This window comes from Scomber japonicus, chromosome 20, assembly GCF_027409825.1.
Source record: "Scomber japonicus isolate fScoJap1 chromosome 20, fScoJap1.pri, whole genome shotgun sequence".
Lineage (NCBI taxonomy): Eukaryota > Metazoa > Chordata > Actinopteri > Scombriformes > Scombridae > Scomber > Scomber japonicus.
The window spans coordinates 27,782,034-27,903,929 of NC_070597.1; the positions used below are offsets into that span (position 1 = coordinate 27,782,034).

Here is a 121,896-nt window from a genome sequence, read left to right on the forward strand (position 1 = left end):
TAAAGCCCGATTAAATTGGATATTACTGAATGACGATATATGCTGTCTTTACTCTTCCTTCGTGAGTGTCAAGCAATTAGTGGGGGAAATTACTGACAATTACTGTTGACTTCTCCTGACATCATACGATTTCCTGTCGCTCCAGCTAGCAAGGTGTGTGTACCGTCAGTCCACAGTCTGGCGGCTCTTTCCCCGACAGACAATCAAGGCAGGCGTGGAGGATCTGTATGGCTATGGACACACTAAGATCGGCATGGTGGGCACCACCACCTTCTCTGTATGCTACGGCTCCAGAGCTCTCCCAGCATTCACCTTCCAGGTGTCTCGCCATGGTTCCAACCTCCTTGGGTTCGACCTGTTCTGCGCCCTGGGCTTTTCCATCACAGACAACACAGGTGCTAACATACTGACAGTGAACATACCCTGGCCGCACCGCTGGCTATAGCTATTTGCTGGACTGGGCTGCCTTACCACCTTCAACCACCAGCCGCTCATCGACCCAGCCGTGTCCCCTGTCATCCAACCTCTGCGTCAGCTGCCCCTGGTCCTATGCAACGATGTCATGGCCGAGCTGCAGAAACTCCTGAACACTGGCATCATTGAGCGAGTTGACGCCTCACCCTTGAACTCCAACCTGGTGGTGGCGAAGAAAAAGTCAGGTGGCTTGCACCCCTGGTCAACCTCAGGCAGGTAAACAAAGCGGTGATCCCTGACAAATACCCACTGCCCATGGTGGTGCCAAATTCCACGGCTCAACGGTCTTCTCCAAGCTCGACCTTCGCCAGGGCTACATGCAGGTTCCCCTACACCCAGAGAGCTGCAACCTCACTGCCTTCGTGACCCACATGGGGGTCTTCTGGCTGCGCATCCACCTGAATCTGATGCACCGGCTGAATCCCTGTCGCCTGGGCCCCATCCTGCCCGAGTCCGCCAGAGGTCTCCTTACCTCAGGGACTATGTTATAAACTTTTGGGAAAAAAAAACTCTAGTGCATAGTATGTCAAGTGGCAGAATAACCCACAAGGCTATGCAGGTAAACAGGCAGTCTACCCTGTTTATCCAGTCAGGTTGGCTATGTTCAGGTCTTAATAATATTCTGTTGCACTACCTTGTTTTATGTCTACTTGCACTTTAGAAGGAGGGGGTATGTTATGGGACAGCTTCGGTGATGATATGCTGGCTGTATATATATTGGCCTAATCCTCCAGTCAGAGAAGAAGACGCAGCAATATTAATAGCTCTCATCACATATGAAATACAAACAACATCCACTCATCATGTAACTTACATCATGTCAGACTCTGTATTTTATGTTGTGTTGTACATTTCCTGTTTTATTTTGAAAGTCTAGTCTTCCCCTGTGCTGTCAGTTTAACTTCCCCTCTTTGTTCTTTTTCCCGCCTTAGTTGATTACCTATTTGTTTCACCTGTGTCTTGCCTCCCTGTGTGTATATAACCCCGCCCCACCATGTCTTCCTTGCCAAATTGTCTTTGTTACCCTGTGTACTTGCTTTCTCGCGTTGTTCATGTTTGTTTCCTTGTTTAAGACCGGTTTGTTTTTTGACCTCAGATTTTCTGCCTGCTCCTTGCTGGTTTTGTTTGCCTGATTCCTGCTAGCCTTTTCGTGTATGACCACCTGCCTCCTCTTTGGATTAAAGAACTTGCCTTACTGGACTTTGTACCTCTGCCTCGCTTCCCCTTCCTGCAACTGGGTCCACACTCACCAGCCGTTACACATCATCACCGACGCACACTGTTGTACAAAGGAATAAAGAAGAGCGCTGACGATCGGTGGAAGATTAACTCAACTAGTTAACTGCACAGAAAGTTATCGAACACACAGCGCATGCACAAACAGTCCATCAGTCTCTGCATGAAGAAGCTTGCTGTGACGTGTACTCCTCACAGCAGGGAATTCACAACAGCCACCCCCACATTCATTCATGAATGTGTAGAAGAAGTACAAGTCCCTGCTGTTGTTAAGGGTCCCTGGTGTCCAAGTTATCTTTGGGCATCTTGGGGAGCGGTACCAGCTTGGTAACCTTGATGTTGACATCCGCTGAACGAATTGTCCCATCATCGCTGGGATGAACTTTGGTGACCTTTCCTATGGGCCAGAGCGCCCTAGGAAGCTGGGGATCCACTACCATAACTGCTTGATCTGCAGCAAGGCCAACGGTAGAGGTCCTCCACTTCTGGCGGCGCTGAAGGTCGGGAAGGTACTGACGGGTGAATTGGCTCCAGAACCTGGCTATGCCTCCAACGGTGGCGGCCTAGAAGGTCACTGGAACCATATGCGGCTTGGGGAAGCGATGCGTTGCTGCTGATGGGGCGGCACAAGTTAGGTGTTACAGGATCGGGGTCCGTCAGAAGAGGAGTATCCCAGGGCCTTTGAGTTAAGTATACCCTCTACTTCCACGAGGACAGGCGACAGCCCCTCCTCTGATATGACTTGATCCCGCAGCACGACTTGGAGGGAGGCTTTAACTGACCTTACCTCCCTCTCTCACGCGCCAACGAAGTGCGATGAAAGAGGAGGGTTGAATGTGAATGTGATGCTTTGGTCGGCCAACTGTTGCTTCAATGATGGATCGAGATCTTCCAGCGATTCTTTGAGCTATCGCTCTCCCTCCTGGAAGTTGGTGCCTCGGTTGCATATTATCTCGTATGACTTGCCTCGTCTTGAGATAAATCGACGCAAGGCCAGTAAGAACGAGTCTGTGTCCATGTGTGGCAACAGATCAAGGTTCCAGCGAGTGATATCATCAACCAGGTTCAAGTCAGTGTTAATGTATCTCCATGATCCAGGTTTGGTAAGGTCCAGTATTTCAGTAACTGTTGTACCGACGAATACTTTGTACTGGTTGGACTCCGACTGTATCCAGCTCAGTGCGGTTGTTGAGTCAGACCACAGCACCACAGATTAGATGGACAAAGCCAGTTCGGTTTGCACCTTGGCCAGCTGGGCTCCTGTGAGTGCAGCTCATAATTCCAGTCGGGGCATCGTCTGTTGCCGCTTGGGTGCAACCCGTGACCTGGCCATAATGAATGACACAGTGATGCGTCCCTCTGGATCCTCCACTCACAGGTAAGCGACTGATCCGTGAGCCTTCTCCGAGGCATCACAAAAAATGTGAATCTGCCTCACTGATGAATCATTGTCAGTGGCTTCTGGAACTGTGTTCTGCAACTGAGGGAGCTCACCTTCCCATGCCTGCCACACTGGAAGTAGCTCATCTGCGATAGGCTTGTCCCACTGTCTCTTTGTAGCCCACAAAGCCTGGACCAGGACTTTGGCCCGGGTAGTGAAGGGAATTATGTATCCGAGCGGGTCATACTGCAAGGCAAGCACCCTATACAGGTTCCTCATGGTGGGCTGTTTGGGTAATACAGGCTGACATTTATAACCCAGTATGTCTGTCATGCAATGCCAAACCAGGCCGAGTGTGGACTCCCTTGGGTCAGCTCCTTCAGCGGTTAGCCACAGCTCAGATGTCGTTGATCGCATCTCCGTTGGGAGGTGAGAGATTACCTCTGTCCTGTTGGATGCCCACTGCCTGATCTCAAATCCACCTTTAGATAGGAGGGCTCTCAGGCGGTCGAGAAGATCATTTGCCTGCTGTGGTGATCGGAGCGATTTCAGACAGTTATCCACATAGAACGAGGTGATTACCGTCTCCAGCAGGTCCTCATTGCCGCTCTGGTTATTACGAACGTGACGCTGCAACACTGACTGCAAACTGTACCAAATGGCAGGACACGCCATTCATAGATGTCAGGTGATCTGTCTCTGTCCGTGTCGCGCCAGAGGAAGAGGACAAGTGGGAGGTCCTCAGGAAGGAGTCTGATCTGATGAAACATAGCTGGGAGCTGGAAAACATCCCCCTCACTAAAGTGGAAAAAACATGCAGTGCACACTGGTTGTGTAAACTTTGACAAAAGCAGAGGGGAGTGGGTAGAGGGTTGTTTATTCTTTCTCTCTCTCTTTGCTCTCTCTCCTTCTCTTTCTTCTCCTCTTCTGCCCCCCTCTCCTTCCTCTCACTCGCTCTCTCCCTCTTTCTCTCTCAACCCTAACAGGTCATGGCAGATGGCCACCCACTTGGAGCCTGGTTCTGCTCAAGGTTTCTTCCTGATCTTCCTTGCTACTGTCGCCAAGTGCTGCTCATGTGGGAATGTTGGGGACTCTTTAAATTAAATTAAACAGTATGGTCAAGACCTGCTCTCTGTGACAAAACGCCTTTAGATAACTTTTGTTGTGATTTGGCGCTACATAAATAAAGATTGATTGAATTGCAAATTTGGTTATGAAACAAGTGTATGATTGGTCTCACTCCTTCTTTAAACAGAATTAATCTAGCTGATGTGACTTTGCTCACCTTTGTGAAGCCTGATTCCTGCTCATTGCTGCTCATGGCTTCAATTGTGGAAGACTGAGCTTCTTTGTTATTTTGAGTGCAAAAGGTTGGAACCCTCAAATTGCTTATTGCAGCTATTTTGGACATTTTTTGTCTGCTTTTTCACATCATTGCTAATATGCAGTGGGCTAGAATGAGTTGGTGACCTACAACTTGGCACCATAACTAGAAATTATTTGCTCAAAACTCAAGATACCTTTGAGCAATACTAATTCAACTGACTGGTACATCCCGCATCATGCCCTGATCATACACATGCTGAGTTTCATTCAAATCATTCATCATTCAAAAATGAAGGCGGATGATTAACTTTTGTGAAGCCTGAAACCACTTGTTGCTGCTTGCAGCTTTAAAGGTTGAATATGTAGAATATTTATTAAAAGCTATATATTTTTTTAAATAATACACCCACGGGGCGTTTTAAGAGGTACAGAAAGAAAGTATTGCTTTTGTATATAAAAAAAAAATTTAGTCTGAAATAATATTTTTAAAATTTTTGACGGGTTCGACAATGACTTTCTGACACGTTCTGTGTACAGTAGTAGCCACTTCAAAGTTCCCCTCCAAGCTGAAAGCCAGCTGAATGGCAGCCGACTCCCAGCTGAGTTCCAGCCGAGTTCCAGCAGCTGGAGCGACCCCTTCCTTCTCCTGGGCGTGTCTATCTTTTCCTGTACACCCACCTATTCATTGTAATACAGGGTTTGACCAGGAGATAGCACTTCTGTCACAAACTAGTCCGCATTCCGATGTTTTATGAACTTTTTGTTTGGGCTTAATGGGCCATTTGGTTCCATTGTCACACAAATCACGCACAGAGATTCAGAATCAGAATAATGTTCATGAACTATTTTCTGAGAGGGGTCACTGTGAGCTTTCATAATAGTCAAATCTCTCCTGCGTCATGGTGCTGCAGACAGGTTTTCAGCCTGCGCAAGGCAGAGAAAGAGCGCTCAGATGCCGCGACAGATATGGGCCAGACAGAGTTTAATGAGCATTAATTATATGAAAAAGATCAATATAAGTCAGACAAATTGAGTTTAAATTCAGATTCGTTATTATTATTACAGTAACTAAGTAGTTAATTAACTGTTGGTGTAAAACTGGAAACTCAACCACACATATATGCTGGACATAGTGGGGGCACTACACACATCTACAACTACACACCTCACTCACTTGGAAAAAGATGTAAAACTGAAAACTCAACCACACATACAGTAGCATATGTGCTGGATATAGTGGGGGCACAAACAGTGTCTTGATCTTGATTTTCGGTGGGGGAGGTGTCCAGCTCGAAGATGATGGGTTGAGGGGGATGGTTGCAGGGCTGTCCCATTTTCTTTCAAAGCGAATGCCCCCCGTCCCCCACTGGCCCGCACTCACATTACCTCAAAACCCAAGTGTACTCAAGTACAGCATAACAGCGGTGCAGCAGATGTAATGAAGTCCACGCAGCACGCTGGATGCAAACTAATGTTAAGCCTATAGCCTATTCATTATAGTGTCGATGGACATAAATTGAGTTATTTTGCCTTAATAATGATAAAATAATACACAAAATAATGGTCGGATTGGGAACCCATATGCATAATGTCTTCTCGTTGCATTTAGTGTTACTTGAAATGACCAGGGCTCAGTAATGTTGCCTTTTAAAAATCGTTGATTTCCCAGGAAAAATATTAAATATTTTAAAAAATATTAATTAATATTAATTAATAAAGTGTACAGTGCTCAAGCACACCTCTTCCAACCGTAATGGACCAGGGAAGTGTACCGTACTCAAGCACAGTACACTTGCACTCACACCAGCCAAATAATCCGGACTTTAGGGGGCAAATGTGCTTGGGTACGATATGATTTCCTAGTGTGAGTGCGCCCTGATTTAATGTAGACACCATAGACTGTATAAAAGAAACCGACCAGTACGAATGAAGCGAGCTCACGGGACGAGCACGCAGGGAATAAAAAGACGACAATTTATGAAAAAAGGTCATTCATTTCATTGGATCACTTGCTGGTGACGATCAGCCTGTGGGCAGGCTTAAGAGACCACACGTGGGGTACAAGCCACTGATTGGCTGAGAAGCTTTCACTCAAAGCTTTCCTCAGGCTGCTTATTGGATGAACAGCTAGAATGAAAACTAACTAATGCTGTGTCCGAAATCACTCACTACTTACTGTTGGCCAGGACCTAAAATTCATTCTCCATTCATCCATCCATCCTTCCATTCTAACCTGTAATTTTGTTGTACATTCATTGTATAATGATAATAAAGCTCATTTACCCTTTATAATGCCGACCAGTCAACCAAAACCCCAGCTCGTCATTTAAAAATACATTTTATTTTAATACAATTTAAATTGTGCTTACTGCTTGGAGGGAATATTTTCACCGGACATTTTTACTGGAAGTGTAAAAAAATAGGTACCGGACTTCGGCAGATTTTACCAGAGTCCTGTAATTACCGGATAACGGAAACCCAGTATGTGGTTGTCACCGTCCGTTGACATAGCCTACTACATATTAAATAGCGCGTCCTGCTTTAAATCAGTAGACTGGGTTTGTCTCATGGGCTAATTCTTGGTTTGACAGTGACAGTGATCAGAGAGGAATTATTAAGTGTCCGCGAGTGTTTCCTGTGACGGGCGGTGTCCTGTCAGATGTACGGCAGCTTCAATTGCATCCTTACTTTCTAATGGATTAACTATATTGTACCCTTCATTCGGCTACTTTATACAGAAGAATAGAAGTAAAACAAGTAATATTAGTGTATATGATATTTAGCCAGTATTTTAATCAGGTTTAATCACAGGGTTGTAATGTGATGAATCCAGTTAACTTTTTTAATCGTTGGACAGCCTAGTCTTTTCTATGAGCAGTGGGTCTAAACACACTGCTCCTCCCCGTGGACAAATGAGGCATTGCAGCTGGTTTTCACTCAAGCAGCTTAGGGGCGTTTTCCAGTCGGGACCTCATTGACCGCGTCATCGCTGGGGATCACAGTTCCCCCCTGCGCCCATTAATCGGCCAGCCAAGGACCAGCCAAGGAGCCATCAAGGAAACACGGGAACTTTGAAATGGCTTCATCTGTACATTGTACCAGCCAATTAGCGGCCGGAACTGTGAGTTGCCAGAGTTGTCTGTTGTTCTTGCGCAGCTACTGTGGGCTGGCACTGGGTGAAATAGAGTTGTAAACAAACACAGCCATGTTGGACTCACTAAAACCAGCGTTTTTTGCTCTCAAGTACAACTTTTCATCACAAAACTTCGAAGGTAAGACAGAATATCTGTTAGTCACTGTAAATATGTGGTTGTTTACCTTTGTATTCTTTGGCTGCTGGTTCACTGAGTTTTTAGCGCAATAATAGTGGTACTGTTGAACTCGCCAGGGTCTTAGCTTTCATATGAGATGCTATTTGTTTGTGTACCATGAAGTATCAAAATGGTAGCAATGGAAATGTGGAGAGTGGGTTGACTTTCTGACGCTATTCGGATTTTGATATTTGATCATTAATATGCTTGGTGTTTGAGTTGTGTTTGGTGTGTGTAAAAATTACGTGCTTGTAGCGGAGTTTCTCCTATTTAATTTGATGTGAAGTATGACTGTATTGCTACATAATTAGGGCAGCGTTTTATGCCTTTTGCTGCGGAGAGTCACAGGGTCTCCCAATTGGGGGACCTTGGAGTTTAACAGGTTTAACTGCTACTCCAACTGCCGTTACAATGTAATGGGGTTTCTAGTTAGTTACAGCGAGGGTATGTTCGCTTCCTGTTTTCAAAATAAAAGCACCTATCGTTATGGTTTTCTTAATAATAAAAGGCAACCGGTGTTTTATTTTGTGAAAATGACCAGAAGTGCGTTACTCGCTACGGCTAACTTGAGTGGCTCCGAATTCGCAGGAACAAAACTTTAAGCAGGTGTTATTTGGACAAATTAGCGTCACATTGTGGATCTAAAGGGCTACTTTCTCACCTAAAAAGGTTAGAAATGTGGATAAAGTGGTATATTTACAGAGTTAGAGCTAAAATAAAATCCGCTTCAGCCTGCTGATTTCAGCTTGGGTAGGAACGAAATGCATTATGGGTTATCGTGTAGTTTACTGACTGGTCTGCTCACGCCGATCAGGCTACAGAAACAAGCAATCATTTTGAGTTGGGAGCTAGCTAGCTAATCGATTACACACCACTCAAAGAAAGACTTCCAGTTGAAGACTGTCTAACGTTAAATATTGTTGTAAAATTAATTGGTCGAAATTAGTCGTTACTCTGTTTGATTCATCACTTGACATGGCGCAGGCTGATCGATTGACAGACTCGGGAACGAACCTGGCAACCCGACTGCTGGAATTATTTTTGGTTGTTACGACTACGATCTCAAGACACTAGATGGCGGTGTTCTGCTCATTCTCCATATTCAACCCTAAATTTTGATTGAGCTGCTTCCTTCTGTTGAGCACAAAAATGTCTAAACCCCCTTTTTTCCCCTAAAACCATGGCTGCTCAAGGTGTCTCCCCATCAAAGAGGAGGGTTTTCTTGCTGCTGTCTTCAAGTGCTTGCCCGTGGGGGAATGTTGTGTCACTATAAATTGAAGAGTACCATTTTAATGGTCCTGCCCCATGTGAAAAGTGCCCTGAGATAATTTCTGTTTTGATTTAGCAGGTTGAGGTAATTGCCTATGTGTATCTGGGGGGTATTCTATGTGGGAGGGTTCAGAGCTGTGTTCAGGAGCTCAGAGCTGTATTCACCAGTGGTTTGGTTGCTTTTGTAAGAAGTTAATCATTATGGTGTGCTGGGATAGCTTTTGACATGTGTTTGACAAGAGCTCAAGATGTTAATCCCTTAATTACTTCCATCCACACTAGTACTGCCACTGGTGCAGCTGGGGTTGCAAGAAACAGCACTGGAAGTATTAAAGACAAGGTTTACAGTGCGGTGTAGCGGTGTAGAAATGGAGCAGGTTGGGCTGAGAAATGGGTGGTGTAGAAATGGAGAGGATAACAACTGGTTAGATGGTGGTCTCTAAGCATCCCAGATGAAAGTCTTTCAATGCTATTGTAAAGCTGCTCACTACTACTACGCTGCACTACTACTAAACACTAGCTAACTGGTCAGCCAATGGCAGCTTGTTAATGTGGGGCGGTGGGGCGCAGACCCCCCAAATATCCAGAGAAAGTCTACTTAAACATGATGAATATAACTTAATTAGATAATGCTAAATAATTATGAAATAAATAGTATTTGCTTGTAAAATATGCCTAGTTTGTCAACACCTGTCAGCATTCATTATTAATCGATTCCAGTTGGTATATTATTAATTTCTGTATATACATCCTGTGTGCGGGGCACCGACCAAATGAAACCCTTCAACTTTTGACAAGCACATGACCTGAAGCTGCTCTCTGATTGGCTTCCTTCAGTTTTCCAACTTTTGTTGTCAGCGAATTAGTGTTATTTTATATTTTTGAATCTAATGTGATTGGACAATTCTGGCTGTTATTCACACCCACCCTGTCACTCAAACTCCAGCTGATGGTAGTTTCAGGAGATGACAATAAAGTGGAGCTGTGGAAATCAAAGACGATTATTTGGTTGTTTCTCCATAAAAACATCCTTTCACAAGACTTTGACTTGAAGAGTAAAAGAGCTTGGACCGGAGCAGCAGGTGATGGAGGACGAGCTGAGACCCGGAGCTTCTCCCGCTGCTGTTATGACAAACAGAGTTGGCTAGCTGGATGTGGTGCGAGTTATTCCTTTATTGCTTTATCTGTTTGCTGTTTCAAATAGTTGGCACTGAAATGTTGTGGACAACGATGGGGGAATGAGATCTGAAACAACTCTCTGAAAAAATGCAAACACTAAAGTAGCCGCCGCCATAAAAACAATAGCATGAAGCTAGGTATTTTAGCAGGTTTAGCTTTGCTGAGCTTTGTAAAGGATTAAAAATACTGGGACCCCAGTTTGAGTCCCAGCCGGAGGACCTTTGCTGCACGTCATGCCCCCTCTCTCTCCTATGATTTCCTATCTATCCACTATCAATAAAGATGTCTGTGCCTGAAAAAAATCTTAAAAAAAAACAAAACAAAAAAAAAAACTTTGTGAAATACATCAACATGAATAAAGTGTAAAAGATTCAAATTAAGGATAAGAAGTATGTTTAAAAGTAATTTTGACTATTACCGTCTATTTGGGATACAGTTCATTATTAAAATAAGAAGTTGAATAAGTTATGCTTAATCAGAGCCGTGTATAGTGCTTGATGCGCCATCTATTGTCCTGTTCAGGTTTTGCAACAACAAACAGATTACAGTGAAATCAGGACTTAAGACACAGTAACTAAAACATCTATGTTGATGTATCTTTTTAAGAATATTAACTTATTGGTGACTTTACATGTTGGGAGCTTTCGGTGATGTGAGTAAAATGGGAATTTTGTCATGTCTAATATTTATTCCTCTCTCTGTGGGTCTGAGATACCATACTGGGACACACCAGGGAACACTCAAAACTACCTTGCCAGATGTGTACATTTCCTGAGAATGCACTGAGCAACACCTTGAAGGCCTACCCAATGTTCAATGGAAGCAAGCTGAAGACAGAGCCTGGTCTCATCTACAGCAAGGACGAGTTCAAAGACTGTTGTGGTGCTGTGGACCTATTCTATTTGTTTATGGAGCTAATAATCTTAAAGAAGTCTTTTCAGAGACTGTCACTTTCCTAAAGATCCTCATCACTACACTCATGACCACAGTGGGAACTGAGAGGTGGTCCTCAACCTTGAAAAGAATAAAAACTGACTGTCATTGAGAAGTTTGCTGGCCAAAATGTATGTTCCAGTAGTACTACTGGCTGTGTTTAGGCAATATTACAGTGTGTTGTGTTGTTTTTAGATTGGTTTTCCTTTCTTTCTTTTTAAAAAATGCTGCTGCGGTATGAAGTGGTGCTACAGTTTGTTTGACCCTAGGAGCCCCACCACCAAACTGCGCCCTCCTCCAAAAAGCATTTTCACCAGCCGCCACTGGAGCCATTAGCCTTGGGTTAGCCTTTGAGCAAGATGCCAAAGTCAAAACTAAACAGAGTGGTATTATAATTTAGATAATACTGATAATACTTTTTAACTTTTGTGTGAGGTTGGATTATAAAGTTCTACCACATTACAATCAGGAGACAACAGAGAATGAAGCAAAAATAGTTGTTTATTATACAGATGATTATGTATTGTCAAAAGTCTTTGGTGCTTGGGCTCTGCAGGGAGTTGAATTGAAGGACCTGGCCTGAGCAGCAGCAAGATAGACTGATGGGAATTCCGGTTCTTTTGAGTCAGTAAGATCATGCGGTCTTACTCACCGCATGATGAGGTGGAGAGGGAAAAAACTCCTCTGCACCACATTAATGAGGACCTCACCTGTTCTCACAACACTCGGCAGCTTCTGAAGAAGTCACAGCAGACACTGTATTTCTTGAGGAGCCTGAGGAAGTTTGACATGCCAACAAAATCCTCAGCAACTTCTACAGAAGCACAGTTGAGAGTGTCATCACCAACTCCATCAGTGTGGTATGAAAATGGCTCTGCTCAGGACAGGAAGGCTCTCCAGCAGGTGATAAAGACTGCCCAGTCCATTTCTGGAACAAACTTGCCATCACTACAGGACATACACACCACCAGGGTCATCAGGAGGGCCCATAACATCATTAAGGACAACACACACCCACAACACAATCTCTTTACACTCCTGCCATCAGGGAGACGCTACAGGAGCATCAAATCAAGGACTGCAAGACTCACAAACAGTTTCTATCCAGAGGCTATCAGGCTCCTGAACAATACAACACACACTAAACACTGCACTCCCCACTCTCCAGCTTCACCCACCAACTCTGTGCTGTTTGCACAAGCACAGAGCCACTTTACATTAGCTGGCACTTCTCTTGATCTTACTCAACTTATTTTGGAGTCTTCCACTTGGTGTGCGTACACATGGTTCTGAAGGACAGCTGAAGCCCTCCAACCAGATAAAGTAGGATCCAAATATTGTTTTAATTTGGTTGATGTCAGATCCAGTAATCCAAATTTTCTCTAAAAGGTAAAACTCAGTAAAACTTACTTAAGTTTTCTTAATTTCCACATAATTACATATCCTTCATTTAAATTCATCATTCACCATCATCTTTCATTCATATCGCTAGATTGAGTAACAATCTGTTGAATTCATATTGTATTGAAAACTCATCATTACATTTATTTATACATCATTTATTAGTAGTGTGTAGTTAATAAAATCCATAAAACTGAATCAATTGTGTATGTCTATTCTTTGAAGTGATACAGCGGATCTATTGAACTGTAGAGCCATGAACTTTAGAAATTTGACAGATTCAGAAATATATTGATTTATTAATTGGTTAATCAAACAACCAATTAAATATTTCCTTCCAAAAAAAATTCCCTCGTTCTGCTGGGGGACTTCAACACTCACGTTGGCAGCAACAGTGAGACCTGGAGGGGTATGATTGGGAGGAACGGCACCCCCGATCTGAACCATGTTCAAGCATAAGGGTGTCCATATGTGCACTTGGCACCAGGACACCCTAGGCCGCAGTTCATTGATCATTGACTTTGATCATTGACTTTGTAATCGTGTCGCCAGACTTGCGGCCGCATGTCTTGGACACTCGCGTGAAGAGAGGGGCGGAGCTGTCAACTGATCACCACCTGGTGGTGAGTTGGCTACGATGGTGGGGGAGGATGCCGGTCAGACCTGGCAGACCCAAACCTATTGTGAGGGTCTGCTGGGAACGTCTGGCAGAGTCTCCTGTCAGAGAGAGTTTCAACTCCCACCTCCGGAAGAGCTTCGACCATGTACCGGGGGCAGAGGCGGTCCTGGCTAGTTTTGCGCCCTGGGCGGACCGACCATCAGTCCGAGCGGGCCATGTTCCGTGCCTCCATTGTTAAGGCATCCGACCGGAGCTGTGGCCACAAGGTGGTTGGTGCCTGCCGTGGCGGCAATCCCCGAACCCGCTGGTGGACACCTCACTCGCATCCGCAAAGTGGTGTAGCTGAGCAGAAGAGACTTTTCCAAAGCTGAGAGGTTTCAAGCACCGGTCAACTTTAAAATTCTCAAGCTGATGGAGCTCCTCAAGCCAAACCATCCATTTTTGGGCAACCATGACCGCAAGGGGTCGTCCCAACCCAGCTGGTTTCTGCACAAGCCCTGAAGAATTCCTTTGTCATATAATACAACAGGTGCCAGAAAACCCAGGGGATCATAAATAGAACTAACAATAGACAAGATCCCTCTCCTTGTCAGGGGTCTGTCCCTGAGAGTAATCTTAAACTTAAAGGTGTCGGCCTGGACACACCATTGCACACCCAAGGCTCTTTCTATGGGCAAAGAATGCTTGTCCAAGTCCAGATCCGTAACTTCCATAGACCTGTCCTCTCGAAGGATCCATTTGGTAAGCTGAAAGCCTCCTTTAGCACAAAGAGCACAGATTTCTTGATAAAGTGATACTGCCTCCTCTTCAGAATCAACTGATACAAGGCAAGTCATCCACATAGAAATTATGCAGAATGGTGTCAACCACCTTAAGACTGAACTGCCCACGATTATCTTCTGCACATTTTCTCAAGGCAAAACTTGCACAACTTGGAGATGATGTGGCTCCAAACAGATGCACAACCATTCGGTGGTGTACCCGATCCTGACGTTGATCTCCATCCGGCCACCAAACAACCTTAACAGGTCAGAGTCTGAGCTTGGCACCTTGACCTGATGGAACATGGCTGCAACGTCAGCCATAAGTACAACAGACTCTTTTCGAACCCTGCCTATGACACCAAACAGGGAGCTGGTAAGATCTGGGCCTTGGAGAAGCTGGGCATTTAAAGATGTTCCTTGGAATGCAGCAGCACAGTCAACAACAACCCTCATCTTTTTCTTCTGTGGGTGATACACCCCATGATGTGGTATATACCATACCCTAACATCGCAACAACCCAGATCTTCAGTTGGCACCCTCTCAGCATAGCCCTTAGAGATGATGTCACACATGACGCTGGTATAATCAGCATGAAAAGTGCTGTCTTTATTGAACCTCCTTCTGAGACTCAGTGCTCGCTGTTCAGCGACCTTCCTGTTATTGGGCATTTTCACATCACCTTGCCTCAGAGGCAAGCCGATGCTATAATGACCATCAACCAGCTTAGCTGACATGTTGACAGACTCCATGAAGTGACAATCCTCTCTGGACCTCCCAAGCTGCTCATCCTGAGCACATTCATGGAAGTCTGCCTTTGTCTGCCACTCCCACAGCTCATCAAGCTTTGCAACGGAAATCCTATTGGCGGTAACATCACGCTCTCCACAAGTGGCATTGATGCAGTCTCCTCTAACAGGCCCATTAACAGTCCAACCTAACATGGTCTTTACAGCATAAGGACCACCACCCACACTTCCCATGGCTCAATGGCCCTGGGAACGTTGGTTCCAATAAGCAGGTCCACTCGGTTATCTTCACACGCTGAAGATGTGGCCATCTTAGAAGATCTTCCTGTCTAGGAATGTTGCCTTGATGGACAGGCATACATTTCTGCGTGAACATCTCAGGCAGCTCACAGAAACAGTCTGTGTCCAATCCAGCTACCTCCAGGTCCGTCACAATGTGACTGTCAACAACCTTCTCCTGACCCATTGTCCTTAGGAGAATGTCTATTTTCCTCCCTGTGAGATTCAGCCTGTTCATGAGCCCTTCAGTACAAAATGACGCAGAGCTCCCAGGATCCAGAAACGCGTAAGTAACAAGAGTTTCTTGCCCTCTCTTAGATTTTACTCGAACCGGCAGTATAGAAAGTGTACAATCATGCTCACCGGCCCCAGTAGGTCCACTGGATTGCACAGAAATCAAAGCACTTCGACCTGTAGTTTCTACTTCCCTCTTCACTTGTACTGCACCAACTTCACCTTCCTTATGTTACGCCCCTGAATAAGGGGAGAAATAATCACGACAGTGATAAGTGTGTGTTTCCTCAGTAACGTTTACTGTAAATCTATAGAAAATATATACATTCAATTTTCCAAATAACATTTACACTACAAGTTATATGCAGTAGCATACAGTACATATTCATTTTCAATAACAACAAAAATATATTTCTTAGAGACATAACTCATCCATTTTACTGTCACTAGTACATAACATGCAATTTTAGCACAGCAAACTCTCACAAAACTCACAATAGTCATCAAATAACCCATATATAAACAACTGTGCAAAATACATTTCTGCCGTGCACATGCAAGTTCACAAAATAACATTCACACGCGGCCTAGCACGGGTTGAACTCTCCTAACAAGCGGGAGTTTTACTCTCACACACTCGTTATCCTATTTGACAAAACTTTACCTTAACTTACTCAAAATTCCTATATAAACACTCAAAAACATTCTCAACATGTATAGAAAATTATCACGACACAGTTAGCAGTGAAACACCAAAAACATACCTGAATAAGGGGAGAAATAATCACGACAGTGATAAGTGTGTGTTTCCTCAGTAACGTTTACTGTAATGAGGAAAAATACCGCGATTCCCCTTGTATGTGGGTGGAGACCAGAGTAATCAATCTCAGACTAACGGATCAAGACCACATTGTCGATCACTGATAATACTGTTACATCCTAACTTTTAACAATGAACAATGAAATAAACTATGAATTAATTAAAGAGACTTTTTAGCGTTTTTAAACCCTTTGTAAACATATCTTGTGAATTGTTTCTCATGACCATATGATCTTTTTAAAACTCATCACAGAATTTTAATCTTATTACAGACCATGAAATTGCAATCTTTTTAAACTTATCAGATTATTAGTGTATCATCATTTTAACTTGTCACACTTACAGCGGACATGCAACATGGTGGGATGCTTCAGATTGCATACTTTACAAGAAAGACGTTTCTTACAATCTCTGCTTTTGTGCCCAATGCACAAACAGCCGAAACATACCCCATTTTCTTTCAAGAAGGACATCTTCTCACTGTGTCTTCTTTTCCAATAGAAAGCACAGATCCAAAGTGTGTCCAGCTCCACAAAACAAACAAACCTTTACCACAGGAGAATCCCTTTTGTTCCTTTTTTGGGGGGGGCTTTTTGCCTTTATGTACAGGTTAGTAGAGAGAGACAGGAAACTGGAGGCAGAGAGGGGGGAATGACATGCAGGATAGGACCGCTCAGTGTGGGATTCGAACCGGGGTCGCCTGCAGCGAGGACTGTAGCCTCAACAGATGGGGCGGGTGCTCTACCCACTGAGCAATGCTCTACCCCCCCTTTTGTTCCTTATTCCAGCTTCAACCTTCTTGTCCACTGCAGCGATGGTAGTGGCAAAGCTACTTCCCTTAGCTTTAGAAGAAGGTTGACATTTAACATGTTTCACATCATTCCTTACTGCTGCTGGAGAATCATTATTTCACCTGCCTTTCAATGAACCCAACAATATCATGAAAGTTAGCTCTTTATCACCAGCAGCTTCTTTATCACCGTTTGCATATTAATAGGAGCATCCAACCCATTTGCGGACTCTGCCCCTTCCATAGCATTACAGCATGCACGCAACAAGAAGCTATATGCCTGCAAGGCTTCCACGTCCTCAGACCTTACCACCGGCCACATGAAAACTTTCTCCGTATAGGCAGAAGCGATTTTCAATGGATCTCCAAAGTGGTCTCGCAACAAAGATTTTGCCTTGACATATCCACTTTCATGAGGCACATGCTGACAGCTTCTAACCATCTCCCTAGATTGCCCTCTGTATTGCTCAAGGAAGTATAAGCATTCTCTAGCACTGTGAGTCTTTTGCTCAATGCTACGTTCAAAGGCCCGGAATGAAAGTTTGAAACTGTAAAGGATCCCCATGTAGGGGATTATGTATCTTAAAGATATTGAAAATAGCTCTCGTAATAAGGGGCACCACCTTTGTATGAAGGAAAAGATTTTTCTTAATTGGTTGTTTGATTAGCCAATTAATAAATCAATAAATCATAATAATTAATAAATCAATACATTTCTGAATCAGTCAACTATCTAAAGTTCGTGGCTCCACGGTTCAATAGATCCCCTGTATCACTTCAAAGAATAGACATACACCATTGATTGAGTTTTATGGGTTTTATTAACTACACACTACTAATAAATGATGTATAAATAAATGTAATGATACAATGCAATATGAATTCAAGAGATTACTCGATATAGCAACATGAATGAAAGATGATGGTGAATGATGAATTTAAATGAAAGATATGTAATTATGTGGAAACTAAGAAACTTAGCCTATAAGTTTTACTGAGCCTTACTTTTAAAGGAAATTTGAATTACTCGATCTGACATCAACCCTTGATTAATGCAATATTTGGATCCTACTTTCATCCGTGGAGGGTTTCAGCTGTCCGACTTTCGGAACCACGCGTACGCACACCAAGTGGAAGATCTCAGAGAGCGTCGCAGATTCTTCGATGTCCGGGTCGGCTGGCCTTCGTCAGACTGCCTGGTTCCGGTCGTTGTCCGCTGGCAGACTTTGTTCCTCTCGGTTATGATGAGTCGTAGGGTTGACAGACGTTTGTCTGCCCAAAAAGTTCTCTCAGGTTGATGAAAGATGGAGGAAGGGTCTAATTTAACTAGCTCTCTTTCTGGAGAGATCTCAGTGTCAAAATCATCAAAAATGTCAAAAACGGGCTGAATGCAAAACTTAATGACGTGTTTACTTAAAGGGCCTTTTCTCTAGATGTTGCTGGTGAAAGTTACAAGATTACAAAACTTAAGAAAACTTAGATAAAGAATAACTAAAGATTAAGCTAAGAATGTGTGAGGTGAAGAAAAGAAAAGATGGACAGAGCAGAGCCCTGTTCAGGTCGCAGAGCCCTGTTCAGGTCATGCTAAGACCAAGACCAAGAAGAGTGAGAAGAAGAGAAGAGAGATGTTCATGGGTGCAGCTCGTTTTTGTCCCTGGGGTGGGTTTGTGTGTCAGCCAATCAGATTCATCACAGCTACTCTGAGGATCTAATTTCCAGCTTTTTATCATGAAACTTTTCATCATCATCATTCATTCAGTATTTAATCCTGATTATAACATGCATACTATAATCTATTGACACAGAACACAGGATGTATTATTCTGTTATTAATATGACATCAGCTTGATTCATCAAGCTGCCATTCATTGAAACCTGAAGAGGATTAATATGATCAAACATAACACATTGTTATTCTACTTATTCCATGATAGATAATTGATTATCACCAAAATGTAAGCATAACATCAGTGTAACACTTTCTCACATCAAACAACATTTTCATACCAAAATTTAGTAAGTAAGTAAATTAAAGTAAGTAAGAAAGTCTAATCACAATTCTTCAAATACACATTTATCTATGATCGCTGTAATAGCTGTTACAGTGGAGGTTTCTTTAGGTAATTGATAATCATATAAGTAATTGGTATTGTTTAAACCATACTTTTCACCAAGATGTTCTTACTTGAGTATTTAACACAAATTTTCTCATTTTCATGCTCTGTGTGGTTTCAGGAGACACAGAGAGGGGGGAGTCAGGAATGTGTCTTTTAGTTTACGACCGTTGTCTGTGTGGCTCTTCTCTGATGAGAAGGAGTCTCTCTGATAAATGATGACGTCCGAAGGAGACACCACGTCTGTTTTTCGTTACTTTATGTAGTTCTGCTCACCCTTGGTTGCCCCATGGAAGACTGGATGGCTTACAAGCTTCTCATGAGACCCCTCATAAGACCAGAGTCTCCGGGTTTGGGGTGAAAAAGGCCATTTTCCATGCCTCGGGTTAAACCTTATGACCGGAAGAATGGGAAGAGGGGACAAACCGGCTCATTCTTACAAAGTGAATTATCACTTAATGGTCCCCTTGCCATTAGCTCAAAGCCTTCTATCCGACTCATTCTGCTCCATGGAATGTTAATGGATCTTTGTTTGTCCAAGAGAAGGACCCTGTTTGTCTCTATATCAGACCTGGTTCAATTTCCTCATCTGAGGGTCAAAGGTGACTCTGACCAGAGGATGTTCTGAGCAGTACTGATGTCGTGTTCACTACACCCATCAAAAATCTGAATGTCGCGTCTTGGAAGAAAAAAGAGAGACTGCTGCTCCTCCAATAAGGATGTAATCTCATTTTGCCTCTCCAGAACTGTTATTAAGTGACCATGATCAGGACTGCCTTGAGTCAGGGGTGCAGAGTGGTCTGGTTCTAACTGAGAATCAATATTAATGCTCTGTGTACCACTTGGTTTAATCTTTGACTCCAGCTTCGGCAGCTGGTATGATGTCGTGGCTTGAGGCTGCAGTTCCAAATTTCTTACCCTGGATCTTGCACCCATCCAACATGGAAGGGGCTGGTCACCTCCAGAAGTATACAGAGGTGGCTGGTTTGCAGCCACAGGCACAAATGACCCAGCCTCAGCATTCAATGACTGAACCTTACCCCTTTCTCTCTCCAAGTACGAATTCATTCCATCTGATCCATGTACAGCACTGGAAACTTGTGAGGTCGATGAGGCCCTAAAATCAAGCAAGGCAAGCAATAAGTGCGGCCATATCTGCCTCAGTTTTAATACATGCAGACAAAGTGGATGAAACTGTGGACTTATTTCCTGCTGAGCTCCTTTAATTTGATGCTTTGCTGGCAACATTAGAGACACTGTCGCTTGGTTTGACATCATCTACATCCGCAGCCTGCATTATTGTCAGTATGGTCGGAAACACAAAACTCATCAATAAGTTGTGCATCAATTGTTCAACACCAGGTAGGGGTGACTGAGGGAAAACAGAAATATCATCTGTGTTTCCCTGGGCAAAGTATAGCATCCTTCCTCTTAGCATCAGAAAGCCATTTCTTCATCTCATCAACAAATCCAATATTGTGTTTGCATATGCTTGAATACCACACATTTAGTTTTTTCTGTTCTTCCTGAGGAAGCAATGGAATCACAGAATAATGGAGCATACCTGCATCATCACACAGCACATGCAAGTCTTCAAGATGAGACTGGATACTTGGAGCATATTCTTCATTTTGCCTTCACAGTACATTTAATTTTGCTCACTTTGAACTGTCGCTCCTTTTGAAGATTTTCAATTTTATTCACCAAAGCTTTGGCAGTGGGTATTCTTTGTCTTTTGTCTTCACTTATTTCACATATATCAGAACAGGAATTTGACCTACCTGGCTCCATTTTCCACTCATATATGATCAAAAATCATGCAAAGTCCATTCACACATATAGTCAATTAAGACAGCCATTAAAGTGACTGAAAGGAGATGAGGACATCCACCACAACAGGCTTCACATAAAATACTCACCTAACAGGTAAACATACCCCCTAAATTGCCTATAGAAAACTAAACTATCCAACTCACCCTAGTCTTCTGTGCATACTAGCGATGGGTATTTATGTACCTATATACCGATGGCCCCAAGTCTCAAAACGAGAACCACGTCGGTACTCCCGACGCTCCACCCGCTTGATGACACAAAAATAACAAACGGCTGAAAAAACAATAAAACAGCACAACCACCTAACGTGGATGCACTGCTAATGCCTACCAGGGGAATAGTTTAATTCATACAGGGAACCTGTTGTGAGTGTGTGTAGCGACACCTTAACTCCAGCGGCGGTGGTGAATGGACATCGTAGTAGCCTGGGCATGAATGAATCAAAGCAGACCAGCGATGAATGAACTGCTGCTCACCCAGCGTGACAGCAGGTGCTCCAGTTTCCTTATTTGAAGCGGTCCCAAATGATCTCAGGACTCCAGCATCAAAGAAACTTTCCGTGGGTCAACGCTTCGGATAATTTTCTGTTGACTAATGTTGCGGCTGACTGACAATCACTATAAAACGGACACGCCACGGGAGATAACTATTGACCCCCCCCCCCCCCATGGCCTAATGTGAGCTAAACACTTGGTTTACATTTTAAAGCTGACAGAAGCTACCCAGATAGCAAAATTCTTTTGGCCCATATCTGGCCCACACCTGACATGTTCATCCGGCCCACATACAGCATGGAATGATGGCACTTGGGCGGTCCGCTCATGTTTGCCAAAAGCGGGCCATAACCAAGCCATCACAATGCCAGATGTCAACCAAAAACACACCAAATAAACCAGTTCGGCCAAGACTGGCCCAAATATGTTTCAACAAAGGTGGGCCAAGTATGTTTCCTTATATGTGGGCCTCTTTAGGCTCACATCCGGATTAGTCATTGCCATACTTGCCATATTTCGGCCAAAGATGGGCCATATTCGTTTTGTGATATTTGGCCCAAATGTAGCATTTACTACATGGGCCAGTTTAGGTTCACGTCTGTTTTGTCCGGGCCAGAAGAATGCCTACAGTGCCGGATCATTACCTCAAGTGGCCCACATTCGCATGCTATCTGGGTATTCTGACACAGCTGATAACAATGGCATTAATTAGCCCAAAGCCCAGATTCAGCCTCACTTAAATTGATCTGAAGCTTATGTTTTCATCTCAGGCCCAGCAGACAGAATAGACCACACAACAATTCCTTCCTCCATGAGTTCACAGCATTTATTGCTCAGCATAGCACTGTTGAATAATACAAAACACATTTTGTGACAGTACGTACAGCTCCTTGCCCACTGCTGTGGTCATCAACGGCAGTAAGGGCAAATGACGCAGCTGCCGTTAGTAAATAATAAATATTAGTTTTTTTAATTCTATAAAAACTGTCCGACCATCTTGAGCTTTTATTTTGGTACTTCCTGTTACCGGCAGTGTGAATTTGCATTTTAGCTAAATCACACCAAACATTTACATTTAACATTTAACATTTAGATTTAGCATTTAGATTCAATATTTAGATTTATATTTAGCATTTATATTTTTATATTTAGATTTAGATTTAACATTTATATTTATATTTATATTTAGCATTTAGATTTAATATTTAGTTTTAACATTTAAAGGTGTAACATTTAATATTTAGATTTATCTTTATTTTTCTTTATTTAATATATTTCTAAGGTCACAAATATTGCTGTAAATGTGGTGAAAAGTGATTTTTTAAAAATCACACCATTTTTTAAAACACTGTTTGAAACTAAATGTGGCAAAATGTTGATGTTATTTTTAGTGTGAGCAACTTTACAAACAGCGCCCCATATTCAACAGGTATGTTTGTATTTTCTGTCTGTATTTCTTGTTTATTATTTCTAATGATAATTATAGGTAGTAGGCATTTAAAAGGGCATTTCCACAAGATTGTTGTATTATTGTTGTCATTTAATGTTGTATTTTTTATAGGCCTACAAAACTAGAAAACAGGTTCGTATCAATTTGTAAATAATATGTGTGAAGTGTCTTGTTTTACTGTAATATTTTCAGGAAAACTATACAATCACGTTGTGAAATGTTTACTAACTACAACAGTGTTGGTTTGTCCCTGCTGCCATTGACGACCGCAGCTGTGGGCAAGGAGCTGTGCAACAGACTGTCACCACTGGCCACGTTGATTTGTGTGATGGCCGCACTCGCAGCCACACAACTGAACTCAGTTTGTATGACTCCCACTACTCTCACACGGGTTTCTTTTACATTTAGTTCATTCTTTTTCATCATTTAATTCATTTTTTACATTACAAATAAATAACACACATTTGGTTTATAAAGTATTCATTTTATTTCACATTTGGCAGTACATTAGTTTCTATTTGTAAGCACGCACATTTAGTTAACTTTTATAAGGTCATTAGTTCTAATTTGTTCTTTTCTAAGTTACTAGTTTGGGGTGCTGCTCCTGGAGACATCTGGCCAAGCCCAGGCAAAGGATAGACACCAGAGGCCTGTACTACGAAGCTGGATTTTCTCTTATCGAGGTAACTTCAGGGTTAACCCTGGGTTTTCCGTACTACGAAGCTGGTTCACTTCTTACCGGGGTAAATCACCATGGTAACTTATGCTGAACGGCTAACCTGCTCCGGAGCAGGTTAATGTTCTGGATAAGAGATCAGCGAGTATAAAAGCACCGCCCCCTGACCAATCAGCTCTCTTAGAAAATGGCCTGCCCATTCCTGGAAGATCCTGTGGACGTTGGTGCGCGGATCGTGAGAGGAGCGCTCAGGAGAGAAAGAGTTTTTAGGGATAGATGTGATCCTTTTGATGTCCCCGATGACATACTGTACGAAAGGTACAGATTCACGTCAGCTGGCCTGCGCTACATCTGCGAAGTGTTGGAGCCATATGTGACGAATGTCACTCATCGCAGTCGGGCGCTGACAGTACCTCAGACTGTCTGCATTGCACTGAGGTTTTTTGCCACAGGTAGGATAATTAATCAATCAAATGTATTTTTCATAGGCCAACATCACAATTAACAGCATGTCTCAGTTGGCCTAACAAACTGCACGTGACATCCTCTGTCCTCAAACCTAGGTGACGAAAAGAGGTTGTACTGATTTAGCCTTTTCTTTTAATTATGCTTATGGTTTTTATAATCCCACCTGGGATAGGTCGTAAAACGAGACACGAAATTCATTCATTCATTCATTCATTCTTTCTTTCTGTCGTAGGTACTTATATGCACGCCGTTGGCGATGCCGAAAACCTCGGCAAAAACACCTGTTGCGCTGCCATTCACAAAGTGGCAGGTGGCCTGACAAAACTGTTGGATTCATTTGTTGTGTTCCCCGGCCACCTGCCCTTACAATCCATCAAAGAGGGGTTTTACGAGATAGCAGGTAAGATAATATAGGCTATGTAAAATACACATAATGTACACTTACTCAGCTGTATACTGAATGCAGCATGTCCTTTTCACAGGGTTCCCTAGGGTAATAGGTGCCATAGATTGCACCCACATCCCCATTTGTGCACCTCTGGGGAGAAATGAGGCTGACTTTGTGAACCGAAAAAACTTTCACAGCCTCAACATTCAGGTAGATCACACAATAAAGAACTATTTGTAATGCACCAACATTTCACATTCAGTTACTTCATTATCAATAATATGTCTTATATCATTTTGAACCATAATTAAACAGTCCACATATACAAAGAGGCCCACATAATACTGTTGTCACTGTTGAACTGTATTCAAGTCTTTTCAAGTGTACATTGACTAACCCTAAATGCTTCTGCAGATGACATGTGACCATCTGATGATGGTCACCAGCCTCGTGGCCAAGTGGCCAGGGTCTGTACATGACTCCCGGATCTTCAGGGAGTCTGCACTGTGCCACAAACTTGAGCAGGGTAAGACAACTGTACATTTAATATTTTAATCATGTTCATAATTTGTGGTACTTATCAAGGCTGTTCCTTTTTATCTGTAGGGCTGTGCAGTGGAGTGCTTTTGGGCGACAGGGGCTATGCCTGCCAGCCCTTCTTAATGACCCCCTATCCTGACCCTGGTGCAGGGCCACAAACACGGTTCAATGTGGCCCTTGCAAAAACCAGGGTCAGAATAGAGATGACATTTGGGATCATTAAAGCCAGATTTAACTGCCTCAGAGGGCTCAGGGTGGCCCCTGACAGGGCATGCAAGATAATTTCTGCATGCGTTGTGCTGCACAATATTGCTGCCTTGAAGAAGGAGAGGAGCCCTCCCGTTGACCCCCCTCCTCCCCCTGATGTGGTGGACCCCATCACCCTTGACTATCCCGCAGGTGTGGCCGTGAGAGAGGCCATTACAAGGCAGTTTTTTATTTGAAAAAGGACATGGTCTTTTGTATTTCAGTTATGTACATTTATTTCAGGGAAATATCAGTTATTTAGTCATTTCCTTTTCTCCCGTTCCTGAAAAAGAGGATACATTTTAGTTTCATTCAGGTGAAAATCCTTGAATTTAAATCATGTGTTCTCAAGGTCTGAAAAGTGCTTGAATGTGACATTGTCAATGTGTACGAACACAATTGTTTCATCATGCCTGAAAATAAATGAGCTTACATCACTGAATTACCTTCTTTTCATGTTCCAGTTTCTCAAGCTCTAGCTTTGCGATTTTAATTTTTAGCTTTTTATATTCGATGTCAAGCTCAAGTTTCCTCTTGTAAAGCGCTCTCACAGAGTCTGCTCCGACCTGAAACAAATTAAATACATACAGTTGCTTCAGCATATATGCATAGCCACTTTTCATGACTCGCGTTACATTAATGCCAATGTCACACAAACTACCCTCATTAAATTAGAGTTCATTACATCTCTTGATGGTCTTGAGGTTGTTTGTCTGGAGGTAGAGGCCACAGGCTCAGGAGGGTTTCCCTCTTCCTGTAAAATATGCATAGCAATTGCTTATTTATTAGGACAGGGAGCACACTTCTTAAAACAAGCCCACCACCATTAGTGAGACAGTACAGATACACCAGCATCCACCACACTGTCCTCCATCTGTGTCAAGAAAGGCAAATTGTTAAGTGCATAACATTAGGACCACGTTGTACCAGTGATGGTCTTTCTGAGCACAAAGACAGTGTCTCCTCGTCGATGGCCTCCACCTGAGAGGGCTACATAAGATGTGGAAGACAAGTTTAAATGTATTGTCACTAACCACAGCTGAAATATGACAGATTGATCTTACTGTTTACCTCTGTACCGGACAGAGTTTGTGTGGGTGGGGGCAGCAGTGTGAGGGTTAGAGTCTCACTATCAACTGTAGAGAAAATGCATGTTAGCCTAGGCTACTTACTCCCACAGCACATGGTATATTGGATAATTGTGTTTCATGAGCAACCCAGTGTTTAAACATGGAGTCACTGAAACATACCCTGAACAAATGAGGTGCTGCTGCTACCTCCACCGGGGTCTGATGTTACTCCCCCCTCCACACCCTCCATCAAGGGGCGACCCTCATTATTGGCGAGGGCAAGCTCCTCCGCAGCTGTGTACCCCTCAGTAGGAGCCCCCCCTCCTGTCTTTTTGAGGCTGCTTTTTTCCTGTGGGCTGCAAATAATATCAAATAAATTCCGTTGATTTCATCCATACAACAGAGAGAGTGTGGAGAAATAAAGCCTTGTCACTGACCGCTTTGAAGTATATTTTTATATTTGTTCTTAACTTGTTCCCATGTGCGCTTGGCTCCACCTGGGTTGCATCTGAAATAATGGGGTTAATAATGATGGTCAACACATGGCATACCTGCAGAAACATTAATTTATGGAACGCTCGTGCCGTCACGGTGAGGAATTAATTTTCCAACACATAACGCGCTCACACGGAGGTGATGAGCCTCAATGGACTTCCTTGGAAACTATAAAGGAAAGGAAGGGCACTGAGGAAGCGCTCTGCCCGAAACATCTGTGCAGTAATAAAGTGAAATTAAGTGATCAGAGTGTCCATTTATATTATCCGATAAATTAATGATGTAGTTATGATCTCACGGACTTACGCATTAACAGAGTCGGCGATTTTTTGCCAGCATTCCTTTCTGGCCTTTGCTGCGACAACGGTGTTGCTTTTGGCCTGGATGATATGCCTTAATTCCGCATGTTTATTGAGAATTACAGTCTGCTCCTCCATAGTGAAAAACGGTGCTCTGCTGCAAGGTTTCTCCATGTTTGCGATTGGTCAGACGCTGCAAACACCTCCCCTTTTATGTGAGCGCGCACTGATCCAGATTGGAAAACCCTGGGTTCAATTAGCGAGTTGATAACCAGCTTCGTAGTACCGCTTATCCTGGACTGCGATGATCTGGTTAAGTCAACCCAGGTAACGGAGAGAGATCCTGGATAGATTAATCCAGCTTCGTAGTACAGGCCTCAGGAGACGGAACTGTTAAATACCAGGAGTGGCTGATTGGGTTATACCATGTCCTGCTACTTCATTGGGGGAACTGTGTATTTAGGAGTTAGTTTATATTGATTTATTTTCTCTTTATTTGAATATTTAGTCAGGTATTTTTGGGTTTGTTAATGTAATTGAGTTAACATTCTGGTGGGTGGGGCGGGGGGGGGTTATTGTATTTATTTGTTTCATTGGTAGTGTTTGTTTGTTAGTCATCCCTCTTGTGTCATGTATGGTCTGATCAGCCTGTATATATGTTCCCCATGTCTTCATTTGTGAGGTCGGAGGCCTGTACTACGAAGCTGGATTTTCTCTTATCGAGATAACTTCAGGGTTAACCCTGGGTTTTCCGTACTACGAAGCTGGTTCACTTCTTACCGGGGTAAATCACCATGGTAACTTATGCTGAACGGCTAACCTGCTCCGGAGCAGGTTATGTTCTGGATAAGAGATCAATGAGTACAAAAGCACCACCTCCTGACCAATCAGTTCTCTTAGAAAATGACCTGCCCATTCTTAAAAGATCCTGTCAACATTGATGTGGATCGTGAGAGGAGCGCTTAGGAGAGAAAGAGTTTTTAGTGATAGATGCAATTTTTTAATTGGCCAAAATATATATTTAAAAAATAATCATTGAGGCACGTGGGGGATATTATTCTGTAGGTTTGACATCCTGAGATCAAAGGGTCAGGGAGCATAATAACTGTATTTATTTATTGTAATTGTAAAAAATTGACGAAAATATATATTTGTAAAATAAGCCTTGAGGCACATGAGGGATATTATTCTGTATGTTATACAGTTGGTTTGAAATCATTCACTCAAATGGTTGAAGCATAATAGGTTTGTATTTTGAATGTTGAATATTAAACTAACTTAATGTCTCTATGAAAGGAAGGGCACTGAGGAAGCGCTCTGCCCCAAACGTCTGTGCCGTAATAAAGTGACATTGAATGATCAGAGTGCTGTCCGTTTATATTGTCTGATAAATTAATATTGTATGATCTCATGAATTTACACATTAACAGAGTCGGCAATTTTCTGCCAGCATTCCTTCCTGGCTTTTGCTACAGCAACAGTGTTGCTTTTGGCCTGGATGATGTTTGAATTCTTCATATTTATGAAGAATAATTGTCTGCTCCTCCATGGTAAAGTAGGCTGCTGTGCAGGGTTTCTCCATGTTTGTGATTGGTCAGACACTGCAAACACCTCCCCTTTATGTGAGCGCGCAGAGATCCAGATTGGAAAACCCTGGGTTGATTTACCGAGTTGATATCCAGCTTCGTAGTACCGCTTATCCTAGACTGCGAATATCTGGATAAGTCAACCCAGGTAACAGAGAGATATCCTGGATAGGTTAATCCAGCTTCGTAGTACAGGCCTCAGGTCTGTTGGTGTTAAGTTGACTTTATTTGAGTTCTGTTTATTTTGACCTCTTTTATGGGCCCAAAACTTTAGTTATTTTGTTTTTGTATCATTTTGTAATTTTTGGGTAAAATAAAAAACCCTCTTTCTTTAAAAAACACCTTAGTCTCCTTTGTCAGCCAGCTCGGTCCCTTACAATTTGTTTTTCTGTATTATTCAACAGTGCTACCCTGATCAATAAACGCCTTGAACCCAGAGAGAAGGATTGTCAAGTGGTAGCTTCAGTCTGCTAAAGTTGAGCCTAAAAGAAGCTGACAGAAGCTGTAGCTGACACAAACAGTATCAGTGGTTTCGTGGCAAATATATGCAACAGTTTTTCTTCTTTTTCACTTGCGATATTTCAGTTTTTTGTTTTTTTTTTAATTTGCAAAAACTTCTTTGTCATTATTTGTGAGTATTATGTGTATACGATTGAACTGCTTCAATGATGTGTACTTTCAGGTGATGCAAAGGGTAAAGTTACAGTGGCGCATGGCCTGCTTTCCAACATAGAGCTGAGACAGACTGATACATTTGTTGATGGCTAACAGACAGTGGTGTGACACTAGGTGGTGCTATAGCACCTGCCCTTTGCCCTCTGGACCAATCATCTATAAATGCTCGACGATTAAAAGCGTGTGATAATAATGCCCCAATATGCTCCTCCTCTGCCCCACCAGCCAGCTAGGTAACACATAAATGAATGGAGTCGAGTGTATTGTTTGCCCCCTAAACCTCAGTTGCCAAGCTATAGCGACGCTAGCCCAAATCAATAATAGATATGACTTGATGACCAACACACAACTAATGTCGGTAGAGTTTGCCATTGGTACAGCATGTGAATCTATCAGTATACTTAAGGTGAATATTTAGTACTGTGTAGGTTTACATTAGGCTGCATAATTAACACTTGCAGTAATTTATTTGCTAAATGACAAACAGGCAATTCCCAATTGCCTGCAGAAAAAGTAGCCTTCAGACTGCTTCACCAAGCAGCCTTCTTCATACTTTTGGTCTCTTTTTATTTACTAATTGCAGTATACTGCCTAGAAAGGAGAAGGTAAGAAAGGAAAAAGAAAGGGATCTACAGTAGGCAGCCCAGGGAAGCAGCTATCTGCTCTCCTGGATAAAAGCATCCACCAGCAGCAAGGAGGAAGAGGAAGATTAAGATGAAAGGACAGAGTCAAGACCAGAGTCCTGTTTAGGGCATTTTAAAGCTCAGACTTTAAAATTGAACTGTTCCTCTAATTCTATTGAAATGTCTTAAAAGCTGTCCACGTTATTATTTGTTGTATTGTAGAACTCCCAGGCCACTAGGGGGCATAGTTCTTTCATTTAGCGTTGGTATTGCAGCCTCAGTCAATAGCAAGCAACAGGAAGTGATGTAACAGGAAGTTGCTTTGTTTATATGCGCCACAGTAAGTGTATGGTAGTGTCATGGCAACGGAAAAATGCTCTGTGGCAACGGAAAAATGTCTTTACATTAAGTTATTAAGTTAGTTATATTTGTTTCTAGCCCTTTGAGTGGAAATATAAGTAAGTGAACATGTTATAGATAATTATTAGAATGTATACTGTTAATTATTGTGACATTCGCAACGTTTAGCAACGTTGTTTTCACGTAATACCGTTGATACAGTATAACGGTAGATTTCAGGCTTCAAGAGACCGTTGACTTGACCGTTGATGTAATATACTGTGTTGTTTAGTTTAAGTTCAATTACTAATGTGTTACTTACCTCATCACTTACCTGATTAGTTCTGTCATATTCAGTGTCATAATTTGAATCATACTTACCCGTGAATACTTACATGTAGATTTACAAATAGAGATTAGATTGGTCCTCCTAGCCATGATAAACTAACTTGTACATATGACAACCTATTCTGTATTGTTTATTAATGAATGTTTTTTTTTATGTCCATTTCAGTTTCATACTTTCTTGTAATAAATCCCAACCTACTACACCACCTGCCTGTTCCTTGGAGGATATGATGCAAGGGAGAGTTTAGCTGGCTGTGAATCTCAATACACGACAAGAGTCACATTGGGTGCAACAGTACAGCGGTACTAAATCAGGCATGAGTTATGTCTATGTTACAAGACTTGCAGTAATCTTGTATTTACTTTAATACGCTGTTATTAAAACTTAAAAAATAGGCTATTATTAAAACTAGTATTATTCTATTTTAGGCAGCTACAACAGGGAAGCAGCTCTGTGCTGTCCTACAATAGGCCATCTACTAGCATGGAAGATGAGGGAAATAGATCTCACACTGCTATAATAAGACAGTCGACAGTTCCAAATGCCCTTATTTTTCATTGAGCACCTGCCCCCCAAAATGTCTGTGCATGCCACTGCCTAACAGATGCTGAATAAACTTAGGCACCCAACAACTTAAGAACAACTTCAGAATTTTACCTAAGCCTGTTAACTTGTCATACATTTTTTGTTAAACTCTTTTGTCCTTCTGACAAGTGAGACAGCTGAGGGACAGAGAGTGTATGCTGTGGGTTATGAATGTTATAAGGCTGAATGTTTGCTTATGTCTGGTACTGTTTATACATGTGTTACAATATTGTGAATAACATTGTATAACTTTTAAACACTACTTATGATAAATACAAATACAGTAATATAGTTATTAATATGTCTGCAGACTTTGTCCCTTAACATCATGATCAGGATAGTTCTGATAAGTCTAGTGTTGTCTTATTTTTTAGGACAAAAGTTATGATGTCAATTGTTATGCACTGAACATGCATGTTTGTATTTTTTATCAAGTTATGGAGATTTGGTAACTTATTGCTGCTAATGCCAAAAGCATCAGTGTGTATCATAATAGTAAATTCACCAAGTCCTGATTTAATGCAGCCAATCTCCCATAAACAAGTAATTCATTTAATTGTGAACAGCATAGGCTCATTTTTAGAAGACAAGCCTTTGTTTGACGTAGGCTATACTGTTATACGGATTTTTAAAAATCCATATTTGCCTGTTGTTGCTAGGGGAAGTGACGTCAGCTGCAACTTTCACGGAACCAGCTTTCACGGCCGCAGAAAACAAATTCAATGGTGGCGTGAAGCTGTGTACGATTAGGAGAGAAGTGTAAAATCTGTCTCAATCCTTATATTTTTGGACAGCCATGACACCTGAAAAGCGAGGAACATAAACTACGCATTTGACATTATTTGATGATATTTAAATTATAGGTATTCGTTACCCAGAAAGACACAAAAGGGATGGTGAAATTTGGATCTATACAGAAGGAACTGAAATCTAAGATTCTGGGGGAAGGGGGACCGTGAATTGAGGGCATCGTTAACCAGTAAAGGAACGTGGAATATCTGCTGAGGTAACGTTAAGAAAAGGCAAAACGCTCAACAATCGGGATAAGCAACGTTATTAAGTTACAAACGAAGAATTGAACTGACCGAAATGGAACTGAGAGTGGGGAACCGATACAGACTGGGCAGAAAAATCGGAAGTGGTTCTTTCGGAGACATTTATTTGGGTGAGTAAAACATGTTATGCTCAACTTGCCTGTGTGATCACTTCGCAAATAGCGAGTAGTTGTTAGCAATCCTTTATTGGCAACCTTTCAAAATACTTCAGACTCGAAATGACATTTGTAACCCCATGTCATGTTTGTGTTAACCGCAGAAGACGTTAGCTAATACTTTCTAGCTACTGTTCGCTTTTCCTTACCTGGGTCTTGCTAAATTGTTATTAAACAATTGGCTGCTTAAACCATGTTGCCAGTCCATGTGAGGAGTGAGCTGAAATACACTGAACAATGTGTGATATTGTAAGCATTGCAGGAAATGTAGGCAGAACACTTGTTTGTTTGTTTAAATCATGTCATTTTGTTTACCTTAATTTATAAACTGTTTACAGTTTGTAACGTTACTAAGTGCGTTTTTGGGTTGTCCAGAATAAACTTGAGTCGAGGCAGACTCAGCTTAAAATTGCAGTTGTTTGCTAACAACGTTAGCCAAGTCAAATGAATCGGTCGAGAAACTGAACGGTCACCAATCTCCATTTATTGGCTAAAAGGCCTCAAGTCTCGTAGAAGGAGCCTTTCTCACATAAGTTGATAATACGTTTTTAGAAACGGAATCAATCCGACCAATTTTTTCGTATTTAGTGAGGCTTCCTTAGTAGCATACACTTGATATGATAGTATTGCATCACCTTAAAACAGCTGCACAATTGTGCGCTTACTGGTTTGTCTGACACGCCAGGTATAAAAACAATACGTGTTACTATATTTGAATATAATTGGTTCACTTCCATTTACACTTATGAATAATATATTTGAAGTGTACTATTTTGACGTACTGTCAGTGTATGTAATATAATAAGGACAATGTAATATTTCATTCAAAACTATAATTAGCGTAATTAAAATTACACTTAAGTGCACTCAGCTGTGCTATTTTGATACACTATTGAGTTGTTAAGTGTGCTTAAGGAGGACCTATTATGCTCATTTCCAGACATAAATTTTCATTTTTGAGAAGTTTCATATGATTTACAGTTCAAACTTTACTGGCCATTTATGCAACCACTCAGTATAGCAGTATGGTGAATCAGATCGATAAACATTATTTTCTGATTGTTACATTCAGTTACATTCAGCAGCACAAGTAGTGTGATAATCCTACATAACCTACGTAAACATCCTTGTATGGTCTAAAGTACCAGGAAGTACCAGGAAGTACCAAGAACCATTGGTCATTGGTACTGAATTCCAGTTACAGGTTCAACTATAAACGGTACCCAACCCTATTTGGCACTGTCATTCAGATGGCTTATTGTTTGTGAGATTGCCCCACACACACATGAAACGCACTACATGAGTTTCATATTTTACCTGTAAGCCATTTTCACACATCAACTCCAGACAGGCTTAGCTGACCAATGTTTTGCTTATTCAACAGTTGCATGATAAACTGCTCGTACCGTCTCCCTTACCAGCGGATTTTCTTACACTTAAACAGGGAGCATTTGAAGCTCACCTGACAGACAATAACTGTATTCAGGCATGGGTTCAATTGCACATGACAGACGTGGTACTAGGAAGATGGCAGGGTAAAGTAGGTGGGATGTTGGGTCTGACTGATTCAGACATTTGTGTTTACACATAATTTATGTAATTAGAAACATTAAGAGACAACCATCTGTAAATGTTTACAGTTTCCTGATGTCACTGTTACTTTGTGTATATTGAAGTGGCTAAAAAGAAAAGAAAGGCCATTCGAACGACTCAATGTGATCAACTGATTGCATCAAGTCTGCGACTTTTAGAGGCAGCAGTTGTTTTTGAGGAGCTGGCTGCACTCAGTAGACTTGGTGGTGTTAAAAGCTGCACAACATCTATCCATAAAGTATGCTTTTCAAATTCTGAATATACACTGTAGGCCTACCTTACAACATGCTTGTGATGTGAAACTGTTAGGGGAGAAAAGACAAAATAAAATGTTATATAAAAATGGCTGTATAGACAGATAATCAGTATATCAAAACAAGAGGATATGATGTTCTTACACTCAGCATTTATAAAAGCAAGAAAGCATGGATAACATCAACTAAATTCAGAATGTGTGTTTACGTTTGTCCAATTCCAGGTACAGATATTTCAGTGGGAGAAGAGGTTGCCATTAAGTTGGAATGCGTGAAGACCAAACACCCCCAGCTCCACATAGAGAGCAAGATCTACAAGATGATGCAAGGAGGAGGTGACTGATCGGTTCACACACTGGATTCTCCATCTCTCACTGGACTCCAATTTTCCATCTGAGCTGTAGTGTGCCTCTTCTACACTAAGCTCCCCACTCTGTTACCATTTCCACAGTATTTCCACTCTAATGACGCGTTTCCACTACACATTTCCAGCACGATTCGACTCGGCTCTGTTTTTTTTTTTTTTTGCGTTTGCACTAGTGATAGTACCTGGTACCTGCTACTTTTTTAGTAACTGCGCCGGTGAGGTTTCAAGCGAGCCACATACAGCAGCAAGATTATTAATTGATTTTAATGACAAAAAATATATTTATTGTCATAAATGTAAATGCTGTCACATCCATAATGCTCCCTATGCTCCTTAATGTGCAAATCTTTACACCAAAATAAATTTGTCCTCCTATTCACAAAAATATAGTCCATCTCTTTTAAGAAAAATATAAATATTTAAAGTGTAATATATTTTGTAATAATAATAATATAATGATATTTATAATAATTTATTTATACATAGAAATAATTGTGCGAGGGGATAACATATATATTGTCCAGTGTTTTTACTGTTTTCCTGAAGCCTTCAGTATGCTCAGTGTAAAATATTGGACTCGTGAGGATGGAGTGTTGGTTTTAAAGGATAGTAGATCAACTAAATGGGTTGTTTGTTAGAACAACAATCACACAACAAGGAGGATCCAGTTCCAGTCCATTTTATTATCCAAGGTGGTTTGTGTCTGGCGATAAGAACAAGGCAGAAAATCATAAGTCAGATGTATGCATAATAATAACTAACAATCAACCAAAGATCTCTAAGAGAAGAAACATTACTCAAACTAAAGAGGTAGAAATAATCTTCCATTACATTTATCATAATCACTAAACTGATTAATCATATGGAAACAAAGGGACTTTGACACAGCTTATACTATTGTGGAGGTAGGGAGGTAGGTCAGCTAGCTCCTTTGTTCTCCAGAGAGGGAAAAAGGCTGATACAGGTGAGCTGACTGCCTAAATAGTCTCAGTGTTTATTGGACGTCTGAGTTGATGTTGGACGAATCACATTAGCAACATCATACATTCATCACATCGCAGTGTGTGATGTGTCCACAGGAGGTTGAATAAGTTAGTTGTGTTGCTTTGTGACGCTGACACAACTCTACAGCACTCTTTGCACATGATCTGTTCTTGCTTAACATCACTCACCTTAAAACCAAAATATTTCCAAACAATGCATGATGATTTGCTTAGGGACAAGCTCATCACCCTCTGCTGATGTATTTCTCACACGTCACTCTTTCAGACTGGACTAAGAAGTGCTTGATTTGCTTTGCAATGGAAAAAATGCTTTGATGCAGAGCGCTCTGTGGACAGAGGACACATTTTCAATATTGCTCAATCATATTAATTTGATCGTGGGAAGCCAAAGTCGAGGCCGTGATTAAAATTTGATTAATTGTACAGCCCTACCTTCTACCTGCTGCTGTCTTCTTCCATGTACTGTAAATATGCTTAATACATGGCATGTTTTGCCCACCAAGACACATCTAAAAGGTTGAGAACCCCAGAGTAAATTTGTGCCCTAAACTATAAATCTGGCATTGACCTTTTTTATTCATGTGTTTATAGTGGGCATTCCAACAATAAAGTGGTGTGGAGCAGAAGGTGACTACAATGTGATGGTGATGGAACTGCTTGGGCCCAGCCTGGAAGATCTCTTCAACTTCTGCTCCCGCAAGTTCAGCCTCAAGACAGTCCTGCTACTGGCTGATCAGATGGTGAGACTGCCACTAATTTCCCACATCTTCTTACCTTTGGGGTCATGGAGAGGGACACATGTAACAGAGGTTATCCTGCTGTAATCAAAACACAGAGGTTGTAGTTTTGTGTGTCTTAACCAATAGGCTACTGAGGTCTGCTATCATCAATGTTTATGGAGCATTTATCCAAATAATCAAGCCTTTAATACAGTGTTCAAGGTAAAACAACTGCAATGGTAGATATATTACAGAATCACAATATGAACATGAAAGTTCACTGACCAATGGCAGTCGAGAAATTGAGAATTGAAGAAGTATATATTTTGGGCAGGCTCAGGCAGTTCACACTGCCACAATGTAATGTAACTTTGGTCTATGAAAGCTGACTGTCCTTCATCTGCATCAACATTTTTGTAGATACTTTTTTTTTTCATTTCATAACTAAGTGATGAAGTGTCAGAATGATGTAACTTGTTCACTCTTATCCACCAGTGCAACTATGGTTATCATGACATGCTATGAATGAACAGAAGGGCACTCTTTGACCTAATATGACCTTCAGAAGAGTCATATTAGTCACATGGAGATTGGAACCCTGGATCTTTTTATCTCCAGTGAAGGTGGCTTACTGACTGCACATTGCACTGGGAGACATGGGGTAGACCCCAAGTCTTTTAAATTGCATTCATGTTTCCCTTACTTGCGTCTTTACCACTCAAAACAAGGAAAAATGTTTTTAGAGACAAGAGACCTTGTTTACTCGGAAGCGTCAGTGAAGTGACGTCTGTGTCTAATGTCCGTAGCAGCTGATTACAGCTGGATTAGCTGTCACTAGCCTTCAACAGCTACAGTGACTTTTGATGGCGTTTTTCTTCTGCACATATAAAGACTTAACTAATATTAATAAAGGTGCACATTTACCACTCACAGATCAGCAGCGTTTTCTCTCTGCAGCCTGTTACATTATGATGGGAATCGAGAACCAGTTCCAGTTTAAAACGGGTTCCAAATTGTCCAGTCCATTGGAATCCTGTGTCTTTGAGCTTATCAATTCCTCTTATTGATGCCCAGCTGTGTGGCATTGACGGAACTGAAAAAGCACAACTCATCTGTGAGGGCTTTAGTTCTTCAAAAACAGCAGGGGTTGCAAGCATTGATTTAATGACTAAATTAACTTTGTGAAACAAACATGAAGTTTACTGTGAACTCGATGCCAACTAAGCTACTCTGACATTAGCAGATCTAACTCCAGCAGTAACAAACGAGACTGGCTGACCAACGCACACTGCAACATTAAACTACTTAAACCGTATCTAACGTTAATGTTAATAACAGCGGAGCACAAACAGGTTTTTTTTATTAGAAAGGTTTTTACATGATCTGTCATTTCCCCCATTAACTGATATTATGGAAGGATATTAAATGTTATAGCCTAACAGATAAAATTCAATTTTAATTTCCATGTGAGGCTAATAACTCTGAGCATTGGGTTCGCTGCAGCTGTTGAAGCCAACTGACAATTGATCCAGCTGTGATCAGCTGATACAAGGGAAATACGCAAATGTTGGAAATGCAGTTTAAGGGACTTTGGATGCACCAATAGCTTCCATACACCGTCTTACAACTTGGGGCAATACAGCAGCGGAGTGAGGCCTTGAAATCCACCGGGAATTTTTTCACTGGCCCTGGCCCCGGTGTTATGTCCCAACTGGTTTCTAATTTAACTGGTTTCCTTACCTAACAGCTCCAGCTGTGTTGCGCTTCCGTCAGCAGATTTGTCACAGATTCACAAATATACAGCATATTACTCGAGATTTTGAAGTAAAAAAGTGCTCGCTTTCAGAAAAATATTCACTGCAGTGGATGTGAACTGCGACTTGAAAATCGTCTACATTTGTGAATTGGACTTGACTTGATTTTGCCAGCTGTTCATTCATTGGATGAGCCCTTTTCTCTCTTTCCCAGCAGGCCCTGCTCCATTCCACATTTTAAGAACAAAAAAGAAAATAATATATTGCAGTTATAATTTTTAAATATACAACCATGGAAGTTGTAGAATACTGAAATAGGAGTTTATTTAAGTTGCAAAATTAGAAGTGATAAGAAAGAACTGGATCACAAGAGTGACCATGACTGAGAAATGCACAGCAAGAAAGTTGTATAAATACATCATGGATATTGTTCAATTGGTATGTAATCTGCGCACATTGTATGATTGCATATTGACCTGCTCATGACAGCAGAGTGAGGGCTGCACACTCGCTTGTAATGGCTGGTCTCCATTTTATTGATGATGTCACCGCCTACCGGGAATTGTCCCGTCCCTCCTGATGGCCACCCTGCCTTTGGGGCAATGACATCATATGTGCCAGTCTGTGGTATTTTTGTCTCTCTGTCATTTATAATAGTCTAAATGTTACTGAGAACATTCTGGAAAAAAATCACATAATTTTGCTGGTTTCCAGAGCAATGTCAAATGTTGGTGAAATTTCTGTTATGATTGGCTGAGACATGCACAGGTCTGCCACAGGTTAGCTCCATGGTTGTGTAGGATGTGCCCCACTGGTGGGAAATAGAGACATGACAGGTGGGGCGCGATGAACAGGAGGAAATTTGCCTTTTTTATGCCTTTATTTATTAATGCCGTTCTTTGTTGACTACAAAGATCAAACAGTCAAAACAAAACCCACACACAAACAAAGAAATCATTACTCGAGTACATGTAGCCTAAATTAAAAGAACATTAGACTGTATCTAGACCGGGAGAAAAATGTAACCTGGAACCAAAGTGTGAAAATAATGATTAACGTTGGCAAGTTAATTGCAACACAAACTTCCACACAGAGAGGTAGGAGGCTAGTCTGGGCAATAATGTTACAAAATGTATACATTTGACCACCAAAGTCGACAATCCAGCGCCAGCAGAGAAACACAAAACAGTTCATCACTCAAGTTGCTTTCAGCCTCATGCACTCGCTCATCCGAAACTCCACTCTGAGCTCAAAGACACTTAACAACACTTTGCCCCTAGAGAGAGCCACCTTGCTTCACTGTGGAAACAACACAGATGTATGACCAGCTCCCATCTCTTCACATAGGGCCTGATTTACTAAAGGTTTGCATGTGTAAAATGTGTGTAAACTTGATATCAAGCAAGCTGATCTACTAACACAGCGCACTGAGGCTTGCAACTTTCAAATGTGTAAGATAATACGCGCTATCCATTTAGTACGTTTCAGGCGTTTGTACCCCAGTGTGTAAAATACAGGGAGGAGAAAATGTAAATATGTTATTAAGCACACACATTGTGATTTACCAAACCTGAAAGTAATTTTACTGATGTTAACTGTGTCTATAAATAATATGTTTGAAGGACAGGTATTAACCTGCTGCACACTGCACACAGATGTCTTTTTTTATGTAAAGAGTCCTCAGAAATTCTGCCATCCCCATCAGCGGGCAACCACACAGAGCCTCAAAAGCAGCCATTTATGAGGATATTGATAGAGAGCTGCTGTGGGAATAATGGCGACATTCTGAAGCTCTTGTGTATGAAGCTGTCTCTTTTGGCACAAGCGATCGGGGGGAGACTCAGAAAAAATATATTTTAAATTTCCGCCTCTTCATTCAAAAACAAAACATTATTTCAAATTGACAATGCAACAAAGTGCTCAAGCAATATGTTGCTGCTTGGAGTAACTTTTAACAAAATAACATACACATGTATGCTACACAAAAATAGGTATGTTCTGTTGTTCAATCGACCTGAGCTGTTGGAACAACAAATAAAAGATAAATAATAAAGAAAAATGAAAATTATAAAACTGTTTGTTTAAACATTCAGTGGCGGTTCAGTTATATTATTTATCGCAAACTATAAAACACTGGTAATAGAAAACCTATGTCACACAAATATTGATTTATATCAGTATTACTCTCCAGCAGTGTCAACCAAGAATAAAGACTAAACCAGTTCATCTTGGTGGTGTACAGACTGGTTTTATATTATTCTTAATGATTTCATACACAACCCAGAAAAAATACAGCAATTTGTCTGTGAAACTATATATTTACAGTAATAAATTGTGGTTTATTTTTACCAGTTACCAGTTACTTTTTCCATCATTAGGCTACCATACAAACTATGTGTGCTAGAATCCCCTGCTGCTCTCCTCATCTCCTACTGCTGACTGTGAGATCTGAGCAAGTACAAGCTGATAGTTCACTAACTATAACCAGGGAGCACACTGCAACAAGGTTAATGATCCACACAGTGACATTATATCATTGATATGACGCGCAAAGGCGATAGAAAACCGACCTTGGCAGGATGCAGCACACACTTTCTAGTTTTATGTAGCGTGAACTGCTCCTACACAAGAAGATTTTTGGCGGACCGTGTTCTCCGGTTCTGCCGATACTGGCTCTGCTCAGCTGCGTCTGAACTGCTCTACGACTTGGCAAATAATGCAGTAATCGCACAATCATCATTGGCAACACTTTTAATAATCAATTTGTATCGATCGTATTCATTCTAACTCCAAATAGTAATGTATGAAAATAAAACAATTATTAATATCACAGTTCGCTTCTCTGTGTTATGCTAGCGGGAGGTGCAGAGAACTACAGGTGTGTTCAGGGTCGAAGTCAGACCGTTGGATACAGCGGTTCCGTCCAGTCGTCCTGCAGTAAGCAACGCTGCAGAAGTTGGTTGAACATTAATATACATCGTTGTAAATGTGTGCGGGAATTTCCCGCATTATAAGTGTTGGATTTGCGGGAATCAATTAAATAGTGCACAATACCCGCAATCCCGCGTTGAAATTCAGGCCCTGAGAATACATCTGAATCCTAAAAGATTCACTAACTCTGTTGTTTTTCCACTGGATGGAACAGAGGATGATGCTTGCTTTAAGAGTTTTTTGGACTCGAGTAAGCATACAGCTACACACTGTATCAAATATGATATAATATAATAACTTACTTTGTTCTTTTAATAGGTTTCATTGAAACTCATCCTAACCTGAACCTGGTCTGACTAAATATACTGGTCCAGTTCAGTTGATCAAATCATTACCATTAACCCAACACACTGTTTCAGGTGTTATGAGTGTTTTAAACTAAAGTAGATTGAAAAAGTTTTTGAATAGCTACATATGAAAGATCGAGTTTATAAATGAATAGTTACTGGTGCATTCAAATAAACCTATAATAGAATTTTCCCCTCATGAGACCCCCCAAAATACACTGCGTTTTATACACTGCTGCAATTCATTTACCATTTTTTTATGGTTGATATGATTCCAAATTTGACCACCTCAATGGAGAGCACATACAGCAAAGGTAGAGAAATTTTAGATATATAGGCTGTTGTTGAGTTAACAGAAAAGGTTGCTGACATTGCAGAGACAGACAATAGCAAGTGTGTTTACAATGTTTTTATGCCCAAACTTTTCACCATATTAATAGAATATCTAAACCTACCTAAAAGTATGCAGTCATGCAGCAAAATATTAAAACTAACTTTCTGAATATTGGCAACAGCTGCCATCAAGTCATGAAGTTTAGTCAGTAAACTCATTTGTCTGCCCTCAAGCTCCCCCAAAATGTGACTTCACTGGGGTGTACAGAAGGAGCTGTGAGACGAGTGACTCAACTGTTCATTCAGTGCTTGAATGCTGTGGTGACCTACTTATCTGTTTTGTTTTCTCCACTGCAGATCAGTCGCATTGAGTACATTCACTCCAAGAACTTCATACACAGAGATGTGAAGCCTGATAACTTCCTGATGGGGCTGGGCAAAAAGGGCAACCTGGTCTACATTATTGACTTTGGCCTGGCTAAAAAATATCGTGATGCCCGCACACACCAGCACATCCCCTACCGCGAGAACAAGAACTTGACTGGCACTGCACGCTACGCCTCAATCAACACACATCTGGGGATTGGTACAAAAATACACACACTGAATAGACCTTTGACAGGAACACATAACTGCATTTTTTAAAACGGGAATTGCAAGTTGTAATTTTTCTGAGTGCAATAATGACCCCTTGTCTTTTGTCTCTTACTGTAGAACAGTCAAGACGTGATGACCTGGAGTCTTTGGGCTATGTTCTCATGTATTTCAATCTGGGCTCGCTACCTTGGCAGGGCCTCAAGGCTGCCACCAAGAGGCAAAAGTATGAACGGATCAGTGAGAAGAAAATGTCCACACCCATTGAGGTGCTTTGCAAGGGGTACCCATGTGAGTCTTCTTTTAGGATTTGATCATTTAAAGTACTATTGACATATTCATATTGACCAATATCAGACCTGCCAACCTGTACACATTTTACACCAGTACGGTGTAAAATGTATGTGTCCCCACTATGGAAACAATACCTATAATAAATAGTCTTTCATGGTGGTTCAACAACGTCATGCAGTGGGAGGTGATTCATATTGTTTTCAAATCTATACATCTTTTATTTTATCATTATTTTTTCTCATGATATCACTGAATTTATTATAGTGCGTTAAACACCATTTTTTGTTGTGAAGAAAACATTAAGTAATGAGGTAATTATTATAGTCATACCAATACCTATAGTCATTTCATTGTACGTTATTAAGGCAACTATTGTCCTCCTTTATAGTTTTTCTACGTTAATAATGAAAATAACAGTTTGATATGCTGTTAAACTGCATGAATGATGATGAGTGTCAATATCATCTGCCTGTGCATCGTTGCAGAGCTGTATACATTTTCTCAAAGGTAGCTTCTTTCGTAATGGGCTAATTATAATAATATTAATAATAGGCTACTGAATGAGAAGAAGAATCAGTCGTTTCTACGGTAACGGACCGGGAGCACAACTGAGCAAAAAGCCATATTGTTTGTGTGTGTGTTTTTTTGTGTTTAATCTGAAGATTTTATTCTCCTTGTTGAGTATTTATCTGTCATTTATCTCATAGTCAGACCTGATAACCCGCTACTTGAAGTAGGCTATTTTACTAACTGTTCATTTCATTTATATCCCCAACATTTCCCAACATAACAACACCAACGTGTCCTTGATAAAGTAACAAAATAATGGGTAAACATTATGACCATTGGCGTTAATTATTTCACCTTCAATTGTGAGAAATCTGGACAGTTTATTTAAAAAGTACTTAAAAATTCTGAATGTCAACATTCAACATGCATGGTAAACATAAATGTTTTCACATTAAAATAAGTAGACCAAAATAAGTCAACAGTATATACCTAGTAGGGTGATGCTCACCTGCCTGTCTGAGGTTGGGGTGCAGCTGTTTGTTAGCATGTCTCCAGCAGTGCAGAGCAGCCTCTCTGCTGAAGCCTACTATTAGCTCCAGGACAGACATCACTGTCCAACACGCTGAGCAGCTGCAGGGTTGTTGAGGTGAGACAAACTGAGCACCGCCCTCTGTTAGCCGATCTGCTAACGTTAGTGTTGCATCGTATAATCGAGAAATTCCCCCACCCCTAATGGAGAGGGTCATTCTTTGTCACTATTTTTTCAAAAATCTGTGTTACTGATTTTGCTACTTTTGTTTTGCCTATTTGTTTAATGTTTTTATTTATTTATTCATGACACCTTTTACCTTAGTTCACATTTTACTTTATACAGAGCAGGGATAATTGCTCTGAGACAACAAGGGAAAAATTAATCACATAAATTGTCACAACTGTCATGTTGTTGTTCACATCAACTATGTCATCCTGTAACCAGCTGTTTATTGCCAACGCTGTTATTTTCCGACGTGATTTTCCTATCACAGCCAGGATAAGATCCTCCATTGGATAATGCGACAAACTCGTCCTGCCCCTGGACGCTGAGCGTCTCTGGCGCAGTGGCTGGGTCAGACACTCTGCTGCTGTATGATGATTGGAGGAAATGTTTGGAGGGCTAAAAGCCCTTGATAGACAGCTCAACAGCCCACTAAACAGTCAGTGTAATGGCAGAGCTGTTGAGAGTAGTCGTATGCCAAAGTGCGTTTCTTTTCCAGGCGATTTTCACATACACTTCACGTTTGTACATAATACACTGTAAATAAAAAACACAATCATAGATTTTTCAAGTTTGTAACCTGTTCAAGTTTCGTTAGTTTGTTCATTCATTCATTGGGCAGGCTAGTGGCTAGTTTTGAAAATATTTTTCAGGTATGTGTTGCTGTGGTTCTAGATGAAGCATACAACAGCCTCAATTAAACACAAGTTTTATGATGATGTAAAGTGAGCTTCCCCTGTTTAAAACACCAGCAGCCACCACTGATACAGAGTCACTTTTACTTTATAATGAGTCACTTTACACTGAGGCACTGTTCTGACTTTTAAGTTACCTCCAGTAACCTCCAGTTAGTCTGATCTGACAATAAATCAGTTGGATATTTTCATTTGCTCATGATCTGAATTTAGTTTCAGCATAAAGTGGTACTCAGAGACTCTCCAAGGTTGGCAGGTCTGCAATATTAATCAAACACAGTCTGAGGTGAAAAATGTTTTCTTTCTTTGTCACAGCTGAATTTGCAACTTACCTAAATTTTTGTCGCTCCCTGCGCTTTGATGACAAACCTGACTACTCGTACCTACGGCAGCTTTTCAGGAACCTGTTCCACAGACAAGGCTTCTCCTATGACTATGTATTTGACTGGAACATGCTCAAGTTTGTAAGTACTTATATCTGAACTGTATGAGGTTAAAACTTTTGGCTACAGTATATGCTAACGTGTTTGTACAGTAAATACCTGTGTTGATCCATGTAGAGTAACTTGTACTTTATTTCCAATTTGCAAAAGTCATATTTTTGGATCAAACTTATTTTGCCCTTTTTTTTACCTAATTTCTAATTTAGTTCCTCTCAGGCTTTTATCTTTATGGTGGTATGTTAATTACACCATAATATATTGTAATGATTGTCATGTCAGAATGATGTAAAAAAACAAGTGTAAATGTAAACGCCTTGTATGTGTTTTCTTCTAGTCTTGCTTTTGTTGATAGTTTATTATGGTTTGAAGGGAGCTAACCGTGCAGCAGAGGAAGCAGAGAGAGAGCGCCGTGACCGGGAGGACAGGCTGAGACATGGCAGGAACCCAGGAGCTAGAGGAGTACCAGCTGCATCAGGCCGACCACGGGGAGCCCAAGATGGCGCCCCGCCCACCCCACTGACACCCACCTCACACACTGGTCTGTACACTCCACCATACCTCAGCTGCTCTGGGCTCTACAGTAGTTGTGGAGTGATACAAATGCTGAAAAAACAATCTGTAGTCATTACATTAACAATAACTTGACAATAACATTGTAGCTGCTAATGCAGCTGTTGTTTGACAGTACAGTTAATTATGTAGCAGACTGAAAGGTTAGCATCAGACCAGCTTTCCGTAGCTCAGTAGATGGTGCGGTGATGGACTGAGTCTGTTCTGTGTAGATTTCATGCTACATTGTGACCTAGCTGTTGAGACGCAATTCTGGAGACTAAATAAACAACATCCCCATCTCTCACTGACAACTGTTAATCAGCTGTTAGCCACATTGACTAGCCAGCTAACCATGTAGCTACTTTCATACCTTGTCAGCTAAGTGGAAGCTAATGTGTGAACATGTATTCGCACCAAACAAGTTTGTTCAGGACTCACAACTCCAACTAAATAATTAAAGTCGTTACATTTACAGAAGTTAAAATTTCAAAATCTGTTTTTTCACCATTAAAGCTTTCCACTGAACATGTGTAACAGAATATACTGTAACACAGCTGCTGCTCTTCATCTCTTCACTCAGCAGCAGCCAACCAGGAGTTACTGTTTGTTACCGCTAGTTATGCATGAATGGTGAAATGAAACAAGAACAAGAAAGCATTTCTGATTGGAGTTCAATCAATTGAAAAATAACCTTTTTTGCTTTTTTGTTTTTATGTATTCCTTACTTTGCTCATGTTCATTTCTAGAAATGCTTACCACTGTATAATGTTAGATATACTTAGTTACTTGTTTAATAAAGTAGACTTCTGAGTCCCTTTGCTTGGTCATCAGTCCAAAGTCAGTGAACAATCCACATAGAGAAGGTCTATTTTCATTCCAGTTAAAAAAATGTACTATATCAACCCCCATTTTGGGGGTGTGTAATTCAGTGTAATTTAAAAAAAATTGGTATCAGTTTCAAAAAGCCCTTATCAGTCAGGCTCTGCTCCAAAATTATAGAAATGTAATGCAATTAGGGAAGGGTGATGGTTTTCTTAGTCTGTGGTTTTTGATCCCCAGCTTCCCCTCGGCAAGCGTCTGGTATGGAGCGTGAGCGAAAGGTCAGCATGCGACTGCACCGTGGTGCTCCTGTCAATGTTTCATCCTCAGATCTAACAGGACGCCAAGACACCTCCCGCATGTCCACCTCACAGGTACAAGACATCCCTGAGACACATCTGCTTCCTTCTTATAGTGACTTCCAACCCCAAAAACATCTAAACTCTGTCCACCCGACCCCATGCTATGCTTGAAGTCAAGCCTTTTTCTGAATACACAGGAGTAGGCTGTGCTTTAAGCTTATTGGTTATCAGCATTGGGTAGAATTACATTTTAAAGTACTCTCCATGGAATTGTGTATCTTGCTACTTAAAAGTAGTGTCGCACTGAAGGAGTGCTTGTTTACAATATTTACAACAGAGCTGTGTAAGCATTTCACACAGGACCAATATCCAAAACAGCAAAAGAAAGTGTCAATTGTCACCAGTGTCATGCCTACTGTTAGGGAGAAGTTCAGTGCTGCTATTCAGCCAGTTTTCTCCAGTTGTGTGGTTAGCGCATGATGTTGGTTCTGACTTGACATATTGGGCCTTCTCTCTCCCTTCCCCCAACTTCAGAATAGCATTCCCTACGAGCATCATGCCAAGTAGACGCTCGCCACGTCCTTGTGTGACGGCGGCAACACTGGGTGAGTCCCATCCCCAAAACAGCAGGGATGCATTGGTCCAAGTTCTAGTTCTACACTGGCCTGCTTCAGAATCCCGTGTTCAGTCTTGGTTCCAACTTGTTTCACTTTCAGCCTGGTCTCTTCCATTTTATTTGAGACACATTTTCTAACTAGACTAGGCACAGGATGAAAACACATGGTGGACATTCAGGTCAGCAGCATTAACAGGTTTTTGTCAATACAAAAGTTGTTGTACCTGGGATCAAGGGTGAACACTACAGCAGGTACCATTTCAACTACATTTACTTGGCTGTTGATGACATCGTAGCTGCATGGTACCAACAAAGTTTCACTGTACAGTTGGATACTGACTATTGTCTGAGCCGGAGGGTGCAGTCCTCTGAGAACTGGAGCGGATAATGCATCACAGTGCATCATAGCCTAAGAATGTAACTCTGTCATAGCCTACCCAGGATTGACAGAATTCCCCTTTAATCTGCTCTGTGTTTGTGGCTTGTTGCTTGCACTGGTCGTTTGATCCCTGTGGCTTCAATTATAGCAGGCCTACAGCTAAAGTGTCCAAAGGACCCTCCACCCACCCCTCAAATCTTGCTTGGTACAGTCCTGTTTTGTTTGTTTTGTTTTGTTTTGTTACGTTAAACACTTAATATAAAGTTACCTGTTAAGTTACCTGTTTGCAAGTCAGCTTTCAACTTAGTCATGGCTGTATCTGAGATCATGTCATCCAGTTGTTCTGAAAGACAGAACTTGCTCAAATGTATCTTAATAGAGCATTCACATGCCTTATTTATTGACAGTGCAAGATAAGTGATTAACATAAAAGAACATGATACAGGACAAGATCTGATGGAGACCAGCCCCAAAAAGAAAAAGGTTTCCCTTCCTCCTAGGTTGGATAGTACGTCCTTGCTGAGCTGCAGAGGGATATGTCCTGTTAGAACAATAAACCTAGAGACACTAGGCCAAAGACAGTAGATTAGTCTAACTGAAACCTCATATTGACCTCAGTTAAACTTAAGAATGTATTTTTACACTGACCACAGAACATTTACAACATAGTCAGTTTACAAAAGGGATGACCTAACAGCCAATAGTGGAGAGCAGGAAAGATTACAGTGACACCTAATTATTTCAGTATACATGTGACTTGTTGTATTAAGATGAATAAATCTAAATCTATACCTTAAAGTTACTGTTCAAGTGAAGTTAGTTTGATGTACACCCCCCCCCCCCCCACCACCACCACCCCAGCACTTTATTAGGACCACTTGTACACCTGGTTAGTCATGCCATTATGCAGTCAGCCAATCGAGTATATTACAGATACAGGTCAGGAGCTTTAGTTATACATAATTGAACAATGAATACAGGGATGCAAGATAAGAACTAGGTGTTTAAAGACCACATATTCTGCACATTTCCAGGTATCATCTGCCTGCAGCTACTTAACAGCTCTGCCTCTCTGTCATTACACTCTTAACCTTTCCTCAGTTGTGACATTTTAGACATTTTTGCAATTTCCTGCCCTTATATGAGAACTTGTTCACATTGAAAATACTTGATTATTATTGAGTTTTTTGATTGTGTATATTATGGGGTGGACATGAATATTATATGTTTTAGCTGACTCTGTGGCTTGCAAATACATTAGGCCAACATACATGTATATTCTTAAGCAGTGACAGTATAGAGAAGATTCATGCAGCCAGTGAGTCATGACACTTGTATATTTTGTTTGTTTGAACAGCCCTATCTCCTGTCCTATGTTTCCTCTAGATGGTGTCGGGTATACCGCCTACTGGTCTCCATCCTTTAGCTCCTCGATGAGCCCCCACAATGCAACCTGGCGGACCAAGCCCTGTTCACTCAGATGCGATCAGACATACTAACCACCACCATTATTAATTACTACTTCAACAGTTGCCATTGAAATCCAGCTTCAGATTCAAATAGCTTTCTAACTGACTACTCTCAGTACTGTCACCTCCATCAGAATCTTGCGTACATACACACACACTCTCTCTCACCCTCTCTCCCACACACATACACACACACACTATTTTTCACTCTCTCTTACTCTTTTCCCCTTTCTGTGTCCTGGTCTTCCCATAACATGTTAAAGTGTTGGACATCAGGATTGTTCTCTGTCCACTTTTTAAGGAGACATTTGTACATCCCACCTCACTGTTCCCAGTGTGAGAGATACTGAATGGAGAGTGTTTTTTCCAGGGCAAACATGGCAACCCAGCAGTCTTTTCTTGGAACACTGCCTGACTGACACACCAGTTAATGACACTGGTTTGTCCCTTCTCTGGAGAAAACCTCATCATTGATGACACTATCACTGTCTGCTAATTCATGCCTTATCAGTAAAACTGCTTTTCTCCCTTTTTTGCAGCAAGATGTATGAAGCTGCCACTGATGGCCCTCTCCAGTAATTCTATAGTCATTTGTATTCAATAAAAAGAAACGACTTCTTTGCATGTTTTTAGAGGTGAGTCCCCAGAGTCAGGTGTGGAGGCTTGACTGCTAGCTGAACCCATGAAAATACCAAAAATATGCTTTGGTATCTCAGATGCAGGAGGTTGTGATTTCATTGATCAGTCAAACTGTTCTGTTGTTCACCTGTAGGCTCTGGTATACTGTCCAATGAGCCCTTTTCCCTTTTCTAGTGTTGTACAAAAGAAGTGCACTTTATATAGGGGCAAGGGTGTCATCTGACATATTTCACTAGATGACTATTTACTGTGTACAGATTAACAGTTTTCTTAATTGTTTTATTTTGAAGCTGTGAAAAATCTAGATGTGTAAATGTTTTTTTGTTGTTGTTTTTTCCCAATGACATAGGGACGGGTCTGAACATAACTTCTAAGCTTGGTACAGGAGCCTAGCTTGCAGGTTTAATAATCTTAGTTTAGTAATCTCCCATCAGACTGCCCCACTAAGAGCCATGGAGTTATTACATGAAGGCAGTTTTGTGGTCATAGATTTATTGAATAAGGATGACATTATGTATAACACCTCGCAGTCATAGCTACTGTGGTGGGTATGAGAGGTTCAGTGAATCATCTATCCGTGGTGTAAACTGCACAGCCATGGGCACTGAGTATGTGTTCTTTATGAAGCTTCTTTAATATTTGAAATTATATTTTGTTAAGAGGAAAGGTTTACAACCTCCAACAGCACTGTTTTGGGGTTGGATTCAACTTGTACATGTCTGAAACATCTGGCTGCGATGCTCTGCCATGTCTATCAGAATGAAATGGTCTGTTGTAATTCATTCTTTCTGCTGCTCATTCTCCTACGTAGATTGATTTGAGTGATTCTGACCTTAGGTCTCTTAAGTCAGCCATCCTAAACCTATTGAATCATGTAAGCAACCTAGTCAGCAAGATTTACTTTTACTCACATTTATATTTGCCACTGTATTTGTGTACTTAAACTGTAAATAAATGAACTCCTTGTACTTTTTGTGCCATGACTTCTCAGTGTCTGTGAATTGATTTGTTTATCTCATTGGTGAAGAGGGTGCGCTACAAGAGAATGGTGCAAATGGTTGAAACCCTTTATATACAACTGAGCTTTTATCCATTTACATAAAGCTGGTAAATCAAATGCCTTTATTTGGTAACTGACCCTGCTATCTCCAGATAGGACTGATCATATGAGGACCTAAATCAGTATTGCAAAGGCAAATAATACAAAGATGCTAATTGAATTAGTTGAACTGTAGATGTAGTTCAAGCAGATGTTTTGCTTAATGGAAATGTGGAAGTCCTCTCTAAAAACAAAACAAAAAACATGTTTTTCTTCCTTCATATGGATTTTTTAGCTTCACTGTGCAGAATGATGGATGTTTTCACATTCATCTTATGACGGGAAAGTTTCTCTGTTCACCTTAAATTTAAGTTTAATGGACAAGTGTGCAGATTTCCTATGAACTCATCATAGTTTGGAGCCAACTGTCAAAACTGGGTGCAAAAACTGTGATGTAGAAATGCAATCACTTGAAACAATTGACTTAACAGTGAAGAAGAAGTCTCATTTCCAACTTTTGACATGAGCAATATTTGCATGTTCAGAGATTCTGGATTTTTCATTGATGGGGAAGGAGGAGATGAGGGATTTTTGAGAAAGTATTGTTTTTTTGTTTTTCGAAGAGCTGTATCAGGGTTTTTTTTTGGGGGGGGGGGGGGGCGGGGGGGGGGGTAGTATTTTCTCCATGAACACCATCTTTGCAAGAAACATGCAGCACAAGCCTTTATTGTGTTTGACACCATAGTAGTGGTAGTAGTAGTGTAAGTGCTACATTTCTTCACTCAAGGCATGAACATAACACAGTAGGTACCAGTGTTGCAGAAGACAGGACAGTTGAAGACAATGTCGGACATAATCAGCTGAGTATACAACACTGCACTGAGGCAACAATCCAAGTTCAAGTATCCCACAGACATCAGGTAGCAACCACATGAAGTCTCAGTGCATACACCACTCCAGGAGCAAACTACAAAACAGGACTTTCTGCAATATGCAGTTCAGCTGTCTGGGTACATGCATTTGTATGTGAGTTGTCCTCTTGTTGCATAAAATGTCAATAAATAAATCAGCAATAAGGAAAGTAAAGAGTGCAGCAAAGCGCAACCACTCATTTTAAAGTGGAAAAGTTCACCCTTGAGCTTTGGAGCTATCATTTGACTGTATTGTTAATACAAAGTCCATTTATTAGCTTTTTCTGGGGCTTTCAAGAGCATCTTATTGCCCTTAGAGAATGGAGTTTGCAAAGTCATGATAACAGGTGGCTATCCACCCAGAGCATCACAGGGATACTCCCTTACATGGCTGTACTGTCCATAATACTTGCGCACACACAAACTAGAAATCTTTATTTCACAAACACATTTCAACACAGGGTCATCATTAGTATGATTTACAGCATATGTTAAAACATACATACTCTAGGAAGGCTGAATCCTCATCCCTTATTCAATGAGATCACAGACACGTGTCTATGAGATATAGACACATTGGTGGCCAGCCTCCAAAGGATGAGAGCAGAAGCTTCTGAATAAAAGTACACAACAAAATGAAACAAATAGCAAAAAACATCCCCTGTGTTCAGTCATCCTGTCTTTGAGAGAGCAGTCCATTTCGCCAACATGTGTATTATTGAATGGACAGCGGAATGGGCCTCAATAGGTGATGCCTTCTGGTTTCTGTTCAAATTGACATGATTTTCACAATTAAAAGTTTCAGTATGTGGAACTGTTTCGACAATCCTGTCCGTGCCTTCCTCTCCTAGGTTGTCATTGTTTTTTGTTGTTGTCTGACTGGTTAATTTTGTAAAATGTGCTTTCTTTAATAATTTATGGGTATAAGCAGTGCAATATGTGAGGGGACTTCTGCTTCATGTCTTAAATTGCACCTTTTTGGTGATTAACTAATTAGTATAGGATAGTCTCACATACTATGAGTGAGTAGATAGAGAGGTTATCTTGAAGTTATTTGTTATGAGTGGGACATTTTCATGTCCAAAAATAATATTTTGCAGCTTTTAGTTAAGTGACTCTTTGTTTTAATATAGAATGACAATAATGGGCATAATCTAGTTTAAACCAGTTATTGTATCCATTATATCAAACTATGATTTTTTAATAAATTAAAAGGGCAATATCAGCCATCTTTTCTTACACTACTTCTCTTACTTTCTGCATGGCTCCTCACTCCATGTCTTTGCCACAGATCATCATCAGTACTTTTTATTCATGGCTTCTTGATACAGTTTGTCTTTTCTCATGTCTTGTCTTCATAATGATGTCTCAGTGTTATCCTCTCTATCCTCCTCCTCCACTATTATCACCTCCCCAGTTTTCAATGCACTGGCTTTTCCGTTCTCTTTTCCCCTTGGCTCCTCTTCACCTCCACCATCTTCCTCACCCTCCACCCCATGGTTCAGCCCCTCCCTCTCTGTAGCAGTCACAGCCATCTCCATCTTAGCCTTTGGGTCATCCTGTTTCTTTCTGATACAAAAGAAGTTACCCAGGGCGATGACAAAGGCTGACAGTGTGACCTCACAGCCTGCCAACAGGAAGACGTACATGTACTGATGGGTGGCATCCAAGAGGCGACCTGGTGGAGAGTACAATAATATTAGTATGATTGTTACAAGTTCAGTCCATGGCTTCTTGTGTCATTGGCTACATATTAAAAGTGGTTTGTGTGGCTATATAACAAGAAGTTAGAACAAGAATGGGCACAAAATGGCATGCCTACTGGTTTATGATTATAGGGGAATAAATGACACCAACCAAAATTTGTCATTTTGATCAACTGCTTTGTCCTTCTAAAGGACAACCACTTCAGGTTGTCACTATTTTGCAAAATAATCAGTTGGTTGCTAATTGAACTGTCCTCCATCTGCTTGACTAAATTATCAGAGGATGTTTTCTGGACTAATCTTGGGATTTGGGCAGGTTTTGTTTGGCCAGTTCAAAGCTGCCAACACACAAAACTATGTTTGTTGAAAGAGTTACCATAAAGTTTTAACATTCCAGGTACAGTTATGGGTCAACACACGATAGCATCCTTAGTTCAAATCCAATGCTCTCACCTGCTCCAGGAGGGCCCACTAGAACAGCAATAGCTTCCATCAGCAGCACCAGGCCAATGGCACTGGAGAACTTCTCCGTTCCTACGATAGCCATGAGGACCTCGAACTGTAGCGCTCCCACCATGCCATATGACATACCGAAAAAGGCACAAAAGACCACCAGACCTGCATAGTTGTTTGCCTGGAAAGAGAAAGAGAAGGTGTTTCTGAACATTAAATACATTTATATAAGAAATATAGGTGATCAAATAGGCCTTATTGATCAGGAGACACTAGAGCTACTGACATGCAGTAATCTAATCGAATATACAATGAGTCACATCTATAGTATTCATGGTCAGTGTTAAAAAACTGACCCATATGAATGTAACAACAATAATTTCCTTTTTTACCAGTTATATATATTAGAGGATACAATCTATTCATTTATTAAACTTTTTTTTTCTCTGAGAAGGAGCCACTTCTTGGAACAAGTTCTTGGAGCCGTATGATGGCAATAATGTCCTTGTGGTACAGAATCCATGACTGCATTATTACCTGTGATCCTATGAGGTCAGTGCATCCATTGAAGATCATAGCAAAGCTAAACAGGTAGACACTTTTTGGGCGTACACACTTCATGCCTGCTATGAGTCCTGACAGAGGTCGAGCAAACATATCAACAAATCCCAAGATGGTGAGCAGCAATGCCGAGGTTGTGTCCTCATAGCCGAGCGCTTTAGCATAGCTGACCACAAACACAGGGGGCACAAACAAGCCCAGCACCATAATCGATGCTGCAACGGTATAGATGAGAAAACCTCTGTCCTTGAATACACTGAAGTCTAAAAGTTTCTTCTTTGGGTGGGGCTTCTCTTCCACTGTGAGAGCACCCTCCTCCTGCTCCTGAGACTGCTTAGGGGGAGAGAGAGGCCTCATGAGGGCACCACATGCACAACAGTTGAGCAGTATGCCTCCCAGTATGAGGAACCCCCCTCTCCAACCATAATGGTACTGAAGAATCTGTCCCAGTGGGGAGAGGCAGCACAGTGCCACAGGGCTGCCAGCTGCCGCCAAGCCATTGGCTAGTGGACGTTTCTCACTGAAGTAGCGATTGAGCATTACCAGGGATGGCTGGAAGTTCAATGCCAAACCCAGACCTGAGGAGAGACAGGCAATGTTACAGAAACAATTCACTGATGTGTAAATTGTATATTTCCTAATCACTGTAAAATGCTTCCATTTAGTTTGTTTTGTGAATTTTAGAGATTTCATCTTTAGCAGCAGGATGTACACGTGTCCTCTACTTACATGTTAAAAACCAACATTTCATAGTAGATTTTACTACTGCTGGTCTACAGTAAGACTGTAGACCAGCTGTTAATGGGTTTAACAACATGAATGGGTGAAACATAATTCTGTGCCATTATTTTTACCACTGCTGTCACTTAACTATGGTGAATGGAATAGTAGCTGTATTATCTGTAAGTAAACCTATGTGAAAAAGACACGTTTTGATACTTGCCCATACAGTACCTGTAATAATACCACTACTTTTTTTGATAAATACGAACTATATATGGCAAAAATATATGGAAAGAAATTTAATGGCAACTTGGGAGAGTACTTGATAATATATTTTGCTTTGGACCAAAGTCTTTTAGTGCTTGTTTTGGTGATTGAGTGATTTTTTTATTTGGTTTACAATATTGTGTTACCTTAACAACAACTATTCTTTCTCGGGTCCATACCATTTGTAACATTTGTATAATAAATAAGAAACTAAAGGTAAATAAATCTGTAGATGCGTAAATAAAATGCACTTATTTATCATACATCATCACAATCATCACCATCACAATTATAAAAATAAAATGTTTTCATGGTATTTTATGGTGACTCATGTCTTTCACTGTAATTAGGTTTTTTTATTGATCCCTTTTGTTTTGTCTTTCTTGTGTATAAAAAAAGGGGGGCAAATTGTTACATGACTCAGCTAAAAGGATGTACATTTCAACATCCTTGTTACATGTTTGTGTATTTGTATACATATATGTTGTGACTCTACCTGTAATAACAGTACAGAGGTAGATGTATATTATGCTGGTGGCAGTGGAGGCCAGAATCATTCCCAGTGAGGCAAAGAGCCCTCCTACCATCATCACCGGTCGACAGCCATACCTGTTCACCAGCACACTGCACACAGGGCCTAGAAAAACACATGATTATATACAGAGCTTGAGTACTGCCATATTAGCATTTTGATGCTTATAGTTAATCACTGTCAGAGGTGTTATTCTTGTCTACCTGTGCCATATAGCATGGCAAGGAGTATTGATGATATCCAGGCAGTGTCACTGTAGCCAACATTAAACTCCCTGATCAGCTCCTTGAAGAAGACGCTGACAGCCTTGGGAAAAGCGTAGGAGAAGCCTGTGATGACGAAGCAGCCAGCCAACACCGCCCAACCCCATCCCCCATCGGGTGCCTTCACTCCAGTAGGCCCATCATCCACCACTGCTCCTCCCATGATGTTCTCTAACTGCTGTGTTGAAGTCAGTGGCTATGAATACAGTAGCAAAAAACACAAACTTAACCTGTGTCACTCCTAATTGTGTTCATGTGGATTTTGCACTGATGCTTATTACAGTTTAAACAAAGTTGATTAAGCAATATTTTAATGATATAGTCTAAATAATAGTCTAAATAGTCTAAATAAATCAACTGTCTAATACTGAGACCAGGGGTTGTTACAGTTATTCACAGTCACATGTTAATTGCTTCAGTCTCATTCTCTGTAATCTGCAGCATATTTGCTCAGAGTGAGAGCTATGGGTTTTGTCCCTCATCTCTTGCTTCTCAAGAGAATAGTTTCAGGTCCAGTGTGTCGCATAATTGTTACAGTGACCAATTTTTATTTTATTTTTTTAACATATTGGCACGTCAGTATTGTAGTAATACTAACGTAGGGGAGACAGTTGCAACAGGGGACGGTTGCAACAAGTCTTATTTCTCCAGTCAGAAACATGCTAGAGTGATGACACTCACACTGCACATGCTCAGTTAGACCCTCTGCCCACCAAAAAGAGAGAGGCCATATTGAGCATCTGGTCCTGCTTTTATCAAGAAATGTTGTTTTGGAGGTATGAAAGTAGCTTTTCATGAGCTGTATTTTTGTCATACTGTCCTGACCTTTTGTATGAGTGAATCCAAACCTAGTTTGAATCATTGTTTTGTTGACTATTCAGTGACATGGTTAGCATGTGTCAATGTCAGTGTGGCTAGCTAGCACATGATGTTTTGTCATGACTGAAGTTAAGCTAAGTTCATGATGAACAGAACTGGCAATTATATTATAAGACAATGAGAGACTAATGCTATTGATTAAACAAAATAATTCCCCAAATATCTAGTTGAGCAAAAATTAGAAATGATTGTTCTATCTGTTATGCTATGGGACAAACTAGCCACATACATTTTCCTGTGAAAACAGGAGAAAAGTCCATTTATTTGTTGTCCTATAGTACATAAATCATCTAAAAGTAGAAATTGTATTCTGTTTGTTTTCAGTATGCCAAGAGTGAGGAAGAGAGTCACTAAACGAGGGGTTCCCCTCAATATTTTAGAACGGCCTCAGATATTGTAGCCTCGGCCACGGTCCGGGCAGTAGCCAAGGCCTTCGACATATGCCACACCACATTATTCAGGTTCCACAAAAAAAGAGAGATTTGCAAGAGGGACATCAAATAAGATACCGCTTGCAGGGTACTGGACCAGCAAAAAAAGTATTCTCAGAGGACCAAGCTAATTATTCCATTCTTCTTGTCTCACACTGAAATATTGAGTTTTAATAGCTTTAGTAACATCTGCACGTTGACACAAGGTAGGCCTATGATAAATATTACTAAATAAATAATAATTAATTAGTTAAATTTAATGTGTTTTTAATATGTTGTAACCGTACCTGATTCGTGTTGCAACTGTCCCCATGTTTGGGGTCAGTTGCAACATCTGAATGTTTCTATTTAAATCAATGTTGTGATTGATATGTTATATGTAATCATCTTTAAATGGTGTGGGTAACAGACATGTGTAAGTTTAATATGTAAAGGTTCGGTGGCCCTAGTCCAAATAGTCTCTGAGTAACTGAGAGTAATGTAAAAAAGTGTTGCAACTGTCCCCAGTCTCCCCTACTAATAGCCACTTTTCAAAATCCCGCTTGTGCCCCACGCCCCAAACACACACCCTTAAGAATTAGTTTATTATTATTTTTAACCGCACTGTGTCATCGCCAAGGAGGAGCACACACGCGCGCGCCCGAGTCCAGGAACGTCGCGTGCGCACTCTAATAATAGTCCATTGCATCATTAAAAAGGTTGTGCAGCAGATAAGAGGAAAGGGGGGATTCAAGGGAACCTAAATTTACATTGTTGAGCGACCAATGCTCCGTTTTTTCCACTCCTTACTGTTATAATCACGTTAGTCATTAAGTAGAGTCGTATGTTTTCTGTGAGACACACATTCACATTTGTAAACCTTTAATTTCTGGAAGATTTCAGGATTTTTTCCCTTATAGATCACTTTAGATCAGGTCCAGATAGAAAACCACTATACCTAAATCTGAACTAGATTATTTCAGAGAGGCCAAAGACTCTTTAAAACACAGTTTCAGATTTGTGGAATCTTTATTCTGTTTGTGAAAATGCAATAAAGACAAAGGTGAAATCTGCGTTTATTGCATTTTCTCAAACGCCATAACGCTTTCACAAATCTAAAACTGTGTTTTACCACAATATTAAAGTAATGGAACTTACTTTAGGATTACTGCAATGCCAAATACAATAAGGGCCACTTTCTTTTAAAATAAAAACATCTAATTGACAAATACCCACACACAGTTAGACGTTAATGTGTTCAGAGACTTGGTGTAGGGCGAAATCTTAAGTCCGACTCTGGGTGTACTTAATTTCAGCTACTTAAAAATAAAAATGTCCTGACAGCTCTGATGGAGCTCAGGTTCATCCATAAATTCTGCTTTATTATAAACAATCCCACATATAAATTTGAGTCTGTGTGTAACAGCTGATCGGTGTAAATTTGCAAATGAACATTAATTGCCATTAGATCCGGATTGATCCGGTGTTAAGTTACCACTGCTGTATCGCGTGCGTAAATGAGCACAGCCCTTTCCTCAGTTTGGAGACACACTTATTGTTTCAGCTGCTGAATGATGCTGCAGCCAGCTGTGACATACAGCCAGCTCTGACATACTGCCACCTGCGTGTTGCTCTCAGTTGTAGATTAGCACAGATTAGGTGGAAATATAACGCAGCAGATAGCGGTGCAAATACTGCGCAATTCACGGTGTTGTAACATTCTCAGGTAAAAGCTGATACAGCGCCTGGTCCGCTGGCTGTGTGGCGTCTGAGCCTGAGTTTTCTTTGACTCATTCAGTGTTCGGTGACCAGTGACTCAGTGTCAGGTCAACACGTTACGCACACACAGTCATATCAGTGGAGAGCAGTAATGTGCGCTACAAGCTATCATCAAACTGGTTTCAACTCAAACTCTTATAACTGCGTCTTTGGAAGTGACAGAGCGTAACAAACATCCCTGCCAACTTTTAAGTTCAATGTGTGTGTGAAGTGTGTGTCAGTGCGCCAGCTGCACTAGTCATGCGGTATCATCTTCTACTCAGACCATCGTGGATCAGAGAGATCATTTCCCCTCTGTTCACGTTTGGGACTTTTACAGTGCCTGGTAGTATAAAGTTCTTTATTGTAAAATGTGTGGAATACAGTTATCTTTTTTATTGTATCCTAATTACATAATGCCGTTACATGTATTCCGTTACTCCCGAAGCCTCATTACGACCAACTTAATTGTTTCCTGGATTTTGTATCACCATAAATATACGTAGAAATACAGGAGATGGGATTCAAATCGAAAACATTTTTCTGGCGGAGGACCCCCCAGAACCCTTGTTTTGTTCCCCCCTTCTCAAACCAAACTACCCTTGATCAAGATAGACTTCAGAAAACCAGTAGCCATTTTTTCAGTGCAGCCTCTGGCCCTGAGCCAACACTAACTCACCCTAACCCATGAGCAGTTGTCATCTTCAGATACTGAGGACCCGATCTACAAAGATCCCAAATAAAGAGTACTGAATTGCTTGTGCAGTCTAACAGATTGCACATTTGGTTAGCGTACGTTTTGTGTGTGATCTACTAAGAATAACTATGTAAATTAAATCAGGTGCAACAGGGTGGAGACAGCAGTAGCCTATGTAATAAAATAATAATGAATTTTACCATGTATTTGATCAATACATCAGTCTATCCACTCAGCCCTGTTTCCAGAGCGCTGTCATGTTTTCACTGATACCGGCAGCTTCTAGCATATCGCGCGCGTGCGCGCGCATGCGCGCATGCACACACACACACACACACACACACACACACACACACACACACACACACACACAAGCTTAAGGTGGGTCCAACACTGTCACAATAACATATTCAGGACATTTTTAACTAAATGTTGGCATTTTGTCGCCTTTCTTTTTCTGTGACAATGCCACAGACTGTTCAGTTAGGTAACTGTTAAGAAGCGCTAATGCTACCTTATTAAAATAGTGAAAAGATGAGGAGAGTGGTTAGTTTTTATTTGGTTGTTACTGTAGAGAGGACTGTATTTGGCTGACAGGCTCTTGGTTTGAATAGAAAGTAAGTAATCACTGGTAGTAATCAGTTAACTTCAGCTAACTACACCTGAGTCTTTTATGGACAGGAGCTGACTAATAAAAGCCTGGCTGCCTCATTTATAAACTGGTTCATAAAACTGACAAATATTCTACTTTTTGAGGAGCAATCTTTGGCCTGCTGCTGAGGGCTTTGGGTAAATTTCCAGTTCCACAGACTGATACTTTACAGTCAGTTGTATTTACATTCAATATTTATATTCAGTATAATTTGTTCTGATTATAAATGTGAAAGAATAGATACTGCCCACTAAATAATGATCACTCCACCACCTCTAAAGAGGAAGGAGCCCAGGGAGCCCTCTCATGCACCTCTCATCTAGGTGCATGAGAGTGAGTCAGAGACAGATGCAGGATGCAGGGACAGAGCAGAGATCCTTTGCTGTGGTGAGTGATGAAAGGGATTCAACAGTTTAGAATAATTTGGCAATAAGAAACATTTCAGTCAATGTAAAGTCAGGAGAGTATCACGTATATGAAAATTTGATAACTTAATATCATACTTTTCCCAGGTGAACCATCTTATGTTATGCTCACTTTCAAACTATAATTGAACTCTTCAATTCATTGTCATTTATTTGTAAAAAAAAAAATCTGAATTTGCGAATGACTGTATATTACTCCAGTGATTAAATGAATTCATACATTTCTATACTTTTAGCTTTTTAATATCTTCTAATATTTGATCGGGGCCAAACTCTTCCTCTGGATGCAATTATAAAATGTACCCACCATTTTTCTCACAGTATAGTCAGATCAAAGTGTCAAAACACCTGTTAAAATGCACCAGAATACAGGAAATCTACTCATGTAAAAATTCCCCCCCTTAAAGTGTCCCACCCACATTTGAAATGCTTCCTACGCCCATGATACATAGACCATCACCGAAATTACCTTCAGGTTTGGTAAATCACAATATGTGTGCTAAATAACATATTTGCATTTTCTCCTCACTGTATTTTACACACTGGGATTAAAACACCCCATATTACATATTCATTATGGCAAACATTATAAATGGACAGTGTGTATTGTCTTACTCCTTTGAAAGATGCAAGCCTGAGCGCACTCGTTAGTAGATCAGCTTGCACGTTTTTTTTTGCAGGTGATATGAAGTTTACACATGTTTTTACAAACGCAGACCTTTAGTGAATCAGGCCCTTAGGTCGATTTATCCTGGGCCAGATTCTGACCCTGCTGACCCTTTATATTCTCTCTCCTTCCTCCATTCTATAAACATAAACACATGTCATCCAATATTAGCTTGTTAAATGAGCCACCAAACAAACATTCACTGGGCAACAGTGCACTGCTAATGTCACTGGTTTGCAAACATACCAGAGCACTGTACACAGACACCCAGTTTCATCAACATAGCCCCTCCCTCAAGTCCCCCAACAAGACACCCATCCACATCATCAACACCTTCTATGACCCCAGTATGACCCATGCACCATTTTGTCAGGAGCCATCCAAGTACCCAAGTATCACCACCCATACTAAATTAAGACCCTTACATTCCACAAGCACACACACACACACACACACACACACACACACACACACACACACACACACACACACACACACATAAAAAACAAATACACACACACTAGTCATATGTGGTCATATATGGGTCATTTCCCATCCCAAATGAAAGACTTTTGGATATTACCTCGCATTGTGTATATGTGAGATAGACAGACAAAATAAAGCATTAGAAACCATCCTATAACAGAATATTTTACACTGTAAGTATAACAAAAAAACCCAGAAACATTAAGTAATGCTTGGTCAAATCTGTTACTCTAATTACTGTACACCGTTACATATGAATTGCACTGTTACATACTCTAAAGATACACTAATTAATTGTGAATTCCTCAGTAAGCGCTCAGTAGCTACTGTTTTATAGGTTGATTTAGTAGGTAATGGTAAGAGAAGCAGTTAGTAATGTCTTAGTATGATATATCACTATAATTGATCAGAAGGTCGGGGGTCTGATCCTTGGCTCATCCAGTCCACAAGTCTAAGTGTCCTAGTATAAGATATTGAACCCTAAAATGGTTCTAATGGCAAAGCCATGGCAAAGCCATTAGAACCATTTTGTGAGTGTGTGTGAGTTTGTGTGAAGATTTAAGTAATTAGTCATTCATGACACATTACTAGTTTTGTGCCCCTCAGCAAAGACAATGATAACCTGTCAATTCACATGTATTGAATTGACTACTCGTTAAATAGCTTATGATTTTTGAATAACATAAAGTTTGTTCTCTAGATACTATTTGTCCTTAATTAAGAGTCAGGAAGTTGGTGTACTCATTACCAGTGATGGTTATTACGTATCTAAGTACACTTACTCAAGTACTGTACTTAAGTACAATTTTGAGGTCCTTTACTCAGTATTTTCATTCTCTACTACATTTCAGATGGAAATATTGTACTTTGTATTCCACTACATTTATTTGACAGCTTTAGTTTCTTTTCAAAAGAACATTTGACACAATGGATAATATAACAAGCTTTTAGTCTGCAAGATGTTACTCCAAATTGTTCCACCAAATAGTGATTTTTCCCTCTTAATTTTTCACATGGTTTAATTTCAATAAATGTTCAAATGATAATATTGACCAAAAATCAAAGATTAGAGAAAAAGTCCCAAAACTGAAAATATTTGGGATCTTTGTCTGACTTAGTTTTTCTTCTTTCCTCTCCCATAGATAATCTGACAACGCCTCAGATTTAGCTAGTGACCCCTCAGAGGGTCCCGACCCCTTGGTTGTGAACCACCGGACTAAACTAGCTAACTGTATATAAAGTACCTTTCCTGCAATACTTTTACCATATCAAACTGATAATACTTATGCACTTTTGCTAATAACGATTCGTCATGCAGGTAGTATTGGTTGGCCCACTTTTACTTCTTCCACTAACGCTTATTAAGGATTCATTCACTGCCAGGTGGTTCTTTGCTCCTTCGCAGACTAACTACTCACAGTTGTGTCTCCTGCCGTATTATGCGGTGTTAGCAATCAGATAGTTGGCTAGTTATTCTTCTCAATTATAGCTCCACTGTTCTACTGGATACAATGAGTTTAGTTGATTTGATGCAGACTAATCTCAGGCTTTATTAATGCGGATAAATGGTTATTGTGAGAATCTCGTCATCTTAAATCCTCGGGGCTGCAGCCCAGCGCACGTAGGATGTCCGACTCCCTCTGCGTCTGCTCCAAACTCGAAGTTCATTACATTGTATATTGACTTCATCATCTCCTCAGGAAACAACGCAGAATGAAACGCGTCGCTAATCTTGTTATCTGTGTTTGTTAGTTTATTGTCTGATTGATCCTGTTAATTGGTTAGATAGATAGAGGGTATTTTTAACATTTGGAAAAATAGTATTGTCCAATCTCATTAGGCTAAGTAACTCGGCAACATTTTGGCTGCTCTTTAGGTAGCCTTAGTCCCATGTTGTTGTCTGATGTAGTCTAAGCAAGAGACAGATGTTTCACGCGGTGTGTGCGGACAAACCCCGGTGGCGTACGTGAGGACAGAGGCGTTAGTCTTGAGTCTATGTGTCCCCACAGGACACACTGACCTGAAAAGATCTAACTGGACCATTTGGCGATGTCAACATCACAACGATAATAGAATATCAATTTAAACTCTCTAACACAAATATAATTAACGCATTCAATTATATGTCATATTCATTTACTTTACTCTTGCCTTGTCGCCTGCCATTCAGCCTCTATGAACCTGTTACTTCATGGTTATTGCAAAAGACGGGGTAGTTAATATAAAAACGCAGAAACATACATAAACAATTAGTTTAAAAGGGAAACTAATCCACCTACCTGTTGAGATGCAGTCGCGTGTCGCCTTGTGGAAGCGCTTCTACATAAATCGCTTGTGCGCGCTTCCGTCACTGTCTTTTTATAAGGCGGCGCGCACACAGGAAACTCGGTGTTTCCACAAAACTTACACTCAAGGCGTTTTGACCCTTGTTCACCTTTTGTACAAATGAAATTGCTGATACTGACTAATTTGTCTACATTTCGGCGGTTGCAGCTAGTTTAATTTAGCAACAAAATTTGAGTCTCGGAAAAAATAGGCCGTCACGGAAGAAATAGGCCGTCATGCGACTAATAATTCAGTCAGTTTGATAAAGTAAAGGTATGCTAGAGATGGAGGTCTGTGACATTGATCTGCTATTTGACAAACTGCAAATTGTCATTTGAGTGGTAGGACAAGGAACCATTTTCTATTATTGTAGCTGGGGAACAGTTTGACAGACGTGCGGTTGCTCTGGAAACCGTTTGCATCAGGAAAGGCAACCGATTTTTTGTTAACTAGCTCGTTACATGCTATTATTTGCTAAGCGTTAAACAGTTAACGTTAGTTGTTTTATCGCTAGATGTCGCGTTGAGTGAGAACCACGAAGACTTAATTCTGCAGTTACCCGTCAACTGATAAAGCTACTGTATCACGGTAGGCTAACAAAGTGTCTGTCAAATTTGTGTGCGTGCTTGCGTGTGTTTTTAAGGTTGCACCTAATTTAATTCCCATAAAGTCCCCGAAGTGCTTGTGTGAACAATATATTAGGCTACGTATGCAGCCAACTATATTGTGCTCGATTGCACATGCTTTCTTATCTCGGGGAAACACTACTTTACCATAGATTTACATAGGCTACTGCTTTTACCAGGCAGATTGGCCACATCAGACGAATGATGCCACAACTTTATTTACTGAGACCTCAGTTAATAAAGTTTTATTTTCGCCTCAAAATGACGTTTAGTCTCACAAGTTACAAGTTGAATAACATTTAGTAGGCTATACCCCTAATTATGAGATTACGCCCTACATGTGTGTTGCATGTGATCTGTTTCATTTGCTGTCTGACTACACATTTAATGGGTTATCCCGTGTTGCTGCTGTCCTCACTCCTTAGATATTACTTTCAAATGATCAGATGATGGGTCACTCTCCCATTTGTTTTGGTTTGTCCTAGTCTATTTGTGATTATTGTCTTCAAATATTTGGGTCAATGACGTGACGCCTACATTTGCAGTCCGACTGCATTTTATTCAGTTAAAAAAGGTTTAAATGGATTAAAACATATGTAGTGGCTTTCCTTTATATGTATTCACTTTAAGTTTTCAAAAACCACAAGTTATTAGTAATTTTTCTGTTATTTAAAGTAATAAAATATCATGTGGTGCGACCGTCTGGCCATGACTGCTGTTATGAAAACGTACTTGAAATTACTCCAAATCTATTCAAATTTATTTTCTGCCCTTTTTGGTATGTTTTCCAGAGTGTTTTATAGTACTGTACAAAATTGCAAACCATTTGTATTCATTTTTCCGTCATAACATATAAACAAACTTTGTCTGACAATGATGAGTTTATGAAATATCATGTGGTGCGACCGTCAAGAAACAACCACTCTGGGACTTTTATGATGAAAATCATTCAAGGGCAGGATGCTGCATCATACACTAGTTTGCCAAGGACCCATGGACATAACAAGCAGGTTTGTAACCCTTTCTAAAATATGGAAAAAATGAAGCTTTTTAATGGCTGGTATGTAGTTGCCATATTTTGATATCATGTGGTATGACCTCAAGAAAACAATAAATATGACGTTATTTCTACAAATATATATTTTGATTATACATTTTATAGTGACCTTTTTGTGGCAAGCTAGCTTGTTTTGTTTAGGTGGTCAATTCTGTGCCTGTAATTTTTGACTGAACTTGAAAATATCATTTGGTGCGACCAAATATCATGTAGTGTGACCACTGAGTGTTTTCAATGACAGATATGTCCAAGATTAGAAACTTTTATATTCAGTGAATGATTTATTTACATGAATTCCTTTATTTTAGTATTATTTGGAATATATTTGTATGCAATTTGAGTCATTTTTTCTAAGATTTCAGAAGCAACAGTGTACGTTTAATTTTTGTATAATATTATTAGAAAAATGCATGTCATTTTGGCAATTATGCATTTATTTGTAATGCATTATTTATTTCTAACTGTTATAATCTGTTTTACCAGATCGCACTCCCATGCAAGGTAAAAACTACTTGCCATTGGCTGTGTGTTAATTCTGACCCTGCAGTAAGAGCGGTGTATCCTGCAAGGAGGAGACAAAGGTAAAAATTGTAAAAATGAAAGCCAAAAATAAAGCACCATGAAGTACACATCACTCTTGTATGTTTTTCATTACCTGGACGGAATGCAATTTTCGTATGCATGTTCATCTACACTATGTAGAGTATAGAGTAAGTATTGGGCCATGTGTCCATTACACCTACATGAGCATTCATGATATCCCTTTTTAAATCCACAGGAATTAATATGGAGTTTTGTAACTATTACAGCTTCCACTCTTCTGGAAGGCTTTCCACAAGATTATGGAGAGTGGCTGTGGGCATTTTTGTCCATTCATTCAGAAGAGCATTGCTGAGAACAGACATCAATGTTGGATGAGAAGGCCTGGCTCATAATCTCAACCCCATCTTTGTGATGAACTAGACATGGTCTTCCACTTCGTGGCTGAGTGTCTGTTGTTCTTAAACATTTCCACTTTTCAATAATACCATTTACAGTTGACAGTGAAATGTATAGCAGGGAACACATACCAAGCTTGAATTCATTGAACTCTCCAGAGCAACTCATTCTTTCACAAATGTATGAAAATGCAGACTACATGGCTAATGCTTGATTTCATACACCTGAGGCAATAGGTCTGAATAAAACATGTGAATTCAATGATTAAGAGGTGTATCTTAATACTTTTGTCGATAAAATATGTCAATAGTCCAAAGTGATCCATAGATTTATGGCATGACTTTGCATTTCTGTCTCAGCTACCAATGAAGAAAACGGTAGGGAAAGATTCAATATATAAAATCAAATCAGCTTGATGACGACTAGATAATATTTCTGATCTAAATTATTCAATAATCCAAATTGACTTATTCCATTGTCAAGTTAAATGAAAAGTTTGTTCATGACAAAGCAATGAAGGCGTGCTGCACTTTATGTTTTAAAAAATGTTTATGAAATGTTTGAGTTTATAAAAATTCTGTGAAATTGTAATACAGTTCTAATTCATTGAGAGGAAAAAAACACCTAATTTACTATTTTCATATGAATTTATGTGTGCTTTACATTCATAATGTTTGAACTACTGTGATATATATTCCCATTTTTATTATTTTAAAATTGACCTGTTTGACTGACCCATTTAGATGATTTTCTAAGGCACTCAATCCAATCAATTCTGCTCTCTGTCTCATTAGCTGTTTTTCATTCAAATTCAAAATTACTTTATTTATCCCAGAGGGGAAATTCAATTAGTCTGTTAGCTCTTCTGTAAATTATTGAAGAATTAGGCAGCCTGATGGCTGTAGGAGCGAAGGATCTTTTAAATCTCTCCGTCCTGCAACGGAGAGAGAGGAGCCGTCCACTGCTGTTTTTTTGGTCCATAAAGCTGGCCTCGTTTTTGAGTATGTTGGGTTGGATGGTGTTGAATGAGCCTGAAAAATCAAAGAACATGATTCTCACATAAGCACCAGTTTCTTCCAGATGAGCAAGGGCATGGTGAATCATGTAGAGGACAGCATCATTCACTCCAATGTGTTGTTTGTATGCAAACTGCAGGGGGTCGAGTTTTTCTTTGACCTCAACTGTCAGTAGGCGTAGAATCAGCCGCTCCAAGGTCTTCATGATGTGAGAAGTGAGGGAAATGTTTCACAGTGCCTGCACTCGCCCCAACTGTGGTTGAATATCTTGTGGAGAGGTTGACACAGTTGGGTAGCACAGTCTTTGAGCAGTCTTGGACACGCAACATCTGGGCCAGCAGCCTTCCCAGTACCCTAACCCCATCTCTGTGACAGAGATGGGGTGATGGGGGTGGATGCTGCATTGGAGATGTACACATGTTGAAGAGGAGGAGAAGGAGAAGGAGGAGGAGAAGAAGCAGCATTGGAATTGGGTGAGGCCACTGTATTGAATCTGTTGAAGAACTGGTTGAGTTCATCAGCTCTTTCCACATCACCCACCACTGGCTGTCTTTTCTTGTTGTAACCAGAGATGGTGTTGATTCCTCTCCACATTTCACGGATGTTGCTGTGCTGTAGATTCCTCTCCAATTTATTTTTGTATTCCACCTTTGTCACCTTTAAGGCTGATTTATACTCCTGCGTCGGAACGATGGCGTACCTAAGGTTTACCTACTCAGAGCTCTCTGCGTCGACGCGGACCCCTACGCCGTAGCTTGATGTGCACCTCCAAAAAAGGGCTGTGATTGGTCCGGTCAAAGCGTCAGTTCCTCCGGCAGTTGCTTTATTTATTAATAATGAACAAAAGGTATGTGTTTTCTGTTATTAGAGCACATAGCGCAATGGTACATGCTACTGTGACCGGAAGATAAACAAGGATACAGATAGAGACTCCTCTGAAACCACACACACACACACACACATACAATCACACCTCCAAGCAACACGTTCCCTCGACGCAGAACTTCGAAAGGACAACGACGGCGTCGCTCCGACGCACAAGTACAGTATAAATCAGTCTTTAGTCTCTTCTTCAACTTATATTGTACTTGTTTGAGCCATGCTTGTCACCATCTCTAAAAGCTGCCTTTATATCACTAGTAACTACCACCAAGCATTAATGCTGGACATGGTAGCTGCCAAAATTAAATTTTTTTGGGGCGTCATCAGATTCTCTTTTTATCATTCAAATTCTGAAATACAGAAAAAATATTCAGATGTGGCAACTCTCACTCTTCTAAATCTTCCTCTAAGTGTCTAAGTAACATATGGACAGAGGATGATACAATTATCTGGTAAAGGCGTGAACCTAGATGACATAAGCATCTTGGAGAACTTACCACAGTTCCTCTGTGGATCTAGGATTCTCAGTTACTTCTGTCCCTTCATATACTGAATATTATTCCCATCACTATTCAACTAAAAAAAAATTTGAGTCACAGAACCTTATACAATATTTCAATACACTTGATTTGCCCAGCTTGTTATTAAGAAGAGAAAATGAGCCCCAATTCATCTGGCTGAACTAAGGCAAGCTGCTGAGTCTATGAACAAACAAAAATCATGAGGTGTTGATGGTTCCAGAACTTTTGGTGGCTGTTTGGCCCCATTCTTCTACAATCTATTACTCCCTTTATACTGGTACTTTTCATAGGAATACAGTAACAGCCCCTGCAGCTTGTGCATTGTGGATGGAGAAATACTGTCTATGCTTGTACATTTAAACCAGACTGAGTGTATGGTATGTTGCCTTCAAAACCCCCACCAAACAGACTTCCTCAAAATAAGAATGAAAAAGAAAAGTCACAAAGCCATACAAACTAGCTTTAGTTGTCATCTTGTTCTTGTTCATTATGTAATTATTGAATGTTAAATTAAATAATCACAACTACTGAATTGTCTTCCTTAAGTGACCCTGAAATGTCAGTTGTGATGGGAGTCTGACCGATTGACTGATCAGACAATTTTGGTGGTCAATTTTGGGCTTATTGCCGATACTTTTAAATCCAAATTACAAGAAAAATCATTGTAGAAATTCCAAATATGGCTCTGGTGTCATTTGGAGGTAGTGTTGCTGTTACAACAGGTCCGTTTTGGCTTTGGGACATCCTGCCCAGTGCACATTTCCATTGCAGTTCCATGAAGAATACATTTATACAATCATCATCAACAACTAGAACATGTTGTCAGCATAATTAGAAGCCAGAATCCATGTTGTAAGCAGTTATAGTTCAGGCTATTGACCATTCCCCTGTCCTTTGATCAACTAATCATCTTCAATCCAGACTTCACAATGTATGTACAGTATGTGTACAAACATATTCTGAATATCTACACCATTGGTCTATAGATTCATATGAACCAAAATTACCTCACTAGGTGTCTATTTGACTTAATTGCTAAAAATATTAAACATTGAAAAACCATGACAAAATACTTACATTTATTTATGCATTTATGTTTGCTTATTAGGGTTATAATCTGGAAGGGTTCATTATATCACAGTGAAATAAATCATAACTTATTCAGTCTATTGTGAGAATAGGTATAGGTATAGAATTGGTACAGTAGTGAATCAATATACAGTAAGTCAAAATGGAAACAATGTAATGGGATGAATGTTGTGGCAGTCTAAAAAGTGTTGGTAATGTCAAAATCAGATATTTTAAAATTGCTATGTTGTCATTCCCTTTCATATTTACAAGTGCTGATTGGTTGATTTTGTCACAATGAACAATATGGAGACCAGGTTTGTCTGGTAATTTGTGACTAATAATTTTACTTATTCCAGTTTTCTATTTCAGTAATGAGCAAAAAAGTGCAAATTACTGCTTGTGGCTATATTTATTTCTTATTTTTTACTTTTTTTTACGTAAAATCAGTGACCTGAAAGCTATTGGTGCTTATTTTATGGAATCATTAGATGTGCTGTGTAGCTGCCCACAACATGTGTACACAACTAGAGCCCAATCGATGTATTGGTCAGCCAATATTACCTGCCGATATTAACCAATCACAGATATATCACTATCAGTGAATATGTTGTCTGATATGTGCCGATTTCTTTTTTTATTCATAGCATAGAATGATATTTAAATTCCCAATTAAGTGTGCTGTTTCAGTGCACTGATGTTATTTTATACAATACATTTTAATGTGTAATTGTTAGATCATGGCCTCCATTACATATCTTCGTCACAAGTGTTTGATGACTACATTTGAGGGATCATTGCAAAAAATGTGTGTTTATGTATAGCCCACCAACATATCGATATCAGAATTGTTTTACTCCCTACTATTAGTGTACTGGCATTAGCCCCAAAAATCCAGTATCAGTTGGGCCCTGTATATATAACATGTTACACAAGGTAATCATTTTTAGGAGTTCAGACACTCTTCAATGTGGAGCACAGAAACTATTTTAGCGCTTCTAATATACTGTGTGTTTCGTAATACATGACCTATATTGTGGCTCATAGGTGTATCCCACTTGAGGCATGCAGTCAAAACGGGGCTGTGGACTGAGAGACCAGGGGGACCAGGTGGCCAGTAAAGAGAGGGAGTCGAAGGAGCTTCAGGCTTTAAGGATTCATGAACTAGAGAATTCCCTCAAAAAGGCCAAAGAGGAGTGCCTCACCCTCAGGTACCATGTCTACGTTCACCTCACATCAGAATATGAACAGTAAATGTGAACTGAAAAGTTCACATTTACTGTTCACCAATTGTTTGCCAATACAAGGGTTAGTCTCTGACTTCATACAAAATTGATGTTACCAACAAATAAATGACATGTGCTTAACTGGAGTGCATCTAAATTATACATTTATATTCAAATTACTTTCTAAATTCAGTTGCAGAAATCTTAATTGTCTGTCACATGATAATGTTTGGTTTGTTGTAAGGGTTTGAGGTAACATTGATATTTCACTATCACTTACTCATTTGTTTATATTTTTCAGTTAAACAATTCACTCCTTAGTATATAAAACATCAAAAATGAATAATAGTGAATCACAATTTGCAAGAGCACAAGGCAATATAAACAAATTCTGTTTTTTGACATTCCAAAACCCAAAGATTATCTGTTGTATTTAAAACAGAGCAAAGTGACAAATTATCAAATTTAGAAAAAATATTTTTGCCAAATAAAAACTAGATTGATTATGAAAATAGTGATTCATGTTCTGCCGGTGAACCAATCTATACATTGTTTCAGAACTAGTTTGCTTTAAACATGTCCTCAGTCATGCATTCTCTATTTGCTAAGGCCTCTGATTAATTATATACTTGTGTCCATGGTTTATGTCTGTGAGATTGCTGTCTTTGGTTGGGTACTGTTTTTTTCTGGCCTTCTATGTTTTTCTTTTATCTACATTTTTTCTTTGACTTACAACATGGCATCTAAGATGGTACCATGGGGTACTGCCTCTGTGTTGTGCTCTCTGGTCCTTTTTCTACTTTTGTTATTTGTGTTTTCTCACTGATCTTCGCACACCCAGTAAATCTTTCAGATAGTCTTGACAAAGGAGCAGTGACTCATTTGGCTTGAGAGAAGTGTTCTGGAGTGAGAAGCGCACCCATATACCATATGAAAGGATGTCTATTGCTCTGTTCCCTCTGCAGTTTTGGGAATCTCTCTGACCACTGTCTGGTTCTTCTTCTCCCAAGTTACAGCATAAACTAAAATGTGCAAAACCTGTGGTGAAGACTGTGAGGGGATGGTCCAACGAGTTGAAAGCCTACTTTGACAGTACAAATTGGAGTGTTTTTTAGGCTGCATCTATAGACCTGGATGAACTCATTGTTTATGAGCTTTTGTGAGGATATGTCTGTATGGAGTTAGATTTGTTTCATAATGTTGTGTGTGTGCAGATCGACAATTTGTGTGCAAATGTGTAATCTGTAAATATAAACACCTTCCACAAATACAAAAAAAAGATTTGTATACTCACAAAAATATTTTGCAAATATAAAACGGATCTGCAAATACACAAACAAATTCCACAAATATAAAAAATGCATTAAATTAATTTTGTGAACTCAGTTTTTATTTGTGAATCGAAAAAACATTTGTGGATCTCAGTTCTACGCTTGTGGATTTGCTTTTTACACACACAGAGTTTTGAAACAAACTTTCCGCCGGTCCGAATGAAAATCCACTCGTATCACTCGGCTATTTTCGGATAGCAAGTGATCGTCTACTGGTGACGTCATTTCCGCATATCAAAGTAAGAGCACGCAGTCTTTCTATGAGCTTTTTAAAATGTTTATCAGCGATAAGTGACGTGCATTCATGGTTTCATGTTAATGTCATACAGTGATTATTAGTGTATGTTTATTTGTTCTATGTATATTATCTAGCACACACTTTCATATACATTTCTGTTTGAGTATGAAAGGCACCAGGATGCTTGTGGGCAATGTTCAGACAATTTTTATCGTTAAACAATAATAATAAATAAATAAATAAACACAGCTATTCATAAAACAGAATGAATACAAATGCAAAATATATTATCATTATTATTATTATTTTCATTATTGTTTAACGATAAAAATTGTCTTTTAAATGCTGTGCTGAAAATGTCTAAATCTTAAACCCCATAATTTTCTACTGATTACACTAGTATTGAAAGGTTGTGAAGAGATGTCTGGATGTCAGTCACCAGCATCTTCTACAGGGGCCCTCTTTACAGGTTGGATTGTTATGACTTCTGGTCTATTTACAATGCATCTTAATCATATTTGCAATGTATAAAATCCTGCACCCTGTTCGTTCTCCCAGCCCGCAACATGAATGCTTACACATAGACATTAGAACTACATTAGTAAGAGTACACTACTAATAAGATGAAGTGCGTTGTGACTTTTACCCATCTGAAAGAATACATGAAAAATATAAAGGATGAGGTGGCTGATAACTGCTTACTGAAGAAGCAGCCAAGCCACTGCTTTAGAGAGCTGAACGTTGCCCACAAGCATCCTGGTGCCTTTCATACTCAAACAGAAATGTATATGAAAGTGTGTGCTAGATAATATACATAGAACAAATAAACATACACTAATAATCACTGTATGACTTTAACATGAAACCATGAATGCACGTCACTTATCGCTGATAAACATTTTAAAAAGCTCATAGAAAGACTGCGTGCTCTTACTTTGATATGCGGAAATGACGTCACCAGTAGACGATCACTTGCTATCCGAAAATAGCCGAGTGATACGAGTGGATTTTCGTTCGGACCGGCGGAAAGTTTGTTTCAAAACTCTGTGTGTGTAAAAAGCAAATCCACAAGCGTAGAACTGAGATCCACAAATGTTTTTTCGATTCACAAATAAAAACTGAGTTCACAAAATTAATTTAATGCATTTTTTATATTTGTGGAATTTGTTTGTGTATTTGCAGATCCGTTTTATATTTGCAAAATATTTTTGTGAGTATACAAATCTTTTTTTTGTATTTGTGGAAGGTGTTTATATTTACAGATTACACATTTACATATGTCTGCCACCTAAAACTTTCGGTACCTTCAACAATATCAAGCCCTGTTTTACAGCAAAACCTAGGCAGTATTGTTGAGACTAGTGTTGACTCATATGAAATACAACACAGACCCCGTGCTGGACCTCTTGGAATTGCCTATTGGGCAGGTTACTAAATAATGCAGTCAACGTGGGACTGTACTGCATTCAGTAACACGTCAACTCCCCACACAAGGGCCCCCTTTTTGGACTTCAGCTCGGCATTCAACAACATAATCCCAGAAGTCTAAACTCACCCAGCTCACTTTACCTGCTTCCACCTATGTGGATCACCAACTTCCTGACAGACAGGAAACAGTAGATGAGGCTGGGAAAATCACATCCAGCACCCGGACAGTCTGCATTTTACACCCCTCAGGGATTTGTCCTCTCCCCACTGCTTTTCTTCCTCTACACCAATGACTACACTGTACTGAACAGTAGCTATGGAGATCTTCAGGAAAAAAGCTTTCTCAGGAAGTACAATCTGCCTCAGGAGTTGCTCATACAGTTCTACACTGCTGTCAAGGAGTCTGTTCTCTGCACATACAGTATGTCACTGTCTGGTTTGGGTCTGCCACCAATCAGGACTGGAACAACGGAGAGTCGGGTTTTCACATAAAATCATTGGTGCTGACGTGCCTATTATCCAGGGTCTATACACATCCAAAGTCAGGAAACAAGCAGGAAAATCAGTGCAACTGCTTCCACTCTGAACATAACCTGTTGAGGCGGCTGTGGTTCAGGAGGTTGAGTGGAACTAATGTGACTTGTAGTGTAAAAGCGCTTTGAACGGTTGGAAGACTGTCCATTTACCATTCTGTTAAACAATTAAATCAGTCATCCATCACTGTCATATATAGGCCTTCTGCATATTTAAGCAGGCTGTATGTGCTGTGCACAAATGTGAGCACATGCATACTGTACATAACCACTTATATAATACAGGGTGTCCACAAAGTCTCTTTACAATTAAAAAAAATAATTACAAAAGCAATTGATGTTAATCAGATTTGTTCTATGTACTCAGTGGTTATCAAAGTTTTTAATCACATTGCATGTGTGGTGCACCACCACTTTGGGGACTGCATGTTTGTGGGTTCCTAAACATTTCCAGACCGGTCTATTGGAAGGGATGGCCCAATTCCCTGGCCACCTCGTTCACCAGATGTCACTCCCCTGGACTTCTTTCTATGGGGTTATGTTCAAGATATTGTGTATCGAACAAAGATATGGGACATCAACGACCTGAAGCAAAAGATAGCTGATGCCATTGCCACCATTGATGAGGCTATGCTACAGCGAACATGGCAAGAAATCGAGTACCGTCTTGATGTGCTTCGTGCAACTAATGGTGCCCATATGGAAGTGTATTAAATGAGGCAAAAAACTTCAATATCTACTCCTCATTTTGTGATAATTTCCACAGATTGGTCTATTCATTTTCTTTTGTAATAAATGTGTTAAATTGTAAAGAGACTTTATGGACACCCTGTATTATATAAACTAACTTAATTTAGAGAAGACACAAGTTCACAGTCTTTGGTAATGACCCTGTTGGTACAGACATGGCTGAAATGATTGATACCCTTCCACCTCCTTTTAAAACACTGCATGTTCTATGTATTGTGTTGAAACTGACAGAAGCTTATTTGAATACATACATTACATTGACTATAACTGAAACTTTGCTTTTGATTTACAACTTATTATAATATATTGTTTAATACAAAAAGCAAATGTAATGACATGGCCAAAAAAAGTTAAAAACTAGATATTTTGTTGCATAGCCTTTGGAGGCAATAACTGAAGTCAAGCACTTTCTATAACGTCTCTCCACTTCTCCACTGGTAGTTTGGCCCACTCTTCTAGGGTAAACTGCTCTTATGTATGATGTTTGCCATCCCCTAACTGTAAGTTTCAGCTCTTTCCTTGAGGGCTTTATGTTTTCTTCTGTAAATATAGGGTTGGTGTGATTCACCAAAAAACTAGGGCTGCTCAATTAATCGAAATTTGATCGTGATTACGATTTAGGAGCCAAACGATCTCAAAACTATTAAAATCGAGGGGAAACGATTTTTAATAATGATGAGATAGCACTTAATAACAAAGGTTTTATTTTGAAAAGTTCAGACCGGAAGCTGCTGCAGCACCGTTTGTTTGACAGAAGCTGAAACACATAGCGAAATGCTGCACATTTTCTGCTGTGTGTTGCGTTAAGCGACAGATAAAAGGCTGCTGCTGGGAGAGAAAATAAATTAAGCCGAATGGACAAGAAATGTTCAAGAAATGCAGCATGTTTCTAAAATCGTTTAATAATCGTGATTTCAATTTTGACCCAAATAATCGTCATTATGATTTTTTCCATAATCGAGCAGCCCTACCAAAGACCTCAGTTTGTTTCATCTGTTCAAAGCATATCCTCCCAGAAGGACTGTGGCTTGTCAACATGCATTTTGGCAAAGTTCAGTCTGGCTTTTTTGTGTCACCCTCTTAGGTATCTTTGGTTCAAGCTTTTTGGAGATGGTCTTGTAACCTTTATGTTGACCATGCTTGGCTATTACCTTTTTTCTTATGTTGTCAGACCACTCTCTAGTTTTCCTTCTGTTTTCCGGGTTCAATGTGATACACAAATCAGCAGAGTGAGCGATTTTCTCCTTTTAAACTGGCTGCATGAGTGAGATTAAAAACACACAGTCTGTTTAAGGTATCACATTAAAATCAAGTATTTCATAAAACCTCTAAGGAAACCAGTAGTTTTGTCCAGGCTATTTTAGAAAAAGTAATGACAACTAATTATGTTTTGTTCAGATACACTGTAAAAATTAGATGTTTATGGAAACTCTAAATTTCAAGTAAACTTGCTGCGCTAGATTTTTTTAAAATTTTGAGGCCAATTCAATCTCCTAAATTATGAAGACAATCACCTATAGTTATGCCAACTATATATGCTCTGCTCAGATAATTTATCCAAACTTAAAAAAGTGTCATGGCAACTAATTATCTTTTGTAAATGCACTGTACTAGTTCTAGTCTTTTTGACCACTCAAAGCACAAAATGTTCAGTTTTTATCTAATCTGAGAGGGGTGTTGATTTATTTTAATGGTAATTGTGTGGCTGTTGAGCATTAGTTTTATCTAGGTCGACCTTAAAAATTAGCAGATGAGTATATGTTATCAATATACACAACTTTACATGTTAATCGAACTACTTGTGGCCAATTAGAGAGGGCTGTAATTGGTGTAAGTACAATTTTGAGTATATTAAAAAATCATAGTATCACACTAACGGTTAAAAGTTTTAGAACACCCCAATTTTCCCAGTCCAATAAATAGCTTGAACTGGTACAGAGGTAAATGGTGAACTGGTTAAAAAAAAAGGCAAGGTTACCCAAAACTGAAAATTATACAAAAATGTAGATCTTTCCTACAGAGAAATTGCAAAGAAAGTCAAGGTGTCAGTGAGTACAGTTTCACTCAGAAACTGGGGGAAACTCTGAAAGTAAGACGTCTGGCAGACCCAGAGCCACAACAGTGTCAGAAGTTTCTGAGAGTCAACAGCTTGTGTGATAGGCAGCTCACAGGACAACAGCTTCAATCACAGCTTCATAGTGGTCGTAGTAAGCAAGTCTCAGTTTCAACTGTGAAGAGAAGACTTCAAGTTGCAGGTTTGACAGGTCGAGTTGCAGCAAGAAAGCCATTGCTAAGAATTTTTAAGCGTTTTTGTATAATTTTCAGTTTTGGCCAACCTTACCTTTTTTTAAAACCTCTGGCAGTTCACCACTTTCCTTTGCACCAGTTCAAGCTATTCATTGGCCTTGAACTGCTGAGTTTCAATATAAAACTGGAAAAATTGGGGTGTTCTAAAACTTTTGACTGGTAGTGTACATATATATAAATAGTATATGATATAAATGTATATAAAAAGTGTGGAAGAGTTGAGCATTGAAGTCTCAAAGAAATATTAATGATATTTATGACATGGCACTAGTTTGAACTTTTGAACTCTTAAAAGATTGAGCCAAGTTCCAGAAGAACATATTTCCTCACCTGTGGTCTTATTTACGCAGGTTTTGAAATATCTGTCGAGGATATCTGCCTCCAGCCCAATACAATGGAGGCCTGTGGATTATCAAGATATTGTATCTGGAAAGACAAATTGCTGTTGAAATGTTTAAATGTCATTGTTCAGTGATGCGAGCACCACAAACTAAAATCCAGTCACCTCCATTGTTTTGAAGCAGAGGCAAAAATGTTAAGACAGATAACTCACAGTTTGGTGAAATAAAAACAAAAATATCTGACTTGAAAGATACTAGTACAAAATATGTTATTATCACATATAAAACATAAAAAAAAAAAAAACATGTGAAAAAACTTTTTTTTTTGTTATTTGGTTGAACAGAACCTTTAAGTAATTTTAATTGATCCATTAGTGGTGTGTGATACACAATGTTAATCACTGTTAGAGCACAACAAGTGCATGAGGTGGTTTTATTTTTAAATAGACATTTCATTATCAGTATATGCTGTAAGGTCACCTATAAATAACATGAAATGCTGAAGATACTGTATGCTTGAGATTATTTAGAAATAGTGTCTCCATTATATGCTGTAGTTTGTCAACCACAGGGCACTGACAGTTCATTTCCTGCCCACTGGTCTCAATTCATTACCAAATTTATGAGATATTTATGAAAGTGTTTTTGATGCATTTTAAAAGTTGGTCCTTTAAGACACACGGCTTACGTAATGCCATCATAATCAATTAATTATTTTGTAATGCCTTTTTCAGGAAAAACTACCAGCAGCTGAAGGAAGCTTTCCAGTTCAACTTGGCTATCCTGGATGAACGAGACAGAGAGCTGGAGAGATATGATGTCATTATTGACAAAGCTCTGAGTGTGGATTACCACAGGTACAACAATTTTAATTCATGGAGTGTATAATTAATTCTGAATAAGAAATATACAGAAAAATGATCACAAATTACTAACACTGAAATACTGCTGTGATTTGAAGGCAGGAGGAGCTGAGTTGGCTGCGTATACAGGTTGCCATGCTGGAGGAGAAAAGAGCTAGAGGGGCTGAGGAGAGGCTGGAGGAGCTCAGTATCAGTCAGCACAATGCTGCTCAACACAAGCTGCAGCTGGACAAGCTCAGATGGTGAGTCTGGATGGGACACTGAGGATAAGGGAACAGACAAGGAAATTGATGTTAATGCACATTCTGAATAGTGGTGTTTTACTTGCAGAGATTGCTAATAAAGTCAGCGACTCCTGTCAACCTACAGACCCCGGATGTTGATAACATGCCACCATGGACTCGGAGGGCACTAACGTATCATAACAAAATATTGGTGAAATTAACTAGTTTCGCGGCAGATAATGCGTTATATAGAGGCTGCGCTTCGGTGCCCCGTTTACTCGCATTATACGTATATATGAATGACTCCAAATGACACCAAATTTGTCTGGGTGAGTAAATGATCATATTTTATGCTAGAAATAAGGTCCAGGTTGTAAAAAACGGTAGTTATCCTTTAACTGTGTGAAGAGCTGCTGAGAGCTCTATTTGTCTCAAAGCTCTCTGCATGTATTGTGACAACTGAGCTGCTGCAAACCAGGCGCAAGGCTCCCCAACCAGATGACATCCCAGCAAAGGTGCTTAGTCCCTGTGCCATGGAACTCTCTCTTCCTCTCTCTTAATGTTCTCTTCTATGAGTCTTCGAGGACCCTCAACAGTTCCCACCCTATGGAAAGCATTCACCATCATCCTTGGCAAAAGAAATCCCGACCTTCAGTACTCAATCACTACTGGCTGACGATGCTGCATTTGGAAGTTTGTGAGTTTTCATGAAGCATTGTTGTTAAAAACAACTTGACTCCACATCATCAGATCTTTCCCAAATTTCACCTGGTTGACTGTCCTGGTCTAAGAGACATGCACAGGCCAACCACGTTTTAAGGCCTATACTTTGGTCAGCTAAGTTGTATGACCTTGATAATGCTTAATAGTGAAGCGTTTGATTTTTCATCAAAAGCTGTAGCTACGGTGACACATTATTCACCAAGTAACACAAAGCTGTTTTAAAGGACTTACGATGCTTGAAAATCAACTAACTGAAATGAAAGAAACTACTGCAATTCCTTACTGGTAGGTCTCTCCGTCAACCTCTGCAGATGATCCAGGACACGGTGGTGGCATGTGTTCAACCAGCCCTCTGTCACACCACTGTTCATATCCCTTCACTGCCTTCCAGTTGCTGCTCACATGAAATACAAAAATGAGACACAAAACAACATCTAAAACAACAAAACAACACTGTGCTCTGACAATGAAAAGTGCATGGTACAACCACCACACCATGGCCTCAAGTCACTAGCCAGACTTTTCTCTTCTTTAGGTCCCTGATAGTGGAAGGAGTTACCAAACTCCATTTGGTCTGCAGAGTCCCTCTCATTTTTTAAAAAAAAGATTAAGACCCAGCTCTTCTAAATACATTGCAGTTCTACCTGCAGCACAAGTCTCCAAGAAACATGCAGCTTTCAAGGATGTCAAGGAAGCTCTTTACTAAAGAGGAATACAGTTCAGGCTCCTTTACCCTGCGCATCTACAAGTGACCTATGAAGGGGAAACGTTGACGTTTGTGACACCAGTGGATGGCGAGGATTTTTACTCCCAACGGGTAAAGAGGAGCATCAACACCAGCATCCACCTGCCTCCGGACGAGAAGACCTGGAGGAGTGATGCAGCATTGGATAAAGTGGCCAAAGCCTGCCTAACATTTATGGACAGTTGAAGCCTTAGTGTCCCCTTTCATTTCAGTGGACTATTTAAGTCTCATTTATGCACATAGCGACTTGAACATATCGCAGTTTAGAAATATATAATAGTATAAGAGTTTTCCCTTTTATTGTGTTATGCTCAGAGGCTCTTGAAAGCAAAGAGCTTAGTTGGGAGTATTCAGATAGGGGATGTGTTCTGCATGCTGCCAGTGTGGCAGAAGGGGGTTTTGTTGGGGTGAAATGGGAAGACTGGACCATTTTTCTTTTGAATTGTGATCTTTTGAGATTTCATCATGTTGTTTCAAGGACGTTTTATTTTATTGAAAGGGGCATGAAACCTATTTTGGGTGCTCAAGGAAACATAAAGATTACCTGTCCCTATACATTGTGGGGCTAATAGTTCTATGGCTTGTATTAGGTTAGTATCATGGAATGTTAAAGGGCTTAATGGTCCAGTTAAAAGGGGTAAAATATTCTCTCATCTCAAAAATCTAAAAACTGACATTGCATTCCTTCAAGCAATGCATTTGCGTAATTCAGACCATTTACAGTTGAAGAAACAATGGGTGGGACAAATATTTCATTCTAGCTTTAATACCAAAGCAAGACGTACAGCAATAATTTTACATAAAATAATCTAGTTTACTTATGATAAATGTATATCTGATCCACAAGGTCGACACCTGTTCTATTTGTGAATATATATGCCCCTAACTGGGATGATGCAGGATTTGTGTAAAGGGTTGTCTGTCAGCTACCTGACTCTAAAACTAACCTGTTGATCTTACATGGATAGATCCAACCCTAAAGTGTGCACTTTCTCTAAAATGGCCAGTAAATTCTCTCAATTTTTCGACCATGTGGCATGTATGGACCCATGGCAATATTTGAATCCCCACAATAAAATGTTTTCCTTGTTTTCCAATGTACATCATACATATTCAAGAATTGATGATATCAATATTTATGTTGATAAAAAACTCTTAAATGCCCTTGAAAATGTTGAATATTCTGCTATTGTGGAATCAGACCATGGCCCCGTAGTTATGGATCTATCTTTTAATCACAATTACACTGGTCGCCCTCAATGGCGTTTTAACACCACACTGCTGTCAGACAACAGTTTCTGCCACTTAATTGCTAAATCCATTGATACTTTTTTAGAGGCTAATACAACTCTTAAAGCTTTTCTTAGGGGAGAAATTATATCTTACTCTTCTTATCGCAACAAAGAAGAAAAAAGAAGAAACAAAAAGTAAGTACTCCATTTCTCCAAATCCATCTCTTTATAAAGAGAGAATAACACTACAAACACAACAAAACTTTATCTCACTCTCTGAAACGACTTATTAAGAGATCCCGATGAGTACTTTACGAGGAAGGTGAGAAAGCGGGACAGCTCTTAGCGCATAAACTAAAATCTAGGACAGCATCACAAATATCACAAATTGAGGACTCAACAGGTAATATTACCACAGCCCCCCAAAAAATAAATTACATCTTTAATAAATATATTATTTTGATTTATATAGTTCAGAATCATTGAAAGACACATCATTATTTCATAAATTATTTAAAAATTTAGAAGTGTCTACTTTAACTAGAGGCCAAAAGGACCATTTAGACCGACCATTAACACTTGGGGAAATAATCTCTGCTATTTCTGCCATGCAAAATGGAAAATCCCCAGGGCCGGTTGGCTTCCCCATCGATTTCTACAAAAAATGTTCTCATCAGTTGGACCCCCTACTATTGAATATGTTTCATTACTCACTGTCAGAAGGTAAACTGCCTGACTCCCTTTCTGAAGCATCTATAACACTCTTACTGATGCCAGGAAGGGATGTTTCTACATGCGGTTCATATCGACCAGTGTCACTTTTAAATAATTATTATTGTATCCTAATTACGTAACGCTGTTACATGTATTCCGTTACTCCCCAAACCTGGTTATTAATATAACTCAATGATTATATCAATAGATTCTGCCAACATGGAGAGGATTAAAACCAGTTGGGAAAAGGAACTTTGGACTGAAATTTCAGAGGACTTGTGGACTGAGGCTCTGAACAGAGTGAACAGCAGCACCTCATGTGCAAGTCTTGGATTAATTCAATTTAAGTTGGTGAATCGCCTACATTGGAGTGGAGCAAAGATATCTTCCTTTTATCCAAATGTAGATAACAGGTGTCTTAGATGTCATGTTGATGTCACAGACTTAACACATATGTTCTGGTTGTGCCATAAGCTGACAGGATTTTGGTCTACTGTATTTGATGTACTGTCTGAAATCTTTTGAGTCGTTCTAGAACCTTGTGCATCCATAGCTATATTTGGTGTACCAAATGAGGGAGTGAAGATGACCAAAAGCCAACTCAATATCACAGCATTTGTTTCCTTAGCATTTGAAGACTCCATTGGAAATCAAGCATACCACCTAGCGCAGGACAGTGGCTTAAGGATGTAATGTTATTTTTACCTAGAGAAGATTAAATTGTAAATGTAAGTCTGTTGAACCCCTAGGTCAAGGCCTTTTATAATACCACTTATAATGTATTGATATTGACGTGCATCTCCACATATCATCCTTATGCTCTGAGGTCATTCCTCTCTCACGTAATTGTCTTTTTGTGTCCCTGATCGTTATTAGTATTACTTTATTGACTTACAGTCATGTACAATTGTTGATTTGGGTCCAGTTGGGGTGGGGTTCTTTCTGTGTTAAATGAAAAAAGTCTCATATAACTTGGCTCACTGACCTTGGTGTGTATTTCCCTTTTCTCAATAAAAAGAGATTTGACCAAAAAAAAAGAAAAAAAAAACCCAGCCCTTTTGCAAACTCTTCACCACCTGATGGACGAAAAGAAAAAAAAATAAAAATATTCATCATCCTCTTCTTTGCATTTTATGTTCTGCCTCAGTCCACTTCCCATTAGCGCCTATGTCTTATTAGACCTTTTAATTCTATGGCTATTATTAATGTTCTCTCCTAGCAATTAGATCATTGCTTGTGTTGGGTTAACTCTTGTGTACGTAGCTGTGCATGAAAAGCATCTGTCAAATGAAATTGAAATGCGACAACATTGTAATTTGGTTGTACTTGTAGAGATTGATTACAGGTGGATGTCTGGGTTTGAATAATTGGGCAAAGCTTACTATGAGTGTTAGGCCTCTGAAAAAAGATGTAGCATTCAGATGTGATTTTAAATTTACAATACAAAAGCACATGGAGGAGTATGAGAGGATCAAATGGGATTTGCAATGTATACTACAGAGCTGATACTACAGAGACAGGTGAACATACACATGTGTTGCCTGATAGAGCGCAGTTCTAAAACATGTTCTCTCACTGAAGGTCTGAAACTCTTTTTGTCTGATGTCTGTATATAATGCATGAGTCATATTGTTGATATTTATTGTTCACTGTTATGACCTTTTCTCACTCTCACATGTGTGTGTGTGTGTGTGTGTGTGTGCGTGTGTGTGTATATATGTGTATATATATATACACATACATATACATATACACACATATGACACACTGTACAACAAATTGGGTTACTGCCGCACATGCAACAGCTATGTCTCAAAGAAACTCTACACAGTAATGTGCTCTACCACTTGTGTTACAGCCCTTCTCAGTTGACTCTCTACAGCGCAAGACTGAAATAACTGCTAGAGCAGCCAGACGTTCATAGAGGATCAGACCTTTAAGATGAACTCAGACAAAAGAGCACTCTATCTCTAACTCTGACTGATATCTATTACACTGAACTGACTGGCTTTGTATGTCCAAGTACTGTATGTCCGAGTGTGTGTCCCAAATATCTGTTTGTCAAGTGAGATGAGCAGGTGCTATTACTGAATGATAAGAGGAACCTTGTAAGTTAGTGTTGGCTTTGAGAAGGGAATCCGCTATTTATCGGACACTCATCAAACAACAAGTCACGGGTTCTTCAACCAAAAAATGAAAAAAAAACAAAAAAAACAAAGAGGGAATATGTATTAATGTATATATATTAATGTTCAATTTTAGTGTCTTTTTAGAGGAATATTATAGTTACACAGTGTCAACTGAGAGTCAAACAATGGATTTAAATCTTTATTTCCAAAAACCATATTGTCGTAATGGTACAGTCCTGACCTGCCAAGGGACAACGGGTGAAAACTAGCTATTCTAGTTAAATCCGGTGCATTTACATTTTAATTGAAATGTTCATGAATGTACACTGTCCCTTTTTAAATAAACAAACAGACAAATAAATAAATTAGTACTAGTTTTGGTTTCAAAATTAGTTTCTATTCGTTTTGGAATATGGATTTTGGCAGCTGGGAAATGTATTCAGAAATAAAATTGTTGGCAAATTGAAGATGGTATCTATAGTCAACTTCTAGTTAGAAAACAAGTGAAAGTGCTGTAGGTTTAGTGTCACGCCTGTGGCAGTGCAGGCGTAACTCTGTTGGGTTTACCTTCACTCCATTCACCTATGGGACTGAAATGTTCTGTACTACTATGTAAAGAACATTTTGTTTGTGTATTGCTAGCTATATCTCGTGGTAAATGTAATATTATTAAATTCTACACACAAGATTTGCAATCACTAGGGGTGTAACAGATTTGATCGGAAAATCGGTTTTGATTTAAACCATGCGAGTGAATCGGCACACGGACCCCTGAATCGGTCTAAACGAAGCATGAACCGACCGATGGTCTGATCACAAAGTTATGAATCGTTTTGTTGCTGATGTGCTGCTGAAAGCTTGGTTTGCTCCCTGTCTGCATCTCTCACTTTCTCCCATAAAAGTCTTGCGATACTCTTCACAGTCACGTCAGGTAGAGCTGTTTTTGCGAGGGGAAAAATGTCAGACACCGACATTATTCACAACCGCACCGTTGAGCTAAGTATATACATGTATATTCAAGAGTGTAAAGTTGCACTAAAGTACACCGGTAGTACAACAAATCTCAACACTCACTTGGTGAGATGCCATGTGCTAGCTCTGCTAGCATAAGACAGACATACTAGACTTCTTCCAGCCAAAATTCAGCCACAACTCGGCTAGAGCTAAGATAATAACGGCTTCAATAGCCCGGTTCATTGTTGACTATAGTGTGTCGTGGAGAATGAGGGCTTTCAGGACATGATAGAAACTTGTTTAGTTGTTTCTTTGGCTCTAATTTGTGCCAATAGTGAACTTCATTATTGTTTGTTTTTCATTGTCATAGAGGCTTTGTAGAGTTCATACAGTGCAATATGTTTCACTAATAAACATGACATGTTTCTGAATTCACATGTCAAAAGTAACAAATATACTTGTTCTTTAGTCTTTCATAAATCTATTTGAAGGCAAGCAATGCCACATTTATAGTATTAACGTATTAACTTATGTTCATTTATAATGTAAAATTATTGTCAACTTTAAACAAGGAACTATCAGATTGTATTATACCCCCATCAAACTGAATCGTACTGTATCGAATCGTATTGTATCAAAATCCTACTGAATCAAATTGAACTGAATCGTTCCATTTTAAAGTGTTCGTTCATGTATTGTATTGCACCCCATGTATCGAGATACTAGTGAATCGTCATATATTGGAGAGATGCACACCCCTAGTAATCACCCTCCTCTGGCAAACAGGAGATGACACCAGCTGTTGACAGCGAGCTCAGACAGCAGGAAGATTAATTCAACTTGAAAATGGATGAGATGTGTACTGTGGTGCTGTCCTTTGATCTCAAGGTGAAGGAATGATTGCAATAAGCAGTGTCTTCCCACTTTTATAACCAAATGTTTATTATCATTTGTTGCTGCATTGGTGTGCGTCTGTCCTTGTCCAGAGGAAGCTGCTGTCAAAAGAAACTGGCTCATTGCCAGGCTCAGTTCCAAGCAACAGAGGCTCTAAGGCTGCGCTCACACTGCAGGCAAATCTGATTCAAATCTGATTCCTTCTCAAATCCGATTTTTAGGCCTGACTGTCCACACTGTTTTTAGCAGGTGTCCAAATCGGATTTGGCTATGTTCAAGCTGGGCCACATTAATGACCAATCTGACAGGTTGCTGTGGCAACGTCGTCGGAGTAGAGGCGTCATCTATAGTGTTTTGTGTGATGTCATATAATTGCGACAGCAACAACAAACCCTTGAGCTTGGCTTGAACCGAGCCATCTCCCCAAAGATTAAAAATTTGGTTTCGTCCTCTGTCCAAGGACTGATGTTTTCAATGTCCTCCATTGCCTCCATTGCCTCCATTGATATCAGCTAGCAACAACAACTTGATAAGCGTGAGTGAGTCTTGTGTCGCAGAGAGTGATGTAGCGTAGAGACGTAGAGAGACATCACGGACAGTCAAATCCAATTGGAGTGTTTGGAGCTGTTCAGACTCAGACACATCTGTCCAAATGCGATTTGAAACTACTTCCCAAAGGTGGTTTCGATCTGGTTTGCAAAAATCGGATTTCATGGGATTGTTGGGAGTGTTTAGACTTCATAAGCGCCATCTGGTTCCAATCTATCTGCCTAAAAATTGGATTTTGGCTTGCAGTGTGAATGCAGCCTAAAACATCTAAGAAATTCTGTCAGCAGATACAAACCCAGCTACAGCACAAGGAATGGGTGGTCAAAGACCTAACTGCTGTCAAGAACTATAGGTACGCTGCTTTATGTGTGTGTGTGTGTGTGTGTGTGTGTGTGTGTGTGTGTGTGTGTGTGTAGAGGAGGGTGTCTTTGTGTGGTTACATTTTTTATTCCTGTGTCTCAGGATTAAGGAGCTTGAAGAGAAGGTGGAATGGATGGAGAGCAAGTTGAAGAAGGAGCAGGATGACCACATTAAGAGGTGAGTCATTTATAATATAAACTCTATCAGGCAGAATACTATAGAATCAGAGTCCATTATTAGCCAACTATGCAAGCATATAAAGAATGTCTCTTGACGTTTACTCCAATAAATTCAACATACATTAATAAAAGTAGAACAACACATATCTTGGATCTACAGAGAACTTGATTTTCAGTGGACTACTAGTACAGACAGCTGTCCTACATGCTCAGGAATTCCGCGGCTCACACACTGCTGCAGCGCTGGTGACGAAATACGACAACATGCTCCAGATGTGGCAGATTCCGAGAGAGAGAGTTCATGTCGTACTCTAGGATAACGCTGCAAACATGGCAAAAGCCATATGAGCCACTTCAAATGCTCTCCTCAAGCGTACTGTGCATTTCATGATGTGCAGCAACAGGTGGGCCAGGACGTCAAAAAGTTCCAGCAAGATGTGACCACCCGCTGGAACCCGCTACTATATGCTCCAAAGCCTGCTGGAGCAAAAATGCTCATTGGCTGCTTTTGGAGCTGAACATGAAGTTCCTGCTTCCTTCATTTCCAACCAGTGGGGTCTGATATAAAACATCATAAAAATCCTGGAACCATTTGAGGAGCACTGGACTTTATTCCAGCCAACAAAACTCACATCCCAACAGATGAAACCGCAAAGGCTTGGTCTCATCTAGAGCACCTTCAAGGAGAAATCGCGCCATTGCAGGATTAGGGTATTAGAGTAGGTTTACTCATTGGATACAACTGCTCACAAGCTTTACTTCCAAGAGAAGTTGTGTCTGGCAAAGAAAATCAGCCTTATGCACAGTGCACCATCCAGTGGATGGAGTATTGTTAGCCATGGCAATCCCTGTCTAGACTATGGTGACACAATCGGGATCAGCCATCGCATAGTAGTGGTGGGTTGAGCTGCGTGTTCAGCTGTCGGTCAATCTCAAAACTGAAGTACACTATGTGAGCGAACCAAAGTAAAAGAAATGATTCCATCAGACATCAAAACGTCCTGGAATCAGACTTCTCTGAAGAGCTATAGAAAATGATCTTGTGTCTAAAAAGTATTTGAAGTTTCATTCCAACATTACACAAAATGACAATGGTCACTACGAAATGCCATTACCCTTTTAAAGAGGAAAGACCGAAATTAGTGAACAACAAGACGTGCACAATACACCATCTAAACTCTCTTGAAAGGAGACTAAAGAAGGATCAAAGATAGAAAGACTATGTCAAGTTCTATGTCAATTTACAATAGTCCAGCTTGGTAAATTCCACATCATGGAATTTATCATCCACAGGTACCAGGCAAAATATGTGTAGTATCTGACTGTTCTGCCAAGTACCACGAGACATCCCTCAACAACCATCTGCACTGGTCCTGACTGAAACTAATACATTGGTGGGTGTTCTATGCCGTTTCCAAAAAGGTTCCATTGCAGTCATGTGCGAAAGAATGTTTCATTTTCATGTGAAAAGGGAAGATCAAGATTATTTGAGGTTTCTATGATGGGAGAATGGCAACTTGGAAACCACACCATCCATCTACAGAATGAAGGTCCACTTGTTTGGAGCGGCTTCATCTCCTGACTGTGCCAACTTCGGCCTAAAATATCTGGCAGTACAAGGGCAAGGTCATTTCAGTGATGATGCCATATGCTTCATTCAAAGGAATTTTAATGTAGACAACGGTCTAACAAGCATTCAAACTGAGAAGGAAGCCATCAAACTTATCAAAGACTTAAGAGAACTTTGCTATACTGGCAAGTTAAGACTCCACAAGATTGTATCTAGCAGTGACAACGCAATGGCAACCATCCCAGAGGAAGAACGTGCAGCAGTCAAAGATCTGGACATGGCCTTGAATTCACCACATATGGGGAGACCTCTCGGAGTAGAGTGGTGCATCACATCAGACTCATTCAAATTTAGAGTTCAAGTGAAACCCAATCCATTGACAAGAAGAGGCGTACCGTCTACAGTTGCTTCTGTGTATGATCCCCTAGGGTTCATGGCACCCTTCGTCCTTTTGGTGAAACAAATACTCCAGGAAATGTGTAGAGAGAAGCATGGATGGGATGAGGATCTTCCAGAACACTTCAGACCACAGTGGGAGTCCTGGGTTAGAGATCAACCCAACCTGGCTGAAATGGAAATCAAAAGATGCTTCTTACCTTCAAGTTTCAGCAGTGTTGAAAGGTATGAACTTCACCATTTTGCTGATCCAAGTGTCTCTGCCTATGGTATGTACTTACCTCCGAGCAATTAATCAATCCAATGAAGTTCACTGCTGTCTGGTAATGGGTAAGTCAAGAGTTTCACCAACCAAGGTTATAACTATAGATTGGAACTGTCAGCTGCAGTTTGAACCAGTGACATGCTTCAGAAGGAACTAGTCATTCAAGATCTGCAGGAGTTCTTCTGGACAGATTCCACAGTTGTTTTCGGCTACATAAACAATGATGCCAGAAGGTTTCAGGTGTTTGTAGCCAACCGCATACAAAGAATTGCTCAAGAACTCCAACTGGTTCACAGGACCATAGTTTCTGTGGCAAAAGGAAATACCTAACTACAGAGAACGCAAGGAGGGCGAAATCAAAGATGATGATCCTGAAGGTCAATATTGGACCTCCCTAAGGACATTCATGTATGAGGTTATGGCTATCATTAACAGCAGACCACTAACCACTGAACATTTGACTGACCCATTTGGACATGAACTTTTAACTCTGAACCATATCCTCACAATGAAGTCTGCGGTCATTCTACCCCCACCTGTATAATTTGTGAATTATCTACAGAAGAGGTGGCACCGGGTACAGTATTAGGCCAACGAGTTTTGGACTCGATGGAGGAAAGAATATCTTCTGAACCTACTATCGAGGCAGAAGTGGCATAAGAACAGAAGGAACATGAAGGTAAATTACATCGTCCTTCTACAAGATGATCTAGCACCACGCAATGAATGGAAGCTAGCCAGAATAACAGTTTTACCTAGGGTGAGAAAACTAAGGTTGCTGGTTAGTGATACTACATTTGAAAAAAAAAGGGAAAGCAACAACTAAAAGTGTTATTTGAAAGACCTATACAAAAGGTTGTTACTCTGCTTGAAGCAAACTGAAGTGTTACTGTTTGACTGAAATTTAATGTCAAACGGTCAGTAAGAAATGTTTCAGTCATTTAGAATATATTTCTTTGTTGTTTTTGTTATTTTAAGAGATGGCTTTTATTGTGAAACAGCCACTTTTATTTTGAAATCCAGTTGCAGTGCTGGTGTACGCAAGTAGGGAGAAAAGAGCAGGAAAAGATGTGCATGTGCTCCTGCTAAGAAACATCTATTTAAATTGTCAAATGTTTAAAGACACTCCAAGGACCTAGGATAATTTTGTTTGCAGCACGCAGCCAATGAGTTTTCACGGTGGATTTGGAGAGAAGGAGACAAAAAAACGTGTTGAAAGACAGCCACTTGTGTTTGCCTGTGCTTCAAGAGAATTACACTGCATGTATTTAAATTCGTATGATATTATACGAAAATTAGTGCACAACTTTTCGTACAATATCATACGAACAGAGGATGAGAATATGCTGGGTAGAGCCAGTGTTCTCTTTTTCCCTTTTAGTTATATTCAATATGAAATAAAGAATGATGGACACCATGTACTTTTGCCTTTTTGTTTCATCTTGAGGATTTTCTTCTTTTTGTTTTTTCCTTTTTTGTTAAAGGTGGAAGGGTACTAGTATTTTCAGCCACATCTGTAAGTCTTGTCAAATGTCTAACTGTATTGCTTTTTCTTTAAGATATGAAGATGTGGTCCAGGCTCTGAAGAAGTGTGATGGGCAACTGGAGGATCAGCATCATGCCCACACAGAGCAGCTGCAGAGGGCTGAGAAACACATTGTCAAACTGCAGGAGAATATAGAGGTTCTTTCTGCACAGGCACATTCTGTACAGAAAGACCAGAAGGAGGCTGTGGAGCAGAAAGATAGGATAATACAGAGGTGAGACGCTTATGAAAGGAAGACAAAAAAACAAGAACTATATTCACACGTAGTCCACATATCAAATAGCAAGATACGCATTATTATAATCATGAAAGCAAGGTCCAAACATGATAATTAAAAATAAAAATAAAAGCAAAAACAAAGCAGCTGGTCATAATACAACACAACTAAATCAATAGCATAGTATTATCAGTAATTAGAAGTAGAGCTGAAACAGATTCAGGTATACCTGAAGCTATATTGATAGCGGCTCCTTGACTCCTGCAAATGAGACACAATCTTCCGGAATCTGGAGCGAGCAAATAAGATTGCACACTAGAGAGTGACTGCGCGCATGCACAAAAACGATCGTTTTTTTATCGCTTTTTCGCATCATATCAATGCTATAATGTAACTGTCTGGATAATCAATCTTGTTGCAGTGTGCTCCCTGGTTATAGTTAGTGAACGATCAGCTTGTACTTGCTCAGATCTCACAGTCAGCAGCAGGAGATGAAGAGAGCAGAAGGGGAATCTAGCGCACATAGTTTGTATGGAAGCCTAATGATGGAAAAAGTAAAACTGGTAAACCATTATTTTATTTACAGAAGATACCTATTTTGTATAGCATACATGTGTATGTTATTTTGTTAAAGCTATCAGACATTAACTTAATTAGTTGTTTTGTTTAAATTATTATTTATAATCTAATATTACTTAAACAGCTCAGGGACGTCCAAGCAGCAACGTGTTGTTTGAGCACTTTTTTGCATTGTCAGTTTGAAGGGGTGGAAATTAAAAAAATATTTTTTAATCCGATTCATCGATTAATCGAAAAAATAATCGACTCATTATTCGATTATCAAGGTAATTGTAAGTTGCAGCCCTACTATTTTTCAATTGTTTCTTCCGGGGGAGCATACCTCCGGACCCCCCTAGTGTTGCTAGGTTACCGATACACATCACCGCTGCTACAAACATTTCTAGGGGAAACACTGATTAAGGCAAGAGCGCAATAAAGATTAATAAAAAATCCTTAGTAGTTTAACACTAACCAAAAGTCATGTATCAATGAAATTAGTACCTCAGACTAATTAACATTATTTTACACACACTGACAGTGTGAACACAGGCTGGGGTCTGGGGTTCCCCCCGGAGAAACACGTCATCAGGAGGGAATTCCACCTGACCCTAACTGAAGGAGGAAAAGATCATAACAATGTAAAGAGCTGTTACATGAAGACCATCATGCATGCATTCTCCGTTATACATTCATTAGTTAGATGAAGGTAATAGAAATGTCCCGTGCTACTTTGTTTTTCTGCGTCAGTTATTTTTTTAATATGCGCATTGATTTATTTACAGCCGTTGCACAGCTCCTGTTCAAACGGACCAATTTGCCTCACAATGCTAAAATACAACAAGCTAACTCTAAAATAAAATGTGTAACTTATCCGAGGCTACATAGCCTGTGTCAATAAGCACATTGTAGGATAAAAGAGAAAAACACTGAAGGAAACTGTTTTATTGATGCTGCTCAAATCCGCATGTGGCACATGTAATAATAATAATAATAATAACAATACACACACCAAACGTCAACTAAAATGGGATCATTTATTCATAACCGATTAACCGCCTTGCTAATAATAAAAGGTTATACATATTTACTTTGTAGAGATATATTTTTAGAGATGTATCCTACCATTTGTGTTTTTGTGTAGTTTGCCTGCTTTGCTATAATCAACCTGCATTAGCTGCCGGTGTTCGTACTGTTGGAAAGCTTGGCACAGAGCAAAAGCCTCCATCCTCCATCAGTCCCACGTATAATAATGTAATGCTTCTGCATCATGCCAAATGGAGAAAAAAAAACGTCACTGGGTTACTGGCAAAGCTTACGTTGCGCGTGTCAAGAACCAAACAAACCGAACAACACACACGTGCCCCGAACTCTGACAAGCGTAATGAACCGTTCCCCCCCTAATAGTAATTCAACAACCAATACACTGGTTAAGTCATGACATTGGTGAGCTGAGTAGTATCAAGTAATCTGCATACATAACAATGAAAAATTACATTTAAGGTCAAAAGCTAATGACAAGCTATTGAAGCTCTGTAAACAGAAGCAGAACTTTGGGGCTGCTATGGCTCAGGAGGTAGAGAGGCCGTCCATCAATCGGAAGATTGGCAGTTCATTTCCCAGGTCCTCTAGTCCTCCTTGTACAAGATACTTAACTCCTAATTGCTCCACATGGCTACGTCAACAGTATGTGAATGTGATGTTCCCTCCCTCCTTGTCTACAGCATGTTACGCTCAAAACACACCCATAATTAATTAAGAGACTTAAGTACAACCCCTTTGAACCATGCACCTGGTGCATCAACCATTCTTCCGCAGTTAAAATGGCAAAATTGGATTTCGACAAGCCCAAAATCCACTTCCGCCACGCATTTCAAACCATGCTATAGATCATTAAAATAGGGCCCTGTGACAATCTTTCAGATTATTTGATTTGTGCAAAAGATTTGATGGAAATGAAATGTCTCCCTGACATGTGCCCTATCCAAGACTAAAGAGTCAGAAAACCCCCAGCATATATTATTTGAATCATACTAATAAAGTTTTTTACTTAATCAAATTATTTCAGAGCTCTCCAAAGATAAAGCAATTCACAATGGTCCAAAGCCTTTTTGGCATCCAGTAATAAAAGGGTACAAGATGGCGTGATTTTATGTGTTGTGTCCAGTATGTGCAATACCGGGAGTATATTGTTAGAGGAAAGCCTTCCCTTCATAAACCCATATTGTGTGTAGATTTGGGGCACTGTTTGCCTTTATTGGACAGTTACAGGTACAGTAAGAGACTGACAGAAACAAACTGGAGGAGATTAAGGTCAATACGAACAGACTGAGACACTCAACTCTGCATACCGCAGTTAAGCTGTCAATATAGTCCTTTTTAATATGTTCAATCTTAAAACACAAATTTGAAGCAGGTGATGATGTGTTGAGGTGCTCTTAATTGAAGTTTTGAATTGATTTTGGACAAAAATTTAGATATGTGACACAGAAGAATACAATTAACCAGACTTTGGATACATGCATTATACTTGTAAATAGGATGAAGTTCTTTGTTGGTTTGACCCTGCACCTAAGATTTGTGAGCAATAGAAAAAATATAGAACATAGCTAGCAAAATCCAGCCAAAACAGCAGCTGTGATAGTGTAATCATTTGACTGGGAATCTCTCTCTGTCTCTCTCTCTCTCTCTCTCTCTCTCTCTCTCTCTCTCTCTCTCTCTCTCTCTCTCTCTCTCTCTCTCCCTCCCCCCCTCCCTCCCTCTCTCTCTGTGTGTTTCAAAAGACTTCGCACAGAGGTGGAAACGACCCGTACTGGCTTGGCCAAGTACATCAATCAGGCCTCTAGTGAGATGGTTACCAAAGATACAGAGATAATCATTTTGCAGGAGAGAGAGGCCAAACTGAGGACTGAGCTTGACAGGAGCAGGGAGGAGATGGAGAGGTAAGAGGACAATTGGGGGAAGAGAGGAGGGTAGGTTGAGAAATTAAAAAGAGAGATTGAGAAGAGGTGACAGGTGAAAACACAATGGGCCGGATGCAAGAAACACTCACACGCAGAGATTTGTTCTTAAATCATGCGCAAGTGATTTACAAGGATTTGCCGCATTCACCAGTTTTCTCATATTTTGATTTTCTCCCCCTGGCTCCCCTGTAGTTCACACCCTGAGTAATGGATTATGTCCCGTTCATTAAATTGCACTTATGAATCCATAATCATGATAACATTACTCTGTTTGCAAAAGTATTAGGCTACTTTAGTATAAAAGGCATATATCGGTCATTTAAATTGACAATTGAAATTATGATATAATGTAAGCTTACAATATAAATATTAACGGCTACAACTACAAAGCAACTCATCCACAGTTACTTTTCCACAACGCAAACTGACTATTTATTAATTACTTTTATTCATTTAATTGAAATATTGGTGATTGAAGTTATAAATTAGCTCCCTGGCTGATGACACTCCTATCGAGATGTTTTTTGGGATCTAATTCACGTCAAATCATTTATTTTTTATTTTTGTGATGGTGCGTGCAACAGCTGAAACAGCGTTCACAGCACGGCTCATTTTTCTTCATTCTTTGGCTTTCTCTGGACCTTTAATTACACCACTTACACACTAAATAATAATATGTGTTTCTGTTGATGTATTTCTGAGAGCGGGATCTCAGTCTGAGAGCTCGTAAAGTTCTTCTTCTTAGTCTTTAGTGTCATTTATTTTGAAGGTGTCAGTCATGTTGATTTACTATTCTCGGGAACAGGTGGGAGTCATCATGTTTATGCAGGTCATTTATGACATTTACGATAATTACTTTTCCTGGTGATATGAGTGCATAAAGGTCCACCGTATGAAAAAAGTATGACAAATTTAAGAGAAAAAAACAAAACAATGTTCTTGTATCTGACCCATTGATTTAGCACCAAGAAGAGCCTCCAAGTCTTACTCTTCAGTAATAGTACATGTCTAACAAAAGATATTATAAGGTCTGAGGGTAAACAAAAAGATATGGTAAAATGAAAGTGTGGGAAGATTTGCAATGAATAAATAGTTTTGAAGATATGATCCAAGTTGTTCAAATTTATAAAATATCTTTGTCTGTTGTCAGGTACAAGCAGCAGTTAAGCACTGGTTTGAAGAGAGAGAGGGCCCTAGAACAACTGCAGGTCCAGATGGAGCTGGAGTGGCAGAGACGCTGTGAGGAATTGAAGTCTGCTCAGTACCTGGCTAATGAGCAGCTACTACAAGACTTGACTCAGGCTAGAGACCAGGTCAGCCTCTCAATAAACATTACAAGTTACACAATGCCCCTCTGCACAGTGGGTGGTTGACTGGTGCACTTGCAAAGCAGAGTTCACCTACTCTAGATTTTTGAATGTGAATGCAAATTGCCTACATATATTGTTTTAACTGCTGCTACTTTGTATTGAAAAAGATAGGTATTGATGACTAGATGTACTAAGACTAGATCTGACATACTTTGTGATACTAGGATAAACAGTAACAGAACCAGAACAATGCTTCTCAAATGCAATAAAAAGAAACACCCCAGAGTGACTCCAGATTTGTGACTCCGTGATGCAGAGTGCATCGCAAACAAGGAGTAAAGGGTTGATAAAAACAGTCTGATGGTGGGAAAACCGTAGTCTTTCCACTCATACAGTGCATGCTGCCACTTGTTTGTCTTTGTCAGGGTAGAGGTATAAAACCACTTTCATCCCTATTCTGGTTTTAATGCCCCAGTGCAGTCATTAATGATACTAATAGAGGTTTTATGTTGTTCTCTGTCAGGCTAAAGCAGAGCTGAATGAAAAGGAACAAGTGCTACAGGACCTGGCTGTCTCACTACATTCTGTTAAAAAGGAGAGAGACCAGGCAATAAAGGTATGAATACACCGTGGAAACTAACAGAACCATTACAAACTGCTGACCTTTTAATCAAAGCAAAGTAAACAACTCTTCACCTACCAGTTAAGGCTTCTGGCCTGATCACTATGGAATTACTTCTTTTAATCTTCAAAATTCTATTTGTTGGATGATTTTTGGAGTATATTAAACAGAATTTGATACATTGTTATATGCGCTGGTGTGTTTGTGGGTTTGTGCACACACACAGAATCACTGACCTTACACTGTACGGATCACAGTCACACAGAATAAGCAGGACTTGGATGTTGGTTGTTCTTCACTGTACCCAATTTCTGTTTGTTTATGCATTACTCCTCTCCTATCTGATTTCAAACAGTTAGCAAGGCAGCCTTACTGATGTGACTACATTTGGTCACACCAGTAAGGGATTGTAGGGCTTACCTGTAAATTTGAAAAAAATGATGTCATTGGATTCGATTCTGGCTGCCATTTATATCATGAAAGCAGAGTTTTTGTCAAGGTTTGATGGAATAGGGATAATGATAGATGAAATGAAAAAGGAGATGGGTGATTTCACCCCCCTAGCAAGAAACCTGCCAAGTTTGAAATGAGTCGGAATGAACAGTTCGAGAGATATGGGAATAACAGACAAACACAGACACAGACAGACGTTCCTGTAGCCTAATAGATAGCCTATTGAATAACTTGATATAGACCACAAAGCATGGAATGATGCATCATCATAAAATTTGCAACGATGAGACAAAAACAGTCTCTGGTAGCCTGCCTATAAGTGACATCACGTTATGTCTGCCGCTTGTTGTCTGTAGCTGGTTGTGCTTTGCATGTGTGGGATTCTGAAACGTCCTTAGGGCGCTTTCACACCAACAGTTGGTGCGCACTAAACAGTCCATTCGGACCAAAAGCTTTTGATATTTATATCCATAATTTCCTTACATTGTTGAATAACAGTCTCTGCATTTGATTATTATTATTTATTTACTCATGTACAAATATTGTACATGGTTTTTTTTTACAAAAAAACGTGTCAACTCATTGCTGTGTTATTACGACATACTCTAAAAACTGGTGTTTTTTTTTTTCATTGAAAAGTGGGGTGTGTTTTATACACTGGATATGATGTAAAAGGCTGCCCACACAAAGTATCATTATTATTTGAACAACTATAACTATAAAGATAATGATGTGAGCGTCCACACAGTGTGATCATTATAACGTCCTCTAAACAGCGGTGTCAGGCACGTGCGCTCGCTCCAGCTCTGTCAGCGTTCTGTCAGCATTCTGTCATTTTACATGTAGACTGACAGTAGGAAATTCAGATTGCCCTGTATTAACCTACAGCATCACAGATTCTACAGTAAAAGCCATGGACATATAGCCTAGAAATCTAGACCCTAGCGGTCTGGCTTGTCAGGCTGGACTATAACCTACCTTGTGGGTCTTTGGAAAGGTGTTCTCATCATCAGCATGACAGCATTCATGAGAATAGCGCGTCTCCTCTGCCTGAAATGACACGCTATACGTCTTTGGCGAATCCAGTGCATCAGCAGATTGTTCTCCAGCCGTATCCACGACTCATTCTGAAAATGGATGTTTTGCCAAAAATGGTTAATACTGACAATATAATAGGTGAGGATCAGAGCAAGTAGCAATGTACGAACTTGACGTTCTATGGAGAAAGTCCAAATTGGCGCTATTTCTACTGGAAGATGAGGGAACGTCAATCGGACCAATTTTGATTCATTTGCAGGTGTAAAGGCGGACCACACCGCAGCCTGTATGCTACATAGTAACAACTTTACTGCCTGGTACGGACCAAATAATCGAACTAGTGGTGTGAAAGTGCCCTTAAATTCGGGACCTATCGCTCGTTTCAATTTGAGACCTTGCAGTCGGAATTGTTGTTTGTTTATTCAGTTAGGAATTCAACATTCATACAGTCCAAAGTAGCCTGCGCTATTCGAAGTGTTTTCAGTTTCATCCATTTTTTTGAGGGTCTGAAGTGTATTTCTCTCTCTCTGGTCCTGTGCTGTGTGAGTGGCCAGTGGCTACAGCGGCAGCAGCAAATGTGTGTTTCTTTTACTGATGTATTTATCTATATCTTCTACTTGTGCCCGTAGCAAGACACGTGTCATGTTTGAAATCAATCGGATGAAGACAGCCTGACAAACAGACAGACAGAAAATAATACTACACCAACTTTGATGGGAAGCATTTAAAGCTTTTCTCAGAGGATGTATCATTATCAAAATTAAAATTCTTCAGAAAATGTTTTTAAAGGAAAGTAACCCACAAATAGAAAATGACCATGAAGGTTGAATATGATCAACTGTCTGCTTTAGTAGCTGCATCCAGTCTTTTGAGACTAAAACAGTCAATTTATGAGCAGGGTGACAAATCAGGTAAACTGCTGGCATGACAGATTAAAATTAAAGACTAAAACCTCAATAACAACCATCATATCCAATGACCAAACTTTAGTGAACCCAGCAAGAAATTAATGATGCATTTAGAGAATATTATAAAGAATTGTATGATACAAAAAAGAAGTTAATTTACAACAATTGAACACTTTTTTAGATAGACTACCCATACCTACTATTTCAAATGGAAGAAATTGGATATGCTATTGATGACTTGAAGTCTGGCAAAAAATCAGGACCAGATGGGGAGAGAAGGGTACTGGACGATATTCATATCAACATAGAAAAATCAGGAACAGCACTCTTATCATTAGATGCTGAAAGAGCCTTTGATAGGGTTGAATGGCCTTATCTATTTAAGGTTTTAGAAAAATTTGGATGTGGAGACAATTTTCAAAAATGGGTTCAGATTCTATACAGAAACTCTATGGCTGAAATTTTAACAAATAGGAAATGTCTAAACTGTTATATGGTCTTTTAAATGGTGGTTACACTTCAAGACATGTGGCTTGACATGATAATATTTGGAACAACTGTATTCCATGAACCTTTACTTAATATGAAACGGTAATAATACTGAATGTATCTATACAGCTACAGCAGCAGAGGCAGGTTTATGCCAATCACCGCTGCATTACGTAACGCAGCGATGATTGTCAGACCCTCCCACTAAATCCTGAACACAGAAATCTTGCAACACAGTTTGTGAAGCCTAGCTCCACAATTCAAATCTAAATGGTTGAAATGCTTTTTACACCTGTTCTGGCAATATTTATTTATCAAAAAGCCCAAAGCCGGTACGTTGTCTTTCTCTAGTTTATTCAGTCGTCTGCAGACGGACTCCTTGCTGTCTCAAGCGTGAGATGGCACAGCGGGCCCGGAGCAGAGGAAACAGTCAGATTATATACAATACATTATCACAGAAAGGATGACCTTGTTCTATCATCAGACCAATGTCAGCACAATAGGCACGTCATAATGTGTATACAATCAGGACAATAGTTAATCAGTAGATTATAACATACATGATGTTCCATCAAAGTTCAATGATGTTCATTAAATCAGCATTTCATGTCATGGTCAGCAGATTATGACACACACATACACCTTATCACCTCATTTGATCAGACAAGATGAATAATAAGAATTCCCATAACACACCTTTTTTAGAAATATATTAATGACCTATTTAATGTGTTCAGAAGAAAATGTCTGAATTCACTTTACACAGTCTTTAAAGATCAAGGGCCCCATTTTAATGATCACTGCATGGTGTGAGGCGCGTGGCGCAACTGCCTTTTGGGCGTATCCAAATCCACTTTTGCTATTTTAATGGTGGAAAAATGGTCACTGCGCCAGGTGCATGGTCTAAAAGGGTTGGACTTAAGTTTAATTAGGCGTGTTTTGGGCTTAATACATGGTAAACCAATCAGAGTGTCATCGCTCATTCCCTTTAATATCCAGGCGCGCTGTCACCTTGGCGGATTGTAAGTTTGATGACGGATTTACCAGGATTGGTCACATGACTACATTGACATTTTCATTGATCATTACTGCGATTGACTGATTCTGATACATATTGGCACGTCATTGTGACTTTTTTTTAATATGTTGATGTACATCATAATACGAATTCACATTGTGGTCCTTTTATTAGTGATGTTTTTGCATGTTTGTGTGCTGCTGCACACCCGTGTGTGCGTAACAGTGACATACAGATGAAGCCACTTCAAAGTTCCCCTGTTTCCTTGATGGCTCCTTGGCTGGTCCCTGAAAGGTCCATGGCTGGCCGATAATGGGTGGAGGGGGGTAATTTGATCCCCCAGCAATGACGTGGTCAAGGAGGCCCCGACTGGAAACGCCCCTAAGCTGCCTGAGTGAAAACCAGCTGCAATGCCTCATTTGTCCACGAGGAGGAGCAGTGGGTTTAGACCGTTTAGACCCACTGCTCATAGAAAAGACTAGGCTGTCCAACAATTAAAAAAATTAACTGGATTTATCACATTACAACTCTGTGATTAAACCTGATTAAAATACTTGGCTAAATATTATATACACTAATATTACTTGTATTTACTTTTATTCTTCTGTATAAAGTAGCCTAATGAAGGGTACAATATAGTTAATCCATTAGAAAGTAAGGATGCAATTGAAGCTGCCGTACATCTGACAGGACACCGTCCGTCACAGGAAACACTTGTGGACACTTAACAATTCCTCTGACTGATCACTGATCACCGTCACTGTCAAACCAAGAAATACCCCATGAGACAAACCCAGTCTAGTGATTAATACGTACGATTTAATACGTAGTATTTCAACGGACAGTGACAACCACAGTGGAGACACAGATACTGGGTTTCTGTTATCCGCTAATTACAGGACTCTGGTCAAATCTGCCGAAGATCGGTACCTATTTTTTTACACTTCCAGTAAAAAATTCCGGTGAAAATATTCCCTCCAAGCAGTAAGCCCAATTTAGATTGTATTAAAATAAAATTGATTTTTAAATGACGAGCTGGGGTTCTGGTTGACTGGTCGGCATTGTAAAGGGTAAATGAGCTTTATTGTCATTATTCAATGAATGTACAACAAAATTACAGGTTAGAATGGAGGGATGGATGGATGAATGGAGAATGGATTTTAGGTCCAGGCCCACCCATTTTGACCCAGGCCCATAGTAAGTAGTGAGTGATTTCGGACACAACATTAGTTAGTTTTCATTCTAGCTATTCATCCAATAAGCAGCCTGAGGAAAGCTTTGACTGAAAGCTTCTCAGCCAATCAGCGACCAATTAAGCCTGCCCACAGGCTGATCGTCACCAGCAAGTGATCCAATGAAATTAATTACCTTTTTTCATAAATTGTTGACCTTTTTATTCTCAGCTCACTTCATTCATACTGATCGGAAATCATTAAATCAGGGCGCACTCACACTGGTCCAGTACGGTTGGAAGAGGTGTGCTTGAGCATGGTACACTTAATTAATTTTTTTTTTTTTTTTTTTGAACAATGTTTTTATTGATTTCCAATAAGAACATACAAAGCACATTAACATATGCCATACAACTTGCGAGATGAGATGCAGGTGAACCTCGCTGCATTCACACGGGTGCAGAGAACACACACACACACACACACACACACACACATTCCCACGTAAAATAATAACAATAATAAATAAAATAGAATAAGATAAAGTAAAGAAAAATGAATAAATAAGATAGATTAAAAAAAGTAAAATAAAATAAAGTGTAAAAGAAATGTAATAAAAATAAAAGTTGTCACACAGAATAGTTCTACATATAAATATAACCTATTGTTGCTTGAGAAAGTCCATTAAGGGTGTCCACACCTCTTCGAATTCTTGTACTTTACCCCTGATTACACAAGTTAGTTTTTCTAATGTAACATGCATTGACATCTCTTTAATCCAAGATTGTGTGGAAGATATTTCAGTGTCTCTCCAGGACAAGGCAACCATCCTCCTGGCCTGCAGGAGGCCAAAGTTGATCAGAGTCTTACACTTAGAGTTGGCAGAGAAGCCATCTGGATATATACCTAAAATACAAAGTTTTGCTACACAGGGTACTTGAATACCTGTAATTCTACTTAGAGTGTGAACAACCATTTTTCAAAAGATTGCCAGTTTAGGACATTCCCATACACAGTGGATTAAAGTACCTTTCACAGTCAGACATTTCACGCAAGTATCTGGAGTGTCAGGGGACCATTTATTGAGGTTCTCAGGGGTTATGTATGTTCTCATTAACCATTTGTGTTGTAACAGTCTCATGCGAGTATTAATGGTTTGTGTTTGAACTTTTATACAAGCTGTCGCCCACTCAGCTTCTTCAATATCTTCCTTGATATCTGAACTCCATGCCCTCCTTCTGTCATGACTAGATTCCACGTCGTGTGAGACAAGTGCAGCATATAGTATAGAAATTTGGCGTTTTCCATTCATTCGTTTTAACACAATGTCCTCGAGGCAGGACAGCGGCGGTTCTTGTGTATCCTGATGACACTTTAATGAAATGAAATGTTTCAATTGTAGGTATTTAAAAAAATGTTTTTTTGGAATTAAATATTTCAAACAAAGATCATTAAATGTTAGTAAAGTGCCCTGAACGTATAAGTCTCCAATTTTTTGCACCCCCCTATCGGCCCAGATTTTAAAACCGCCATCTGCCCGGCCAGGAGTGAACCGTGCATTATTCCAAATAGGTGAAAATTGAGAGATGGGAGGTGTATCACCAATATGTTTATGAGCTTTAAACCATATATCAATAGAGTTCTTAAGGAAGGGATTTGTTGTTTTTTTCTTTAAAGTTTTAAAATCTGCTGAATATAAATATAAGCTTAGTGGCATTTTAGATATTGATGCTTGTTCAATATAAACCCGTGCTGGAGGAGATTGTGTGACAAAATAAAACATAGCACTACGCAGTTGAGCGGCCCAGTAATACCACTGTAAACTGGGCATCTGTAAACCCCCCCTATCATATGGTAAATACAATAATCTGAGTCTTAATCTAGGTTTTCGATTGTTCCAGATAAACCTACAAAGTGCATTATTAATTTCTTTAAAAAATGATTTTGGCAGTGGCAATGGAAGTGATTGAAACAAATATAAGAATTTCGGCAAGATAGTCATCTTGATTATATTGATCCGACCAATCATTGATATTGGCATTGTTGTCCATTTTTCAAGTAATTCTTGTACTTCTCTCATCAACGGGTCATAGTTTGCTTTAACGACTGTGCTAATTTGGGGGGTAATCTTAATCCCAAGATAGGTGAAACCTTCCCTCGCATTGAAAAAGGGTGTTGCTATGACTGGATTAATTCTTTCGTCTTTATTCAGAAAAAGTATAGAAGATTTTGTATTATTAATACTGTATCCAGAAAACTGACCAAATCTATTAATTAAATGTAATAATGTCTGGACACTGTTTGATAAATTTGACAAAAAAAGAATCACATCGTCTGCATATAGTATTGGAGCCATTTTTGCATATTTTGTTTGATTATTATTTTCCTTAACAATATTAAAGAGTAGCTGTTTAGATATTATTTAATTAGACTGTGTGAGTATTCAGCGACCTCCCAGGAAATGAGGATAAAAGGGAGGAGGGAGACAGGTGACACGGATGAGACAGGGGAGAGCCATAATGTTTTTAGACCGCTCTCTTTATTCATTTTTTTGTCCTTTCTTTAAGTATATTCGTGACTTTGAAATTGTGTATGGACAAATAAAACGCTGCTCATAATTGAAGAGAAGCAGTGATTGTTTTTTATTGGAGCGCGTCTAGACCACAGCAAAACCCCTGAACAAAGGAAGGCGGCTGGTTAAAATGCCGCCACATATAGCGATATCCTATGTTCATGATCTCCAATTGTTATTCCTGACAAATTGGCTTCAGCTCTGACAGACATGGCTAAAGGCTCAATGGCTAAAATGAACAAAAGTGGGGAGAGAGGACAGCCCTGACGAGTTGACCTTTCTAGCGTTAGTGGACTTGATAAATTATTATTTGTCATTACGCGTGCTGTAGGGTTAGTATATAATAACTCTATCCACTTCATAAATTTTCCCCCAAATCCATATCTTGGTAACAAATTGAACAAATAATGCCACTCAATTCTGTCAAACGCTTGCCTGGCATCTAGGGATAGCAGCGCTGTATCCTTAGTATTATTTTTAAAGTGGATTATGTTGAGGACCCTTCTTATGTTATGAAATCCCTGACGAGTCTGTACAAACCCATTCTGATCACTATGTACCAAAGAAGGGATATGTGGATCTAGCCTTTTAGCAAGAATCTTACTCAATATTTTTGTGTCTACTCCCATAAGACTAATAAGCCTATATGAAGAACAGTCGGTCGATATTTTCCCGGGTTTCAAAATAAGAACTATTGTAGCCAATCTTAAAGTTGGTGGTAATGTACAATTATTAAATGACTCGTTAAACATGTCCAAAAGTGGGGTCAATAACTGCTTCTGGAAGGTTTTATAAAACTCTATTGGTAGGCCATCAGGCCCTGGAGTTTTGCCTGAGTTAATGCTTTTAATGGCCTGCAATAGCTCTTCCGTTGTTATGTCCTTATCCAGGTCCACCTTAACTTCCTCTGTGAGTGTTTTAAACTGGAGCTGATTAAGAAAGATATCTCTATAAGCAGGCATGGGGGGGCATTCTGACCTGTATAATGATTGATAAAAATCCTTAAATGTGTTATTAATATCCAGAGGATCATCTGATATCTCCCCTGATTGAGTAGTTATGCCATTAATGGCTCTTTCAGATTGTATTTTTTTAATTCTCCAGGCTAACAATTTGCCGGCCTTTTCTCCCTGGTCATAAAAGGCTTGGTTCAGCCACAGTAGACTTTTTGCTGCTTTATCAGAGGTTAATTTATTGTATTCTGTTCTCAAAATTAATAACCGTTTTTGTTTTTCAGGGTCATCGTTATTATTTATATCTATTTCCAAAGATTTCATTTGCTTCTCTAATTCGTTAATTTCTGCTTTTTGTTTCCTGGTTTTAGTACTAGTGAAACTAATGATTTGCCCTCTAATATAATCCTTAAAGGCTTCCCATCTAATGCATGCATTAGTTTGGTTAGTATTAATCTGAAAGTAGGCATCAATCTTATCCTCTAAATATTTAACAAATTCAGGATTCTTAAGCCACCTCACTTGCAGACGCCAATTAGGAGGAGATTGATGAAGTTTCTCAATTTGTACAGACATGGAAATGGGGGAATGATCACTAATGACTATACATTCATACCAACACTTCTTAATTTTAGATACTAGTTCTTGTGATACTAAAAAGTAATCAATACGGGACCTTGACTTGTGTAACCCTGAATAGCATGAATATTCCAAATTATCTGGGTTAAGTTATCTCCAGATTTCAGATAAGTTCGAAGTCATTACTATTGTAAAATTATTTTTCTAGATTGTTTTTTATGGGGATCGCTCTTTGTAGAGCGATCTACCAACGGGTTCAGGGTGCAATTGTAGTCCCCACCAATAATATTGAAGCCATACAATGAAGACAAGGTTAAGAAGAAGTCTTCAAAAAATTTAGGGTTGTCCTCATTAGGACCATATATGCTGACCAAATTCAATGCGAGAGACAGGATCCTACCCTGAGCGATTACAAACCTTCCTTGGGGATCCTGGAATGTATTAGTAAGTTGAAAAGGAATTGTTTTGTGTATAAGAATTAGTACCGCCCTAGCATAATTGTTGTATGTGGCATGTATAACTTGACCAGGCCACCTATGTTATACTTGTTTAATTTCAGTAACTGTTATATGAATTTCCTGGAGAAAAAATATTTTAGAATGTAGGTTTTTAAGTCTGTTCATTACCTGTTTCAGTTCACCTGTTTAGTTAACTTATTGAGTCCCCTGACATTCCAACTAGTAAATCTTAAATCAGACAATTTTGGACTTTCCATGTTGCTTCGAGTGTCGTAAGATATATCATGTTGAGTGTGACAAAAAATAAAAACACAGAATAAATAAAGGTAGTGACAACTGAACTAGACATAAAAAAACACTTAATCTTTGAAATCCCACCCCCCTTCCCTTACTTAAACCAAACAAGGGCTAAATACCAATGCACACAAATGAGGAGTGGTTTAACTGTAGGCAATTCTCTCAGACAGCCCACATGGTCCCCCCCAGCTCCGCATCCCAACCTGAACATTCAAACACTTATTGTCCTAGAATGATAGATATGTAGCATATTGTTATCAACGCTTCTCGCTTGAACTGCTTCAATAGCCTGTATCAAACAAACAGGTGTACAGGCTTATAATAGGTGCATAAAATAAAGTGTCCAAATATGGTAGTAGCAGCTCTGTATATAATTAAAATAAATTAAAAAGTACAAAATATATAAAATTAACTAGTATTAAGCTGTAGTGCACCTATATTTGTCCATATCAGCCCTTTTAGAGTTACCTGTACTCATCAGGGTTTAGAGATCTAGGCGTTTAGAAGAAAGTTCTCAGCTTCTTCTGGGGTGGAGAAAAGGATCTTCCTGTTGTGTAGAGCCCGCATTTTGCAAGGTTGCAGGGTGAATCCCCGAAAGCTTCCAGCTTCAATGAACTTTTTTTTCACAGCCTTGAATGTGCTCCGTGCTTTCATGGTTTCCGCTGACAGATCTTGAGCAAAGAAGATTTTGTGATCATCGTGAGAGAGTGAGCGTTGTTTGGACGTGTTAAAAACAAACTCGCGGTCTTGAAATCGTAGGAAACGAATTATCACAGCTCTGTTTTGATCCGGTGTTGGTCTTGCCAGCGTGCGGTGCGCTCTTTCCAAGGTGAACGACTTAGTGTCGTCAAGCTCCAACCAGACCGGCAACATACGGTGGATGTAGTCGATCATAGGTTGAGTCCCTTTAGCGCCTTCAGGGAGCCCCACCAACCTTAAATTGTTTCTCCGCGCACGATTTTCCATATCCTCGGTCTTCGACTCCAAATAGGTGATGCGTTTAGCGGCGTCGGTCATCTCCGTTGTCACCCTCTGCAGGCCGTCTTCGGTGTCTTCGATGCGTTCCTCGGCCTACGCGAGCCGGTTAGCATTAGCGGTGATATCTTGTTGGAGGTCTGCAAAGCTCTTTTGCACAGCATCGACTGAGCTATTCATCACAGCTATGCGTCTCTCCATGTTGTCGAGTTTTTCCCCGAAGCCATCAAGGGTGCTCATCTTGGTGTTAATCGCGGTGACAGTAGAGCGGAGTGACTGTAGCTCTTTTAGCACCATGGCTAAATCATTCCGTGGGCTAGCCGGAGCGTTAGCAACCTCGGCTACCGGAGGAGGAGTTCTGGGTTTCTGAGAAGCTAAGGCACGGGTTTGGTGGGTTTTGCTCTCACAATCTTTAAGCATTGTTTGTCTGGACATCTTTCAGAGGAAGTTAGAAGCGTTTGTGACTAGGACTTTTCAAACTTTTAGCAAAGCTGTGAGGAGACCCTACTCTGAGCTGCCATCTTGGTCCGTGGCTCCACAGCGCCCCCCTCAAACTTAATTAATTATTATTTAATATTTTTTAAATATTTAATATTTTTCCCAAAAATAAGACATTTTAACTCCTGGGAAAAAAGTAAATTTTCCTGGGAATCCTGGGAAATCAACAATTTTTAAAAGGCAACATTAGCTGAGCCCTGGTCTTTTCAAGCAACACTAAATGCAACGCATTATGCATATATGGGTTCCCAATCTGACCATTTTTTGTGTATTAGGCTATAGGCTTAATATTAATTGGCATCCAGCATGCTGCGTGGACTTCATTACATCTGCTGCACCACTGCTACCACAATTATGAAATGCTAAGTTTATTGTCTGTGACTATGACCCTCATAAAAGTAATATTTTACAAATCTGTATTATATAAACTAATGAAATTCGTTAAAGTAAGTCATTTGGTGGCTTCTAAGTCTGTTCTATAGCTGATCCGCTGGAGAGGCTGCGAGTGTGAATGATCACTCGAAGTGATTGAACTTTCTACTTTTACTGGAGTAAATAGTTGAATCAGTATGTCTGCTTTTTTTTACACAAGTATCTGTAGTACTGCATGACTCAGGCATGACTCAGAAGAACAAGCTTGCACTTTTTAATCATAGTGCATTGTGTTAATTGATCGGCTCTGAATTTAAACTCAATTTGTCTGACTTACATTTATCTTTTTCATATAATTAATGCTAATTAAACTCTGTCTGGCCCATATCTGTAGCAGCATCTGAGCGCTCTTTCTTAGCCATACGCAGGCTGAAAACCTGGCTACGCACCACCATGACGCAGGAGAGATTTGGTCATTATGAAAGCTCACAGTGACCCCTCTCAGAAAATAGTTCCGACGTCCATGAACACTATTCTGATTCTGAATCTCTGTGCGTGATTTGTGTGACAATGGAACCAAATAGCCCATTAAGCCCAAACAAAAAGTTGAGCAATGATAATGCTAATAAGTTGGATGTCTATTCAAGTGCTTAAAGCATGCACTTGAATAGACCGAGGTTGGCTGGCACAAATGTGCTGTATAAATAAAGCTGCCTTGCCTTGCCTAAAATCAAATATTGTCCTGTGGCCCGTTTTTGCCATTTCGTATTATTGATCTGAGCCTCAAATTGAAATATGAAAAGGCATTTTTTTTCGGTTTTTATGTTAGATTGAAAATAATCAGTAGTCAGTAGGCTATTTAGTTTTTTGATTTGATTCGATGAATTTTGGATGACCGCTCAGTAAAATTTCATAGAACATCAGAGTGTGGGCTATTTTGTGACAGAAGCGCCATCTCCTGGTCATATCCTGCATTACAATGAATAGGTGGGTTTACAGGAAAAGATAGACACGCCCACGAGAAGGAGGGGGTTGCTCCAGGCGCTGGAACTCAGCTGGAACTTGGCTTGAATTTGGCTGGGAGTTGGCTGCCATTCAGCTGGCTTTCAGCTTGAATGGGAACTTTGAAGTGGCTACTACTGTATGCGCCAGTGACTTTAAACTGTTTTTTTTTTTTGGTCAGTAGCGCAACTGCTTTCCTCTGCCTCAAAATAGCAACTCGCCACCAATGCGTCTGACCACACCTCATTTTGAGACCAACACGCCCATAGGCGCACAGACTGTTGCAAGTGCATTTGCTATTTAGACAACGTGGGCGCAGGGTGAGAAAATGACAACTGCACCGGGGGAAACTAACAAATACAAATACTTCCATCCAAAGGGTCTCCAGAGAAATACAAGTCTACTACACAAATTTGTGTTAATCTTTGCATTTTTGTGGAGTAACGTTAATTTGGTGATATGTGGTCTCCCACACTAGCCTGGCTAACGCCAGACCCTACCGCAGTTGAGGTAGGGTCTGGCGAGGAGCCGTTTATTTTCTCGTATTTGAGGCGGGATCAACAAATGTGGATCAAATGCTTCTGTACGCTACTGGACAAACTTACGACGTATTCAGAGCCTGTAGGGAGCAGCGCGAATACATTCTTTTTATGAAGGAAATCATGTAGTGCATGGTTTTGTTCTATTTTCCAAGTGAACTTGCCTTCCAACTTATTTAGCATACAATCTACTGCTGCTTCGAATGGTTGCTGCACCTTCATGGCCACCATGCTGGATGTAAACAGACTCGCTCCATGGTCGTAATTGCATTTAGCCCGCCTCCCCGTTCTGTGATTGATTCCCTATCTCAGGCGACCATTTTTTTCTTAGTGGCCATGCTAACTTTCTGAGCGAAGTGGAATGTCACTGGAAAGAGAGCATGGGTTTACCCAGGCTAATCCCTACGGTGGCCGAGAAAGGTCATAACACATGCAAATGCCAAAACACCTGCATATTCAGAAAACACTTTGCTGCAAATGCCAAAACACCTGCAAATTCAGAAAACACCTGCAAACTCAGAAAACACCTGCAAATTCAGAAAACACTTGCAAACTCAGAAGACATCTACAAATTCAGAAAACACCTTCATCGATGTTAAAAATATTCACAACACGAGCAAATAGGGAAACGAACTGCAAACTAGATGAAAACGAACAGCAAACTAGGTGAAAACGGAAATGTTTCCAGGGGGATCATAATCAGCGACGGACCCACACGGGGGCAACAGCGCCCCCTATAAATTAAAAACAAATATAGTCATATGACACACCGTTTTGAACGTTTAACAATTACTGAGTACTTAATATGTTGGAAACAATTCTGTGTTTCTTTGTTTTCGGAAACAGGATGTGGGTCCGTCGCTGATAATGGTCCCCCTGGAAACATTTCCGTTTTCACCTAGTTTGCTGTTCGTTTTCATCTAGTTTGCAGTTCGTTTCCCTATTTGCTCGTGTTGTGAATATTTGTAACATTGATGAAGGTGTTTTCTGATTTTGTAGATGTTTTCTGAATTTGCAGGTGTTTTGTGAATTTGCAGGTGTTTTCTGAGTTTGCAAGTGTTTTCTGAGTTTGCAGGTGTTTTCTGAGTTTGCAGGTGTTTTCTGAGTTTGCAGGGGTTTTGGCATTTGCAGCAACGTGTTTTCTGAATATGCAGGTGCTTTGGCATTTGCATGTGTTATGACCCTTCTCGGCCACCGTAAAATATGACAAAAAGTTACTTTTATAAGACTTACCAACTGCAGCTTTAAATAAATAATATGTTCTCTTTTCAAAATTAAAGTCAGGATTCAAGAAAGAGCTGCAACTCCAAGGTCTGTTACGAAAGGCAATGTCTAGGTGGGAGTGTGATCTGATATGATAATATCATCAATATTACAGCACTTTATTTTGCATAATGAAATATTAGGGGCCAGAACAGTCTAATCTTAAGTCTATTTTACTGATTGTTTTTTGCACAGTTGAGTAGAATTCCTTGTCTTGCCGCGTGTGCCATTCTAGTAACACATGACAACTAAACAGAGACATATGATATAAACAGGGAATAATAAATAAAAATAACTTTTAAGTCAGAACTATGTACAAAAGCCAACAGGCTGAGGAAACAGGTAAATACAGGTGTCCCAGTAGTAGCATATATATAATACACTTCTCTGTTCAGACGATCGTGTGTTTATCTACCCACAGGGTCATATACCAAAGGTAGATTATCTGGCATCGGAAGAGATCCATCATCTGAAGAAGCAGAACAGCATCTTGCGGGGCGTGGTTTCCCAGATGAGGAAAGACATGGAGGGTGTCTGTCATCTCCTGCCCCATGCCCAAGCCAAGTCACAGGCCTCCTCTCCTCAGCCAGTCCAGCATCCTGTCACCATCTCAAATACCCCTACAGCTGATACAGAAATTGCCGTTGGACGAGCCCAGTCCACTGAAATTTTCTCCAAATCTAACCCAGCAGGTGGGCAGAGTACTCTTACAGAAGCATGGTTGATTCTGTCATCTAGCAGATTACAGTGGAAAAAAACATACTGTGGAAAGGTACACTGACCTTTTAAATGTTTATCTCCAGACTACACTCAGGCTCTGGAGCAGGAGGTGTCTCTGCTAAAGACTCGATGCAGGCTCCTCGAGGGGCAGCTAGAAGGTGCTACTGGACTGTCCAGCCTAGCTCAAGCCGAAGACAAACCTGCAGAGGATCTGGCACCCATTATTCAAGACAGCACACACCCACAGAACCATGGGCTTAAGCATGGTATATACAGTATATGTTCATGTACAGCTAGTATGTTCATGGTTATGTCAAAAAACTAATGTGCAAACAATGTATATTTTTAAAACATTAATACAATTTTGCAACAGTTTCTTGTACTACTACCCAAAATATAAATGGGAGCCAAGTGAATATGACTGCTGTGTGATAAAACCAAATACAACTGAAACACAGAAAAGCTTTTTCCATGAATATAGTTTTAAAATAACCAAAATTCAATCTCAGGGGCAATTAGTACCTATATGGACTTTTACTAAGCTAGGTTGACTCTGGGTAAGTGACCAAGGCCAGTTTTATCAAGTAACACTGACCAAACATTGTCGCACCAAGTGGACACATACCTGTTAAATCAGCAAATACAGTATTATCAAGTTTTGATAAGAACTGGTGTGTTCACACTAATCGTGAAGAAAATATTTTGCATGGCGAGAATACACACAAATCATGCAACACAAATTTGTGGCATTTGTGCCATGCTGAGGAAGTGCAGCTGAGAGCCTGAAAACTCTGTAAAATGCACGAATAAACAATAGGGCTGTGAATCTTTGAGAATCTCATGTTTTGATTCCACGTTTTGGTTTCTGATTTGATTTGATTCTCACTTGTTAATGTGGTTAAAGCACCTATATTGCTCTATAATGAATGTAGATTATTCTTATAGTGCCTGTTACCCACAGCTGTTTATACTGTATAAAAGTGTATCCTTCAGTTCGTTAAATCCCAGCAGCAGCACTGATATGTTGATAAATGTGCAACCTCTGAGATGGTGTACCAGAGTGCAGTGCCGTTACACACAGCAGTGTACCTTCATTAAATCAGATGATGACACCAGGCTGCAACAGTATAATCACACACACCTCTACACTCATCAGTTTGCTTATAACTCCATATTCTACTTTTTATGAATGACACATCAGGTTATCAGCTTATCATAACCTTTTTTCCTCTGCAGAGAAGTTCCTTCTTATTATTTGATAAATATACCATTATAATAGAGATAGATAATAGAGGAGATGACCTAATTGCAACTCCTTTGTACCATGCATCTGGGGCAGCAACCATTTTTTTCGCTGTTAAACTAGCAAAAGTTAATTTGGACATGCCCTAAATGCACTTGCCCCGTGCACTTAAGACCATGCATTAAACATTAATATAGGGCCCTAAATGTCCCTTAAATCCTGCAGTCTTCATCTGAATTTGAGTGTTATTTGTATTACTTGTATTTTAACAAAGGTTTTTAACTTTGTCTTCATTCATCTTTTTTTGGTTGTTCTGGATCCTCAGGTTGGATGTGTCTGGAGAAACATGCCAACATCACTGCTTTGAAGAGGCAGGAGTTCAGAGAGGCACATATGGAGTCTGCTCCCATCAACATCATGGAACAGGTACTGGAGCAAATCAGTTAACTTGTTGAAATTGACCTTTTAGTGACTATGCGGACCAGTGGTGTATAGTTTAAGGTGCTGGTCTTTTTAGTGACAACATGCAAATGTCAAAAGTAGGCTAAGATAATTCCCCTCTACTGTATCTCAGTACTGTATAATATCATGTGAGAGACGATGGGAATGTGGGTATGGGTATTGTGTAAGCTGCAGTGACCCAGTTTCTCTTCTTCCTTCCAGAACATGCTGGTGCAGCAGCTCCAAGACATGAACTTTTATCAGTGGCACCAGCAGCTGGCCTCAGGTCTGATGTCTGGTGGTTTGTTAAAAAAATGTCAGGGTACTCGAAGCAATCCTCCTTTCCTGCACACTAGGTTGAAGCAGGCAGCGTCCCATATTGCCCGCTTGAGCAGGGAGAAGCAGCAGCTCATAGAAATGGGTAACTGCCTCCGTGCCCAGATCACCACTGCTGGACTACAGGGTACAATGACAAACACACTGACCACTGCACACATACACTACATTAAAGAGCAGGTAATATAATTGCTACTGGTTGCTAATAGAAGTGACACTATCAGTAGGTACAGTAAGTGGCTGTAATTCATCTGTGGTGTTTACAAGGCTGTTAATCACTAAAAATGACTGCTGACTATTTCCTAAGGTAGTATTACCAATTAATACTGGCTGTCAATGGATTCTTTTCTCTTTTTTTTCTAAATGTACTTTAAAAGAATATTTCTCAAGTTTTTAATACTCTTATTAACATACTGTAGTAGTGGATACAAATGTTTGCTTTATGCAAATGTATGTTTATTGTTATTGAAACAATCCAGATCAATGAAATACTGAATGCGCCAAAAATATTATGATATCAGTTAGGAATTAGTTACTTACAGTCACTCACTTGCTCTCTCTCACACACACAGCAGCAGGAGAAGGTATCTCTTCATCAGCTGCTTGGCCAGTGACTGGTATTTGAGACTCAACGTGCTCCATTATGTAAATAACTTGGGTCTTTGATCTGAGAGGGCTTTGGAGCTGAATTTGCAGTTCATAAGACTCTTTTCTTTATACATTTCTGCTTTTTATCCAAAACATTATTGCTATCGCTTCCTTATTTCAAAACTCTAGGACAAGGGTCAAACACAACGTGTGCGCATTAATCAATTAATCATTATATATATATATTTGTGTGTATATGTTTATATATACATCGCGTTCCAAATTATTATGCAAATGATATTTTTCTCAGATTTTCCTAAATAGTCAATGAGAATGACAGTCAGTATAATTTTCAAGTCATCAACCGTTAGAGTATAATTCGAATTTTATTGAACAAACGTCCCAATGATAACAGTATTTTTTTCAAAAATAAAAAACTCAAAATGCACTGTTCCAAATTATTATGCACAACACAGTTTCAAAACATTTTATAGGTTGTAAAGAACTGAAAATGGTCATTTGTTGAATTTGCAGCATTAGGAGGTCATAATTACTGAAATCAAAATCTATTTCAATAAAAAAAGCATCTTAACAGGCCAAGTTACATGTTAACATAGGACCCCTTCTGTGATATCACCTTCACAATTCTTGCATCCATTGAACTTGTGAGTTTCTGGACAGTTTCTGCTTGAAACATCGGATCAAGAGAGCAGCTGCTAAAATGCCATCATGAAGCAGCAAACAGGTATTCGAAGCTGCTGATGCCTCTGGAGTCCCACGAACCTCAAGGTGTAGGATCCTCCAGAGGCTTGCAGTTGTGCAAAAACCTACTATTCGGCCACCCTTAACCAATGCTCACAAGCAGAAACTGTTGCAGTGGGCCCAGAAATACATGAAGACTAATTTTCAAACAGTCTTGTTTACTGATGAGTGCCGTGCAACCCTGGATGGTCCAGATGGATGGAGTAGTGGATGGTTGGTGAATGGCCACCATGTCCCAACAAGGCTACGACGTCAACAAGGAGGTGGGGGAGTCATGTTTTGGGCCGGAATCATGGGGAGAGAGCCGGTGGGCCCCTTTAGGGTCCCTGAAGGTGTGAAAATGACCTCGGCAAAGTTGGAAGAGTTTCTGACTGACCAATTTCTTCCATGGTACAAAAAGAAGAACTGTGCCTTCCGTAGCAAAATCATCTTCATGCATGACAATGCACCATCTCATGCTGCAAAGAATACCTCTGTGTCACTGGCTGCTATGGGCATAAAAGGAGAGAAACTCATGGGGTTGTCCCCATCCTCCCCAGACCTCAACCCTATTGAGAACCTTTGGAGCATCCTCAAGCAAAAGATCTATGAGGGTGGGAGTCAGTTCACATCCAAACAGCTGCTCTGGGAGGCTATTCTGACATCCTGCAAAGACATTCAAGCAGAAACTGTCCAGAAACTCACACATTCAATGGATGCAAGAATTGTGAAGGTGATATCACAGAAGGGGTCCTATGTTAACATGTAACTTGGCCTGTTAAGATGCTTTTTTTATTGAAATAGATTTTGATTTCAGTAATTATGACCTCCTAATGCTGCAAATTCAACAAATGACCATTTTCAGTTCTTTACAACCTATAAAATGTTTTGAAACTGTGTTGTGCATAATAATTTGGAACAGTGCATTTTGAGTTTTTTATTTTTGAAAAAAATACTGTTATCATTGGGACGTTTGTTCAATAAAATTCGAATTATACTCTAACGGTTGATGACTTGAAAATTATACTGACTGTCATTCTCATTGACTATTTAGGAAAATCTGAGAAAAATATCATTTGCATAATAATTTGGAACACGGTGTATATATACACTGCCAGGCCAAAAAAGTCGCCACCAGAAAAAAAGGTCACACATTCTAATATTTCGTTGGACCACCTTTAGCTTTGATTACGGCACGCATTCGCTGTGGTATTATGGAACGGACCCCTAATATGTGCCTTTCTAAAGGATTACTTGTATTATCATGTATCATTTGTATTATTTGTGCTTCTAAACAGGAATGCCTGAAGGTATATGAGCGCAAACAATATTTTTCTTCTATGTTTACTGGCACAAAACCTTAGTTTTAAGTAAGTCTTTAAGTAAATAAGGAGATATTAAATTAGTTGGTTCAGTACCTAAAAAGGTGCCAAAAATCCTTACTAAATAACCACTTTTGTGTTTAACAGAGCCAATGGAGCCAGAGAGAGACTCCACAGAGAAACAAGAAGATCAACATGACCGGCGGTCTGCTCTGGAACAGCTGCAGTACCAGCTCACCACACAGGTACCTACTCTAAATCAGTTTTCCAAGTCTCTTCAAATCAACACACTAACACAACTTCACTCCAGACCGAAATGTTCCTTCTAATATCTGACTTGCTGATCAGGGCATCAGTGTTTTGAAAAGTAACATGGCGGCGCGACCGAATGCTGAACATTCAGCTGTTTGTGTCCTACTTAGAATTCCAATGGACTGCTGAGCTTCATCCTGCCAGCTGGTCTACATGACCTGCCTGAGCTGCATGGGACCACCATCCTGCCATCATCCTTTACTGCACCCCACCAAATATATTGTCCATGATATATATTACATTCATGGGGGCCAAAGTCTTTTTTACCAAAAATAATCTTTCACCTCTTTGCGAGCAGCATCTCTTACACATCTCAGTTATTGTTCAGTATAGTTTTTGTGTATCTTCCTTATTTGAATATAGATCATATCCTCTAATATCCAAAGTTGGTTTAGTCATCGGTCTCTGATCAGGCCCTGTGTTCACATTAGTCAGTCCCTCACAGATCACAATTATTTACTCAAATTCAAGAAATCTCTACAATAGTTGTGAGATCTTGCAATGTTGGTAAATGACTGAAATATTGCATGTACATAAGTATTCACTCCCTTTACTCAGTACTTAATTGAGGCACCCTTGGCAGCGATTACAGCCTCAATCCTTACCTTGGGTATGAAGCTACAAGCTTGGCACACCTGTATTTGGTGTATTTCTGCCATTCTTCTCTGCAGATCCTCTCAAGTTCTGTCAGGTTAGATGGGGAACTTCGCTGCACAGCTATTTTTAGGTCTTTCCAGAAACGTTCAATCAAGTTCAAGTCTGGGGTCTGGCAGGGCCACTCAAGGACATTCACAGAGTTGTCCCGAAGCCACTCCTTCGTTGTCTTGGCTGTGTGCTTAGGTTGTCCTGTTGGAAGGTAAAGGTCCTGAGCGCTCTGGAGCAGGTTTTCATCAAGGATCTCTCTGTACTTTGCTTCATTCATCTTTCCCTCGATCCTGACTAGTCTCCCAGTTCCTGCCTCTGAAAAACATCCCCACAGCATGATGCTGCCACCACCATGTTTCACCATAGGGATGGTATTAGCCACGTGATGAGAGGTGCCTGGTTTCCTCCAGACGTGACGCTTGGCATTCAGGACAAAGAGTTCAATCTTATATATATAATATAATAATAATAATAATAATAATAATAATAATAATAATAATAATAATAATAATAATAATAATAATAATAATAAAATGTAATTTGTATTGCACTTTACATTTCAACAATCTCAAAGTGCTACAGAGCAGAAAATAAAAGAAAAAGAAAAAATATAGAAAGAAAAGGTTAAAAGAGAACATATAAAAGACACAAAAAGCAAAAAGTAGAGAGTTAAGTTAAGTAAAGAGATAAGTTTTTAGGTCGCTTTTAAAAACACCTGCAGTCTGTGGGGCCCTCAGGTGGTCAGGGAGGGGTTCCACAGACTCGGGGCTGCAGAGGAAAAGGCCCGATCACCCATGGTGCGGAGCTTGGCTCTGGGGGCTTGGAGGGTGTTTATGTTTTTAGAGCGAAGGGTGCGTGAGGAGGTCTGGGGGTGAGGAGTTCCTTAAGGTATAGGGGGGCATGTCCGTGAATGCACTGGTGGGTGAGGAGGGAGACCTTGTACTCAATTCTGAGTGGGACAGGGAGCCAGTGAAGGGATTTTAGGATGGGGGTGATATGATCATATTTGCACACCCTCATCAGGATCCTGGCAGCACTGTTCTGGATGTACTGCAGTCTCTGGATGCTCTTGCCAGAGATCCCGACGAGGAATGCATTACAGTAGTCCAGTCTGGAGGAGATAAAGGCGTGGATGAGCTTCTCTGCATGTGCCAGGGTGAGTGTTGGATGGAGTTTGGCGATGTTCCTGAGGTGGTAGAAAGATGTTTTACAGAGGTATTTGATGTGGGTGTCAAAGGTGAGTTGAGGGTCCATTTATTGGTTTCCTTAGAATCTTGTTTCTCATGGTCTGAGAGTCCTTTAGGTGCCTTCTGGCAAACTCCAAGCAGACTGTCATATACCTTTTACGAAGTAGAGGCTTCCGTCTGGCCACTCTACCATTAAGGCCTGATTGGTGGAGTGCTGCAGAGATGGTTGTCCTTCTGGAAGGTTCTCTAATCTCCACAGAGGAACTCTGGAGCTGTTAAAGTGACCATCGGGTTCTTGGTCACCTCCCTGACTAAGGCCCTTCTCCCCCGATTGCTCAGTTTTGCTGGGCAGCCAGCTCTAGGAAGAGTCCTGGTGGTTCCAAACATCTTCTATTTACGAATGATGGAGACCATTGTGCTCTTCGGGACCGAAACAAATGCTATGAAAGAGAACTTCTCTGAGTTACTCTGAGTAGCATGAGTGAGTGTGTCACCAGACCACCCTCCTTGCTCATCCGTAGTGAGAAGAGGTGGGAATTTTTTTTTAGTGGCGAGACCGTATTGCATGTGCCCTTTTTTTTCTTGTCACCCCTGCCCTTCAAAAAGTCTGTGCACGCCACTGCTACTCAGAGAACCGGGGTTATGTAAGTAACCTTTTTTATTTTTAATAAATTTGCAAAAAATTCTAAAACATCTTTTTGGCTTTGTCATTATGGGTTATTGTGTGTAGATTGATGAGAAAAACAAGGAATTTAATCAATTTTGGAATAAGGGTGTGACATTACAAAATGTGGGGGAAGTGAAGGGGTGCGAATACTTTGAGGATGCACTTTATACTTGTAACTTTTGCAACTGTGTAATATGTATGCATACAATTAACAGGAGAAGAGATCAAATGTGAAGCATAGTCAAATAGAAATATTAAGGAAAGCCATGTGCTCATTCATAACAAATGATGAAATTAAGACTTATTTGTCTTGTGTAGTCAACACACTAAGACTAATTAATAATCCAAGATGGGGGAGTAAGAACCAAAAACCAACTTAGAATATTAGCATAAACACAATCGATTCAACTAACTAAATTGATTCAAATAAGGAAAATGCAGGATAGCTATACTTAATGATAACTTAAACAGTTTTTTAGGACAGTATCATAGCTGCCAAATGAAAAAACAGAGTTAGCATTTTTTCCACACTGACACCTTGTGTGACTTGCATTTTTCATTGTTGCTTTTCTAATTTAATGCATAAATGCATAAAGAATAATGAAGTTCTTAATTTGTGAAGCATATAATGCAATAATGGCAATTAGTCCGTGGAACTGGGGTAAAAGCAAAGAAGTGGCTGGTGACATCCCAATATGGAATAGGAGGACAACACACACATAAAATAAAAAAGATAGCCACAAGGAACACTGTCTGATGACTAATGATCCTGTTGTTGTGTATTTATCTGTGTGACCACTAGAGGGCACATTGGGTCCACTAATTTATTTGTGCCTTCAGGAGCTGCTGTACACTTTGAGGCAGAGGGCTTGCTGAAGAACTCCTCCCTTCAGCCAACAGAAGGGGCTAATAATCATTAGTCTCAGGGACACAAAACCACAGACAGACCCGAAGTAACAGTAGAGTCTTAAAGATTGAATTCACTGAAAAATAATAAGTGTCCAGATGCCAGTTCACTCCTCATATTGCTTACAATGAACAGGAGGCGCATTATGATGCAAAACTGCATCATTCTTAGGTATTTATATTTTTAATACATTCTTAGTACAGTACAATGTAAACTAAATGTAGAAAACGTATAGAAAAATAAGTACAAAATCTGTATGAGTCTTAAAACACAAGTAAAACATCTTAGAATAAATGTGCTTTTCCCTCACTACTTTCCTGCTTTCTTCTTCTTCAGAGCTCCAAGAACAAAGAGAACACTTCTCCAATCAGCCAGTCACAGAGCTCGTTGGACATGAGACCACAGCCCCACTCACCTCTGTCCAGGTCTCAGTTGCCATCGGAGGAATCACTACAGCCATTAAAGGAGTTGTGGGAAATACTTGACCATGAGCTGTGTTCATCTGTTTACTCAGAAGGTAACCACACTATAATAACTTACGGTTACTTATCCTGTAACCCCTGTACGGGGAGAAACTCCATTTGACTACAACCCAAGATC

General features: G+C 39.9%; 4 protein-coding genes across 5 annotated transcripts; 3 read left to right on the forward strand and 1 right to left on the reverse strand.

The window, feature by feature from the left end:
• The first annotated feature begins 23,517 nt into the window (after positions 1-23,517).
• harbi2 (harbinger transposase derived 2) lies at positions 23,518-25,169 on the forward strand. The gene is made up of 5 exons (XM_053341255.1): positions 23,518-23,782; positions 24,031-24,198; positions 24,281-24,396; positions 24,601-24,712; positions 24,793-25,169. The coding sequence occupies exons 1-5, from the start codon at positions 23,518-23,520 to the stop codon at positions 25,167-25,169; spliced, it is 1,038 nt and encodes a 345-aa protein (XP_053197230.1).
• A 6,542-nt stretch (positions 25,170-31,711) lies between these two features.
• csnk1db (casein kinase 1, delta b) lies at positions 31,712-50,554 on the forward strand. 2 transcript variants are annotated; one of them, XM_053341254.1, is made up of 10 exons: positions 31,712-32,158; positions 34,275-34,385; positions 36,013-36,161; positions 41,863-42,091; positions 42,220-42,390; positions 44,668-44,816; positions 45,165-45,333; positions 46,407-46,540; positions 47,003-47,073; positions 48,850-50,554. In XM_053341254.1, the coding sequence occupies exons 1-9, from the start codon at positions 32,083-32,085 to the stop codon at positions 47,033-47,035; spliced, it is 1,221 nt and encodes a 406-aa protein (XP_053197229.1). In that variant the 5' UTR covers positions 31,712-32,082; the 3' UTR covers positions 47,036-47,073; positions 48,850-50,554. The 2 variants fall into 2 exon arrangements, with proteins under 2 accessions (XP_053197229.1, XP_053197228.1); XM_053341253.1 differs by lacking the exon at positions 47,003-47,073.
• Positions 50,555-52,876: 2,322 nt separating this feature from the next.
• Positions 52,877-56,189, reverse strand: LOC128381282 (monocarboxylate transporter 4-like). The gene is made up of 5 exons (XM_053341252.1): positions 55,967-56,189; positions 55,728-55,868; positions 54,218-54,819; positions 53,681-53,861; positions 52,877-53,199 (listed from the first exon to the last, which is right to left on the reverse strand). Exons 1-5 carry the CDS (start codon positions 56,187-56,189, stop codon positions 52,877-52,879), a joined length of 1,470 nt encoding a protein of 489 aa, XP_053197227.1.
• Positions 56,190-71,499: 15,310 nt separating this feature from the next.
• On the forward strand, positions 71,500-118,120 carry ccdc57 (coiled-coil domain containing 57). The gene is given in 22 exon segments (XM_053341143.1): positions 71,500-71,645; positions 79,323-79,445; positions 79,550-79,693; positions 80,154-80,190; positions 80,272-80,368; positions 81,148-81,324; positions 81,459-81,550; positions 86,959-87,060; positions 87,159-87,242; positions 87,903-87,967; positions 88,078-88,152; positions 91,945-92,145; positions 95,490-95,648; positions 96,820-96,982; positions 97,503-97,595; positions 112,609-112,879; positions 112,982-113,173; positions 114,476-114,576; positions 114,814-115,054; positions 116,472-116,870; positions 117,726-117,823; positions 118,001-118,120. Coding segments are annotated over 22 exon segments (3,180 nt in total).
• Positions 118,121-121,896: the final 3,776 nt, after the last annotated feature.

Excerpts from the sequence above, each read along its gene's own strand:
- harbi2 (XM_053341255.1), top strand. The coding sequence starts at position 23,518 with ATGGCCTGCCCATTCCTGGAAGATCCTGTGGACGTTGGTGCGCGGATC. Across the intron at positions 24,199-24,280 it reads GGGGTTTTACGAGATAGCAG|GGTTCCCTAGGGTAATAGGT; the intron begins GTAAGATAATAT and ends TCCTTTTCACAG. Across the intron at positions 24,713-24,792 it reads GTGCCACAAACTTGAGCAGG|GGCTGTGCAGTGGAGTGCTT; the intron begins GTAAGACAACTG and ends TTTTATCTGTAG.
- csnk1db (XM_053341253.1), top strand. The coding sequence starts at position 32,083 with ATGGAACTGAGAGTGGGGAACCGATACAGACTGGGCAGAAAAATCGGA. Across the intron at positions 32,159-34,274 it reads TTTCGGAGACATTTATTTGG|GTACAGATATTTCAGTGGGA; the intron begins GTGAGTAAAACA and ends GTCCAATTCCAG. Across the intron at positions 36,162-41,862 it reads TGCTACTGGCTGATCAGATG|ATCAGTCGCATTGAGTACAT; the intron begins GTGAGACTGCCA and ends TCTCCACTGCAG.
- LOC128381282 (XM_053341252.1), bottom strand. The coding sequence starts at position 56,189 with ATGGGAGGAGCAGTGGTGGATGATGGGCCTACTGGAGTGAAGGCACCC. Across the intron at positions 53,862-54,217 it reads CTGACCTCATAGGATCACAG|GCAAACAACTATGCAGGTCT; the intron begins GTAATAATGCAG and ends TTCTCTTTCCAG. Across the intron at positions 53,200-53,680 it reads AGTGGGCCCTCCTGGAGCAG|GTCGCCTCTTGGATGCCACC; the intron begins GTGAGAGCATTG and ends ACTCTCCACCAG.